This window comes from Crinia signifera, chromosome 4, assembly GCF_055691185.1.
Source record: "Crinia signifera chromosome 4, ASM5569118v1, whole genome shotgun sequence".
Lineage (NCBI taxonomy): Eukaryota > Metazoa > Chordata > Amphibia > Anura > Myobatrachidae > Crinia > Crinia signifera.
The window spans coordinates 92,852,360-92,996,538 of NC_139220.1; the positions used below are offsets into that span (position 1 = coordinate 92,852,360).

At 45.4% G+C, this 144,179-nt stretch overlaps 1 long non-coding RNA gene across 1 annotated transcript; it reads left to right on the forward strand.

Annotated features, from left to right (window-relative positions):
• Nucleotides 1–19,311: 19,311 nt before the first annotated feature.
• Nucleotides 19,312–119,817, forward strand: LOC146072358 (uncharacterized). Its single transcript, XR_014473088.1, has 3 exons — nt 19,312–19,806; nt 42,943–43,012; nt 118,841–119,817. It is a non-coding gene; the product is annotated as an uncharacterized LOC146072358 (long non-coding RNA).
• Nucleotides 119,818–144,179: the final 24,362 nt, after the last annotated feature.

The window sequence follows — 144,179 nt, forward strand, 5'->3', positions numbered from 1 at the left end:
ATTTACCCTGCACAGAAACAAAATAACTCACCAAAATCTAAGGGGTTCATTTACTAAGATGGGGGCTCTGTTGCAGATGGGATGTTTCCCATAGTAACCAATCACATTCTATCTATTATCTTCTAGAAGATGCTAAAGTAAAAAGAAGTAGAATCTGATTGGTTGCTATGGACAACACCCTATCTTCAATAGAACTCCCACTGTAGTAAATTTACCCCTAACTCTCTCATGTTGCACATGTTACATTGGCCCTACCTGCAATACACATAGCTTTGTCCATTACAATTTAGTACATTGCATCCAGTGTAAGGTGACGTCAGAAGGAGGGTATCAACCATGGAGGGGTGAAATCAAAATACTGGCTCTTCAGGAGTGACAGGAGACAGGTGCTGCAGTGTGAAATGAGCACTAAGCACAGCAGCCCACCCTAGGATTGTGGTAAAAGGTATTTTCTGTTAGACCATGTCCCTTATATTAGACCACACCCATTTTCAGGGGGGCATGCCTCCAGCACTTAAAGAACTGTAGAGTGCACACTGGATGTCAAAGACCTGGTGATGCCTCTGCCAGTATTCATTGCAGTGGCCCAAGAATCATGATAACAAAGCACATGAGTTTCCGGTCCAAGTACAGATCCCTGGGGTGCTCCACTTGTAACCTTTCCCTCCTTTGACTGTACTCCGTTTACTACAACTCTCTGTTTTCTGTCCTGCAACCATGCTCTTATCCATTCAACTATCTTAGAATCCAATCCCAAGCTTTCAAGTTTATTTAACAGTCTGCGATGTGGGACAGTGTCAAAAGCTTTACTAAAGTCTAGATAAGCTACATCTACAGCCCCACCTTGATCTATTACTTTCATCCAGATACTTACTTACGGTATCTTGAGCCCGTAGGTCGCCATGCATCTGTCCTGAAGGAATCCAAAGGGGTGCCTGTGGAAGGAAATAATACTTACAAGGGTCCTCTGGCGCAGATTGCGTCCTCTTCGTTCCATGTAGGCATCACCGGGTCTTGGCAAAATAAAAAAAAAATCTAAACCCGAGCCACCGGACTGAGAAAGGAGTTGCAGAATGTCTTTGTTTACATTGTGCTCCTCCTCCTGAATGCCGATATTGGCTGCCTAGCGGCTCCTGATTGGCCACTAGGTGCCTCTAGAGGTTTTTTTATTTTGCCAAGACCCGGGGATGCCTACATGGAACGCAGAGGACGCGATCTACGATGAAGGACCCTTGTAAGTATAATTTCCTTCTACAGGTACCCCTTTAGATTTCTTCAGGACGGATGGATGGCCACCTACAGGTTTAAGATAGGTAAGTATCTGTATGAAAGGGCTATGTATGGAATAAAGTTTTATTTTCCTGGTGTGTCAGTGTGTGTATTGTAGTTGAACTACAAGTCCTAGCGGGCCCTTTCATGCCCCGCATGCTGGGACTTGTGGTTCTCCAAGTCCCTGCATGCGGGGGAGGCTTGCTGGGATTCATAGTTCCACAGCAATAAACAATAGTTTATTCAAATTTTTACACATTTATCAGCCCGATACCAACCACACAGGGGTACCAGGGCAGCCCCAGGCTTCAGCCAGGGTAGGTAAATTATGGAGGGGGGGACCCTACATTGGGGGGGTCCTCACTCCCCAGAGGATCCCTGCCCAGGCTAACCAGTCAGGGGGTTAATGATTTGGCCCTACTTTTTTTGTCCCCCCGTATTTTGGGAATCAGGACCGACCCTTGAGCCCTTGCTGGTTGTCAAAAATACCCTACACCAGAGGTTTCCAAACTTTTTTGAATCACGGCACCCTAGAGTATCAGAATATTTTTCAGGGCACCCCTAGGCCAAAGTTTGTTACCAAGAATAAAAAAAAAATGTAATGAAATAAGTTGTGCTTAAATGTCATCCTTAGGTCCAGTTATGTGGTGAGGAACACACTTCACTTCTGTTTCCCCACATAAATAATTTGAATTGGTTCTGGACCACCAACCTGAGGCAACCCTGCAAGTGTTCTGAGGAACTCCAGGGAGCCTAGGCGCACAGTTTGGGAACCACTTCCCTACACAGTTTTCCCTGTGAGTTTTTAAAACCAGGACCGGCTCCTTGAGCCTGGGGCTGGTTATGGCCATGGGGGGACCCCACGCCATTTTTTACAATTATTTATTTTTCTATTATTTATTACACTGCAGCCTGCACGGATCTGACTGATCCGTGCATTCTGCCAATTCGACTTTGTATTTTAAAATACCAAATTAAAAAATTCGAATTTGAATTTAAAATACGAATTTGTATTGGGAAAAAATATGAATACATATTGGAAAATACGAATCAGTCAAATACAACTGATTAGTAAATTTTCCCCTGGAATACGAATTAGTAAATGCAATACGACGGTGCTGCTAGTCATATGCATTCGTATTAACAATACGAATACGAATTTTCGTATTCTTTGTAAATTTCCCCCTATGTGTTTAAATTCAGTTGGCTGCCTTACCTGCACTTATGTTGTTTATAATGACAACTTCTGTTTAAATAGTATATGGAAAATATCAACTCTTTGAGCTCAGCTATTAAATGTCAAGCATTGGTACAGTATTGGGATCTTAGCACTGGGAAGAAAGGGCAGGTACACATGAGTATTATGTGCATACAGAAGTTGTGGTAGTCCAGGCCAAAATTTCAGATTTCACCCAATGATAGCAGTATGCCTAAAGTAGCATAGTGTGATATTTATTTAAATAGACAGGAAAGTCATATACAGTAACTAGGGTACTGGTACAAATGAGTTATTGTGTATGTCCTACCAGTGAGAAATGGGCCACTACGGATTGTGTCATCCAGTTCACAGAAATGCTTCAGGCCTTATGTTAGAATCCCATGGTCTACGGCAGTGGTAGCCGACTCCAGTCCTCGAGAGCTACCAACAGTTCACGTTTTCCAGCTCACCTCGCAGGTACACAGCTGCACTCCGTTACTGACTGACACATTTTAAAAGATCTACAGGTGGAGCTAATTACTTTACTTGTGATTCTGTGAGGAGACATGGAAAACGTTAACTATTGGTATCTCTTGAGGACTGGAGTTGGCTACCCCAGGTCTACGGTATCAAATTTGGTAGCGGATGACGAGGATTAAGATGGAGAAATAGCCTATGATGCTCTACAGCATGCAGACAGCCATTTTCAGTGTGTTTTTATCAATTCTATATTGTTGACATACAGTATAATGCCTCATATATTATTAATCAACACTATATATTGGTACTGTGTTGTGGAATATAAGGATATAGCGGTATAAAATGGTCATTTGCATTTTTAAAGGTCGCTATGGAAACCAAAATGTTGGAATACCTTTAAAAAAAAAAAAAATAACTACAGAGATCTATTTATATTCTATTGTCCCATTCTTAAGGTATTCAAATAACAGTCCCATAGATAAAAATCCCGTGACTCCAGTACACCATATTTGTAGATAGGGATTCTGTATGGTAAATCACATTTATAATGGCATTTTTCTAAAAATGTATCCCGATTTTTTTACAATAAGAATATTATTATATTCAGTAAAACAGTGGCCTTATTTACAGATACATCATAGAAATCAGATACTTGCATTCATTTTTTAACCAATATTTTTGATTAGTTGCTACGCTTCAGTTCAAATTTTGCACCCAATGTAAGTAAATGATCTTTACTGTTTAGATATATATATATATATATCAGTGTTTTAACTGAATTTAACTAATTCCAGAATTTCGGAAATTAAATCTGTTCCTACTTCGTAACAAAATCCATATTTATTGAACTAACATTACTAGCAATAAACCTATGTGGATACACTACATTTATTTTTTCTGACCTTCTTTGCCAAAATACCACTTAATCCATGTCTTTCTAGGAACACAGAGTCTCAATATAAAGTAGCATATCAAGCGCAAATCCTCTTACATAAACAATTTGTGCCTTTCTCAGTTCCTTACATGGTCAACACGACTGCTTTCAAAATATACAACTAAATTGCCTGTGTACAGAAAGCAGCTAATATCTCCTTGTTGGCAATGCAAATTTGAGAATGTGTCACAGTATCTGTCACATAACATTTTTGGCTTTCAATGAGATCTTGTCACTCATCATGTCAAGACAAAAGAACCAAGATTACACATCGAAATAAATATATTTAAAAACAAGAGTTGTTTGCACTACGCTCAATTAAAAGACTATAAAAAATGTTCTAGACATGAGTCAGAGAAGCATACAATGGCAGTTCCCTTTAATTACAAAGCACATAACATTGGTGCTCTGCAATATTTTCCACATTATAAATCACAGAGAAGGTATTAGGTGAACTGTTCAGAAACAAACAGACAAATGACAGACAATAGATCCAGTGGGACATTTTTGGCAAGATCTTGAGAGCTGGTAATTGTAAATTAGCCAATTAAAAAACAGACACTTAAGGTGCCCATACACTAGTGTGATTTGGGCCTTTTTCATCGCTTCTGATGCAACTGGACAAGAAATCGAATGAATCGTGTCAAATACAGTGGATAATTTATAATGGGGCAATGTGAAAGGTGCACACCGGTCCCTGAGTCCCAGGGGGAACCCACAATGTGCACACATTTTTTTTTATATTCCTTCGGAGTCACACAATGCAGGCAGCAGGGAATTGCTGAAAAATGGCCACATCTAAATGGTTTGCACATGTACAATAGAGTCTTAAGGTGCCCATACACTAGTAAGATTTATCTTCAGATCTGGCTGGTTGGAACAAAAACATGGTTATGGATGAGTGACAGTTTGTCCGTTTTCCAGCATTTCCAAGCAAATAGTCAACTGTCATTTGCTCTCATCCATTACCATGTTTTTGTTCCAACCAGCCAGATCTGAAGATAAATCTGCGTGTGTATGGCCACCTTTAGCTCTCTAGTGCTCAGACTCTATTGCTCAGTGAGGACGTGCCCCGAACGCAAGAGGCTGCACATCGGCATCCTCCTCTCATAAAGGGCCCTGGTCAATTTGTATATGTTTTACCTTTGATATCAATCCGAAGCAAGGTCCCATGCGCATTGGATTGGAGCCTGAGATCGCAAAGGCTGCACTATAGAATTATTAGATCCTGCAGCCATGGTTGGGATCGCATACAATACCTTGTATGCAAAAGGTGATCCTCCTGCCCATGAAGCTACCAGGCAGTTGGAGGGATGTTACATACCATGTACTATATTGGCCCTCTTAATATAAATAGTTAAATAAACAATGTTAAGCTAATAAGGCATTTCCATTTATCATTTGCCTCGTTTAATACTCCACTATAAAATGTGTGTTTTCTAGAGTGGAAATGGCCTTTATGTGTTCCCAGTCCTAGTCCAGCCATAACGCACATCAATGCACCTTGACTGTTGTTGAGTCAAAGTGGCCCATTTATCAATAGTCGCACAAATAGTGTTTTGTGGACACAATAAAGTTTGAGTGTCTCTTATCCAAAATGCTCGGGACCAGGAGCATTTTGCATAAGGGATTATTCAGGAATAGTTTTATACTCACCTAGTTCAGAGGTATCCTCCAGCGTCCACAGTGTCCTACAATGTCCCGCTTCTGAGCAGTTCTGTTCCCAGAGATACATTGCGTGAGTGCACAGGATGAAGGTTGGTGAGGGGGCAAGTGGGAGTGTGAGCATCATGCGGGGTAGAGAGTGGGTGATATACTGGCCGCGGGTATACAAAAAAGGGCCGCAGGCATACAAAAAACGGGCCGCAGGCATACAAGAAAACCATTGAACTTAATCTGTATTGACATCAAAACTGCATTAAAATATTATTTTATACCAATGCAGCATATGGATGAATACATACACGGACAGGGGCTCTAAAAGGAGCCTTTCCCTACAAATATGCACATATGCAGCATGCTGATCACGCATGCATGATGGCTAATGCTGGGGAAGGTTCTGGAAAAACCTTCTTCCTGTGAGTTCTACAGTAGCCCATAGACTACATCACCACAACCCCAAACTATCACCTGTCAGTTTTTAGGCTGTGTTTGAAAATTTGCAATTAAGAGCTGATGGGTTGGCACTTTCACTTTAGTTCCACAAACTTTGATACATCTCCCCCTGCAATTTGAAACATCATGACAATTTTTTTTTTTAAATACAGTATATCGCAAAATTTTTATTTTTTTTGCTCTTACACTATTATTAACCTAATTTTCACTCTATACTGAATACCTCATACCTCACAATGTTGTTTTTAGGCCAAAAGATTGCACTGATGTAGCTGGATGACTATGCTAATCGGCAGCAGACAAGATGGCAGTTTGAAAAAATAGGCCCCAAAGAGCACATAATGCCAGAAAACGAGATGCAAGATGGAATTGTCCTTGGGCCCTCTAACCCACTTTTATGTTGCGTACATAGGACATGCACACTGTCTTTAACAAACCAATCATTTCAGCAACAGGGTCTGCCACATGGCTGTGGCTAAAATGATTGGTTTGTTTGGGCCCACACAAAAAAAGAAGCAATTCATCTCTCCCTGTACAAACCGGCTCTACAAAGGCAAGATGTCAGTCTTACTCCCTTCAGTGTGTACTTCCTCATTATCATTTCGTCCGCGCTGGTCTCCACAATCACAGGTTCCTCTGTAGTCTCTGGGTGCAGTTGCTGGTCTTCATTGAAGAATTGATAATTAATTTTGACGAACCTCATCTTCTCCATCTCTTGTGGAAGCAACCTCCTACACCGCTCGCTGACCAGGTTTCCAGCTGCACTAAAAACTCTTTCGGAGTACACACTGGAGGGGGGACAACTCAGGTAAAATAGAGACAGTTTGTACAGGGGCCTCCAAACTGCCTTTTGTTTCTGCCAGTACAGGTACAGACTGCCTGACATATCTACTTGGATATTGTCACCAAAGTAATCCACCATTTCTTTCAATGGTGACAGCATCGTATGCAGAGACACTAGACCTGTCAGCAATCGTTTTCAGGTGCTTCAGTCTTGATCAGTTGTCCAAACTCGCTCCTGCCTGCCCTGCATAACCACCAGCTGGTCTTTTAGGAGATTTCAGCTGTTTCCGCGCAGCCACAGGTGTGAGAGAAAATGAAGGAGGAGATGTCACGGTCTGCATCATAGAAACTCAGTATTGCATGCCTCTCGTAGGTGTTAAACCTGTTATCTGAACCCACCACATAATCATTTTCGTCCTTCAATAGTGTATATTTGTTTTATATGTTTTGATTGCATTTATTGATTGATAACCTACACATTCAGCTTATCTGTGAAATAAGTGATGATTTTTAAGTGGTGTAATAAAGTTATATCTTATTCTCATTTCGGTCTGCTTCAGATGACAATCTCCTGACCATCAGGTCTTTGCATCGCTTTAGCCTTATATCCACCAGAAACAGAGACACAACATACGCTTTAAACCGAGGATCGAGCATGGTGACCAGAATGTTTTTCTCTGACTTTAATAGACTGACCACCCTCATATCCTGGCAAAGCATATGAAGAGCTTCATCCACAAGAGCTACATGCTTTGTGGAATCGCAACACTTTAGCTCCTCCTTCACTTTTACCAGCTGCTTCTACAATAGCCTGATCAGAGGAATGACCTGACTCAAGCTGGCAGTGTCGCAACTGACTTCATCATATGTGGCAAGTTCAAATGGCTGAAGAACCTTGTACAACACGGAAATCAGTCTCCACTGCGCTTGAGTTAGGTTCATCACGCTCCTTTGCCTATGTCGTAGGTGGCTGTGTACACTTGAATAGTCTTTTGCTGCTTCTCCATCCTCTGCAGCATATAGAGGGTAAAGTTCCAATGCATCACAACCTCTTGTTTGAGGTGATGGCAGTGCAGGTTCAGGAGTTTTTGATGTTGCTCCAGTCTTCGGCAGGCAATAGCAAAATGGCAAAAGCATCTCCTGCATGCTCCTTTCACTTTGGGGAAATGCTGCACCACAAAATTTACTGTGTGGACAAAACATGGCACATGTTGGAAATTGGCCATATGTAATGCCCGCACAATATTACTGGTGTTGTCCGATACCACAAATCCCCAGGAGAGTCTAAATGGGGTAACTCACGGAAAGATGATTTCCCTCATTTTCTCTAAGACAGACCTGGCCAACCTGTGGCTCTCCAGATGTTGTCAAACTACAAATCCCATCATGCCTTGCCACAGTTTTGCTATAAGGGAGTGTTAAAACTGTGGCAAGGCATGCTGGTATTTGTAGTTTCACAACATCTGGAAAGCCAGAGGTTGGCCTGTCCTGCTCTAAGAGATTGTGCCTCTTACAGAAATTGGTGATACACAGCGTAGCCTGCCTTGGAATGAGCTGGTGTTTTGGAGATGCATCTACTCAATGGGCTGTCACAGTCATATAGTCTTTAACCACTTGTCCACATGTCCGTAGTTAAGTGGACAATGGGCACAATCAAATTTTTCAGAGCACTGAGGACACTTTTTCGGATGTCTCTGTACATCCTGGGTATCGGCCGCCTAGTGAAGTGGGAACACAATACCTCCATCAATTGTGTAAATACCACTCCACTGATGGCAGACACTGGATGCACATCTAACACCAACATAGCTGGCAAGTCCGCAGTTGTCCTCTTTGCCATAGGAGGACTGCTGTCGTAAATTGTCCTCATCGCAAATGACTGTTGGACAGTCAATTGCTTAGTGAAAGACGTAGTGGTGTTCTGACTTTCCCACTGGGATGATGAACGACTCCCAGCCGCAACAGCAGTAGTGGCAGCAGTAGACGTAGTGCTGCAGGACCCTCCGGAGGAACTCTGGATAGAAGAGAGTCAGTCATGCTGGTGACATGGCCTGCAGGACTACCTCCGATCCAGATCGAGGAGGAAATTGACAAGGAGTGACTTGCTGGTGTGGGTTTGAGGCGCTTGGATACAACAGGATCAAGGGATTTAGGTGTACCTTGACTGTTTACGGTAATAGCCACAGTTCCTGATCTTAACAGTGACTTATGAATGAACTTCAGGTGACTCATAAGCAAGGATGTCCCTAGGTGGCCAATGGGCTTACCCCTGCTTACTGCAGTGGTACATAAGCTACATATGGTGAGACAATTGTTGTCCGGATAAAAATAATTTCAGACCAAACAGGTGGATTTCTTCTGCCCAGGCATGGTGATGGCATTTTGCATCCCATGGACAACAATTGTCTCTCCTGGTGCCTCATTTAAGCAAACCACATCACCATCAACAGCATCCTCCTCATTAACTTCCTCCTCAGGGCCAGCTACATCAATATCCTCCTCCTGGTGTACAACACTGACACCTTCAATCTCAAAATCAGGAACTGGACTGTGGGTGATCCTTCCAGCATATGCAGAGGGCGTGTTGCAAATGGTGGAAGGAGCCACCTTTTCCCGTACAGTGATGGGAAGGTCTGGCATAACAACCACCAACACCCTTGGACTTTTCTTGGGGATTTGTGATACCATGTCATTGGAAGGCACAGTAGTTTGCTGTGTTTTTGATGACAACTTAATTCTCTTTTTCTAGTGGGGGGGAGGGCTTAGATCGTCATGTGAAGCTGAACCACTAGTCATGAACATAGGCCAGGGTCTTAGCAATTACTTGCCACTCTGTGTCATAAATGGCATAATGGCAAGCTTACGTTTCTCCGCAAACGGTTTCCATTTATCTTTTTTTTTTCATGTTACTGAACTTTGCCATTTTGGATTTTACATGCCCTCTATAATGACATTGGGCATTGGCAGACAACGTTGATGGTATTTCATGTTCTATGTCATGACCAGTGGCAGCAGCTTCAGCACTAGAAGGAAGTGGTTCTTGTTTTTACTATTTTATCCACCAAAATTTTGTAATTTCTGTAGTTAGAATAATATGCGGCACAGGCGAGTGTACCCCTAAACCACACACGACAAAGCCTGAAAAAATTATACAGATTTAAAATGACCCTTTTATTTTTTTAGAGTGTACACTGGACTGTCACTGGACTTATACGGCTGTACCACTGGATTTATACGGATGTACCACTGGACTTAACAGCAGTACCACTGGACTAGCAGTACCAATGGACTTAGCAGTACCACTGGACTTAACAGCAGTACCACTGGACTAGAAGAACCAATGGACTTAACAGCAGTACCATTGGATTTAAGGGCAGCACTAGACAGCACAGCACCCCTGCATGGACTTATACAGCAGCACAGGACACCAGCGCCAGCAGCAGACAGCACAGTACCACAGGACTGGACTGCACTGGACACCACCACTGCCACCAGGTCGCCACTCCAAGCCAGTTTCCCAAAGAGACACACACAGAGACAACCTCCCTCAACACTTTCCAATGGCAGAGTGAAGATGGCAGCAGTGGCGGGGGACTCATATAGAGTTTGGATCTTGTGAGATTCCGACCCCGGGATGATGACTTTTTGCCTCGTTCTGTGCGCCGAGCTTGGCGGGAATTACCGAACGGTGTTCGGATCTCAGTTCGAATCCCTGCCATTTCAGAAATACATACGCACTCATCTCTAGCTTATTACTATTACTATCATGCGACTAGTACGTCTACAGTATCTCTTTTTTAAAATGTATTTATTATCTGTTATTGTATTATTAGTATTAATTGAATAAAGTAATGTTTATCAATCTACGAGTAATCAAGCAAGATATTCTTATTATTGGTGTCATTTAATCATAAGTTGGAGTTGTGTAGCTGGAACTTACCTAGCAGTTCTCACTGTGGATTCTATAATAAAGTCCTGATTCTCATAGCACAGCGTAAGGCATGCTCTGCTCTTAGGACGTTTATTAGCTAATACAAACTTGCAAATGATGTACAAACAAGGACAAACAAAAGAGCACAGTGTTGAGCCTAAATCAGGATTCTAAATCATAAGCAATACTGTGACAAACCCGCATGAAGCTTGCCAGTACTTTCAAAATGGTGCTTTCTTGCCAGGCTGAGAATCCACAGAGCTTGGCCAAAGAAAACACTACGAGGGAGCCAGGGTTCTCCCAAGTCTTGGCATCACATCCACTATAGTAGCACTGGCTCAGGGACCGAAGAGACAAGCACATGACCCATAAGGTCACATAAGAACGCCATAATTGCTTGGTATTTGCTCACATGGGATAAGATGAAATATAAGTTAATCCTTTCAGCAGTGAAGGGGTGAGTCCCAACACGCTTGTTATTTAGAAGCATTAAACGCCACCGACGATTTCTGGCAGGTTGAAAGTAACGTATCTCAAGCAGTGGCCTGTGAACTACTCATATTATTATTTTACTCAACACTGCCACTCACGTCACTTCAAGCAAAGATGTAATTCCTATTTGATTTCAAGACAGAAGATACTGAGCTTATTAAATTCGCTCTTTAAACTTCTTGGCATTGCTTCCACACCATAGACGTATACTACATTATCCATTTCACATGGTTTTTTTTTTGTGCTGTTAAATTTAAAACAAAATCTAGAGAACAAACAGAACAGACTCTAGTAGACAAAAAAAGAAGGGTACTTGTTTCCTAGCACGGCGCCCAAGATTTCCATCTTATGCCATCGCATGCCATATAGCCGCATATGATGCATGCGATGCATGTTAAATGCACCCCAATACGATTTTTAATTGTATAAGCACCCTAATGGGTGCTTACAATGTTAAATGCACCCCCACGCCACCCCCACTATCAACGCGAACCTCCGACCTGTTCATACCACCACTATTCACGTCGGTGTGGAGTTGATTTTAGATAGTGTGGCGAGCGCAGCGAGCCACTGAGCCCGAAGCGCTGCGAGCACAGCGAGTGGACGCGTATTACTTTACATGTAATACGCATTTAACATTGTAAGGACCCATCAGGCTCCAGTATAGTACCAGTATAGTACCCGTGCAGACGCTCAAGCGCCCATGCAAATTTAGACGCCATGAAAGCCTTATTGGTAACCGGAATTTTTTATGTGTGTTAAAACTACAATACTGTACTAACCAAAGGCCAGCACCTGTCAAAAAAAACCAATGAGACGTACAATACAGTACAGTATAATTTAATGTAATGATTCTGTACGCAATGCAATGTAATTTTATTTATTAGTGTGTACACTATCTATAGAACAGTACAGCTTGCTGGACACAGCACAATAGTAGTAAAGTACTTTACTGTAGTACCCTGCCATAATAACAACTCAGACGCAAAAGCATCTCATTACTGGAACGTCTGTGCAACTGGGTCGCAAGAGCGTCCGTCAGAGACGCTCCTTCGTGTTAAACAAATGCAGCGCCTCTCCGCCCGCATCAGCATGATCCTCTCCTTCAAAGAGATGGGATCATGCTCGTGCCGGTGGTGTGAGAGAGGCGCTGACTAGGCTTGCCAGGGACAATAAATTATTTACTGTAGTTCCTGCGCTTCATGCACGCGCTGCAGCATAAATTTTATGCATGCGCAAAGAGGTTTTCAAAAGTGACATCTGGTGGATGATCACTGGTATTGCACTCATCCGGAGACGCCACGGCGAATCGCCAAGCATTTAAAATGTATTGCGATGGCGGGCGCCATGGCCAGCTGGCGAAACTCTCGCCATAGGTAGCCAAGATGGGACCTGCCCCATCTGTACAATAAAAAATCATATACCATCGCATTGTATGGCATATGATGCCATCCAATTTTTTATTGTACAACATTGCGTCGCATCGCATACCATCGTATGCCTTATTTAGTCTTATGGTATACGATGCGATGGGCGCCATGCTAGGAAACAAGTACCAAAAGAAGCAAATAGCAGTGAGTGGCGCATAAAAGACACTGGGCTAGGGGCCTGATTCAGAGCTGGTTTCAGTTTTGCTAAATTTCGTAAAGCTTCAAGCCCCGGCAGTAGTCTTTACAAAGCAAGGCCACCCAGCGATGTGCCTGCAAAAATTTGCGGGCACATCGGTAATGTGTGAGCACTTCACTCCACAGTGTAGCGCTTGCACATGACTGGCAGCGCAGGCCGGCCATATTTAGGATCTGTGATTTTTGGACTTTCCTTTAGATTTCAGTAAGAACACACCCCACCAAAATCTAACTCTCTCTGCACATGTTATATCTGCCCCATAAAGAATGCAACATGTTTTTGCCCATATGCATGCATTTTTGCTTTGCTAACAAAGCTGAATCAGGCTCATTGTTACTACATAGCTGCTAGTGGTTCACAAGCTGGGTTAAATCTAGTAACTAGAAGTAAGGGATACATATTAGGACAATTATTTTTAAAAAGCATTTTGGTGTCACCACTTGGAAAGTGAACCCAATGCTGTCTGCACCTCCCTAGTGACACAACAGCACAAGAGAATTCACTTATAATCCATCGAAGCGGGTTGAAGTGCGGTATGAAAGCCCCAAAGCTAATAACCCAGGTTGACTACTGTAAAAATTTGACCCTGGTCATAAGAAGGGTTAAACTTGGGTCACCCTATGTATAATGGACGACCAGGGTTTAATGTGAAAATAACAGACCTGGGTCTCTTTCCCTCACCACAGCAGCTTCACTGTCCTCCCTCCTCCCTGTGGGCAGCAGACTTCCAATATTATGGTGCAAGAGCTGAGTGGCTTTTTCTGGTGGTGGCTGTGTGCACCTGCTGTAGGGTAGCTGTGTGCCATTTCTGTGGGGGTGGGGGCTGTGTGCCCCTGCTATGGGGGTGTGGGGGCATTGTGCCCCTGCTGTGAGGGTGGTGGGTTGTAAGCCCCTGCTGTGGAGTTGGGAGGCTGTATCTTTGACAAGGCCACTGGCCTTGTGGGACGATTTTGTCAGAAAGTTGCATTCATTTAGGGTTACCACCTACATGCCGGGGTGGTGACACACTCCGTCGGACCATCCTCTTCAGTGTCACTGTGTCTGTGATGTTGTTGATTGACACTCCGCTGCGGCCCTCACTGGGAGGAGGAGGAGGCGGAGGGAATGACACAGTGTGTGTGTCACTCATCACGTGCCCTCCAGCTCCTCCTGCGGCGCTGTGTGACTGACATCAGGAGCGCCGGGCGGGAGTGTCTGTGAGCGAGAGTACGGTGACTTAACTTGTGATGGCTGCGCAGTTGAACTTGTCCTTCCAGTCCGCCAGCAGTACACAGCCCACCTGCAGTCGGCAGTGTCCCCTCCTGTACTCACCAGTCCCCTTCTGTGCCCTTCTTTGATGCTCTGCCCGGCCTAGCGGCTCGCTGCTTTAGTTTCTCGTCAGGTGGTCACCTGCTGGGCACTGTGCTCGGCCCCAGGCCCCCAGCCCGCCTCCAAGGCCAAGCCAGCCCCAACAGCAGGCAGCAGCTACTCTAGATTACTACTGTGGCTGGCCCAATATTATGTGATCACACACTTCCTCTGCCTGGCCTCACTGCTTACCCTGCCAGTGCCTGGCCTCATCTCTCACTCCCCCCTTGGCAACGAGCATGTAACCCCTGGCATAGTGTATGTAACCCCCTGGTACAGAGCATAAAACCCCTGACATCGAGCATGGTATATTAAACCCTTGGCATCAAGAATGAAACATGTAGCAACTAGCATGTAGGTAAGCAGCACTTATATGCAATAGGACTAATGGCGTGTGGTATTATATATAATGGGCATTACAGTGTGTGTCCTAATGTGTAATGGGCATAACGGATTGTCATAGAATGTAATGGGTATCACGGTGCATGCCATACTGTGTAATGAGCATTACAGTGTGTGTCATAATATATGTAACAATACAGTGATCCATAATGTGTAATGGGCATAATGGTGTGCTCCATAATGTGTAATGGGCATAATGGTGTGCTCCATAATGTGTAATGGGCATAATGGTGTGTTCCATAATGTGTAATGCCTCCTTTTTGTGATGCCACGCCTCCTTTCCATGAGGTCACATCCCCTTTCCCCTGCGTGGCTTCGCTGTGCAAGGGTCCCACCTACTGCAGACGGGCCTGTGTGCTAAAAATGCCAGGGCCGATTTCTGGTCCCAGTCTGGTCCTGGTCCTTGATATGGGGTGGGATGTGTGACACTTCTGTGGGGGTTGGGGGCTGTGTGACCCTGCTGTGGGGGTGGGGTGGGGGTTTTTCTTAGCATTTTTGTGGATCCACATTTCAGTGTAGTTTATGTTTATGTGGATCTGACTATACAATAGAGTTTGCGTGGATCTAGCTTTTTGTCTAAGTACTTTTTGTGGATATGGCTTTTCCATCATGGAAAAAACATCCTGAGGGCTGTCTGGCTGCAGAGATGCGTACAACTCAGCCAGCACCAAATATCCTAATGAAAATCCTAATCGCGATCTCTGCCTATATTTATTTGTTTTGATTAGCACAATCTTCTGTTGCAGTGGATAGGCTTCCTGTTCCACTTAGAGAGGAAGGAGGGCTGCGCTCACTGTAATGTTGTCTACTCAATGTTACGGCTGCAAGGTTACTGCTGAAAAGACCTAGATCTCAGCTAAATAATACAATATACAAAGAGTGGTGGTAACCTGCGCTCAGGACTCATAGTGGCTGGTGTATAGTAATTCTGATGTGCACGTTGCTATAAATAGTGGTATTGGTACAAATATAATGCTGAACTGCACGGAAGTAACAGTGGTGACAGTAATGCAGTGTGGTGATGTGCACAAGGGAAATATGAATAACCAGAAAACATGAGATGTACAAACCATGAGATGCACAATATATGCTACACGGGTGGTAATGAAGGAAATAGGCTGTATAGGCAAGCAGTAGATGGATTTATTGTGATAATGCACAACAATACTGCCAAAGGTATGCAAGTGGGGATGGGGTATAGTGGGCTGCTGAGCAGCGGGGTGGTTATGGTGGACTGCTGGGCAGCGGGATGGGGGTGAGTTCACAGTCCAGACGTGAGGGGAGAGAAAAATGTCACAGTCACAATGGGGGTGGGTGAGTGCACAGGGGTGGTGGTGCAGAGGGGCTGGCGTCCCGTCCCCTCCGCAGTGCACCTCTCACCTGTGTTCACTGCTGCAAAGTTCCTCTGGGTCCCGGTTCTTCTGTCCGCTTGTGAAGTCCTTTTTGTCTGAGTTCGTTCAGCGCTGCGGCTGTGTGGCGAGCCCGGCTCCACAGTGCCTGAGCGGGATTGTCACTTCCGGGTTGTGGCGCGGGGTTTCACCGTCACCCGGTGTCACTGTCCTGCCGGCTCCTGTGCGCTCAACTCCCGGCCGGGAGGAGACTTAGTAGAAGGATGGGGTAGTAGCTTCAAAGAATGGATGGGGTAGTAGCTTCAAAGAATGGATGGGGTAGTAGCTTGAAAGAATGGTGTTGGAGGGGTAATTCTCCTACGCGTGTCGGCTTCCTAGCCTTCTTCAGGGAGTGATCACAATAAATCCATCTACTGCTTGCCTATACAGCCTATTTCCTTCATTACCACCCGTGTAGCATATATTGTGCATCTCATGGTTTGTACATCTCATGTTTTCTGGTTATTCATATTTCCCTCGTGCACATCACTACACGGCATTTCGGTCACCACTGTTACTTCCGTGCAGTTCAGCATTATATTTGTACCAATACCACTATTTATAGCAACGTGCACATCAGAATTACTATACACCAGCCACTAATAGTCCTGAGCGCAGGTTACCACCACTCTTTGTATTCCTGTTCCACTTGCCTGCAAAGATAATACCTGTAGGTTGGGGAGTAGATTTCTTAGATCTTATGTGGTTCATTGCCTCCCCCCTTCCTCGCTAGTTACTGATGAAGCATCAAAATGTCTCACTTAGGGCAGGATGTATTAAAATAGAAAGCTGACCCTCGCCGTGCCACCGCAGCACGGTGGGGGTTTTACTGCATTTTTACCTTTGTACAGCCCACTTAGTAGTCTCGTTCCCCTTAAAGATGGGGTAGGCCATCTGAGTTCTATCTTCCCCTCTGTGTACTGGCAATCAAAGACCTGTCATTTTGGAGTAACTGAACTGTAGAAGTATAGTATGCCTCAGCCTTGTATCACAAATCATAAAAACTGGTAGTCCTGCCTAGTGACTGAGGGACACGTGAGGAAGGCTGGGGGACATGGGAGGGAGATTGATGGAGAGGGTTCTGGAATCACAGCAGGCTGGAGTGGAAAGACACAAGGGACAGGAGTCTGGAGTGGGTTCAGGAGGCAAAAAATCACATAGGACAGGAGTCTGGTTAAACCTTTGCTTGATGAGGTCATTGGTTTTATGGCACAGTTCTTAGCTGATTCAAATCATTTCTCATTGGTAGGTCACAGAGAGTTTCATCTGGAGAGTGTATTCATCATCACCAGTGCCACTTCCATGTGATGTCCCGCAGGGTTCCATATAATCTCCCATGCTTTTTGCTGTTTACATGCTACCACTGGGTGAAATAATCAGTCATGGCCTGGTCTACCACTGCTATGCAGATGATACACAACTATACACGTCCTTTGCTTCAGATACTGAGAACCCAATACCAACCCTAAATGGCTGTCTAGCTGAGCTACAGGAGTGGATGAGTGCCAGTTGTCTGCGACTGAACCCTGATAAAACAGAGGTGCTTATGATAAGTCACAGGACAAGACTGCAGAAGAGCCAACCAACAGGACTTACGATTGGGGATGCAGAACTTCAAAATACGGAAAAGTGTGGAATCTTGGTGTTGTCCTGGATAGTGGCTTGACACTTAAACATCAGGTATCAGCCACAATTAAACCCTCATTCTATCATCTAAGGAATATAGCAAGAATCAAGCACTTAATTCCGTCAAAAGATCTGCCTAAAGTCATACATGCATTTGTATCATTGCGCCTTGACTACTGCAATGCCCTCTACCTCGGTCTCCCAGCAAAAGAATTGCACCGCTTGCAGATGGTACAAAATACAGCTGCCAGGCTATTAACCAATCAACCCCGTTCCAGCCACATAACAACCATTCTGTACTCCCTTCACTGGCTGCCTATAAGATGGCGAATAAATTTCAAGATTGGCTTACTGACTTTTAAAGCTCTACATGACCAGGGTCCAAGGTACCTGCAGCAGCATCTGATCCCTTATTGTCCAACTCGATTACTGCGATCGGTTGATGAAGGACTACTAACAGTACCCAGAATTTCCCTGAAATCATCTGGGGGTCGAGCTTACAGCGCTGTGGCTCCAACTCTATGGAACTCACTTCCCTGCTCAGTTCGAGAAGCTTCCACTCTGGAAACATTCAAAAATAGACTCAAGACTTTCCTGTTCACCTAAGCATTTCACTAATGTCCCTTATTAAGTTGTTAAGTTTGTTTTGTATTTTGTGCTGTAAAAGGCTAATGCAAGCACTTTGAGTTCTATTAGGAGAAAAGTGCTATAGAAATGACATTATTATTATTATTATTATTATTATTATTAATATTATTATTATTATTATTATTATATTTGTACCCATCAAGCATCTTCCAGACTAGGTGAACTCCTATGTGAATAGTGAATACCGACTGAAGGCGATGTCTGTCCAGGAAGGATCCATTTCTTCAGGGGTTCTTCTGTTGCAGTTAAGCCACCATATAGGTAAGGTGCATTTGAAATAGAATGGAGAAGAATGCTCACAGAATGCCAAGAAACAGGTGGCATGTCATGCTAACATGCTCCTGTTTCAAGTGGCCACGTCACTCTTTTGCACATGCTCCCTGGGCATTTAAAGACATTTTCTCTACTTGCACCACTACCCACAACATCACCCAACTATCCACTACCAGACCTATTCCCACACACTCACCCTGTCACCTACCAGATTTCATCATCTACAGACCCTTGTTGCAAGGACGCACCCACTTCTTCATGTGTGCACCTACCCATTTAATGGTGTCCCCTCTCATTATTTTCTAGATCCACCTCTGGTTTTGCCTAATTGTTGGGAAAAAAGAAGGTCCCATGTAATCTTTACCTTCTATGTTTTTTTTTCTTTTAATTGAGTTGCCATCTATGGTTAAATATACAGAAAGACAATCCTAAGATTAAGTCCTAGATATAAGTTTTCATGTGTTTATTATCCAGAAATGCACCTTAAAGATATTACAATGACACTGAATATGTCAGAATAGAAATTCGCCAACTTCTCTCACATTTATCACATACTGTAAACAAATCAGCAGCTGTTCATGTGATGTCAGAACAAAACAAATCCAATTGGTTAGCATCCATATTCCAATTACCATGCCTCATAAATATGACACATTTCTCAAATAGACATCCTGTTTGGCCATTCCAGTCACCAGTTATCACTGTTGTGCAGACATGTCCAGGGCCGGACTGGCCATCTGGCACTTCTGGCAAATGCCAGAAGGGCCGATGGCCTTGTGGGCCGGTTCTGAGCATACTGAGAGCAGCGCGGTAATTACATATCGACGTAATGACGCTGCAGCGTCATGACGCGACAGTGTAAGCCGCACCAGCGGGTGTAGCTGAGGTGCCGACCGCGGGTGGGAGAAACTGAAAGGTCCCACGGAGGAGACAGAGAGAGCCGACGCTCCCCGCTCTACATCCTCTATCATTTCTGCTGTGCTTCCGGTCTGCGCTGCACTACCTGTCACACTAGTCACAGTGTGTGTATGACAGGCAGCAGCGCTGGAAGCCTTACACACAAAGCTGATCATCCCTCCCAAGATGTCCGCGCAGGCTGGCTGTAATACCTGCGTCGTCTGCCTGCTGCGTGATGGATTTCTCTTCCTGCTACTAAGCACGGAAGTTTTCACCCTGCACTCCAGTCTCCGATTGCAAGCCCGGCCCTCCCCCTCTACAAACTGCTGCTGCTTCACATCACAGGGAGCCAAGAAAGACAGGAAGATTTAACCCTCTGCCATCCTGTTTTTTTACAGTAAGCTTCAAAAGTGTGTTTCATTTTTGTGTGTATGTGTGTGTGTGTGGGTAATGGGAATAATGTATTGTGTCATATTCTGAAGTGGGCATTACAGTTTGTGCCACAGTGTGTAATGGGCATTATGGTGGGTGCCATGATGTGTAGTGGGCATTATGATGTGTGCCAATGCCAAAATGTGTAATGGGCATTATGGTGGCTGCCATGATGTGTAGTGGGCATTATGTGTGCCAATGCCAAAATGTGTGATGGGCATAATGTATTGTCATAGTCTGTAATGGGCATTACGGTGTGTGCCACCATGTGTAATGGGCATAATGGTGTGTAATGCCTCTATAATGTGTAATGCCTCCTTTTTGTAATGCCACACCTCCTTTCCATGAGACCACGCCCCCTCTTCACCGCGCAAGGTGGGCCTGTGTGCTCAAAAATGCCAGGGCCGATTTCTGTTCCCAGTCCGGCCCTGGACATGTCTACTGCAAAATAATACTCTATCCAGTGCGTAATATCCTTATTTCCTTACTGGCATTATAATTTATTATGACATAATTAATAAAAATAGATTCACCTTATTTACACATACTGTAGTATGCGTTGTAATGAAAAACAAATAGAAATAATATTTACTGTGACATTTTGATATATAGATAAGTGAATTTATTATAACCAGTGGCCAAAGTAGGCCGGTATAGGGCGGTTTGGCATACCGGCACTTCTCCACTGACCCGGAAGTGTTATTTTTAAAAATGAATAAATGTCTGCAGTGCTCCACATCCAACTAGTCCTACTGTGCCTCAGCCCTACTGTGAGATTGTCTACCTGTCAGTGGCTCACAGTGCTGAGAGGCATGAGTGAGAACTGCTGTGGACCCTGTGCTGGGGTGCCGCAAAGCAAGATCCAGCGAAGAATGGGAAGAATGTGCAGCGCCAGGGAGCGGGAGCTGCTGTGGACCCTGCACTGGGGTGCAGCATGAGAAGAACGTGCGCCGGTAAGAACGTGGTGCATGAAACGAGGAGAGAGTGTTACCAGACCCGGGAGCAGGAGCAGAAAACACGGCGCTACCGTGTCAAATGCAGTGCCGCAGTCTCATCTTAGTAAATTTATACCTTAGATTTGGGAGAGTTATTTTGTTTCTGTGTAGGGTAAATACTGGCTGCTTTTTTTTTTACACTGCAATTTAGATTTGAATTTGAATACACCGTACCCAAATTTAATAGAGCCTACAAAAGTAGCAATTTTGCCTATTTTCTAAGTGATCTGACTATATTTGACTTTATCGCTTACAAATTAAGCACAAATAGATGTGTGTGTAGGGCCCATAGCGATGCATGCCCCGTGCGCCACTATCGCCGGGCTAGATATTTCAAACATACTTTCAATATCTAATCATTGCCCGTGTTCTTTCTATTGAGGACATGGGCAGTAACAGATCGTTCAGCAAACATCGCTGGGGGAGCACTGTGTGCTGAGCAATCTGAGTGATCCTAGATCGCTCAGCACAAAACTTCCATCGTCCCATGTATAGGCCACATAACTCTCTCTCCACGTTACATTTGCCCCACCTGCAGTTCATATAGGGCCTTATTCTAGTTCACTCTTTCTGACAAAATCCTTCTTAGATGGACAAAACCATGTGCACTGCAGGGGGGCAGATGTAAAATGTGCAGAGAGAATTCGATTTGGGTGGGGTTTTACTTCAAAGTGAGATCTATATTGCAGTGTAAAAATAAAGCAGTCAGTATTTTCCCTGCACAGAAACAAAATAATACCCCTTTCAGACAGAAAAATCCCAAAAACCCAGGTATTTCCCGGATACAAAAACCCGGGTACAACTAGGCAGCAAGGGGCTGACCCCCTTTCACACAGGAGCAAAAACCCGGGTATTTCCCGTGTCGACCCCTTTCACACAGAAGCTGGATTTTTCCTGCAAAACTCTGTGTGTCATAAGAATAGGACAGTTTTAAAGGCACACAGAGATGAGGTCATCAAAAGTTGGTGGTGACTGCTCACTGCATTGCATTAACCATGGCATGACACAAGGATATGTTGTAAACAAGTTTTATTGTTTTTATATACTGGAAGGTTCATGTTACCTCACATGGCTGTCAGTATATTTGCAATGTTTGAGTACACTGTGGCATCTTTGACTGTCCCAGTCATCTGTTTGCCGATATTCTCCTCCCCTCTCACTGCCAGCAGCTCTCACCTCTTGCTTCTACCAGTGGGCCATGCTATCCTTTTTTCAGCTCCCTAATGACCTCAGAGGCCAGCTCCATTGCCATGCCCTCCCAGCCAATCAGAGAAGCCTATCCTCACAACCAATCAGCCAGCACCCCACCAGGAGAGCCAATCAGTGCCTAACAATGTTTAATAATCCCAAAAACCCGGGTCGTTTCCGTTCAGACAGCCGGCGACCCGGGTTTTTGGAATACAGACCCGGGAAAAACCCAGGTAAATACCTGGGTCGAAGTCCCGGAACTTTAGACCCGTGTTGACCCTTTCAGACAGAAGAAAAACCCGGGTCGACACGGCAAGAGCAGGGAAATTCCCGGGTCTTTTTTTCTGTCTGAAAGGGGTATAACTCACCCAAATCTAATTCTCTCTGCACATTTTACAGCTGCCCCCCTGCAGTGCACATGGTTTTGTCCATCTAAGAAGGATTTTGTCAGAAAGAGTGAACTAGAATAAGGCCCATGGTTTGGTCCATTTGAGAGAGAATGTACTTTGTGATCAAGTCTGAATTAGGCCCTTTTTTTCTAAAATCTAAACTGAAGCTGCCTAACATCTGTGAGCTACATATAGAAGCAGCCAGTATTTACCCTCCAGAGAAACAATATATATACTCCCTTTGCATTACAGCATGGTTTATTATACCAGACACAGAGTTAATTGCTTTTAAGATTTACTGAATCTGACCGTTAGATCTTTTTCTTCTTTATTATTTATTCTGGGCCTTTGTTCTGCAGTATATTTATTTCTACATACACTTAAATAATTACAATGATGAATTCCTCTGGCACAACTGATAATTATCATAATGAATAGGCCCCTCAGTGAGAGTTCATGCTGAATTTATCATCAAACAGAAAAAAATGATGCAGACAGAAACACAACTATAAATTGTATGCAATATACCACATACATTTCTGTTATTTCATATAGCTGCAGGAGTAGAGGAGATGCTGGGATGGTTCCTCATTCAGTTTAGCAGCAGAACAGGCCTTTTTGTAGCTGTTGTAGTAAAACAGCGGTTCCCAACCTGGGGAATTCATACCCCTGAAGGTATACTGTAGACTGGTTGGGGGTACTTGAAAATAATCTTGGTAATGGCGGAAGAAGTCTCCCAATGGTGGAAGGAGTCTCCCATTGCCATGACGATGCATTGCACCCAGTACCGGTGCAAGGTACCGGAGTGCCCCAGGTGGGGGGGGCACCCGGCGCCGTGCTGCTCCTGGGGGGGTGGGGGAAATAGGCCTCCGTGCTGTTTCCGGGGTATATATAATTACTCACCCTTCAGCGGGCAGGAGCTCAGGTCTAGCTCAGCGGGCGGGAGGGAGAGCTGGCTCAGTGGGTGGGAGAGATGGAGGTCTGGCTTAGTGGGCAGGAGGGAGGTCTCGCTGCACTGTGTGCAGTTCAGTCCCGGCACAGTGTGACTGACATCTTCCTCCACCCGCACCGCGTACAGCCGCTCAGCCGGGCAGCACCTGAGGGTGAGCCAAGTGCATAGCACTGCCCAGCATTAACATGTGCAGTCCCAATCCCGAAATCCCGGCTGGCGCGCTGATCCAGAGAGGGGGGGGGGGGGGCTAGTGAGCGCCGCCCACCTCCACCCGGGGGTCCCTGCTCCCAACTACAATCCCCCAGTGGCCGGTGCCCTAGGCAAATGCCTATCAAATGCCTATAATTTCTGTCTGCAGCATCATCAACGTCACCTTGTGCTTTTGCCCGACCAGCTATCCACTGGGAGCTACCAGTGCTGCCCTCGGACATGAACGACCACCTGCCCTGCACTGAGACGGGTGAAGGAAGCAGCGGCATTAATCCTGCAGGTGTTAACAGGAACCCTGGAGACAGTACACAGCCAGCGGCCGGACACAGTGGAATCCGATTCCTGGCCGCACACTACTGCTCTGCTATTACTTAATATAAGGACACGGATTCCACTCACTTCCACTACACTCTACTGTGGATTTTTCAAATTTAAAGGGGGGGACAGATACTCATAAATGAAAAGCCTAATAAGGGGTACGGGAGAGAAAAAATATTGGGAACCGCTGTAGTAGAAGAAAGTAAAAAGGGGTTGAAAAATGTTGAGACTTCAGTTTGTATGCAAAACTGGCCATTTAGCAGAAGTGTGAAATTCTGGTGATACAAATTCAATTTGTGCAGACAAAAGCCATTCCGTACTTTAGTTCTATATTTGAATTTAGTGGAATTCTTAGTATATGAATAGGGCTGTGGTATGTTAAGTGGACATTGATCACATCGACATGCATCATTTCGACATGACAATGTCGGCATGCAAAGACCATGTCAACATTCATCATAATGATAAGGATGATGTGATAGAATGGCCGGTTCATTTTATTGTGTAGTGTGCAAATTCAATGTGGTTTGATGTGCAACATTTTGTGGTAAATAAACACTGAATGATTTATCAAAATTTTGCTACTTTATATATAATTTATTAACAGTTTCTTATGTATCAAAGCAAATGATGTAGTTATTTACAATTTTAAACAACATTGATAAAACCAAACTGGGTAATATAACAGACAGTCATAGGTTGGAAGGCCCTGCTCACAAACTTACAATCTATAGGGAAATAGGCATTGATGCACAAGGATAGGTGCTACCCATTGCATAATGAACCAATATTTTTCAAAGGTTTTTTGTGGGCTGTATGATATACAGATTAAGCGCCTCTCATACAGCTCCAGCCCTCACCAGATCCCTTCCACTGGTAAGAGCTGGCGGCGAGGCGCTCCATCTGAGAGTGACGCGTGAGCTTCTCACAAGCACGCGTGTCCCTGTCGCTTGGCGGTGGCGGAATCCTTGCCCATCTCCGCTTCAGGGAGATGGGCAGGGTTAGGGAAGGTGGGGTGTGGGACGGGGAGGCGGCGGAGAGCTTCGTCAGAACGGGGTGAGCGGGTGTCTCATGCGCGCATGCCGCCATCTGGCAGATGGCGGGGGCTGGTGGCTGGTGAGTCTATCGCCAGCCCCCGGCTGAATGAGCTGCGCTCCATCTGTAGTCACACACAGTGGCATAAAAATATATTTTTATGCCATCTGCATCTGTTCCCCCTGCAGTGCACATGGTGTTTGTCCATTTGAGAAGGACTTTGCGTTTGCGAATGAACCAGAATAAGGGCCTCTATCATTTTCTAGGATGCAATAGAAAAATAATAGACAAAACCTGATTGGTTGTTGTTGGCAACATTACCTTTTTCATTTTTAGTAGCTTTAAATAATTTAAATAATGTAAATAAGGCAAATATTCCTACGAAGACGTAGTTTATAAACATCATAAACAGGAGCTAGAAATATACTGTACGACAGGGGTGGCCGGACTTTTGTATCCCGAGATCTACTTTTTGTAAACTTACTTACTGGTGATCTACCGTCGTCTCCCCCTGTGCCAAATATTCTCCACCCCATGCAATAGGACACGCATTATGAGGCAAAATTCACATTATGACACACGGTACGAAGCAAAATTCCCATTATGACACACAGTACAAAGCAAAATTCACATTATGAGAAAAGGTACAAGGCAAAATTCACATTATGACACATATACGCATAGGCCTGGAGCTGTAGTCCAATCCACCCCAATATTATTATGGCCGTGTAATTACATGATATCTGTGCTCAGTGTACCAATATATTAAATAAATCTAAACACTTCCAAATTGAGACATCTTGATATGAGATAGGGCTTGCTCATTGAGTACATTCAATACATTTAAACGCACAAATGAATTAGAAGAATCAATATTTTTTACCCTAAATCTATTCACATCTACAACAGGAACGGTGTAATTCCCCACCAGGCATTTTTAAAGCAGAAATGGCACCTTCATATCTGCTGGCTTCCCTCTACTACTGCTGCCGCTGAGTACACTGAGTCTGCCCGCCGCTGCCGCTGATCAGCCTTCCCGCCTCCGCTGCCAACAGGATGTTACTGGTTAACAAGCTCATCTGTCCCTACGGTGTGTGGGTGCGCGGTGACATCACCCATGCACCCGCCCAATGCATTGCTGGGAACGGAATACTTCAAAAGGAATTTTGTGTAAATGGGGATTTATACTTCAAAAACGGATCGCGATCCACCGTTGGAAGGTCCGCAATCGACTGTTTGGCCACCCCTGCTGTACAAGGACAAATACCCAATGCAATCATGACAATGAAAGGCTAAATACATTAACAATATCACTATTAACTCCTAGACTAACACACTTGTTTCAGATGGATAGGATAGAAATGAATAGAAACTAAGATAAAAAGATTCAAAAATGCTTTGACATATGGCTACCGCACGTTAAAACGCTGTCCACTCAAACAAGAAATATACTGAAAAAAGCAATTTAATCGACAGCCTGGTACAATGTGGAGTTATTAGCCAGGGGAAACGAGCCATTCTGAGTTAAGAAAATAAACTAAATCAAATAGGGAAAAAGTGGGAGAATGAATAGGGAAACAGATAATAGACAATGTTATTGATAATGTCTGTAAATAGAGTTATGGACTGTTGATAAGGTAATATGAAAAATGTATTGTATAAACGAGATAAGAAAAGTAACAAATTATATGTGAAATGGGAATTTTAAATGAAATTTTGTTCACTTTGTGATAATAATAATAAAAAAGAATTAAAGTGAAAGACTAAGGAAGTGATGGTTTAATTAGATAATATGGATGATAGAATACTGACACCGACATCCCGAAGGAAGGAATTCAGACATGGGGCAGGAAAGTATAATTCCCTTACTTCTGACCCCGCCTAACCTTACAGCAGCGTTGTGTGCTGAGCGATCTTGCTGAGGGATCTGAGAAATCTACATTGCTCAGGTGGCTCAGCGGTGCTGCCCTGTGTGTAGGCCCCTTAACCCTCCCTTCTAGTAAGGCGCCAATCCGGGGGGGGGGGGGGGGTCTTTTTTACTTTAATTTAATTTATCCCCACTATTAAGTTATATAATACCACTGTGAACTTGCCCAGATAAGATCATGTAGTTACCTGGTAAGAACATAGATCCAAGGTGAGGGTCCTATGGTCATTTAAAGACACCCCTAATACCCCTCAAGGGTCCGCCAGAGTAATACTGCATAGGTCTTCCTGTGAATTTTTCCAGGACAGTAGTTATTATTTATTAATAGAACACATTCTTAACCACAGTGCCTTATTATCCAATATCATTTGCAGAACTTTAACTGGATATAAAAGTACTAGACACTCTGTAGCTAATATTTATATAGAAGGTGAGCGCTGAGTACCATACAGAAAAACTATTGCTTTACGAGTTTGGACACTCTCAGCTTAGCAGCCCCCTCGCAACATAATGCATCTCATTTGAGTGCTGTTACTTTATCTCATTAAAATTCCCATTATTCAAATATAAGACAGAGAATATTATGTATTTATATTTTTGTAGAAATTGTAATTTATGTCAAATTGTAGGTGTCAGCACGAGTTCATGTATAGACTTAATAGGTGGCTTTGATTTGTCACATTAACCACTCTTTCCGGGCATGCCACTGATTAATAGGTGTGCGCCAGTGGTGCCTCCAGATGTGCACCACTGGCGCACCACCTCTATGGGACCCCCCCCCCTTGGCGCTCCCCTGTGGTGCTCACTTCCGTCCAGTCCCTAGGCTCCCCTGTCGCTATCCCCCCTCCATTCACAGCAGTGAGCAGGCGGCAGGCCCCACTCAGGAGCTCTTGGAAATTATGGTGCACAAGTCACCCTGAGCTACCCCAAACATCCCTGAGCCTGCCTCCTGGTCATTGAGGTGAATGGCAGTGGAAGTCAGGACTGGCTGGCGGTTAGCAACATGGGGGGCTACCCCTAAGTTCTCTGGTGGATATTTCTGGGGCTGGACAAACCTGTCCTGGAAGGTTTGTCCTGCTTCAGAAAAACCAACCAGTCAAGGGGTTCATATCTTTGTTTACATTCCAAATCTTATGCTTGTATACCTATGCAAATATTATTCTGATTTTATATCTATTTCTTTCATGTGCAGACCCTGGCAACGAATGCCTTCAGTGAGTTACACACTCGCGGAGCCGTTCACTGCATGAAGGGAGACCGGGGCGGATGGCGATGGAAACGGGGCTCTCCCATGCGAATGGCCAGCGCGCCTGGCGGGGGGTGGGCGACTGATATCACATGTCAGCCGCCTGCCCCGTCTTTGTCCTAGCACTTATACATAAAAGTCAGTTGAGACTGACTTTTATTTGCAAAGGCAGGAGAAGTCATTCTGCGACTATCAAATGGTTTCTCCTGCTAGCGGCTGCATGCGAGGGGATGTTTTCTCATGCACATCCCCTTGCACGGTACCGAGGAGATTCAGTAAAGGGGGGTGGGCGTTTGGCCGAGTGATGTTAAGTCAGTTATTAAGCAGCAAACGAAGCTGTTTAGCGAGCGGTGTTGAATCACTCCCAATATGTGTTAACACAGAACTTCTAGACTGGGTAATCTTTGCTATCTTCTGGAAATGCACAGAAAATATGTATTCAATGGACAGGGGCAGATTGGGATTAAAAACCAGCCCAGGTAACATACAAATTTATAAATGCAGCCCTCGTGGGTGGAGTCTATTGAGGGGTGAGATCAGGGCCGGTGCAAGGGAGCGCCCCAGGCGAGTCGGGGTGGGGGGGGGGGGGGGGGTAGGGGGCGGTGGTGGTGGGGTACCTGTGTAAAAAACTTGCGGCGCCGGCGTCCCAGCAGTGCTGGAGCGGGCAGGGGTGTCCGTGCCGCGGGGGTAACTGTGGCGCTGTCATTGTGTATAAAGCTGACGGCGGCCGGCGGGGTCCCTGCAGTGAATAGAAAATAACTAGCGCTTCCCGCGCCGCCGCGCGCATAGCGCTAGTTATTTTCTATTCACTGCAGGGACCCCGCCGGCCGCCGCCAGCTTTGTACACAATGAAAGCGCCGCAGGTACCCCCGCGGCACGGACACCCCTGCCCGCTCCAGCACTGCAGGGACGCCGGCGCCGCAAGTTTTTTACACAGTTCGCTAACCCTCCATGCTGGGGGTGAGGGGCGAACTGCCACCCTCCAGGTGCTGGCGCCCTAGGCAAATGCCTAGAGCTGCCTAGTGGTGGCGCCGGTCCTGGGCAGGAAAATGAATTGGACACAGTTGCAGCCATCCTTGTGAATTTTCTTGCAGTTCTGTCTCCAACTTTATGCTAATTCCCCTACAATGCCCTTCCCTGGTGCCATGGGCAGATTGTGAATTTTAAGTGGCCTTGGAAACATTTCCATAAAGTGTCCCCTTTATATGCCCACTTTACCAGGCTGTCACCTTCTACCCTGAACACACCCACGCCATCAGTCTACCCTCTTCCAACCACAGGTAGACTCACAGGTGCCCCAGACCACAGGGAAACTTCCCTGTGGCTTCAATTGCAAATCCCCCTGCCCCTGGAGCAGGTACGGGAGGCGAAGTAGTCAGGGTTTGTTCTGTATGATGGGGAGCTGCTGCACATAGGCCTATATAGCTTTAGAATTCCTCTACTAGTAGTGTCCACACTATTTAATGTGATATTTGTCAACTTATGGAAATTGCATTACTTACCTATATAACGGCCAGCCAAGATAGAAAAACAGATTTTATTTGTGTGTAGCTAAAATGCATTACAGTAGGTGCTATGTGTGGATGATGCAATACTCTACTATGTTATTGTACTCAGAAATACGTTTTATATAGCATGCCAAAAAGCAAATACCTCTAGACAGTAAAGACATTTTATGTAATGTAAAACATTATGTGGAGCATTTGTTAAACATTACCCAATTGTCAGACCATAACCAGCTCCCAGCAGTAAAACATGTTCTCTCATTTCTCCCTATATGACCTGGAAATTTCAGCATGTGTTTAAATTCTCTGAATTAACAACTCACAAATAATCCCATTCTGCCTCTGTTGTTATCAGGAATTTGTGAATGATTTTGGGATTGTTTGGGATGAATATTTTCATCTCCATTACAGGTTATACACCACAACATAAAATATAAAGCTATTATTTTCTATGCAAAACTGTTTACAGTGTATCTTTTAACAATTATAAAACAAATTATTTAATCGCTATCTGTACATTTGTTCAGTGATGTGTAGTGAGGTGAGGCCATAGCCATATTACAGGGGGGGGGGGCTGCTGGAGTGTAGTGGCTCCAAAGTAAAAGTCGGGACTCGGGACAGGAGCCCTCCTCAGGAAGCCCCCATCATTGAGTGGCGTGACATAATGACGTCACGCCATGTGAGACAGAAGAGGAGCTGGCACCGCACGCTTGTCTGTCATGAGCACCTAGGGACTGGCTGGAGGTGCACAACAGCAGTCCAGCCACCCGGCCAGTGGTGTAGCTAGCTGCTACGGTGCCCAGAGCATGGGCATGTGTCACACCCCCTCCCCCGATTTGTAGTAGGCGGGGCTCATGCGCAGCAAAAAGGGGGTGCTACCTAACATTATACCACACACCGTAATGCCCACTGCACATTTTAGCGAACTTTGTAATACCCATTACACATAAAGCCATATGCCATAATGCCAATTACACTGTTGGGATGCTGAACGCATTCCCCCATACACATATGGGACCCTTTACATTACATTGTCTACAAATAGAAGTTATAGGTTCTGCCTTATACTATTTATAGTTATGAGTTATGCTTTAAAAAAGAAAACTACAGGACAATGTGGAGTATTTTTTAGCCCCCTTCCCCCCAAACCGGGAAAGAGATGACCGGGAACACAAACCGGAAAAGGTACTTACAACGTAGAGGTGAAGCTGTAATGGCATCATTTCTCAGGCCAGAGACAGCGTGCGGCACATAAAATACACAACCTCCCTTGCCCAGCCCACCACTGCCGATGTGCCTGGTAGAGATGGCTACTGACCCCCTTGTACCCCCCACAGAATGTGTTAATAAATATGAAATATCAACATGGCAGAGTCCCACCCTCATACTGAGAGGGTGTAGTCGCATTTCTGCATGTAAGCAGAGACAACATATCTATGAATGCTGCCTGACAGGTCGGGGAGGGAGCTACATGTGAGGTGACCTGTGGGACAGACCAGGCAGAGAGAGAGAGAGCTTCCTCAGCAGCACCTGTGGGACAGACCAGGCAGAGAGCAGCACCTATGCAGACAGTGCACGTAGTAGTTGTCTCACCCCGATGGCTCACCCGATTCCCGTTGTGCCATGCGTGGCTGTCCGCCGCTATTTTTAATTCAATTCAAGTCTCCAGCTGAACCAAAAGGCGCTCGCAGTCCAGCAGCCACCAATGCTTCTGATTGGCTGCTGGACTGCAAGCGCTTATTGGCTAGCACCGCGGTTCAGTGCGGGAGACTTGTCTTGAATAAAAAATAGCGGTGGACAGCCGCAAACGGCACAATGGGGAGCTTGGAGCGGGTGAGCCATGAGTGTGAGGCAGGCAGGCGAGGCAGGCGGGCTGGCGGTGCACAGCTCCGGTGCCCTGTGATCCTACGGTGCCTGGAGCTTGTGCTCCGCCCTCGCTACGCCTCTGGCCCCGGCCTGCCCGTGCACTTCCCCGAGGCAATTAAAAAAGTAATAAAATAAATCATCATTGTACATGAGACAGGGGTTCCAACATTGCTTTATAACCTTTTCCCAATTTAAATCTGAATATTCTTTTCTTACTGCTAAAAAACATGTTTGCTTTATAGGGGATATCATCAGTGTTTCTGATGGTTATATAAAGTAGTTTGACATGATCAGAGTAGCTGTGTCATACCGTGTGTCATGGGGGAGCCTTCCTACTTTGTCAGTCCCGTGTCCAACAATTTCTGATGGCAGCCCCGGCAGGCAGAGACACTTGAGGAGAGATAATAGGGTGGAGAGAGCTGTAAGTGACACAGGGATTCCAGCTTTTTCTCCTCCCCATCTGGGTGTCTGTGCATTATTAATCTTTAAAAAAAAATCTGATAGACAACATTTGTTTAAATTAAATATACACAATCCATACATCCCAACATGACCCCATGATTCCAGGAGGGACAAAAAATGCTCTCTTCCTGGACTTCCTTCTTGAGCTATGACTGCATAATCCATTGGTTCAGTCACAGAACCCTTGAGTATGAGAACTGTTTTCACGTCACCCCAGGCCAAAACATTCTTATTAAGAAATTTAGAAGTAAAATATAAAATTAAGTAAATTGTGTTTATATGCCATCCTTAGATTTAATGATGCGGTTAGGGTTAAGATTCACTTCTGTTTGTCTACATATTTTATAATTGGAATCCACCACCACTGGTTTTTGCAAATAGATCGCCTCTCATTCAGCCCAGGGAATCGCCAGATTCCCTGCACCGGCATACAGTGGCGGAGAGGCGCTCCATCCAATGGGGACGTGCGAGCGCAGTGGGTGGTGGGATCCCTGCCCGAATCAGGGAGATGTGCAGGGTTGGGGGGCAGTACGGGGAGGCAGCAGGGACAAGTGGGGAGTGACGGGGAGGAGAACTCCGTCGTAATGAGGCGGCTCCATCTGTATAGCTCCGTTGTAATGAGGCGACTCCATCTGTATACAATCGAATTGGTACAGTACCACCAATCCAAGGCACCCCTGCAAGTGTCCAGAGGCGCCCCAGGGTGCCACAGCACACAGTTTGGGAGCCACTGGTATAGACACATCTTAACTGTTTTAGTTGTATATGACTGGGAAACAAATTGCATCATTATTGATTTTGTTAGTTTAGAAAGTGTTTGGCTATTGTTTAATAATAAATCTAAAATATCGAATAATAATAATCAAATACGTACTGTTACTATTATGCCTCAATAGTCTATTCAGTGACTTTTCATTTACAATTTCATCCTACTTTTTTCACCAAGAACAGCCCTATATCCCTCGAGTACCGATGACATATTTTTCCTCACATGAAAACTTGATCTTTCCAAGCACATTTCATTAGATAATAATTTTTGTCCATGTAAAGAGGCCATCTCAGGACACTCCAGAGAAAATTCAGCCTTAAAGTCTGTGCGTATTATCTGAGGATGAGCATCGTTCTCACCCACGCGGCACAGAGATTTACACATTGAATGAAATCAATCAGTTCTGGACAGACCTCACATGCCAGAATAGGATGACAAATATGTTTTTCAGAGAATATTTTATGACAGTTTTAACAGGAAGATCAGCATTAGCGCTCAGGGAAATCTTTGTCTTTCCATATGGGTCACAGCGTTGAGATTTCCTGTTTCATTCCTTGACTGCTGAACATCATACTGCTGGAATGGCAATAACACAGTGTTTGCAAAACTGACATTCTTACAATTAGAATTAGTATCCAGTTCCATGAAAGCGTATCTATTTTTACAGCGATTATTTGTTTATTCACATAACTGTAAAACATTACTGTAACAAAGTAAAATACATATTTAAATGTATCATAACAAATAATTAATAGTAGGTGAAACATTTTAAATGCATCATTTTTTAAAGATTTTATGATTAAGTTATATATGTAGTGCCAGCAAAGACTCCCCTGCTCTTTACTATTTATTTGCTTGTTATGGTATTTATTATATTGTATGTGAGTGCATCGGAGTATTTATAATGGGTACAGGGTGTGCAGTGCACACATACCCATTGGCCCAGGGTGCTCTGCATTGCACACCCTTAACAATTGGTCAAGCAGGTTCCTTCTCCTCTGTGGAGCCATTTTCCCATTGACATATTTTGGAATATGATACTGGGCAGTGGAAGTACTATGCCAGAGCCTTTGCTCATTTGTGCGCATGTGCTTTCTTCCTGAATATCACTGACAAAATGGCGCCACAGAGGAAGAGGGATCACTAGCCGATGCAAGGTAACATATGGGGCTAGGGGGAGCACTGCTCAGAAAATGGGGCCCTCTGCCCTCTTGGGCATTAATACTGCCCTAAATAAACAGTATATGTACTTAAAAATTAGGGATTTTCCACAAAAGTAACAGGATTTTGATCAGTGTCTACTTTTAGATATTTATTATACTATTTTCTATATTAAAGTTCCCCACTGACAAAGACACAGACTGGCTAGCAGGGCTGGATTAAAGGGGGGGCCACATGGGGTCAGTACCCCTGGGCCCAACTCTAGCTAGGGGCCCCCTGTTGTTGCCATGGATTTAAAAAAAAACGATATATATTTTTTTTAGCTAAAGATTTTTTCCTTGGGGGAGGGGTAATGCTGCAGCTTCACCTATCTGCCAATGTGACAATGATTAATGGTGCTGAGCATTGGGAGCTAAGGCACACTGACTGCACAAGTGTACAGTGCATTGCTGGGAGTTGACTAAGTCCCGTGAGACTGCACAAGAGGTCAGAGGCTGAGAGGCTTGTGCTGAGCTCTGATTGGTGGAGCTCATTACATGCTTCTCAGGCCCATGGAGGACAGTAGCAGCCTCATCATGGGAGGGTTTTTAATATTTTAACCAGAGGCAGCGCTGAGCCTGTCAGGTGTCCTACAGAGTAAGGTTGAGAGGGACATACACAGGCTTTTCATGTGGTATATACAGTATATATACTAGGTGATTCATCGCGCCCTACGGGCGCTCTTCACACCGTCGTAAGGGGCTGCGCCCCCTTAATTTGTGAACATTTGTATATGAGAAAGATGGTTAGAAAGTAACACCGATGGCTGATTAGGCAGGAGGTGACATAAATCACCGAAGGGCTATCATGCTGCAAGCTAGTAAACAGTTAATGAATGAGGCAGTGTGCTGCGTCTGGCAGCCAATGGGTGCAAGGGGAGGAGTAAGGGGAGAGAAGGGTCTTGTGACCAGGGAGTTCAGCCTCTCTGAAAATTTTTCCAGGACTGGTAAGTCGCATTTACTTGCTGGCTCCTGGCGCATATATCTTAGCTGTTCTAACATCATTTTCTTCCCCTTTTTATCTACCTATTCTGTCCCTCTTTCTCTATAGTCTATCCCTGTCTCTCACCTGTGCGTAGCTGCAGCCCGAGGTCCTTTCATTATGCCGCGTCCTTCACGTGTGACGCGTCCCCCCGCCCGACTTGCTGATGATGTGGGCGCTGTACAGGCCTCACCCGCTGCCGGAGCTTCTCCAGGCTCCGGGCGCGGTGGCCCGAGAGGTCAGTCGGTGCCGGGCGGACGGCCGCGAGTGCGGCACGTGTGCGCGCGTCCCCCGCTGATGACGCGCCCGGGGGTTCCGACGCGAGCAGCGCGGTCGGGCACCCGGCGGCGGCGTCCAGGCGGGGACGTAGTGGCAGGGGGGGTTCGCAGCAGTGCTGCGCGGGGCAGAATTACAGCCGGTAGAGCTGGGGAAAATGCTGCTGCGGGCGCTAGGCCTGCGGCTGGAATGGCGAAGCAAATTACACGGCCGGTGGCTGGTGCTGCGGGTCAGGCGGGCAGCGGTAGGGGGCGGGCCTGCAGGGGTATTGCATATGGCGGGGGCCCTGGGAGAGGAGCAGGGCGCCCCTCTGGCATTACCCTGCTTGCTAGCCGTATAACTGGGGACAGAGCAGGCGCAAGGGGCACTGCTTCACCTGCTGGCACTTCTTCAAATAGTGGGCCTAGGAGTAGACAAAACACAGGGGTTAGTGGGGAGGTGGTGAACCCCCCATCCCCTACTATGCTGGGTATGTCCCCTTGGCAGGCAGCCAGACGGCAACGGCTGAGGAGGGCCAGGCTACTGCCTAGGCGTGGGGGAGGGGCAGGTCCCACGGGTGTTACAGTGTCAGGGGCTTCCGCTACGCCGGCACGGCAATCGGAGGAGGCTATGCAGGCAGAGGATAGGTGGAGACAGTTGGTCTCGGTATTAGTCCCTCTGCTAGGTCAGCCATCGCAGCGCTCCCCTCCAGCGGTTAGCTCCCCGGCGCTGCTCCCTGGTGTGTCATTTCAACAAGGTGTGGTTCCTGCGCCGTCCGTGGCAGTGCCGGTGGTTCCCATGGTCGAGGAGGCATCGACGTCCGGTCTGCAGGTCGGTTCCGGAGGCACGTCCAGTCCGTTGGCCCAGACGATGGCGGTCGCTGTGGCAGGAACATCAGGTGGGTCCGCGCGTAAGGCTAAGCGTCGCAGGCCACACACACACATCCTCTTCCGGGTCCAATTCAGTGACGTCGGGAGAGGAAGGGGGTCATAGGTCGCGACGTAGGCATAGACATTCTAGGCAGCGACGCCGCTACTCGCGATCGACCAGCGGGAGCTCTGGCTCGCCGCTTTACCCCAAAGGTAATGTTGTGCGCTGCGATTATACAGCTGTGTGCAGGGGTTTGCGTCAGAGTGTGCGGGAGCGGATCATTGAGGGTAAATACGTGAGTTTCTTCACGATGACAGCTCAGGCGGAGAAAGACTAGGGGGTATAGGGGAGGCGGCTTATTGCACTTATCAGCGTTGGCAGTCAGGGCTGTTCATGTTTGCCGCCTGCTACCTTGAAACCAGGCCGCAAGAGAACATGAACATGGTGCGCTATATGCACATGATACACGAAATGTTCATGTCAGATGGCGGCACCGCATGGAAGTCCTATGATGAGGATTTCCGTCATAAGCAGTCGGGGTCCGCCATCATAGACTTCGGGTGTAAGGATGTAGAATTGTGGGTGGGGAAAAGGCCCGTGTCCTCCGCCCCACCCCCTCCCCCCCCCTCCTGCCCCTACACCTCCTCCGCCAGCTGCTGATGTGGTAGCTCGACGGGCCACTCCCCCCTTTCGAGGAGGCGCTGGTGGAGCACCCGCGGGTAGATGTTTTGGGTTTAATGGGGTCGGCTGTAACTTGGAAACGCGCTGCAGATTCAAGCACGCCTGCGCCCGCTGTTGGGGTCCTCACCCCGTCAAGGATTGCAACCGCGGTAGGCAGGGGGGGGCTCCCCCCAGGCCAGGTGCCGGGGCCGCTCCTCAGTAAGGCCCCCTCCCCAGTTCGGGTGGATCGCATGACCGGATGGTTGAGCGAGTACTCGGATAGACCCAGCGCAATTTTCCTGGAGAAGGGATTCCGTGTTGGCTTCCGCCTCCCCATTAGAGGCTTGGTTAACACGGCGTCCCCCAGGAATTTAAAGTCAGCTATGGAAATGCCCCTGGTTGTGCTCGAAAAAGTGTCTAAAGAAGTAGGTTTGGGGCGGATGGTGGGACCTTTCGCGGCTCCCCCTGTCGGGGAGCTTGTGCTCTCCCTGGTGGGGGTGGTCCCAAAAAAGGAGGTGGGTAAGTTTCGGCTTATCCAGCACTTCTCCCACCCTCCGGGCTCATCGGTGAACGACGCAATTCCTGAGGAGTTGTGCCGAGTCACTTATCAGTCGTTTGAGCAGGCTTTGGCCATCGTGCGAAGTTTCGGCGCAGGGGCGTTGCTGGCGAAGATTGATATTGAATCGGCATTTAGGCTGATGCCGCTGCACCCGGACTCGTTCCGTTTCATGGGCTTTCGGCTACCTACGGGTTATTACGTGGATAGGTGCTTGCCCATGGGCTGTTCGATATCCTGCGCTTATTTCGAGCAATTTGTCACTTTTTTGCACTGGTGCGCGCAGAGGGAGTCGGGTGAGCGGGGTTTGGCGCATTATCTGGACGACTTCTTATGCGTGGGCCCGGCTGGGGTGCGGGGGGTGCCGTGAATCAAGGGAGGGGGGGGGGCGCAGGTGTCGGCGAATCGCGGGAGAGGGCGGGGGCCAGCAAAGCGTGGGAGGGGGCGTGAATTGCGCGAGGGGGGGTTGCGAATCGCAGGAGGGGGGGTGCGCGGGGGGTCCATGAATTGCGGGAGGGGGGGGGGCACGGGGCGCGATGAATCACCTAGTTGGTTATATATTCTTGTAGAAGGATGGTAGGATGTTGCTGTCATTCAGAATGCATTTACATAAACAGTAATAGTAGCAGTAAAAGATCTGACTTAAAACACCTACAGTAAAACAGAACAGGTGTTATATATTATACAAAGAATTGGTTGATGATGTGTAGGTTGACGTGCACATAGTTGTCACTGGAAAAAAATTGCCACAAGAAAAAATCAACATATAAAGGTCAACACATGTAAATGATGACATAAGTGTGACACCTCATTGGTGTCCATGTCGACACATGAGAATGAATATGAAAACATTAAAAAAAAGAAAAATAAATCTTCAAAAACTCATGTCAACCTTTTTCATTGTCGACCATAGCCGTGCCAGTGTTTTGCATGTGCCATTTAATCCTGGGGTTGCCGTGAATTGCGCTTGGGGGTGGGGAGGGAGGAGGTGAGGGGTGTCCGCGAATCACGGGAGGAGGGGTCGTGTGTGGATGCCGTGAATTGCGGGAGGGGGGGGTGTGGGTGCCGTGAAACGTGGGAGGGGGGGGCGCGCGGGGGGTTGCAGTGAATCGCGGGAGGGTGGGTCGCGGGGGGTTGCTGCAATGACAGGAGGGGGGGTCAGGGGTGGGGAATCGCAGTAGGGGGGGTCGTGGGGGGCACCGTGAACCGCGGGAGGGGGGGCCCGGGGGGTTGGCGCAAATCGTGGGAGGGGGGGTCGCGGGGTGCCGCGAATCGCAGATGGGGGGGTGTCACGTGGTGGGGCCGCGAATTGCGGGAGTCACCGGTGGTGCCGCGAATTGCGGGGGTGTGCTGCAAATCGCGGGAGGGGGGTCGCGGGGGGGTGCCGCGAATCGCCACATGAAAAAATCAACACAGAAAGGTCAACACATGTAAATGTTGACATTAAGTGTGGCACTTCATTGGTGTCCATGTCGACACATGAGAATGAATATGAAAACATTGAAAAAGTGAAAAATAAATCTTGTCAACCTTTTTCATTGTCGACCATAGCCATGTCAGTGTTTTGCATGTGCCATTTAATCGTGGGGATGCCGTGAATGGGGGGGGGGGGGGGAGGTGCATACCTCCCAACATGACACATTGCTCTGTTTCTGGACTTTCTTCTTAATTTATGGATTACCATCAACACCTTTCTTATCAATTACCCTGTTTAAAACAGGTGATGACAATCATAAATTAAGATGGAAGTCCACAAACAGAGCATTCTGTCCCTCCTGGAGAGGGTCATGTTGGGAGGTATGGAGGTGTGGGGCGCTCACCTGGTGTGTCTGGTGAGTAGCTGTGTCTTTGCTGTGTAACATGGAGAGGCAGAGGGTGTCTGGCACTGTCTGTGGGCTCACTGGGCTGGTTCTCTGTCATGTGAGTCAGTCATGTGAGTCAGAGGCTCCACCCAGCGTTACAGCTCCAGACACACTTTGAGTGACAGATGTAGCCAAATATATAAGAGAATATATATATATATATATATATATATATATATATATATATATATATATATATAGTAGTACATTTATTTATAAGGTGCCACAAATTGTGCACAGCGCCGTACATAGCAAACAAAAAACAAGTTACAAGGTAATAATATATATATTAGGGCGGAGTGAAAAAATTGAAATTTAGATTTTCTAAATCGGCTAGTGTGGAAGAGTTGTGACTTGACCTGAATAAGAAACGTGCAAAAGTGCTTTGATCTGAGTCAACATCTTGGGCGAAATGTAATAGGGTGCGATTTTTAGACTAAAAAAAAATCGCACCAAATCGCACCTTTAAAAATCGCGTTTTTTGCCGCGAATTCGCATATGTAATGAGATGCGAATTAGCGGCAAAAAATGCGATTTGCCGCGATTTGCCGCGATTTTTAGTCATGAAAATGTGCGCATTTTCAGTCATGAAAATGTGCGCATTTTCATAAATGCGATTTTGTTCCAAAAAAAAAAAGTTAAAAAAAAAACGGCGTGGGGTCCCCCCTCCTAAGCATAACCAGCCCCGGGCTCATTGAGCCGGACCTGGTTCCAAAAATACGGGGGGACAAAAAGCATAGGGGTCCCCCGTATTTCTGAAACCAGCCCCGGACTCTTGGACCGGTCCTGGTTCCAAAAATACGGGGGAAAAAAAATCTGGGGGTCCCCCGTATTTTGAAACCAGCACCGGGCTCCAACAGCCCGCGGTGTCATGCCACAGCCGGGGGACACTTTTTATACAAGGTCCCCCGGCCAAAACATGAGCACCGTGGCTGGTCAGCCTTGGACGGGGTACCTGGAGGAGTGGGGACCCCCCCAATAAAGGGGTCCCCCCCCCCCAGGCTTCACCCGTCCAGGGCTGAAGCCCGGGGCTGTCACCGGCGTCCGTGGCCAGTGGACGCCGGCCTGATAGGGTTAAATTCATCATACATATCATTACATTGCTTTTTACCGGCGAACTACAAGTGCCAGCAGACCTCCCCCGCATGCTGGGACTTGGAGAACCACAAGTCCCAGCATGCGGGGCATTAATGGGCCCGCTGGGACTTGTAGTCCACCTGTAAAAAGAATGTTTATAAAAAACACACACACAGAGAAGTACAAGTTTATTACACACACACACCTCAATTTTACACCAGCGTTACTTACCATTCCTGGATCCAGCGCTGGTCTGGCTGCTTCACAGCCGGCTCCCCCCGCACTGACAGGCAGCGGGGAGAAGCGGCTGTCTCCGTCGCTTCTAACAGCCTCTGTAGCGCTGTCCGAGTGCTACAGAGGCTGAGAGCGTGATTGGCTGAGCTACAGTATGCGTCTCCATGGAGACGCATAGCTCAGTCCTGATTGGCTGAGCTATGCGTCTCCATGGAGACGCATACTGTAGCTCAGCCAATCACGCTCTCAGCCTCTGTAGCACTCGGACAGCGCTACAGAGGCTGTTAGAAGCGACGGAGACAGCCGCTTCTCCCCGCTGCCTGTCAGTGCGGGGGGAGCCGGCTGTGAAGCAGCCAGACCAGCGCTGGATCCAGGAATGGTAAGTAACGCTGGTGTAAAATTGAGGTGTGTGTGTGTAATAAACTTGTACTTCTCTGTGTGTGTGTTTTTTATAAACATTCTTTTTACAGGTGGACTACAAGTCCCAGCGGGCCCATTAATGCCCCGCATGCTGGGACTTGTGGTTCTCCAAGTCCCAGCATGCGGGGGAGGTCTGCTGGCACTTGTAGTTCGCCGGTAAAAAGCAATGTAATGATATGTATGATGAATTTAACCCTATCAGGCCGGCGTCCACTGGCCACGGACGCCGGTGACAGCCCCGGGCTTCAGCCCTGGACGGGTGAAGCCTGGGGGGGGGGGACCCCTTTATTGGGGGGGTCCCCACTCCTCCAGGTACCCCGTCCAAGGCTGACCAGCCACGGTGCTCATGTTTTGGCCGGGGGACCTTGTATAAAAAGTGTCCCCCGGCTGTGGCATGACACCGCGGGCTGTTGGAGCCCGGTGCTGGTTTCAAAATACGGGGGACCCCCAGATTTTTTGTCCCCCGTATTTTTGGAACCAGGACCGGTCCAAGAGTCCGGGGCTGGTTTCAGAAATACGGGGGACCCCTATGCTTTTTGTCCCCCCGTATTTTTGGAACCAGGTCCGGCTCAATGAGCCCGGGGCTGGTTATGCTTAGGAGGGGGGACCCCACGCCGTTTTTTTTTTATAAAAACACTTTTACACATTTTTATTAACAGAACCATGCACAGATCTCAATGATCTGTGCATGGTTCTGTCAAAATCGCCTGTCAGAACCTGGTCTATTTTTTTTGCGATTTTTGGTAACATTGACCAAAAATCGCACCCTATTACATTTGCGAGTTGTATACTTTATAATGGGAAAACATCTGGATGCGAATTGAAATGTGACTAAAAATCGCACTTAGAAAAGTGCGATTTCGCGGTAAAAAGTGCGATTTTTTACCGCGATTTTCAACCTATTAAATGTGCGATTTTCGGAAAATGTGCGATTTCGGCCGTTTTTGACCAAAAATCGCACATGTCTAAAAAATCACACCCTATTACATTTCGCCCCTTCTGTTCTGGCAAGAGGCCTAAAGTTTCACTTTTTAGGTGAAAATAATGCAACCTTTGAAGAAGCTCCAATCTAGTTTAAAATATGTCAGGACGTCTTAGAGTAGTTCACTAATATACTTTAGCATAGTAAAAGAGAGTAAGAGCTTGTCCTAGTGCAAAGTGACTGACTTTGCGGGAGAAAAAATCCCTGATAATTGACTCATTTTCATGGTCACAATTGTAAATATTAAGTGTTTTTCTCCTGAACGTGTTTATAATGGAAGAAGCAAATACCCTACCCGGAATTTCAGTGACACTGTGTGAAATATAACAATGCATAATGGCCCTTAATCAGACCTGATAGCAGTACAAATTTGTTATCAAAATGGGCAAAAAAATGCTGCACTGCAGGTGGGGCAGGTGTAACATGTGCAGAGATAGTTACATTTGTGTGAGTTATTTTGTTTCTGTGCAGGTAAATGCTGGCTGCATTATTTTTACACTGCAATTTAGATTTCAGTTTCAAAACACCCCACCCAAATTTAACTCTCTCTGCACATGTTTCATCTGCCCCACCTGCAGTGCAGCATTTTTTGTCCCATTTTGAGAACAAATTTGTACTGTGATCAGGTCTGAATAAGGGCCAAAAGGCAGTGATACAACAGTTCACAGAAAAGCCTCATTACCTTTTCACCAGTAATGTCCTACCAACCTTCTATATAACAGCAGGACATTAGCACATATGAAGTAAACCTGGTTATATTTTCTGCAACCTTATATGAATTTAGGAATGTTTTGTGATAGTAATGCCAATCAAGTATAAAAAAAAACACTGTTTTTTAAATCTATAAAAAAAATTTAAAAAATACTATTTAGCATTCTTTGGAGCACTGTGAGTGGGGTATGTCTTGTCTTATCAATAACAGCGTCTGGTTGTTAGATCTTGCTAATTCCATCCCAGTGAGGAAGTAATTGGATTTATGCTGTTCTCTTTGCAGTGCATATACAAAGATAGACAATCCTGTGTACATAAATAAGAAATAACTGTTGCAGTCTGTCATTGAAAAACAGTAACTGTTAGTATTACAAGTAACAGTGTAAACTGTCTAATGTATCATTTTACATATCACTTCTGTTTATTGACAGAAAAACAGTTTTGCATCACCTATGCTGGGAACATGAAAGGGCTGCATTACAGCATATAATTATGCAAAAGGTAAGCCAATATATTAACAGTTAAATACGTTGAAGTGTAGTATGATGTAATAAACAATACATCTAATGTTTAGAAAAATAAACTCAATTGATTTTATGGTCCATTGCTTACACCTGGGGAGAGGACTGGTCAGGGAATCTTTTGACCAACCATTCCTACTACCTGCTGATTTATGAGGGCTTGCTGATGTTTGAAAGCAGTGCAGGTCCACTACAATTGTACTTGCAGGTTGTAATAAAAGTCCAGACTGCACATTAACTCCCCTTTGATGGCACTTTTTAGCTTGGAAAGGAGCCATAACAACACTTATTCTGGTGCTAATTAAATAATTTGAATGTAATATAAATATAATGTATAAAGAAATATAAAATATAAAGTTTCAGGGAAATTTCCATGCCTGTGAAAGCATTAAAATATCACCTCGAATGAAATACCAAACAACAATAAAAAAGATCTCTGCACTAATAAAAAATAAAAAAAATCAGCGCAGAGATCTCTTTTTTTTATTCAAAAGAAGCCGGTCCCTACTTAGGAAAGCACAGCCTACTAATCTGTGTTTGGTTATTAATAGGGATTTTATTGGCTATCACCTGTCACATGTTTTAGCACCAAAACATGTCACAGCCGTATAGCCAATAAGATCCCATTTTGAGATCCGGGTAAATCCAGATCTGCCCTTCCCTAGTTATTAACACGTTTCCTGGATTACTTATGTGATATAAACATTCTTTTGAGTTTGATGCCAGAATTTCTTCACAGCGTTTCCTGAATAATCCTTGCCTGTACTTTGTTTCAGACTCTCTGACCATTGTGTGTACAGATTCAGCTGCAGACCCCATTGCCCACATAATCCTAGCATGTACTTCACCTTGGACTCTCCAAACTTCAGACCATGGGGGTTATTCACATCCCTTTGGTCCTCTGTGCATTCACACGGAGGACCAGTGGTGCGCATCTGCGCATCTGCAAGCGCGTTTCTGTGCATGTGTAGATGTAGGGTGTGTGCACCCACGGCGGCAAAGGGGGGGGGGGTGTAGAAGGGCGGGGGCACTGGGCTGCCCCATTACCATATGGGAACGCCCAGAAAGCTGGGTGTTCTCAGGGTAATGAGGCGGTGACGCGGGTGGCATCTGACATCACCGAATGCCTGCTGTCCGCCCATATCCGTGCCAGTGTGCACGCATATGTAAGTTACTTAAAAGTCACTTTTATATGCTTGCACGCACCACATCTTTTGATGGTCGCCGACCATCGAAAGATGTGGGCAGTTACCTGAGGCATATGAATGGATGTTTATGCAAAACATCCATTAGCAGCCTGTGCGGGCGAACCTGCATTGCGAGGGGGGGGGTGGAGAGTGGGCGTTCATTCGCCGGGATGGGTTTGGCGGACTTGTAAGGCTGCGAATTCGCAGCCTTGCAAATCAACCAGAATATTCCCCCGTGTTTCTTAATCCTAACTATACCTGAACCCATCCTGCAGCCTACTGTAAATTGTGCTGCATTAATAAGTTACTTCACCTCAAGCTCAGGCCGGTTCTGTGAAATTGGATCCTTTCATGAGCTTGGGCACTAATTAACCCTTTCAGTGGTTCTCCCGAGAATTTTCCGGGCTATGCTTCAGTGCCCAGACTGGCAAGCCCGGAAAATTCTCAGGATTACCACTGTCTGCAATGTTTAGTGCTGGGCAGCGCTGCTCAGTTACCTGGCTCCCCGACTCCCCAGCCCCACCTCATTCCCCCTGCTGTGTGTGGCGTGGCTTGCTAACATCACACCGCACACAGCCGGGTTGCCAAGGGCAAGGCCGGGCAGAGGCTGATATAGTGCTCAGTGGTGTTTTTTTTTCAAGGAGCGCTCCCACCAAAAAACTCACCCTGTGGGGAGCGCTACCTAAAAAATCCCACCACTGAAGGGGTTAAGGCACCTTCTTCATGTTAACAGTTAGCTTGATTTTAAGATGTATAAACTGCAGGACTGGCAATGTCATGCAAGGCATATACACACAGGCAAGTCACTTAGAGCCAGAAGTTCTGAGCTTGAAAAGTGACAAAATGGAGTGATAAACCACTAGCCAATCAGCTCCTACCTGCAATGTCATAGGCAGTGTTTAAAAAAATGACAAGTAGGAGCTGATTGTTTGGTGGCTTATCACTCTACATTTAATCTCTTTTCAAGCTTAGTACATCTCGCCCTCTAACCTTGAAAATAAAATGCCAAAAATGTTGATAACCAGTGAAGTGGAGGTATTCTATTCATTATGAGAGAGTGATCAAGGACAGAAAAAGTATATGCTGTCTCTTGAGAGGTAAAAAAAAGAAGAAAACATTTTATTTCACATGAGCATAAGTTAAAATATCAAAGTATCATGGGTACCATTCCCGAGACCCTATAATGCGTGGAAAGCTATCATTGTGTTTGAACTGCTAAAGTTTTGGGTACATGGGTTTCGTATTGAGAGATTCATATATGCAGAGGCCCAGGTACTTTTACAGTACTTAAATGAAAGCAGTGTGGAACATTTTTCCTGCAACGGACAATCTGGTCTTCAAAAAGAAGTAAAGATACATTAGACAAAATGTACTTTCAATTATAGAAATGCTGTATTGTGATAAACACATGACATACAGTAACACATGATAATATTATAACACACAAGTGGCAAACCACCAACCAATCAGCTCCTATCTACAATGTTACAGACTGGGTTTGAAAAATGAGTTAGGAGTTGACTGGCTGGTCCTTTATCTCTCTCCATTGTATCACATTTCAAGGCTTCGAACATCTCACCCAATAAGAGAACATAAGAGACTATGGAATGCTTATCCAGATAACACTACATGTCTTGCAATTATGGCACCCAGTGCTATATTTCGGCAGGAACCAGCAGGAACTCAGTTCCTGGATCTCTAAATAAATATAACATAATCAAGAACTGGGTTCTTGAACCTGTTCTGGGCCAAAATGTACTTTCATTAAGATAAGTTTTATTTTAAAGTCACCTGTGAGTGCCTTTGTTTATATATACAATCTCTCTCTCTCTTTTTTATTTTTTATATTTAATCAATCCACCGCCCAGGCCTGGAGTTTCTCAGCCTATTTTTCCATAAACATAATACTGATGGCACCTATATCTTGAACAGCCACAAGCACTGAGTCATTTGATATACAGATGGAGCGAGAGACATCTTTGGCTGGCGCTCGTGCGTCCCAGTTTCCCGTCGGCGGGGGGATGGGAACCCTGTCCGTCTCCCTGAAGCGGAGACAGACGGACAGGGTTAGGGGGGGGGGGTGCGGCAAGGCGGCGAGGACCCGGGGCGACCGTCGGTGAGGCTGCGGGGACCCGGGGGGAGCCCTGTTGTAAGGGGACGTGCGCGCATCTCGTGCGCGTGCGGCCCCTTACGGAGGCTGGCGGGGGATGGCGGATGGCGACTCTTCCGCCATCCCCTGTAAAGATGTCTCCCGCTCCATCTGTAGATGCGCTTAAGTACATACGTTTTATCAAATGTGCCAATGATAAATGAGAATATGTTGGCATTTGTTATCATCAGATTGATTAGCATGACATTTAGTAAAGACTTCACCTCCCATTCCAACTCTCTGGATGTAAAGGACATTGAAGATGAAATTAATTCTGCCATGGCGCATTACTCTGCAATGCATTCTGGGCATACATAGTGCAATAACACCACAATAAGCCACCCAAATTGAGCCTCCATCATTCCCATTATCTCCAGTCTCACGTCATTATAGTTGTCTTCCTTCTCTACATCACGTGTTATTTGTTATATCTAACTAGCCTATGGATCTTGACTTTAGTTCAATTTTAGCTATATTGTAAATAATGGTGACAGAATGTATTGCTATTTGAGCCATTTTTGAAGATTGTTGCCAAAACCATGTTAAGTGTGGGTGTATAGGAGTTCATGACACACTTCACTAAACGCACACAGCTGTGATAAGGTACAGTTAAGCTGGCCACTCTAGTGTGAGGCCCTCTTTCCCAACTGCAAGACGACTTGCACAACTGGTAATAGCGCTATTATAGAAACGTAGACGTGTCTAAATAAGTTGACATTTGCAAATGTTTACTAATTCACATGGTTACATAAGAGGGTCAGCAGAAATAATTATTTGTACTAGATTTGTTTGACAGGTTCCCGTCAAAAAAGAAAATAACTACCAGTGATATACAAATAGAACTGAACAAATCCTATTGGAAGCAATGATGATTGATTATATAAATAGTAAAAGTTAAATAAAAAGTACACAAAATAATTGAAATAGAAATGTCTCAAATAGCACTAAGCTAATAAAAATGAACATGCAAATAAACAAATGTGTTATCTGTAGACTCAGCCATTTTGGAATGAGTGCAGTAATAGGACATTAAAGCCTGAGAATATTACATTCCTTTTGGAACTCTATAAAAGCATTCTCATACTTGCAAATGAGAAGTTAGAGCTACCCACAAATATTAGAGGGATACTGTATAGTATTTGGGTACAATGGCCCTGATTCTGGTTCATACGCTCCCCTGGGAGAGCTCCACAGGGGACCGATGTTTAGCAACTGCGCATGCACATATTATGCGCATATGCAGCTGCTTTGTGTGAGCGGGTATGGTGAATTCAAACAAGAAAAATAAATAAGTCCCAAGGCGCAAACGCCTTTCTTCTGCCGGATCCTCAAATATAGGGTCACCACTCAACCCTTCGGAATGCTTGTTTGAAGAATTGGACCCAGGGTGATGAAAGGTCTGTATACACACTAATCCAGTGTTCCTCGAGAAGACAGGATATATGGAATAAATAAAAGAAGGGTGTGTAAGAATAACTTCTATTTAACCCATCTGGGTATAGGCTTGAAGCCTTGAAAAAGACAGGTTATCCTGTCGAAACGCGTTGGCAGGAGAGGAGCGCACTTGCTGTTTGTACTGGGATACTGCTTGTTGACGGTGACGGTCTGGGGTATAAGGCCAATACCCCAGCCACAAGGTACCTGACTCTTTTTTACATCTTTGCAGATCCCAGTGTTGTGTTATCTTCTTGCTTCAATAAATGTACAGTCACTGAAAGTGCTTTTTCTTGTCTGCCTGCATTCCGTACCTGGGAGTCATTGCCCTCCAAGATAGGAGTTCCCTTCCATAAAGATACCCAGATGTGCTTTTAGAGGCATACTTACTTGTGAGTACGGTACGCAGCCACATTTCCTTGGAAACACACTTGTGGTGGACCAATATAAAGAAACCTTTATGTGCACCATTCTCTTTGTTTCAGTGTGAGTGAGGGTACGCCTCTAGCAATCCTACCCCAGACTCTCACCTATACCCAGATGGGTTATATAGAAGTTATTCTTACACACCCTTCTTTTATTTATTCCATATATCCTGTCTTCTTGAGGAACACTGGATTAGTGTGTATACAGACCTTTCATCGCCCTGGGTCCAATTCTTCAAACGGGTATGGTGAATTGCTTATTCGCCAGCCCTTCCTACCCAACAGTGCGACCATCGAATGGTTTCTGCCCCGCACGCCAGCTGCAAATGGATGTTTATGCAAAACATCTATTCACATGTGTGAGGGTGCATTCTGCGTGCGGGTGGCGGACGGACCTTTGTGCGGGCAGTGGGCAGCAATCAGAATGAGAACCTATGTGTATTGGTGTGTGTGGAGGGGAGGAGCAATACATTGTACATGGGGTCCACTCAACACCACTACAAATAGGAACATGGCCTTATGTGGTAGATGTGACAGATTCTTGGCATAAGTACCCAGTGGCTATGGGGCTGATTTATGGATCATGCTGCTCCAACTTTGGACAAAGCAGAGATGCAAAAATAAGCTAATGCTGCACCAGATCAGGGGCAAACGCAGGATTTTCAGAAGGGGGTTTCCAGATGGGCGGAGAAAAGCACGGAGGTGACCCAGTATATGCCGGGTCAGTTAAAGTATTATAGATAGACCAAATGTATATAAATAATAATAATAAAAAAAATATATATATACATACATATATATATACATACAGGGGCGTCAACAGCAGTGTAGACCCCTGGGCATAGCAATGTATTGGGGCACCTACCGATCCTCCAGCGGTAGGGGTGGGGGAAGCTTTGATGTCCCGGGGGTGGTAGGGGGTATTATATCAACCGCTCAGCATGTAGGGCCTGGATCAGTAATTTCCACTAATTACCCCTTTACTGCACAGATGGTGGGATATGCGGTGGGAGAAGGGGGCATTGGGCTGAATGAAGGGGCACAACTTCCAGGGTGGTAGAGGATGTTTAATATGCAGAGGAGGGGTGTATAGAAGAGTGGCCTTATTATTCATAATTTTCTGGTGGGAGGACAGCTTGCTTGACTTCTTAGATTTTAATGGAATTAATTAAAAACTGGAGAATCCCACCTACCAAATGGTATTGGTGACTAGGGGATCAGAGTTCAGGAGGCAGAGCAATCTGCCAATGAGTATATAAAACTACATACCAGGTGTGTGGAGCTGGAGCAGTAACCAGCTGCTGGAAGGCTGATAACTCTGGTTCTGGGAACAGTAGAGACAAGCTACTAGTGTTCATCAAAGGGGGAGAGTCCCAGCTTTTGGAATGTACCCTATTAAAAACTCGAAGTCAGACAGAACCTGAAATATCTGACTGGGAAGAGCAATTAACAGGCTTGGATGGGGACCACCGCTTTGAAGTCAGATATCTCCGGTTCCCAAGGGCCGATTTTTAAAATTCGTGTACCTATGGAAAGAGGGGACCCTCAGCTTTGAGCCTAGGGCCCTTAGACTCCTGGGGGGGGGGGTTTCTGGGTACTCATCAAATGATTTTTCCACTGTGTGCAGTCTGTTTGTAAACCTGATCCTTCCACAACTCTGCAACAGACACAGGCTGAACAAGCGACAGAGCTGACGTCAAAAGCCCTCCTGGAAAATGCCTTGGCACACCTGCATTTTTCCTGACAATTCCTGAAAATGGGCAGTTAATGTACCAACCACAAACAGTGACTTTCTTTCAATCAAACTGTGGCTGCCATACGAATTAAACAGTTGCGTGCACAATCTTTCCAGCTGCTGTGCGAATGCAAAAGCGATCAGGTCTGAATAATTGAGTCACCACCTCATCCTGGTGAATAAATCAATCTATATTATGTGCTACCGATGGAGCCCCTGTCATCTTTGTCTGGCGCCCGCCAGAACGTCCTCTCTGGCAAGCGCTAGTGGACAGGGACTCCATTGAACTGGGATGCTCATGCTTCAGGGAAACAGGCAGGGTTGGAAGGGGGGGGGTGTCGGAGCGGCGAGGAGTGCCGGCGGCGGGGGAGGTGGCGGGCAGTGGAGGAGAGCTCAGTGGTGCCCCCTGGTGGGAGCTGGTGGCTAGCGGGGGCTGGCATTAGTTTCGCCCGCCCCTGCCTGAGTGAGTGAGGCTTCATCTCTATGTGCAGAGCTGAACACACCAACCACTTGTTTTGTGTTGAGAAGGTTATTTGAACAATATGTAAAGAGTAATTTTTACTGTATAAGGCATCATGAAAAAGTGCTTTTAAATAATAATAAATTAGCCACATGACTAAATAATGTGTTTTAGTTTTGTCACCACAGTGCTTGTGCATCAGCGTACTGCTCCACCACAGTGTAGGTGGCAAGAGACTCATTGTCCTTCCATGTCCATCTGATCAAGCCCTCCCTCCATATCTATAAGATAGTGCCCTATTTAGCTGTCTCAAGTCCTCCATACATATATAACACTGGCCCCCTTAGCAATCTCACTTTATGCGACACAGAATGAGATTCACCCTAAATGAGCCAAAAATCACGTTAAACCACCCGGATTTAGCCAAAACACACAAACGCATTAACCCTTTAAGTGGTGGGTTTTTTTTAAGTAGCGCTCCCCACTGGGCAAGTTTTATGGGGAGTGCTCCCTAAAAAAAACCCCACCACACTCTCCCTGGGTCCGGGCAGCGCCGCTGATCTGTGAATCAGCCGCTGCCCATCCCTGCTCCTTGCCGCCCCGTCCCTGCTCCCGGCAGCCGGCTTGTCTTAAGCCAGTGCCGGACAGGACAATACCGAACACCTAGGTTATGTGGAGTATGGCGCACTGAACCTGAAAGATGTTACTAAACACAAATCCAATTTTTCAACAGGATTTATTGTGATACAATATACACATAAAAGCATTAAAAGTATGGGGGGGAAAAGAAAAGGAAAAATACAACAATGATGCAATGCTCCTATGGAAACGTGAAGTCACTCTGGTCTCAGATGTTATAAAACAGTCTGGCAATGAATGGGTATCTCACCATATAGATGCACTGCGGTGGGCTATACTTAGGATGGAACAAGTCTGTGGCACCACCGCAGTGAGCTTACGTCCAATTGCCTCCAGAGTCCAAATAAAGTGCTTTGTGCGTCTCCAGTAAAGTGCAGTTGCAGTAAAGTGTCTGGTGCCAAGGTGCTTCGATTAGAAAGTGCAGTGGCTTGTGGTCATCAGCAATGCGTTTCGAAGACTTGAATAATGTCTTCTTTTTCAAGCTGGGTATAATTACTATGAGCCCAGGAGCTGTTTTTATACCTACTTCCTGGGCTTAAACTGGCTCAGTAGCCAATCGTTGTTCCACGATTTTCGCGGGCCGGAAGTGCCGTGCATTCCACACGGCACTTCCGGTTTGCGTTCCAATTAGCGTCGCGTCACTTCCGCTTCCAGTTTCAGTTGTTTGCGCAGCGATCTGAAATTCTCATCTTTTTTCTAAAGAAGGCACCTTAGATACATGGAACATCTTAAATAATTCGCAGAGATACGATGATGGACAGGACAATACAAAAGCTGGAGGGGAGGGGGGATGAGGAAGCTGCCTGAGATCAGTGAGTGAACTCAGCAGCGCTGCCCGGCTCTAAACAGTTTATAGAGAATATGGTATTTCTTAGAAAATAGCGCTACCAAGGGTGTGCTGCCTGATCCACAACCGTAGTGTGAATGCCACCACTACACAGATAACAACATGCAAAAAAGATATTTGTGTGAGCCAGTTGGCGCTTCCCTTTGTCCTCTTAACAATACAATTAACACCAATAGTGCTGTATTTAGAATAAACCTTTGATAAAATAAAGGATTTCCTTTTATCAAAGGTTCTGCACTATTATTGTGTCTTGTGGTCAAACTCCCTGTGGAGGGACCAAGACCACTCTTGTGTCATTTCAGAAAGGATAAAAGTTCTGCCACAAGTTCATCCTGTGAATCAGGTCTATGTATTTATTCTAAATACAGCACTATTGGTGTTAATTGTATTGTTAAGAGGACAAAGGGAAGCGCCAACTGGCTCACACAAATATCTTTTTTGAACGGCTCTAAACAGTGGCAATCCCGAGAATTTTCCGGGCTTGCCAGACTGGGCACTGAGGCACAGCCCGGAAAAATCTTGGGATTGCCACTGAAAGGGTTAAGGCCTGTAACCATAATATTTTTAAAACTAAGCCCCACCACATAAGTGACTTTTTGGCTGCAGCTTACTATAAACTGATATATGAAATAGTTTTTTTAAAATAAAAGGAACCTAGAAAAAAGATTGAATAATTCATGCTGATGTGATTTTGCGTAGTCATTTGTATTGGTAGTCTTCCGATTAATGTAGGTTAGATGCATTTTCCATTACAAGTATTTGTTATTTTATTTGCAGGCCCTTTTGATATACAGATGGAGCACATTTCAGCCAGTGATGGGAATCGCCATATTCCCTTAGCTGTCAATCGCTGATGGAGAGGCGCTCCATCTGACGGAGATGCGCGAGCTTCTCACACACACATACATCCCTGTCAACATGTCGGCAGGGAGCGCTTTCCCTGCCCGTCTCCGCTTTAGGGAGACAGCCAGGGATCGGGGGGAGCTGGGGGCAGCTGGCAGCAGGATGATGGTGGATGACTGCGGCTGGCAGATGGCGAATCTATTGCCAGGAGCAGCTCCGATGGGAGCTGCTCCATCTGTACTGTCAGCACTGCAGCTTCCCTCTCAGTCACCTGCACCTCTGGGTCTTCCACTTGCAGGGTGCAGGCCTAGCCTCTCCACTACTGCTAGAGCAGCGGTCTCTGCTGTAGGTACTATCTATACCTAACTTATCTGCGTATATAGGGGTGAAAATTTAGTCCTGTTCATACAGGTCCGAATTTAGTATCGTCCCCGATGGTGGGGGTCTGCGCATGCGCATAACCAATAATGTGCATATGCAAACCCCCGCAACGGATGCCTTAGAGCAAGATTTTCACTCGCTGCATAATTGACAGGCAGGGGGCATTAATCTCTCTGACCACAATGTTAATCGAGGTCAACTTTGTGGGTTACTACAAGTAACATTGTGATTAGCAATATTAGATGTCTAAAAAAATCACACCCTATTTCATCTAACCCCAAGAGCAGCAATATTACATAAGCCTCGAGCACACACACATATCCCCTTAGAATACCCACATGCAGTGTCGGACTGGAGCACAAAGTGTCCACCTGTGGTAGGGGCCCATGCTTAGAGGTGTAGCCAGTCTCCACTAACTATTAGAGTGGAGTGCATTGGCTGGACCCCTTGCTAAAAACTTAAAACAATTACTGCTAGCGCATGAATGATAACAAATGTAACAGATTTATATCAGAAATCCACTCATGTGTAGTATCCGGTAGTATGGATAACATACCTCCCAACTGTCCCAATTCCAGCAGGCTAGTCCTGCTATTTGGATACCGTGCCGCAGTGTTCCGTGGGTTGTAAGGGGATGGTTGGGGAGGATTTTTCCATGCACTCCTCTGCACTGCAAAGCCGCAAGTGATCACTAAATAAATGAGCACTGAGCATGCACCCAAAAGGCACAAAACAGGTCCATGCTGGGAGGCCATGCACCTCCTATCCAAGGCCTATCCCCTTTTCCTTCTTATGCCATAGCCACACAAAGAAAACACTCTAATGGCACGGAAAGTTGGGAGTTGGGGCATATGGCATAATGTATAATTTACAAGTACAGTCTAGAGGAGGAGGTGGAACCCACCACCACCCTACACACACACACACACACACACACACATACTGGTTTTCATGTTGTACGGGGACCAACTTTCTGATCATCACTTGTGGGGACCACCCTTTCTAAACATTCTAGAAGTATGAAAAAAATCAGTAACTGTATCCATAGCTTTACTAACTTATACACAACTTCAATTATCTAAATTTATGAAGTAATGTTCTGACCATGCTTAGTGGGGACCTGAAAAAACCCAAGTGAACATGGCTAATGGGGACCTCATTTCCATTTTATTTGCATAGTTCACACACATTCACCTTTGACTAGTGGGGACCTTGCAACAAGTACATTACTAATGACATATGACAGCATCTTTATCAAGTAAATGCTTAGATTATTTGTTACAAAAAGGATTTTAAAAGTGAATCTACATTTAAGAATTGAATGATTCATTACCTGGACATCAATAACAAAATCACATGTATAGAACCCTAATGCTTTGTACCCTGTAGTCATTTTCACAATATTTAAGAATTTACTAATACATGTAAGGTAATCCGCGTCCGCTCACCACGCTTCGGGCTCGGTGGCTCGCTGTGCTTGCCACACTATATAACATCAACTCCACACCAACGTGGATAGTGGGGGTATGAAAGCGCACGCTACGCTTCGAGGTGACGTGGAGAGTGGTGGTGTTTTACCATATTAACTATTGAGATCGCATCTCACATTTCACATCTCATGCCACAAAAAAGGGCCATGAGATGCGTTGTGCGATGCCATTCCACTCAGGGTGCAGTGAATAAATTAACTACTGAGATCTCATCGCATCACACGGCACAAAAAGCCAAGCAATGCGATGTGCGATGCGATTTCACTACGCAGAATAGCCCACTAAGCAAATAGCTTAGTGGTCACCCCGCTAGGAAACAAGTACCATTAATACTTATATATATGCATACATTATTTCTGAAATCTGGTTTGCTTGATAAACATGAGGCACATATATGTATATATTAATATACAGAAATCTAGATTTCCAGCATTGTTTGCAAATACTTATCATTGAATGTGGGCATAACCATGGAGATATACAGACAGGCTATCACAAACAAAAGAAGTACTCTAATGTTGCAGTATACAGTATACTTTAAACCGCATTTATACTACTGTAAGCGCAACGGAATCTGCTGCGCTATATAAGTAACTGTAAATAGATCGCACTTGGCCAATGGTGAGGCCAGTGTTTATACGCCGGGTCCACACGTGTGTGTGTGTGTGTGTGTTTTCTGGTAATTATCACATTGTGGGGACCTGCATCTGTTTACACAGTCACATAGTGGGGACCTCGTGTGGTTTGGGGACCAAAGATGTGGTCCCTATAAGGGAAAGCTTCTCAAATAAATACTGAAGTATTCTGAAGGTATCAATGTGATTTTTAGCATTGGCCCATAATGCAGGTCTACTAGTCAGTTTGTGTGTGTGTTGCTTCATTGCACCCCGTTATAGTATGTGCAGTGTCCACAGTTAACATTAGTTAGAAAGATAAAGAAAAAAAATGTAAATATTTTCTTTTTCTTACTGCACACCATGGTGACTGTGGACTGGGAATGTAATTGAGGATAATAATAAATAAAATTAAAATTTATAATACAGAACTAAAACCAGAAACACATTCTCACAAGTGCACTATTGTAGGTGAGAGGTTGTGATTGAATCAACAAATAACATGTCTGGTCAGTGCTGGTGTAATGACAGTCTGCTGCTACTGTTTGTGTGTATATAGAAGCTGACCAGACACCCCCTGCAGTGAAGCTTCAGGAGTGGCTTCATCACAGAAGTGTGTATATAGTAGGCATGAGCGTATTCGGATCTCCGAGATCCGAACTTCACGATCTGAGACGGGATCCGAGCGCAGCTGTTCCCAATAAACTCAGATCTAGTACAGTTCAGTGGTGCAGTGCTGTGCTGTATTAGTCTGGGGGTGACCTGAAGGTCGACAGGGCTTAGATTGACACTTGAAATAGGTGACATGGTGACATGAGTTTTCCATGTTTTTTTACCCGAATGTCGACATCGTTGACATGGACACCATCTAAGTGTACCACTGCACTTGCCATGCTTCGGGCACAGTGCCACACTGCACTCAGCACACTATTATACTCCCACCAACCTGTAGTGGATGGTACGGTATGAAATACCAGCTGTGGGCACATGTCCACTCAAAATAATGTGAAAAAAAACCCATGCTGACCTAATACTTGTGTTGACCATCCAACCCGTCGACCTAAGCCTGGTTGACTTTCAGTGGTCAACCCAATAAATGTCAACCTAATTAGGGTTGACTTAATGACCATATTCCGAATATCTCCTTTCATGTGTCTTTTCATCTCTTATTTAAGCTGTGTACACATGGGGAGATGGGTGCCCCGTTCTGAACAAGGTGCTGAAGCACAGATCACATGTGATGCACCCGCGATGTGTGCTGAGCCATCTGTGCTGAGCAGGGTATTGCTTATGGTAATAGGCATAACCTTGCGTTCTAAGCAGGATAGACAATGCATGCACTGTCTATCCCTGCCGGTTATGGCAGCATGTTGGACCGTGCATCACCATCGCTATAGGGTGTACATAAGCATACGGAGCGTTCCATGCACATTTCTAAGCCATCTAGTGAGATGGCTTAGAAATGGGGCTTAAATTGCCCCTATCAAAGCGGCACAGTCCGGCAGGTGGAAGCAGCACATGTAGGGGAGGCAGAGCAGAAAGATGCAGGGCTGCTGCACACAGGATTTGTGTAACCATCAGCATAATCACTGTGTGCTGGCCACACACCCTTTACCCATGGCAATGCCCCCACCCCCAATTTGTACCAATTTCTGCCCTTTAGATGTTGGAGGGTATGGTAATGTATAAGTGTACTATCTTAGGGGCTGTGTAATAGGGGTGATATGCATACTGTGATACACTATGCGTAATTATAATTGTGTTCTCTGTCCATTGGGGCTATGTATAGGGTCTTATATTACTGTTGCTGTGTGTATGTAGGTGTTCTTATTTATACCCCTTTCAAGGTGGCAAAATACCCTGGGTTATTGCCGGGTTTAGGTGACTCAACCCGGGTTGTGGAGAAGTCTAATGCTGTGTACACACGGGGGCGATAGGGGCTGAAATTGCTGGAAATATGGTCGCTGAGCGACCATATTGCCAGTGATTGGAGTGTGCACCAGCGATAAATCGCCGGGTGCGCGCTCCCGTTTTCAGCCCCTGAATGGTCGCTGGTCGGAGGAACATGCTCCTCTGACCAGCGACATCCCCTGCCTCTTCACCCAGCAGTGTTTAAATTTTCATCTGCGACCATCTCTGGTTGCAGGTGAAAACGGGACACGGGGCAATATGATTGCTGAGCAATATATTGCTAGCAATATATTGCCACTTTTAAATATCCCGGGTTGATCAATCTGGCATATCAACCCATGATCTGGGTGAGAGGGGAGAGAAGACTGTGCCACAGACCAATAATACTGGTAGACAGCGGCTGGGTGTGTGGGTACACTACAAATACCCAAAGTTGTGAGCAATAGGGAAACAAGGGGGATGTACACCCTGCGCTATACTTCCAATATGAAAAATATTACGTACACAGTGGTTTAGTGAAAATAAAAGTGGATATTTATTATAAAAGCAATGCAAATAGTATTTATAATAATACGATAAAAATGATTATATAGGATAGTATGCTAGCAGTATGCTACAGTACTACACTATATAAATGTAACAGCTAATACCGGTATACATATACATAAGTACTGGGGGTCACAAGACAAACATAAAAGAGTCCAATGCAAATGCAAATCAGGTGCAGCTTAATTAGCTGTTGGGAAGTCTTTTAGGATAGTTGGAGTGGTTTGAAGTAAACGAGTACCTGTTTCCAGGGTACAGGGGGTCTGTCGGCAGACTTACCCGTCAGTGCCGTATTGCGCAAACGGCATTGGCGGGATCTCCACAAACATCGACTAGTTTCGCCAGCAAGGCTTCCTCAGGATGGAAGACCCTGGAAACAGGTACTCGTTTATATCAAATCACTCCAATTATCCTAAAATACTTTTTCTAACAGCTAATTAAGCTGCACCTGGTTTGCATTTGCATTGGATTCTTTTATGTTTGTCCTTGTGTATATGTATATACCGGTATTAGCTGTTAAGGCCCCCATACATTTGGCCGACTTGTCCTAAGGACAAGTCGGCCCCGACTTCCCCTGAGCTCTCCCGGAAGCTCCCCGGGAGAGCTTGATAAGATTTGGCACTTGATGTGCCATTTTTCACATGTGATAAATCGGCTCGATTTATCAGATGTAGACCCGGGGAGCAGCAGGAGAGCAGGGTCCGTGGCAGGGGGGGAACCGGAGAGCAAAGTCAGCAGTGGCGAACGGTGGGAGCATAGAAAAAAAATCTTATTCAAAAACTGGGCGGCCGCTGATTGACTGAGCTCTAAGCCAATCAGCTGATTTTTAATTGATACTGATTGTGCCCCCATTTCTTTTCCTTATTTAATTATTATATATTTATTAACAGTTTCTTATATAGCGCATACATATTACGCAGCGCTTTACAGAGAAGATTTGAACATTCACATCAGTCCCTGCCCCAGTGGAGCTTACAATCTATATTCCATACAACATCCACATGTACACGCACAGACATTCTAGGGTTAATTTTGTTAGGAGCCAATTACCAAATATACCAGTATATATTTGGATTGTGGGAGGTGAAGTACGGGGAGAATATACAAACTCTGCACAGTTAGAGCCATGGTGGGAATAGAACCCATGACCTCAGTGCTGTGAGGCACCATGTGTTATATATATATATGGGGCAGTATGGAGGCTAACCATTACACTGTCCGTACTGCCCCGTATATATAACACATGGTGGGGATAGAACCCATGACCTTATGCTATAACTCAGGGGTTCTCAAATTCGGTCCTAAGGACCCCACACAGTTCACGTTTTCCAGGTCACCCGGCAGGTGCACAGGTGTACTTATTACTCGGATACACATTTTAAAAGATCCACAGGTGGAGCTAATTATTTCACTAGTGATTCTGTGAGGAAACCTACAAAACATCCACTGTGTGGGGTCCTAAGGACCGAGTTTGAGAACCTGTGCTATAACTTATTACACATTAATTTATATATGTACAGTATATATGTCTGTAAATTATCGTGATTCTTCACACTTTCTAGTGAGTCATTTCTAGTGCCCATCAGTATATGCAGGTATATTTATGCCTCAGTAGCAGTGGCTGCTCCTACCAGATAGTAGGAGGAGGGCTGCCACTGGCCACATTGCCGGCACTTCTCACTTGCCTCCATGGTCCCGGCACCTGTACAAGGCAGATGACAGGCACCAGCACATGCGTAGTACTGAGCATCCACCCAGATTCTATGGGCTGCTTCGGCTGTAGCCCATAGAAGTTAAATCATGGTTCTTGTGCCTGTACAATAGAGATGACAGGCACCAGGACTGGTGCATGTGCAGTATTGGCCTTGATACTTTGCAGGTGCTAACCCAGGTTCTATGGGCTGCAGCCCAGTCACAGGCATTCAGCTATCATGCTTAGCACAGTGGATGCCGCTGGTGGTGGCAGCCGAGCACAGCGCTGTCAGTATGACAGCTATTAGTGCTGGTTGTCACAGGGCTGCAGATTGTAGATGAATGTCTGATCTGTGGTGGGGGGGTGTTCAGACAGGGTCTCCGCAGGGCCGGATTTGTGCCTAGGCCCGTGAGGCACGGGCCTCAGGGCGGCACCAATCGAGGGCGGCACGGCAGGCATGACAGCTATTTAAAGCATTGGCTGTCATGGCAGAGCGGGTGGACAGCGGCAAGTGACAAGCGGCGCCGCCGCCGACCTGATTCATCATATGTCGGCGGCAGCACTGCTCGTCACCCACCGCTGCCCACCCGCTCTGCAATGCACAGTAAATCATCAGCTCATCGGCTATCTCCTTAGTACTATGGTCCCCCTGCGCGTCCGGCTGATGCTCCGCTCGGTTCACTGGCTCAAAAGCCACTTCCGCCCTGCCCGGCGCCCATAGAAATACAGTATACAGCTGTTTGACTGGGTGTGCAGGGGGGCCAGGCAATGCGCTTCTGCACCCGAACCTCCATCCTCGGGATACAGTCTGACTCTTCCCCCCACTCCTCTCTTGCCTGCGGCTACAGTCGCCCCCCCTCCCCCGCTCAAGGCTGCAGTCTAATGTGGGTGAGAGCCACGTGGGCCCCCCCGTGTGTTTGTAGAAAGCTTCTGCCCGGCTGAATAGATAATGTGGCCTCCTACAGCATACCTCCCAGGTAACTGCTCCTTCTGCTGCTGTATATAATTTTATATATATATATATATATAATGAATATGTTAAAATAGGGGGGGGGGGGTGAGGGCATTTTTGTGCCTAGGGGCGGCCTGACCCCTAAATTCGCCCCTGGGTCTCCGGTGGTACGTATCTCCTGTAACTCCCCATTAATCCGGATCTGGCAACAGGTAGTTAATTTTGGGCAGTACGGATGGTGTAATGGTTAGCAATACTGCCTCACAGTGCTGAGGTCATGGGTTCTATCCCCACCATGTGTTATATATACAGAGCAGTACGGATGGTGTAATGGTTAGCTTCACTGCTTCATAGCTCTGAGGTCATTGGTTCTATCCCCACCATGTGTTATATATACGGGGCAGTACGGATGGTGTAATGGTTAGCATTACTGCCTCACAGCACTGAGGTCATGGGTTCTATCCAGGGCCGGTGCTAGGGTGTCCGGCGCCCTCCTGCAAACCATACATTTTGCGCCCTTTCACATTGCCATTGCAACAAGCTGTAGCCCGATTGTGGGAGTATATGCAACATGCGATCCTATGGAGGATCTCGGGTGCATGTACATGTATGCATACACCATCTCAGTGCTGTGTCCGCAAAATGTTGCAGGCACTAAAGGTGCCCATACACGCTGCGAGAATCGCATACGTTATGGGCTAGATCGCATCGCACGGCATGCATGCAATGTGTGTGGGATGTGATCCGAAAGCAGTACAAAAAGTATGTGCAGCACTGGTGACTGAGGGGGAAAGGAGGCATCATCTCATGCATCTTATGCCGCACAAACACATAAGATGCATGCAATGCTTGAGATATCAGCCCCACACATACAATCTAGATCGTGGGCACCGTGCTAGGAAAGCAGTACCGTTTCATTTCCAAGTTGTCTTTCCTCAATCCTGGTTCATATTAATTTTCAAATATATTGGGGAGTGATCTGAGATTCCTTTTGGTAGATGTTCGACTTTAATTATTGCCGGGGCCAATATAGGGGATACCAGAAATAAATCTATTCTAGAGAAAGTATTGTGTGTAGCGGAATAGCAGGAGAACTGGAGGACTCCTTGATTTCTAATTCTCCAGATGTCTATCCAGCCTATTTCTGTTACCAATTTTGAAAAGGCAGTTGGTTGAGTTCTATCTAGTGTAGATGTGTGATCACTTTTTACTTTCCATCTATCAAATTACACATTATTTTATTAAAATACTACCGGGGTTTCTGGAGATCCTGATACAAATACCATTGCCTGACGCATTATATCATTATTGTATGGAGGAGGGACGTAGATTGCTAATATATACATAGGCTTATAGTTTATAATAGCCTTTAGAAAAATAAATCTACCACATGGATCGATCATGCTGGTTTCTATTTGAAATGTTATTGATTTTTTTTATCAGAACCGTAACGCCTCTAGCGTTATTGGTGAATGTTGAGTCGAACATATGGCCCACCCATGGCTTTTTCAGTGCTTTCGTCCTTTCTCCATAGAAGTGCATTTCTACCAAACAGATAATTTCGGCATCGTATTTCCTGAGCTGGGACATCACTAGAGATATTTTTATTTTATTATTGAGTCCCCGAACATTCCAGCTCAGGAAGCCTACCCCCTTTAGTCGATCACTCATCCATATCTACTGATCTAATCCAACCAAGATATTCCCTTTTAACTCTTTTTTTTTTTTGGTGACCACATATTACTAACTTGTAGACATATACCAAACATATAACACCCATCCCACCCTTCCTCCCTAACCCTCCCTGTATATTCTTAACCCTTAAGGTATACCTATCTCCCAAAATTCTATCCATAGTTGCTATTTTCCCCATGGGCATGGAAACCTATCTACTTCCATGGCTCTAATAGCACATGGAGACTCCCACCTTTCTTAGCGCATTTTCCCACTTTTTTCCCAGTTCCCATGCATATTTAGTAGGGCGGGGAATAGAGAAGGAGGGAAGAGAGAAAAAAAAAAGGGAAGGGCATAACACTTAGCCCATAGCCAGGGCACCAGAGCCTTTTGTGATCTACATTACGTTTTAGGCCCCATCCTATTTCCATTTCCCCTCCAATCTTGAGTTTTACTCTACTACACAAACAGCAGCTTATCATTAGTGAATATTATATTTAAGATTTTTCCTCTTTTTCCCCCTTTTTTTTTATCCCTTTTTCCCTTTAGCACATCAATATATTGTGATCTTATAGAGGGAGAGGGGAAGAGGAGAAGAAGAGAGAGGAAAAAAATTAAAAAAAAGGATTTTCTCTATTTCCCCTTTGCTTCCTCCATCAAATGGATAGAGGTTCAGGTAAATCCCCCCCAGCAGTCATAGAGCCATAATATTGGCCACAATGTTTTATTTTCCTTTACTTTCCAGCCAGGTTTCCGCCTCCTTTGGGCTGGTGAAGAAATGGGTGACATTTTCATAGACTACACGTAATCTTGCAGGAAATATCATAGAATACTTTATGTCCAAAGTTCTTGTGGGGGCCCTGGGCAGTGGTGGTCTTAGCGGTATTCTGTGTGCTCTTTCTACAGTGAATTGTTGCGTGAATACTTCTTTTGTGAATATATGCTTAAGCCACTGTTCCACGAATTGCTCATGATATGTCCCCTCTGCCCGTTCCAGGAGCCCCACTATTCGTATGTTATTTCGCCTGAGCCTCCCTTCCATATCTGATACTTTAAATTGAATATTCACTATCTTAAAAGAAAGAATCTCAACTTTCTTTAGTAGGGGGGTATTGGTATCCTCCAGTTTTGAAATACGGTGCTCTGTTTCTTGTACCCTCTCTCTGATGTTTTGTAGATCATGTCTTAATAAAGAGACATCTACTTGTACTTGACTAATCTTCTCTGTTACCCGCTGCTTAGATGCATTTATTGCCTGCAGAATCTGTTGTGTTGACTGCAGTGGCTCCGTTATTGATGTATCCATTTCTGAGTGAGAGAAGGGAGAACGCTTTGTGGGGCAGGTTTGTGGGTTGCGTGTGAATCTTCCTAATTTATCCGCAGCCACTGCTGCTGAAGTTTTTCCCATTTTTTCACCTTTCCACCTCCCCTCCCTTTCAAGAGGTATAGTGATGGACTTTATAGGATGAACAGCTTGTGCTTTAGGGCCCGATGTCCAAGATACTCCTACTCCACTGCAAAGAGTCAGTTCAACATCCGAAATGCTGTTTATTAATTATATTCCCCTTTCATGGGATGCAATCGTTAATTAATGTCCATTAGCACATTATTCCGTGCTGTAGAGCCAGTCCTCCGCCTTAGCTGCCATTCTCTCCTCCACACGTGTACTCGGCCGGAAGTACTGCGTGGCCGGGGAAGTACCTCCCGGCTTCTTAATTGTACCCACTCGTCGGTTCCGTCCTCGGGGTTCTCCCGCACCAAGCCTGCAAGTAGGCAATCTATTTGTGCTCATTTGTCCGCCGGCTATGATCTGCTAGGGGGGGATAAAAAGTCATGTGAATCTGGACTACATGCACGGATATTTGGTGGGAGGTACAGCATGCAGCGTGCAGCTGTTACTCCATGCTCCTCCAAGCCTCTCCCCGACAGCCGTTGACCTGATCTTAGAGTAGCACTCCTGCTGGCACTACGCTGATAACGAATCTTGGCAGCAGCCATTGGTGTGCTGCCAAGATTCAAGCATAGCGTAGCATACAGCTGCCGCCGTGAAACTAAACAAGTATTAATTGATCTTAAGGGCAGCAGATAGACAATGTTTTTTTTTTTTTTTTTTATTTGGAGTAAAAACATATACATTTTTCGGTGTGCCAACACGGGAGCAAGCCACATACAACTGGCCGTGTAAAAAACATGAATTTTCCAAATTTAAGCAAGCAATAGTCAACGATTGGCCTTGTGCTTTGTTGATGGTAATAGCAAAGGCAAGACGCAAAGGGAACTGGAGCCGCTTGAATTTGAATGGTAAATCATTGGAAATCATCGTTATGCGTGGAATCAGTACGTATTCACCTTTGAATTTGCCACAGATGATTGTTGCCTCGATTAAATTTGGTGACAATTTTTTGATGGTCAATCTGGTTCCGTTGCACAACTTTAGTAAAATTTGCCAAAAAATACCAAACTTCAAAGGAACACTCGCTGGGCTAATCTGAAGATTGCCTGACAATTTAATCAAAATCGGTCACGCCATTTTGGATTCCATGAAAAAACAGCCATCATCGCTAGATGTGCTGGTAAAACCAGCTGACGGCCCGCCTCGCTGGCAATGATGCGGGAGCACGCATCATTGCTAGTTGGCTGTCACTGGGGCATACACACTAGGCGACTTTCAAGTGAAAATTTGTCAAAACGGCTGTTTTGAGTGATTTTCAGCTGAAATCGTCTAGTGTGTATGGGCCTTTAGTTCAGTAAACAATGCATTACGCTCTGTTCTTTAGGTGCAGTATTTTGTGGCAGTTTATTTTAAACATGAATTGGTCTGAAAAATTGTTTTGCTTCCCCTATGCTGGGAACATGATTGGTCTACATTACAGCATATAATTATGCAAAAGATAAGCCAATATATTAACAGTTAAATACGTTAAAGCGCATTATGCTGCAATAAACAATAGTATGTTTTTTTTAATTTATAGATTTCAAAAACATTACTAAATTCATATAAGGTTGCGAAAAATATAATCAGCTTAACTCCATATATGCTATTGTCCTGGTTTAATGAAGGTTGGTAGGACATTACTAGTGAAAAGGTAATGAGGCTTTTCTGTGAACTGTTGCATCAATGCCTTTTGGCCCTTATTCAGACCTGATCGCAGTACAAATTTGTACTCAAAATAGACAAAACCATGCTGTGCTGCAAGTGGGGCAGATGTAACTTGCAGGGAGAGTTAGATTTGGGTGAGTTATTTTGTTTCTGTGCAGGGTACAAACTGGCTGCATTATTTTTACACTGCAATTTAGATTTCAGTTTCAACACACCCCACCTAAATTTTTTTGCTTTTGTTATGCTAGTGGTATTCTTAAGAAAGCTATAGTGCAAAAATACTGTATATATTTTACTGCAAATGTGAGGCAAATTTGTGGATAGTCTAGCAATACCCTTCCCCCTTCCACTGTAACAAACTGTACTTTGCAACACCATACCCCCTCCCCCGCAAGCCAGCCAAAGCCATCAAGGAATGCTGTATCAGTCCAGGGGGTCTTGAAGTCCTGTTCTGTCCTAATGAACATTTTCTAACACATTTCACAGTGTAAACTATATCCTGATTAAATAGAATATGCAGACCCTCTGTAGACCTCCCACCAAAAGCAAAAAGTGTGAACACAGATGTATATATATATATATATATATATGTATTCTACCTTTTGACTGTCTGTAAATAAATACTCAGTTTGTTGTATCACGGTCTCATTTTGTAAAGAGCAATGGAATATGCTGCTCTATATAAGAAACTGTTAATATATAAATAAATAAAATATCCCAGATTTACTACGTAGATATATCTGAAGCTCCAAACCTCTTAAGATTTCTCTTAAACTCTCCCAGAAATCTGACCTAACCCTGGTCTAAAATTTTACTCTATTCACTTCAGATCATATCTATCGGATGCAGTATTCGGTCATTTAGGTTGACAGTATTAAGGTCGACTTGCATTGGGTCGACCACTGAAGGTCAACAGGTCTTAGGTTGGCATGGCTCTGAGGCACTTATGTATTATATAGCTTCCCTTCTGGACTTGTAACTTGGTGGGACTGCTATGCTATTACTGATGCCTGTCCTGCTGCGCTATATAAGACACTGTAACGGATTCTGCTGCGCTATATAACACACTGTAACGGATTCTGCTGCGCTATATAAGACACTGTAACGGAATCTGCTGCGCTATATAAGACACTGTAACGGAATCTGCTGCGCTATATAAGACACTGTAACGGAATCTGCTGTGCTATATAAGACACTGTAACAGAATCTGCTGCGCTATATAAGACACTGTAAGGGAATCTGCTGCGCTATATAAGACACTGTAACAGAATCTGCTGCGCTATATAAGACACTGTAACGGAATCTGCTGCGCTATATAAGACACTGTAACGGAATCTGCTGCGCTATATAAGACACTGTAACGGAATCTGCTGCGCTATATAATACACTGTAACGGAATCTGCTGCGCTATATAAGACACTGTAACGGAATCTGCTGCGCTATATAAGACACTGTAACGGAATCTGCTGCTCGATATAAGACACTGTAACGGAATCTGCTGCACTATATAAGACGCTGTAACGGAATCTGCTGCTCGATATAAGACACTGTAACGGAATCTGCTGCACTATATAAGACGCTGTAACGGAATCTGCTGCTCTATATAAGACGCTGTAACGGAATCTGCTGCGCTATATAAGACACTGTAACGGAATCTGCTGCGCTATATAAGACACTGTAACGGAATCTGCTGCGCTATATAAGACACGGTAACGGAATCTGCTGCGCTATATAACACACTGTAACGGATTCTGCTGCGCTATATAACACACTGTAACGGATTCTGCTGCGCTATATAAGACACTAACGGAATCTGCTGCGCTATATAAGACACTGTAACGGAATCTGCTGCGCTATGTAAGACACTGTAACGGAATCTGCTGCGCTATATAACACACTGTAACGGAATCTGCTGCGCTATGTAAGACACTGTAACGGAATCTGCTGCGCTATATAAGACACTGTAACGGAATCTGCTGCGCTATATAAGAAACCATAAAATAAATAAAATGGCTAAGATCGACAGGGTCACAAAAGTCAACACAAACAGTCAAAAGGTCAACATGTGTTTTTCACATTTTTTTGTGCCGACATGTGGTATTTCATGCCCTACTATCCACTAGGATGTGGAGAGAGAACATTATGTGCCGAACATAGGGCCTTATTTTGGTTCATTCTTTCTGACAAAATCCTTCTTAGATGGGCAAAACCATGTGCACTGCAGGGGGGGGCAGATGTAACATGTGCAGAGAGAATTAGATTTGGGTGAGTAATTTTGTTTCTGTGCAGGGTAAATACTGGCTGCTTTATTTTTACACTGCAATATAGATCTCACTTTGAATTAAAACCCCACCCAAATCTAATTCTCTCTGCACAAGTTACATCTACCCCACCTGCAGTGCACATGGTTTTGCCCATCTAAGAAGGATTTTGTCTGAAAGAATGAACCAAAATAAGGCCCATAGTGAGGCACCGACCTCAAAGCATTTTACACGCATGGGAATAAAAATGGCCATTTATTGTCTAATTTAATAAGGGGCTCACGGCCTTCTGCTATAGTGACGGCCCTGAAAAAACACAGCAAGAGACTAGGTCACATGGGGGCATGGGTATTTTAGATATCTTCAGAGAGTTTTATAAGAAACTATGGCCCTTATTCAGATCTGATCGCAGCACAAATCTGTTCTCAAAATGGGCAAAACCATCTGCACTGCAGGTGGCGCAGATGTAGCACGTGCAGAGAGACTGAAGATTTGGGTGGGGTGTGTTGAAACTGAAATCTAAATTGCAGTGTAAAATGAATGCAGCCAGTATTTACCCTGCGCGGAAACAAAATAACTCACCCAAATCTAACTCTCTCTATACATGTTATATCTGCCCCACCTGCAGAGCACATGGTTTTGCCCATTTTGAGAACAAATGTGTACTGCGATCAGATCTGAATAAGGGCCTATATTCACAAGGGCCAATTGACACGGAAATTTAAAAAAAAAAACATTTGGGCCTCTATTGAAGTCCCACAGATTTCAGAATCAGCCCAGACTGGTTTGATCAGACCAATAGATGTTGAGGAGGTATCTCGGACGATTAAACAACTCAAACCTCTGAAGGCCCCGGGCCCGGATGTTTTTTTTGGGAAGTTTTATAAAATTCTGGTTGGTCGACAAAATGAGTAATCCCCTGGTTGAGGTGTTTAATGCTATATTGCAGGGTAAACCTCTGCCGTTCTATTTTAATTCTGAAGTGGTAAAGGTGCTACCTGCTGTGAGGATCAACCCCATTAGTATCTCTGATACTTACCCTACACTGCTACCGAAACCAGGCAGGGATAGGGAAGACCCAGGGTCCTATCTTCCTATCTCCCTCCTCAACAGTGACTATAAGTTGTTGACAAAATTTTGTCCGAGAGGCTAAAATATATTTTACCCACAGTCATATCTAAGGACCAAACTGGGTTTATCCATGGGAGACATTCAGTTATTAATGTCCGTAAAGTTTTGGCAGTGGCTGGAGCGGATGGGTGGTTCAGGTGTTCATGTTATATTGTCGATGGATACTGAAAAAGCATTCGACTTTGTCACCTGGGACCACTTGTTTGAATCTTTGGATTGATTGGGATTCTCCAGGGAGTTTGGGTCGCTGCTTCGGTTGCTGTACCATGAACCTCAAACCCAGGTGGCTTGTAATGGATATATTTCCTCCTATTTCCCGATACAAAAGGGGACTAGAAAGGAGTGCCCCCTGTCACCATTGTTATTTGCCCTGGCCCTAGAGCCCCCTGCAATAGCCATACGTTCTCACCCTTTGTTTAAAGGAATCAGAGTGGGGTCTAACACTGTGGAACTTTGTCTGTTTGCGGATGATATGTTCACATCAGATTTACCTACTTCCATTCCCGCGCTCCTTACCCTGATTGAAGAGTTTGGATCCTTTGCAGGATTCAGTGTCAACCTTAACAAATCGAGGCTCTTATAGTACCCCCGGATGCCTCTCGTAATTCAGAGATCCCGTCCCTCTCACACTTCAAAATTAACAAACACGTCATTAAATATCTTGGGATCAACATTCCCAGCAAATTAGTCCAGTTGTATAAATGTAACTTTGACCATATTATAACTAGCGTTATACGGCAGTTGGAGACATGGAAATCTCTCCCCCTCTCGCTGCTAGGAAGGGCGGCAGTTTTGCAGTCTACAGTATTCCCTAAGCTATCGTATTGCATACAAATGCTTCGTATTAAATTATCCAAATCTGACACCAAAAAGGTAATGTCTGCCTTTTTCAGGTTCCTTTGGCTTGATAAAAACCTCATATATCTAGATTTAAATTGTATGCTAGAAAGGCGGAGGGAGGATTAGGAATACCACATTTACGCAATCTGTCTTTATGCAATATATATTAGACTGGTTGCAAGAATGGTGTTCGTGATGATTTACGTTGGGAGCGAAGGGTAGAGGCTGATGCTTCTGTCCCGATACATTGAGGATTAAATCCTTGCCGTGAAACAGGCTTTGGACCTATCTGAAGAAGACCGGGTTCAGGCGCATTGTGTTTTTAATAGGATGCGTAAAGAGTCTGTTACATTCCCTTCTAAAAAAGGTATGGTCTCCCTGTTGGGAGAAGCCTGGAAGTTTCCAGATAAGAAAGTGACTGTCTAAAAGGTTTGCAAATATGTACCCCATGCCTGAGGAGCATGTAATGTTGTGGGAGAAAGTTCCCTTAGTGGACACTCCTGTGGCTAGATTGTCAAAAGCCACAGCCTTACCGGTCCAGGGTGGCGCGGCCTTCAGGGACCCGGTAGATAAAAAAGTGGAAGGATGCCTTAAGGCAGTCTTTGATGGAGTGGGCTATACACTCCTTCCCATTATTGCTTCAGCCTGGGTAACCAAAGCAATGATTAAGTGGGCTGAGGCTTTTGGAGATCAGTTGCAACCTGATTCTGAGGCTTTTCTCTTAATTGAGAAGCTCAGATGTGCTGCAGAGTACATCACTGAGGCTGGTGAAAAAGGCGCTAAGATGGCGTCTAAGGTTTCCACCACGTCGGTATCTGCAAGGCAAGCCCTCTGGCTTAAGGCCTGGGATGCAGATAGCGAATCCCTTGAGTCCTTGGCCTTTAAAGGGGAACTGCTTTTTGGTTCTGAACTAGAGTCCATCATAAAGCAGGCCACAGGGGGGAAGAGTACCTTTCTTCCTACCACTACTAAAGCTTCAGGTTCAAAATTTGGAGTTTTCAAACCTGCTTTTCGCTCATCCTTTCGAGGGGGAGCGCCCAGCAAAGGACAGGCGGAAAAAGGTAGATTCCCGGCTGGTAAAGGAAAAGCTTCCAAATCCAGATTTGGAGCCTTTGGAAAGAAGCAGGTGTCTAAAGGAGAGGAAAGGGTGGAGGCTCCCTGTTCTACCTTCAGAGTAGGGGGTCGCCTCCTGCAGTTTCGGGACAAATGGAATATTCCAACCTCAGACCCTTGGGTTCTTTCAATTGTCTCAAGAGGTTATCGGATAAATCTCAGGGGGAATCCTCCACAGAGATTTCTCCCAACCCCTTTGCCAAGAGAAGCCAGTTTGCGCACGGCCTTTTTGGGGGCGGCGTTGGCTCTCAGGGAAAAGGGGTTTTTGGTCCCGGCGGTTCCTCAGGAGAAACGCAAGAAAGGTTTTTACTCAATCATTTTCTTGGTACCCAAACCAGACGGGTCAGTTAGACCTATACTAAATTTGAAGTCCTTAAACCAATACCTTTGGGTGGATCACTTCTGCATGGAGTCTCTGCGCTCAGTGCTTGGCAGTATAGAGCTTGGGGAATTTTTGGCATCAGTAAATATTCAGGATGCATATCTTCACATACCCATATGAACAGAGCATCAATCCTTACTTTGCTTTGCGATAGGGGAGACTCACTTGCAGTTCCAGGCTCTTCCCTTTGAGCTGGCTACAACACTGGTGGTATTCACAAAGCTGATGGCTGTCATGGCAGCGACACTCAGGGGAATAGTGATTATTCCCTACCTGGACAATCTGCTATTCAAAGTAGAGTCAGAGAGCAAGTTGCAGGAACACCTGTCGGTGGCAACACAGTTCTTGAGAGACATGGGTTGGGTACTCAATCTACCTAAATCCCATTTAATCCCTTCACAGAAACTGCTGTATCTGGGAGTAATATTGGACACCCACTTGCACAGGGTTTTTCTACCAGAGTCCAAACCGAGGGACATTTGTCAGCTGGTATTACTGTTACGACATTTGTCAGCTGGTATTACTGTTAATGCAGGCGTCAAGGCCTACAGTTTGGTAAGAGGTGAAGCTCCTTGGCAAAATGGTGGCGACCTTCGAGACACTACAGTTTGCCAGGTTTCATTCCACAACCCTTCAGTGGAACATCCTCTCCTGTTAGTCAGGGAATGCGAAAACCATGAACAAGAAAGGTTACTTCTTTCTCAGGAGACAAAGGAGTCCTTACTATGGTGGACGGACATAGAAACCTCGCAGCTGGGATGGTCACTCCGTTCTTGGGACTGGGTGGTCATAACGACCAACGCTAGTCTCAGGGGTTGGGGGGGCGGTTGCTCTTCACCTTCGGTTGCAGGGCCTGTGGTCCAAACAGTAATCCAGATTTCCAATAAATATTTGGAAATATTTTAGAACTTCGTGCAGTGTGGAAAACCCTCCAACAAGCAGAGGATTGTCTGATAGGCCTTCCGATCAGGGTTCAGTCAGACAACGCCATGGCAGTGGCTTACCGGAATCATCAGGGCGGGACTCGCAGCAGCATGGCAATGCAGGAAGTCTCGAAAATTTTCATATGGGCAGAGATAAAAATTCCAGTTCTGTCTGCGGTCTTCATTCCGGGGATCCGGAATTTTGAGGCGGATTTTCTCAGCAGAGAGGACTTGATCAGGGACCCAACCACTTGGGCGGTGGATGCCATGATGGTTCCGTGGAAGTTTCACCTGGTATACATTTTTCCTCTGTTCCCAATGATACCGTGGGTATTGAGAAGGGTAAAGTCTCAACAAGTGCAGGCAATTCTGATTGCACCAGACTGGCCCAAGAGGTTGTGGTATTCGGACATTCTGAAGTTATCAGCGGAATCTTGGCCCCTTCCTCTTCGTCAGGACCTTCTAAGACAAGGGCCATTTCTGCACCTGGACCTAGCTCGGCTCAGTTTGGAGGCCTGGCTTATGTTACCAGGTAAAAAAAACCATATAGGCAGCCGGTGGCGCTTTGGGATTTATCGTTGGTTCTGTCAGTTCTGCAGAACCCTCCTTTTGAACCCTTAAGGTCGGCTGACCAAAAATATGTTTCTTGGAAATTGACTTTTCTGTTAGCCATTGCTTCGACTAAGTGTGTTTCAGAGTTAGGAGCTTTGTTCTGTAAATCTCCACATTTAATTTTTCATGAAGATAGGGCTGTGCTTCGAACAGTATCTACGTTTTTACCAAAAGTGGTTTCTTCTTTTCATTTAAACCAGGAAATTGTGCTCCTGGTGTTTTCCCCACCAGAAGGGGCAAAAAATAGGGACAAATTAAGGAATTTGGACGTAGTTCGCGCCTTGCAAATTTACGTCAAAAGGGTAAAGGACATCCGCAAAACAGATCTGTTGTTGCTTTTGTATGATGTGCATAAGAGAGGATGGCCTGCGTCTAAGCAGATGATTGCCAGGTGTTTAAGGTCAGTCATTGCCTTTGCTTACACCAAGGTCAGTAGACCTGTTCCCTCTCAGATTAATGCACACACCACTAGGTCAGTTGCTTCCTCATGGGCTGTGCATCATGGAGCTACAGCAGAGCAGTTGTGCAGGGCTGCCACTTGGTCCTCTGTTCACACCTTTACAAAATGTTACAGGTTCCATGAGTTTGCGAAGGAGGACGCTTCATTTGGACGGGCAGTGATGAGAACTGGCAGTCTGAGCGTACCCTCCCATAATACCGGCTCGTGAACGTCCCAAGGTTAAGCTGTGTCACCGGACTGGACGAAAGAGAAAAGGGGATTTGTATGAATGTAATAACTTACCTTTCGAACCCCTTTCTCTGAGTCCAGTCCGGTGACACAGCGATCCCTCCCCTACGCTCAGTAAGTCATACCATTCATGTGTATCATGTTATGGTTATATGATTGTGCATATAAGATGTCGGGCATTGCACTGAGTTGTGTATCCTAGTGTGCTTTAGAAAGTGAACTGAGGCATAATGGGATGTGAAAGGGGAGGAGCCTGCAACCAGAGGAAAGATTTCAGCATAGGTGCCTGGCTCCTGCGGACCCTCCTACATCCCAAGGTGAAGCTGTGTCACCGGACTGGACTCAGAGAAAGGAGTTTGAACGGTAAGTTCTTACAAAAATCCCCTTTTCTATTTTTGCACTAAAGTGCCCATTATAGCCAAAAATGGCAGTTATTGGAAAGGAGGCATATATGAAAGATTTTGTTGATGTAATCTTACTTCATTTGGTGATATTGTTGATGAAGTGAAACTCATTCAACGTTGATTTCTAGTAATTGCCACACCTTTGGGCCTCTAGTAATTGCCACACCACCTTTGGGCCTCTAGTAATTGCCACACCACCTTTTCAGCATATTTTCCTTTTACATTTGAGATACAATACAGGTATATTTGTATATAATTTACGAGTGCCCCCACACATGAGTCTTCATTTTCTCTAGTTTAAACACACCTTTGGGTATTCAACGTACTGGTAGCGCTATCCTACTCTCTCCAATGCCCATCACCAGATATAGAGAAGCTATAAGCTCATATATATATATATATATATATATATATATATATATATATATATATATATATATATATATATATATATATATATATATATATATATATATATACACACACATACATACACACACACATATATATATACATACATACATACATACATACATATATATATATATATATATATATATATTCCCATCATGGGCAAATGCGATCGGAATATCGGAGACACCATCATGATCCAAATGTTCTATATTTCCCAGCTACACTATTTCTCTGCCTCTGGGTATGCTCATTGATCAAAAGGTTTTGGACACAGGTGAGGGAGTATGAGCTATTGCTTCATAGTTTTCCCCTTTCACTCTCTTGGGTGCTTTTGGGGATCATTTATTCCTCCGCTCGCATTACTTCAGACACCTCTTGCATCAGTAAATATTCTCCCATCATAAATATTGTCAAAGAAAAGCTATTCTTCATTTTCAGAAAGGCTTGGATAGATACCTCTCTACACAAGTAAGGGGCAGTACGGATGGTGTAATGGTTAGCATTACTACGTAACAGTTCCATTCCCACCATGGCTCTTACTGTGTGGAGTTTGTATATTGTCCCCGTACTTGCATGGGTTTCCTCCCACAATCCAAAAATATACTGGTAGGTTATTTGGCTCCAAATAAAGTTAACCTAACCCTAGAATTAATGTGTGTGCGTGTACATGTGGTAGGGAATATATTATATTTGTGCTCTATATAAATAACTGTTAATAATAAATAACATTTTTATACAGCATTTCCTACATACTTGGGGTGGATATATTCAATCTCAGATGTTGGACATTATACGTTAGATAAATACCTCAACTTAAATTTTGTAAGTCTCAGCATCCACCTGCTTACTTGCATAGATTCATACTTCTCAAACCTGGTGCAGAACACAAGGACATGCACTGAAACTAGGGGAAGGAAGATTCAGGGGAAATTTGAGGAAGTACAGGTATTACTTCACAGAAAGAGTAGTAGATAAGTGGAATAGCCTCCCACCAGAGGTGGTAGAGGCAAATACAGTAGTACAATTTAAACATGCTTGGGATAGGCATATTGATATCCTTACAAAAAAATAAGGATCAAATATGGTTTGAGGTAACATGTTTAAACGTGTTTAAACTTCGTTCTGGAAGTCGCTGATGCAGAGCTCTGTCTCGTGAAATGATGATGTCATCACATCATAAGTCTCTCTATGCAACCAGCTCTAGGAGGCCTCTGGGTGGGAACTCGGGAGGCAGGCTAAGTGGGTCATGAGATATGCTGAGTATGCCTGTAAGTCTTGTGGTGAAGCATAGTGGGAAACACCACTGAGGTTCCCCACTCATACTGTATATTCCAAAATGTTTTCCTTTGATAGGGCCTGGGCCAATTATCATTACTGTGGGTTAAGGAGTCAGAGGAGAGTGCAAAATACCTATATGCCCTATATCTCCTGTCTCTGCAGATGGGGGCCCCTTCAAAACATTGCTATGGGGCCCGAAAAGTTTTAGTTACGGCCTTGGGATGCTCCTTACAAAAATGTCTGCTGGTCATAGAGGAAGGCTGCAGCGTATGCCCAGCCGCAGCAACTTCTACTCCCGTGTGCCTCTGCGGAGTCAGTCAGCCACCACCCTCCTATATCCAGTCTCCACCACAGAACACCAAGCCCAGACCACAGAGCTGGGCAACAAGCACGTAACACCCCCCCCCCCCCCCATGGCAAGGAGTATAAATCCCCTGACAACAATCATGTAATCCCCTGGGAATGAGGATGTATATCCTGGCAACAAGCATGCAACCCCTAACATTGCATATGTAGCCCCTAGTAACGAGCATGTAGGTAAGTGGCACTTATGTGGCATAATATGTGATGAGCATTACAGTGTATGGTATAATGTGTAATGGGCATTATAGCATGTTGTATCATATGTAAGGGGCATTTTTGTGTGTGGTATAATGTGTAATAGCATTACATTGTGCGGTATAATGGGCATCATTGTGTGTGAATGTGTAATGGGCATTACAGTGTGTGAATGTGTAATGGGCTTTAAATTTGAAGTAAACAAAACAAGCCACAATGTGGTTTTTTTTGTGTGTTTGGGGGCCAAACCATATTTTGAACCTGGGCCCACAACTCGCTTGTTCCGCCTCTGGAGGGGCCAGTGCAGTGGATAGCGCTGCTGCGTGCGGCGTGGACGACCGCTGGTCGGCAATAGCCAGGGACTCATTTTTATTTTATGTAACATACATGGCCTGGAGAGGAGGCAGGACAGTAGCTGCTTGGAGAGAGGCCGCATCCAGTAGCAGGCAGGGCACTGTTCGCCGGGGAGTGCACTGGAAGGAGGCGGGGCAGCGGACTCTGGAGTGACAGTCTCAGTCTGAGTCTGTGATTGTATGTGCGTTGGGACGGCATTAGACGTCACCGCGCACATTACAAGAGGTGCAAACTGTGCTGGGGCAGGGTGGGAGGAGAACAGGAGAAGCCTGTGTTGCGCAGAAGTTGGAGTCCTCATTCGTGGCTCCTGCTGTCCTGCTCCGAGTTCTCTCACAGCAGCAGAAGACTGCTCTCAGCAGTCCAGTGGCTGTGGCATCAACTAACTGCAAGCAACACTGCCAGCAGCCCAGCATCACTGAATATGCAAAATGATTGCCTCTCTCCCAGGGCTGCTTGTATGTTTTAATACAGGATTACGGTGCGTGCACTAGTGTAAGGGAGGGATGGGATGAATGGAACAGTGTATGCATGTAGTATGTATGAGAGTGGCGGTGTTATATGTAAGACAGTGGTGTATGTATGTATGTATGTATGTATGAGAGTGGCGGTGTATGTACAGATGGGTCTGTTCCCATCCTTGCAGGGGATGGCGCTGGCGTCGCCAGCCGCCATCCCCCGCCAGCGCCATGGCGATCGTGAGAAGGGGGCGCTTCCAAACGTTTCCCCGGGTCCCCGCCGGCTTGCCAGCGGTAACCCGGGGTCCCCGCCGGCTTGCCAGCGGTAACCCGGGGTCCCCGCCGCCTGCCCGCATCCCCCTAACCCCCCCCTAACCCCGTCCGTCTCCCTGAGGCGGAGACGGACAGGGTTTCCGCCACGCTAGTGACGGAGACTGAGACGCGCGTGCGCGTGAGACGCACGCGCGTCTCAGTCTCCTCGCTGGCGAGGCTGCTGGCGGGTCGCCAGCGCGTACGTTCTGGCGACCCGCCAGCAAGGATGTGCATAGGCACATACTGTATGTATGAGAGCGGTGGAGTATGTATGAGAGCGATGTATGTTTTAATACATGATTAAGGTTTGTGTATGTATGAGAGTGGCGGTGTTGTATGTAAGACAGCGGTGTATGTATGAGATTGGTGTATGTATGAGAGTGGCGGTGTATGTATGAGAGTGGCGGAGTATGTATGAGAGCGATGTATATTTTAATACAGGATTACGGTTCAAAAAAAGTCTTCAGTAAGTTGCTTTGTGGGCTAGCATTAAAATCATAGGTAACACTAACAACGGTTCTTGTACGGCACTAGCCATAGTGCTGTAGTGTAGTTGTTAGTTGGGGGGCCGGCACCAGCAAGCCTGGCAGGCCATCGTTGCATGTGGTATACTATGTAATGGGTGTGTGACATGTGATAGGCATTATGGTGTGAATTTTTGGCGCGCGCCTGCGGCACGAACTATCCCTGTTGTCCCTGTTTTACAAAAATTTGTAAAGCCGTGACATGATGTGTAATGTGCATTACAGTGTGTGGCATTAGTTTTGCCTGTCAATTATGTATCTAAGTATAGTGATGTAATAATCCAACCTAGTGTTATGTTGGCTCCACCCTTTATTGATTTGTTGCCGCCCACATGAGGCCACTTTCAGAAATTTTCCAGGGCCACTTTTAGTCCCCAATCCGCCCCTGCGCTCATCTATACTATATACATACTTCTGTGATGAAGCCACTCTGGAAGCTTCACTGCAGGGGGTGTCTGATCAGCTTGTATATACACACAAACAGTAGCAGCAGACTGTCATTACACCAGCACTGACCAGACATGTTATTTGTTGATTCAATCACAACCTCTCACCTACAATAGTGCACTTGAGAGAGTGTTTCTGGTTTTAGTTCTGCATTATAAAAAAAATTCTTAAAAATAGATACAAATCACTGAATTTATTATTATTAATATTATTATTATTATTATTATCTTCAATTACATCCACAATCCACAGTTACCATGGTGTGCAGTAAGAAAAAGAAAATAAAAATGTAATTTTTTCTTTTTTTAATTTTTAACTTGCATTAACAGTGGACCCTGCGCATGCACACTATGCAGGCAGAAGCTACTGTATAAGGGGGCACAATGAAGCAACACACTTACACAAACAAACGGACTAGTAGACCTGCTAAAAATCACAATGGCACATTAAGAATACCCCCTGTATTAATTTGAAAAGGTTTCCTTTAGGGGGCTCAGATTCTTGGTCCCCACAATGTGACTGTGTAAACAGATGCCGGTCCCCACAATGTGACTGTGTAAACAGATGCCGGTCCCCACAATGTGACTGTGTAAACAGATGCCGGTCCCCACAATGTGACTGTGTAAACAGATGACGGTCCCCACAACGTGACTGTGTAAACAGATGCCGGTCCCCACAATGTGACTGTGTAAACAGATGACGGTCCCCACAACGTGACTGTGTAAACAGATGCCGGTCCCCACAATGTGATAATTACCAGAAAACACACACACACTGGCCTCACCATTGGCCAAGTGCGATCGCACCTCTGGTACTATATTTATTTATTTACAGTTACTTATACCGTATAGTGTAGCAGATTCCGTTGCACTTACAGTAGTAGCCTCTAAATGTGGCTTAAAATATACTGCATACTGCAACATTAGAGTACTTTTTTTGTTTGTGCTTGCTTTTCTGTATATCTCCATGGTTATGCCCACTTTCAATGATAACTATTTGCAAACAATGCTGAAATCTAGATTTCTGTATATTAAGGTATATACTGTATATATTGACTGATATCATGTAACTTTGCCTTGTATTCTACATAAAAAACTGCTGAACAAAGTCCCCTGGAGTGACAAGACTATTTTTCCATATATATATATATATATATATATATATATATGTGCCCCATGTTGTGAAGCACTTCAAATCTCAGAAATAATGTAGCCATATAGTATGGCATCAGTACTTTTCAATGATGTACATTTATGCATAATCCTTAAGTGAACACATACAGTACCTACTCACATTTCTCAATTGCTCTAATTATTACTAGGGAGAGCACAAATAAACTCCTATCTGTCTCACTTTGGTTACCTGGTTACATTATTTAAAGGTAGGTTGTTTCGGGGGGGGGGGGGGGGGGGCGACGGGACTCAACTATGTCATATTTTGCCCATTACTATATCTATCTATATATACATACAAGCAAGTTTTTGCTTGTGGGAGGCGATACTGTGGTGGTGTCTTCAAAAAAGCCGCCTTGTGCGCGGTCGAAACGTCGACACATGACCAAAGGATGTCGCTGTGACTAACATGAGAGAATAAAAGTGCATTCTTCCCTACCTGCTGTTTATGTATTTGGCCTGACAAACCATTGGATGGACACCCCAGGCACTTATGGATTGCTGTAAGGAGTGTGCCAACTCCTCTAACTGGAATATATATTTAGTTCTGGTAAAATTAAAATCATACATTAAAGCAAAATATTAACACTCAATTTCACCACATATCTTCCAAAAGGTGTATGGGTTATAGGGTCGACAAGAAGATGGTCGACATGCATTGGGTTGACCACTGAAGGTTGCCATGCATTAAGGTTGACATGTCTGAATGTCGACATGGGGTTAGGTCCACGGGGTCATTAGGTCGACACGAGGATTTTCACCTTTTTTTATCCCGAATGTCAACACAGTTGACATGGACACTAAAAAAGTGCACCGCATCCCTTTGCATGACTCTCTGCGCTCACCATGCTTCGGGCACGGTGCCTCGCTACGCTCGGCACACTATTCTATTCTCCCACCACTCCCTAGTGGATGGTAGGGCATGAAATACCATCTGTCGGCACATGTCGGCTAAAAAAACCAACCATGTCGGCCTTTTGACTGTTGATTTAGCCCATGTCGACCTAATATCCCTGTTAATCTAACCTCATGTCGATCTTCAGACATGTCGACCCTATGCATATCAACCTTCCCCTTGTCGACCTAGTGATCATATCCCCTCCAAAAGTATACTCCTTTATCAATGAATTGCATGCACCTAGCTAGCTAATTAGCTATCCTGCTAAATAATTAAAGCTAATTAACTTAATTTAAAGGCTGAACGCTGATTATATTGGTTTGTTATACAAATGTACCTATCATGTCTTCCACTTTTGTTAAATTGTATACATTTTAGTTCTTTAGCAGGCAACTTCTGTAAAAAAAAACAAAAAACCAAAAAAAACCTTTTGCAACCACCTTTAACACAGAAAACATATATTGCAGTTGAAGCGGGGACCAGGAAGTGGGTGGTACATGACCATATTTGGAATATGTGTGTGTGGGAGGCAGTGAGTGCATTACCAACCAGAAACTATAAGGGGGCGCAATGAAGCAACACACACACACACACACTCACTAATAAACATGCATTATGGGCCAATGCTAAAAATCACGTTAGCACCTTCCGAGTACCCCCCGTAATCATTTGTAAAGCTTTCCCTTCTGGGGACCGGGTTTTTGGTCCTCAAACCGCACAAGGTCCCCACAACGTGACTGTGTAAACAGATTCCGGTCCCCAAAATGTGATAAATACCAGAACACACACACACACACACACACACACACACACACATACATACACACATGCACACATGCACACCAGAAGGTTTACCTGTAGCCTATTCCAACCCTGCAAAATCAGGCCTGTCAGATTGGACAACAATGCAGGAATTAGGCCCAAGTATGCCAGCATCTGATCTAGACCAGGGCCTGAGGGTGCCCACTATTGCTCCCAAGTCTCTTTGCCCAGTAATCCAAAAAGTGGTGTCACCAGGGTTGACTGCTGGCCTATAACAGAAGTTGTTGCATGACTTCCCCAATGCACGCCATTGAGCATAGCACTACCTCTGCAAAGAAGGCTAATAAAACCAAACTGCCAGCTAGTGATGTTTATTTCTCTATATAAGAAACAAAATCTTGCATTTATAAGAAACCTATTTTTCTCGTTCCATTTCAACCTTTTGCTCCTTTTATTGTACCTATTGTTTGTAGACCAACTTTCTTTCATGTAAATAAATGACAGACAAATAGCATTTTAGTCCACTGTCTAGCATTCAAAAAGATAGTATTCCCTGGATTGTACTGAATATTTCAATATGTAAGACATCTATAACATACTGAAGATGTATATGCTATTTATACAATCGTCCATTCAGCCACTTAACGCGAAGAACATTCTCTGCTAGACAGGCCAAGAACTCTTGCTATTTTGCTGTTGCTGTTTTGGCACAGTCATTAACTGTCATAGACCTGGCCAAATATTCAGCAAAAATGAATATTTGAATACATAAAGAAAAAGAAAAGACACTGGATAGTTATTGTACTGTGCATGCTCTATTTATAAATCAGTAAATTAAATGTGACTTGGGGCCTGAATCCGAGCCACACACAGTGTCGAATACACATAGGGGGTTATTTATATTACCTGGTATTATACCGGGTATAAGCAGGTTTGCGGTGTGAAAGCACGGGGCCACTGATCGGCAATGATGCCGTTTACCTGATGTAGGTTGACCTGGGAACATGGCAAAGACCGGCGCTGAGGGGAGTACAGAGGCGGAGGCAGGCACCGGGTGGATCTGGCTAGCGGCAGTGACACTCTGGGAGTCCGGGGATCTGGCAGGCAGAAAGGAGTGTGGAGCGGCCAGCTGGCTCTGGCCCTTATAGCCACTAAGCTTCCGCTTTGTGCATATCTAATGAGCGGGAGCCAGTGCAGTGAATATTTGATGAGCGGGTCCCCACCCCCTGCATATGTAATGAGCAAACCTGGGTGGGGTTTAATGAGCTCATTAGATATGCACAGAGCAGAACCAGATAAGTGATCACTACTGCCAGGGTCCTAAATACCATTTCAGACCCATTCACACTGCCAAAAAATGGGTCTGAAATGGGTAGGACACAGCTTTTTACCTTTTTAAGAAATACCAGTATTTCTTAAATTGGTAAAGTACCCTGGAGCTTTCACACTGCAGCTCTAAACATTTAAAAAGGGAAAAAAAACGGCAATATACTGTTAAAGAGCTGCAGTGTGAAAGGGGTATTAGATTTGGGTGGAGGGGTATACTTCAAACTGATATCTATATTTCAGTGTAAAAATAAAGTAGCCAGTATTTACCCTGCACAGAAACAATAAAAAACCCAAATCTAACTCTCTCTGCACATGTTACCAGTGGTGTAACAATAGCGCCGCAGCAACCGTGATGACGGGGAGGCGCCGGGGGTCTGCGTGCACTATTATTACTCCCCCAGCTCCCCCATCCTTGTTTGTGCAGCGGGGAGCGCGCAGGGAGGTCTGTGCCGCACAGGGGGTACCTGCGGTCAGGGTGAGCCTGGAGGTCCCTGCGGCGCTGAGTATGACGTTTCCGGGGTCCCTGCAGTGACCTGGAAAAAACTCGCTATCTGCCGTGCAGCGGCGCAGGAAGCGCTTCTGACACTGGGCGCATGCTGATCAGCATGCGCCCAGTGTTTTCAAAGTCAGAGTCGCTTCTCGCACCGCCGTGCGGCGGATAGCGCGTTGTTCCCAGGCCACTGCAGGGACCCCGGCAACGTCATACTCAGCGCCGGAGGGACCTCTCCCTGAACGCATTTACCCCCGCACCGCACGGACCCCCCTGCGAACTGCCAATTATAGTCCTCACTTAATGTGCACATTAAAAGTGGTTTCTATACTTAAGTGGATTCCAGTATTATCGAAGTGGTGGGGCTTGGCTTGCAGGAACCTCCTGAGAAACATTTAAGGTGAAGAAATGCGTAGAGGACAAAGGAACGCATCTGGCTATCATTGGACACTACCCACAATATACTCTCGGATATGACCGCATGATAGGACTGCACCAGCGGTCGGAGGAAATCGGAGGTACCTGCAAGCCAAGCCCCACCACTGCGATAATACTGGAATCCACTTAAGTATAGAAACCATTTTTAATGTGCACATTAAGGGCCTTATTCTGGTTGGAGCGGCCGGGCCGTACGCGTACGTCCCGGGATTTTTTATGATCTGCGCATGCGTACATTCGCTAATGCGCAGGCGCGAACACTCCACAACGCTTACGGACGGGTCTCTACGTGCGAAAAAACCTATACGCGAGTGTACGGGCATTGGGGGCGGCATAGGGGCGTGAAGAGGGGAGCGGCCGAAATAATGAGGGAAAATGGGCGTAAATATGGGCGTACACGGGGGTGTGCACCAAAAATGAGCGGTGCTACTACCGCACGATCGACTAAGGCACCGTTCATTTCGGACACAAAACAGGCGGCCGCCAACCGCCATCTCAAACCACCCCTACAGATACCGCATGCCAGCGTGCGCCTGGGTTTGCTAATTTACGCTGATTACTACTCAAACACATACACCTGAATGTAATAAGCAATGCTGCAGTCTATTAAGTCCAAACCATGATTTCACTACCTGCAAGCCACACACAGCACTCAAACACATTGGAAGCTTATCTTTCTATACTTCTCAACATTTAAAGGTTTGTTTAATTTAAGGTAAGAATCTTTTTAAGACCTGCTTATATATGCTAAGGTAGCTATTTGCTAAACAGTTAGACACATTCACTACGTGCTTTCATAGACTTTACACAGTAGCACACTCAATCTACACATGTCGACATGTGTCAACGTGTTTACTCTAATACAAACATAGGTTTTGTATTTATGATACAATAACATAAACCACATCTAACACCTACAAAGGATGTTTCAGCAATGTTTTAAGCCCATGCCCACTATTTTGCACACAATCTTTGTATAGTACCCAAAATACAGAACTGTCTTTATTAAGGTAGACAATTGAGTTAATAGAAAACAATAATTGAATAACAAATAGAATAATTAATTAATTGTCAGAATTGTAGTTGAAAGGCAAGATTTGCAGGTCCATATATGTGAAGGGTATGCCAGCGTACACGGACGTACGCTCACTCTCACGAGCGGTGACATAAGCTGAGTTTTCCATTGAAAACAATAGCGACCCGTCCGTGCAAGCTGGCGTACGCTCAGATTTCCGCAAGAAGTCGGCGGGAAGACGAACGAGAGACGGCCGTAAACGGTGGCGTACGCTCAGTTGTACGCCAGTTGTCGGAGTGTAAGGGCCGGTCTGTCCGTGTACGTTGGCGTACGCTCAATTGTACGCCACTCCCCTTCGACGTTGTTTCTGGCCGTACGTATGCGGCTGAGTTGTGGGTGGACTTAACCCCAACGGCCGCGTACGGATAGCGTACGTTGTTTTGGAACGTACGCAAGTTTGGCCGCACCGATCAGAATAAGCTCCTAAGTGAGGACTATAATTGGGTATACTAACTTTACTAACCGACTACCTGAAAAAGAAATATTTCAGTTTAAGCATGCTTGAATACTAACCGGTTTCACTGATGGGGATTGAATAATTTTACTATATATGTTTGTTACATAGTTACATAGTAGGTGAGGCTGAATAAAGACTTGCGTCCATCTAGTTCAACCTATGTTTATAGTAGCTTATCCCTTGTTGTATAGTATGTTATGATATTTTAAAGACAGATTTTGTTACTTCATTCGTACCCGTGGATGTTTTTAACCAATAAATGTTTATCCAACCTTATTTTAAACATATTTATAGTGTCTGCAGACACCACTTCTCCAGGAAGAGAGTTCCAAAGTTTATGTCTAGTATGTCTATTGTTGGCCTCAATAATGTTTAATTTTTAAAAAATTTGAATATATTATTCAGCACAGCGCTGTTCCATATTCTTTCTTTTTACCTTGGTTCACATTCAAGGGGTTTTGGTAATCCACCTTTCACGGAACAGCTGGAGTGCAGGATAATTCAATCAGTGCTCAATATCAATTTTTTTTTGTGTGTTTGCTTTGCCTAGCGGTATCTCTGGTTTCCGGGGGGCTAGCGACGCAGGGCTGGACTCATTGGAAAGCCCCAGTCGTCATCTATAAAATAGGCCTATTTGTAGTGTGGGCCTGGAGCTGTAGCTCCATCAGGCCCATTGTTAATCCAGCCCTGGATAGAACTAATATGGTAATGCAGCATAAAGTGTGGGACTGGGGCATGAAGGGCCCACCGGAAGATGAAGTTATAGGGGCCCACTTTAGGGGGTGTGGCCAGTCTCCAGAGTGGGTGTGGCCAGCTGTCACAAATATTTGACTAACCATTAGAGTATAAATATTATACTAAAATAGTGCAATAGTGCATGAATGATAATGGACCAGATTTATAAAAGCAATGCACTGTAGAGAACACATCATAGTTCTGTGCAGTATAATATAACATATGTATAATTCATGTTCACAGTCTGGAACCTTAACCATATGATTGAAGATGGGCCCCCAGGCAGTGGGGCCCACCGGGATTTACCCTGTACCCCTGTGTCCAACACTGGTATCATGTCTAGGACACAGTATCGGATACACTACAAAACCATCAGCCAGCTGTATGACCTATGGGTTCGTGAAAGCAGGCCGCCGCAGGACCTGGCAATGAAATCTACATCCTCTGTTGGACATCCTGGACACATCCCTCCCCCACACTGGCTGCGACACATCTCCATTTTGGGAAATAGAGGCTGTCGGTGCCCCCTACCCACCCTAAACCACATCAGACTGTCAATCAGTACTGCATCCGCCATTGCAAACCCATTCTGACCATGCTCACTATAAGTATGGCACATGGCCAAAGTACCAAACATCACTGAGTACTTTCTGTAAAACATACTGTATAAACACTGTGAATCACCCTGAGTGTGTATATCACATTAACACATTAGTACAATGGAGGTTGGAGCGCAGTATTGCGCTTCTCCAGCAGCAGGTTGGCCATGTTCCCTCTGACCATGCCTACCATCTCGCCATGCTCGGCTTAGGGCACTAGCATATATTATGTCATGGCTCTCCTATTCTCACTGACAGCACGTCAGACAGAAAGAGGTTAATGACTTGTTCTCCTGTGTTTTCAGGATTGCTTTTTTTTGTTTTTGCTGCTGAAGTAGATCATTTATTCTGCGATGAAATGTCCAAATATTCCTGTGAATGTTGACACTGTACAGTGCTGCTGGACAGCCAAGAGCCTACCATACATATGAAAAAATATTGCCTTTGGACTACTTCTGAAAGCCTTATTGCATTGCTGAATGTCCTTGTGTGGGAATTGGTGCTTAAGCTCCTTGTACACACTGTTTTCTGTCATCAACCACGTGGCACACGTCGTCTTAGACTGTGCTGTCTATGATACAGATAAATAATATATTAGCTCACTGCTGCTCCCATAGAAAAAGATACTTAAAAGGAAAAGGTACAAGAAACAGAGCACAATTGCTACTTACTGTAATAGGATGTATTATAAATGAAGTATAAGATAGCCACTGTACCCACTTCCATGTGTTATGCCAGGGTTTACAGCAGAAAAGAAGAGTGCTTATGCCATTTTCTACTTCCATTTGGAACCGCATTACTATTATCACCATATTAGTCTCTCACTCAGCACAAGGCTGTGCTTGTCATAGAATGCTATGATGTCACTCTGGCTGAGTTGGCTTACTGCATAGGGGGGTCTTATCTGTCTCTTCTATTTTTGAAAGCTAACGGACATTCAGGGGGAATTTTACAGGATGAGAGATCCAGAAAGTGAGAGATTTGGTAAGAAATCTCCAGTTTTTTTAAAGCGGCAATCATTTACACTGCAAAATCATACTGGTTTTGCAGTGTAAATGATTGCCGCTTTAAAAAAACTGGAGATTTCTTACCAAATATCTCACTTTCTGAATCTCTCATCCTGTTAAATTTTACCCTCAGTTTCTCTCCTTTTCTGTAAATCTAACACACTTCTTATATTGTAAACATAGACATTCAATGAACATTTCCCAATATTGGTGCATGTGCCCTGTTATCGCCATTTCAAAACAAATAAATAATGTTTTTGTTTGGAAAGCCTGTTTTTCTACCAAACATTAACTACGAATCATGTGTAAAAATACTATAAGAGTTGGAATGAACCTTGTCCCACAGGACCTATGCTACGTACTGTATGAGCTTTTCACATGGTCCATATGGATGCCACCCAGTGGAGAACCATAAGAAACAGTTTGTAGAGCTGGGACACTTTCACAAGGACATACGTTCTGACCACAATTCCACCTGGACTGCTTAACAGATGTTCCATTAGCATGACACTGGGTCACTGTCACTTACAATGGGTCACTGCTGACGTTGGAAACATATTTAGCCACAACCAAGCATACGAGTCTCCCTTGCTTTGCCAACTTACAAACTCTTTATAGATTTGGAGCCTGAGAAACTGCATGTTTTTCACAACATCATATTAATGAATAAGAAGGAAGAATAGTTCTAAGTAAAATGTAAGGAGAAAGCATTTCAAATTGAAGAATAGGCCATAGATGGTCTAGTCATTGTGCTATTACTGTCTAGATCCTAATAGAATAGCATAGAACACTTGTCATCTGTAATTTTATATATTTCAATAATGCTCTTTATAACATGCTTGATTATTGATTAAATCATAACTCCCAACTGTCCCGATTTTTGTGGGACTGTCCCATTTTTGTGGGACTGTCCCATTGAGGCGAGCTCAGGGAGGACAGAAACCTCCTGTGGAGCAGAAGGGCAAATACCCAGGGCCGGCAATGGGATAGTGGGATACCCAGGGCCGGCAATGTCCCTTGTGTAGGGGGAAGGGGGAGTTGGGAGTCCCCGCTGCCACACATTGCTCTGTCTATCAGTGACAGGACGTGTGATCAGCAGCCCCAAGAACGGTGAAAATGGGCATGGCATCGTGATTACATACATCCAGGGAAGCTACGCCAATTCTATCCAAAGCAAAGCCCCCTTTTCGGTCCTGCGTACTGTGAGCCGCACGGGAGTCCTGACGGGGACTTGAGAAAGTTGGGAGGTACAGTACAGAGATTCCTCACTTAGGGCCTTATTCTAGTTCACTCTTTCTGACAAAATCCTTCTTAGATGGACAAAACCATGTGCACTGCAGGGGGGGGGGGGGGCAGATGTAAAATGTAGAGAGAGAATTAGATTTGGGTGAGTTATTTAGTTTCTGTGCAGGGTAAATACTGGCTGCTTTATTTTTGCACTGCAATATAGATCTCACTTTGAAGTAAACCCCACGCAAATCTAATTCTCTATGCACAAGTTACATCTGCCCCACCTGCAGTGCACATGGTTTTGTCCATCTAAGAACGATTTTGTCAGAAAGAGTGAACTAAAATAAGGCCCTTAATGACGGGTCCGTTCCTACGACTCGGTCATTAAACGGATTGGTCGTTAAACAAACGTGTATAAAAATATATAATACAAGTACAGTACACTTCTAAATAAAGAAGTGTACTGTAGTATTTTCTGACAGGTCGTGGAGAACGCTGCAAAACGTGCGCAGTACGGGTCACTAAACAGTCTTGGCGGCTCGTAAGTACAAGTGGGTAGGCGGGACACAAGGGTGGGGTTGTAAGTCTGAGCGGTGAATAAACAGGTAGGTTGTTAAATGAGGAATATCTGTATGATTAAATGGCTGATGCTTACTTTAATGCCTATCTTGCATGTTTTCATACTACATATAGGCATCACAACTGCATCTAAACTTATGGCTAAAAAGTGTAAAAAAACTAATGCCATAATCTGTCTGTCGCAGAACATTCTTACATAGGCAAAGCTCTGCGAGGGTATACTGATGTAATTACACACTACAGTATGTACAGCTGTAAGTAAAAATGCCCATTTATGACAGGTATAAGCAATACACCTAGCACTAACGGATTTATAATAGGTACATACTTTGCACCCATTTTTTACATGTTTACCCCTCTGGAGTCCGTCACCAATGCTGCAGAAATCCTGGGAAAATAGCGTTGTTGTCATTTTCCTGGAGATCTGTACATGCACATTAGATTGTGGGCGCTCTAGAGCTCAGACTCTACATTTCTTCTGCCAGAGAGGAGAGGACCTGGATAGAGGAGGCTGAGAATGGCGCCTTTTATAGTACAAATGTGCACTGACTATTATGATGACTAGAAGCAACCAAAGGCCTGTTTCTGAGTGTGACAGAAGTGTAAATGCCTTCAATTGGAAATCGTGAGTGTGTTAGGATTGATCTGTCCATCAATATTCCGCAATTTATACGAAATGAGCACTTCTGGAATGTAACTTGGCGATGACCATGTGATCGCATTGGAGTGCTGTGTGCGTGTAAGCTACTCGATCTTTGTATGTGGGCAGAGATTGGACGTCTATTTCAGAAAGATCTATAGCACCTGGCATGGGGTTGGGAGCAAGTCCTAGAATCTAATGATTATGGCTATGGATGGTAAAACTGTGTGCAATTGCACAGACTTTCAGTATACACTGATGGATTTTGGCATTAGCATAAGGAAGTAAGTAGGCAAAACAGAAAAGCAGTTGCGGATGAGCGAAACAGAGAATTTAACCATAAGTGTGCAGGGGACACACGTATGCGTTAATTATTCAAAAAATACTGCAGTGATCAATAGCAAAGAGCAGCAGCAAAGGCTTATAATGTGTAAGCCTGCATAGATTAAAAAAAGGGAAGATAGTGTAACTTTGGGACTGTTACTGTATAAATCATCGGTACATCCTTGTCTGGAATACGCTGTACAGTTCTGGGCACCACGCCATATAAAAGATATCTTGGAAATGGAAAAGGTTCAGAGAGGAGCAAGTAAGTTAATAAAGGGTCTGGAGTCATTGGGCTATGAGGAAAGGTTAGCCAAGCTAGCAGTGGCATACCTAGAATTTACGCTCCCCCATGCCCCCCAAAAATCTGCCCCCCTCCTCCCTTCCTCAGACTGCGGAGGATACTTTGCAGGCTCCGCAATATTCTGTGATTTTTTTTTTTTAAATACCAGCAACTAGCTGGCGGAGTAAGCAGCGCCGCACGGGATCAGAGGACGGTGGCTGGCTTGGCACTCCCTACTCCTTACCGTGTCCTGCCCCTGTTTTTCACCTGCCGTGCTGCTCTTGGCCACAGTGATCAGACAGCCTATCTGATCACTGTGGCTAGGAGCGGCGCGGCAGGCAGAAAGACAGTAAGTTCTGCACTCCCACTAACTGCCCTCCCCGTCCGCCCTCCCGTACTGCACCTTATGCTGATGCCAGCGTATAGCAGGCAGCCCCACTCACCCAGCCAGTGACAGCCCGACTGGCTACAGGGAGCCTGGAATAAATAGACAGCAGCGCGGCGTGCAAGCTGTAAGGGCAGCAGGCAGGGTGGAAGGGGGAGCGCTCTGACACTGCATCCTCACACAGACAGCCTGAGAGCGCTCCTCCTTCTACCATGCCCGCAGCCCTTACAGCTTGCATGCCACGCTGCTGTCTATCTATTCCAGGCTGTAGCCAGATGTAAGGTGCAGTGTAGTGGTCAGAGGCGGAGAGAGTATCCTCACCTTTGGCGTTGTGAACCTGCGCCCCAGTTGCACCTGCTCCCCCCCCCCCCCCGCACCGATGAGGCTGCGGAGCCTTCTTTACGCCACTGCAAGCTAGATATATTTATGTTAGAAAAGAGGAGGTCAAGAAGGGTTATGATTACTATATACTGTTTATAAGTATATTAAGGGTCAATACAGAGAACTATCAGGTGATCTGTTTACCATGCGGTCTGTACATAGAACACAAGGTCATCCATTAAGGTTAAAGGAGATGAAGTTTTGTACCCAGCATAGGAAGGGTTTCTTTACAGTAAGGGCAGTTCTGTTGTAGAATACTCTGCCAGATAAGTTTGTGATGGCAGACTCAATGGATAGGTTTAATAAAGGGTTAGATGAATTTCTAGCAGATAAAATTATACCGGGTTATAACCATAATTCATAAGGAACTGTTGTGTACTCAGTAGTTAATAAGATAATCATTTTGGGTCATCAATCACATGCGATTTGCGTACGATGCGATCAGGACCAAAATGCATGCAATTATGCAATAGTGTTGTGTATCAACCAGAATAACCCCCATGGTGCGATGAAGCAGTTGGCCAATTCGATTTTGACTATGACGATTTTGACTAAGGCCATGGCCGATTTGGCCTATGGCCAAATACACTGTGTGATCAGTATAGTCAAAATAGATTTGCCTGCACAGTCTATTTTGCTTGCCGATAGAGATGCCGTGGTGCCGCGCATCGCTATCCGCCTCAAGGGAAACACGGCTGCAATTTCGGCTAACTAGTTACACAATTTTGACTATATAGACAAAATTGTATGACAAATAACACCGTGTGTACAGTAAATGAACCACCAAAGTGCATACAATGCATCTGAAAAAATAAACTTTTAATTTACAAATAAAGATTTATCACTGTGTGAGAATTGCTTGATCTTGTTGCAGAACACATATGTGATACGCCAACGGCAGGGGTGTATAGTTTACCTTGAGTTGCTGGATACTCGTGGTTCCGCACTGATTCTTCTTCTTGTCGGCTGCAGGGACCGCGCTGCCTAAGAACTCAAGCAAGGCGTTCAGCAAGTACAACTGTTTGCATTTATTTAATGTAAATATAACATCCAAGTTTAGCGTATACTAAGTTGGCACAATACTGTAACAGCTCATTCAGTTAATAACACTTCATAGCCGCCTAGCGGATTAATACTCCAATACTGTCAATAGGTTCTAGAAACCAATACATACAATTACTTGGTGTTTAACGTTACCGGTGACAGACAAATTATAACATATCACATGTCCTCCAACCCGACACATTTGATGTGACACGGGGTGAATATCAGCCAATGTTCCCTGAATGAGTACGGGTGATCCAGTACTTATCGGTTTTCACCACCAGATGGCAGTGTCTCCAAAGCTAACAGTAATGTGCAGGAACAGTGAGAACTTACACCTGTGGGGCTTTCCTGACTTCCCTGGGTGTCACTGAATTAAAGTTAAACGGGTCTCGTATCCGTTCTCATGGAGCGGTAGGTGGAAGAAAGTGAATCGGACAAAAGGATCTAGTGGGTCCTCCTGGGAGTCCCTGAGGCTCCAGCATTAAATCACGTTGGCGACAGGGAGTGGAGAATGGACTCCTAATATTTGACACACAGTCACGTTGGTGGCAGGGAGTGAGTAGTGGGCTCCTATGGGTTAGCCCAAAGTCACGGTGGTGGCAGGGAGTGTAGCCTGGGGATCCAGCCTGGGGGCCCTTGCAGAGAAAGGTACCTGTTGCTGGATCAAGGTGCAGGCTCCTGCCCGTCTCGACTGGTCCTCCGGCCGTCTGTCAGGCTGGGGCTGGCTTCCTCTCTGGTGCAGGGGCACTCTAGTGTGGGCGCTGCTATTGCGGCGTTGCCACACTCAGATGCGCCGCTCCTGCTCTGGGGTCGTCCTCAGCGCGGCAGCGTCTCTCTCTGGCCTCCGCTTCTCCACGCCGTTCTCTCTTCTCCCCGGCGTTCTCGCGGGGTCAGCGGGGGTCACGCGCCTCGTGCGCTGCCTCTCCTGCGGCGGGTGTCTCCGGGTCGGCGGGGGTCACGCGGTCCTCACCGCGCCGCTGCTCCGTCCCTCTCCCTGCAGATCACCCCACGCTGCTCTGTCCTAGCCCCTCCTCCAGGACTTCCTCCTGCTCACATCCTCCCTCTCCCTATTCGTCCCCGCGGTGCCTGTCAATCAGCCTGGGGACAGGTTTTCGCGCCCAGAGGCGCCTTCATGGGTTAACCCCTTTAGTTCTGGACGGGGCTCTCACTGCGCTGTGGTTGCCTAGCAACCCAGCGTACATTGTCCCTGCTGGGGTGCCACATATCCACCCACTTTAAGGATGCTCGTCCTCGGGCATCGAACTGGTTAAAATAAATGTTCCCTAAAAAGCAATATATACATATACAGTACACAACCGTTAAGCAAGACATTATGAGCGGCAGACCTACACTCTGTACCGCAGAGGCAACACGCCTCTCGTGCTCCTAACTGAACGCCTCACTCCAGTCCCCGGGGGCGCGATCCCAACGAGCTCCGGAGCAGGTTCATTGGTCCTCAGATTGGAATGTGGAGGTACATCCGGAGTGAACGGCATGGACCATCCCACACTCAGCATCAGCTCCATCGGATCTTGGGGCCATCTTGCGACCGGATAGTCATTGTTCAGGCTTCCTTTGCTGCTCGACTTGAAAGGGACGGGGGTTTGAGTCGGATACGGTTCGGTCCGGTTGCGATGGGTCCGCTGTGAGTGGGCACCCTCCCACCTCGCATCCAATTTACTCTTGGAACGATTGTTTCTTTTGAACAGTGGGGTCCCAGCTGGTATGCGGTCAGCGTGGGTCTTCTGGTAGTCTCTACTTTGCGCCAACTTTTGGTTACCCAAAGCTCTGGTGGAAGCCAATCTGAGTTGACGTTCTTGTACCCGGGGCGGTACTGGACTGGTGAAAGTTGGTGACTCTATCTGTTCGCTGCTATCCTTCACCTTTCCCTCCGGGTGTAGCGGTAAGCGGGAGGGGGCGTCGGGGTTGGTGTGGTTGCGCCTGCTTCGGCACCGGTGAAAACGCCTGCGGCCACGGCGCTTGTCGGGATCAAACCGGCTTCCTTTCACGGGTACCCCTCCTGGGCCCGTCACATCTATCGCTCTGGCACCCTTTTCTCCTTCTACCACATTGAATTCCAGCATCTCGCCATCGTTGACACTGTGCAGGAACCTCTGCGGGTGGTTTCTCTTTATGGCCGTCCGATGGACGAAAACATCCTCTTTCGTGTCATTCCGTTCAATGAAGCCATATCCTCTTCGGACATTAAACCATTTGACAGTTCCTTGTGCCCGTGTGGCTGGCAACTTCTTCACCACCTGGCACCTCTGGACGCAGATGATGTGCTGCAGTGTTACCTCCTCAGCCTGATCTGGGTTAACCTGTTCCTGCTTTAGCGTCACCATAAGCTCTTCCGGGCAATGTCTTAGGATGTTCATGCCCAGGATGATGGGGGCAACCTTTCCTTCCCCGCAGGTGATCACCAGAAACCCCTGTTTGGGTAAATGCGTTCGTCCGATCTTCAGGTCGGCTTCCCAGTCCCCGTTGCAGATGACCTCTCGGCCGTTGGCAGCAACCACTTTCACCTGCGTGGGGGGTGGTCTAAATGGTACTTCTTTCCCCCAATATTTTTGAAGAGTGGGTAATTGTATCATCGATACTTGTGACCCGGTGTCGATCATGGCTATTGTTTCTATCCCGTTGATCCACACCTTGGTCCTCGGGCATTCTCCTACATATTGGGCCCACCAATCCTCCGGGTCTGGATCTACTCCCGGTGTTCTCCCCGAGGTTCGGGCCCTGGCCTCGGGGTGTTGAAGTTTAAAGGCTCCGGACGGTAGCAATTTCGTTCCACGTGCCCCGGTTCCTGGCACCGTCTGCAGATGGGGCGCCCTTGCCCATCGAATCGGTCAGTGCTCCGGCGGCCGTTTTCGCTGGGGGTGTCCCACCGGTTGCCCGCTTCCCTGCGGCTTTCGGCCCGCCGCCCGGGTTCTCTCTCATTGTACGTTGGTGTTCTGGGTCGCTGGCGCATTTCTCTCTGTATGTCGGCCATGCCGACTGTGAGGTTCTCGATTTGTTTTTGTAACATCTTGAACTGGTCATCTGGCAGGTTCTGTGCAGCCTGTACGACCGTGTCCCTGTCCTTCTTTGCCCTTTCTGGGCTTGTAGGGGGGGTTCTCCGGGGGTACTGCTGTTCACGGAATCCCAACAGTTCGGGGTATTCCTCTTCCTCTTCCTCTTCTTGCGTCCCGGCTACCCCAAGAGCAGCGTCCTTGAAATCGGCGAAGGTTACGCCCACCATCTGTCTTCGCAACAACCTCAGTTGCGCCCGTATGTTCTCTTGTCTGGTCCCTTCGATCAGCTGGACTATTAGTGTCTCGTCCACGTTCCTCATTTCCTCCGGGTCGACGGCTTGTATTGCCTTACTCAACTCTATTAGGCTGAGAGCATAATCCCGTAGCGTCTCGCCTGCTCGTTGCTTCCTTCCGTACAACTTCAATTTTAATTCTGGGAGACTTCGCGTCTCAAAGGTGGTGGATAGCTTCTTCAGTATCTGTGCTACTGTCATTCTGTGTTCGGGTGCCCATGATCTGACCTCCCGAAGAGCTGATCCCGTTAGTTGTCCTATCAGAATCTGAACCTTCTGTTGTTCTTGTAGGGTGTACAATAAGCTTGTTGACTCCATCCCCCTCTTGAATTCCTCGAATGTGGTTCCCGGCGCCTTCCTTTTGTCTCCACTGTAGCTGGGTAACCATGACGCCCCGAAATAGTACGGAAGTGTGATTGGGGTGGTTGGTGCAGCAACGGCTTGTCCTTGTTGTTCACCTCCGTGTGCTGGTATCCCTCCGCCTTGTGCTGGCGCCGCTGGTTGCGCCGGTGCTTGTACCGCCGGTTGTGCGGCTTGCTGCTCCATCTTCCTTGCTTGACTGTTCTCTCAGCCGACTCGTATCCTGTTCGGTCTGACGCCAAGTGTGATACGCCAACGGCAGGGGTGTATAGTTTACCTTGAGTTGCTGGATACTCGTGGTTCCGCACTGATTCTTCTTCTTGTCGGCTGCAGGGACCGCGCTGCCTAAGAACTCAAGCAAGGCGTTCAGCAAGTACAACTGTTTGCATTTATTTAATGTAAATATAACATCCAAGTTTAGCGTATACTAAGTTGGCACAATACTGTAACAGCTCATTCAGTTAATAACACTTCATAGCCGCCTAGCGGATTAATACTCCAATACTGTCAATAGGTTCTAGAAACCAATACATACAATTACTTGGTGTTTAACGTTACCGGTGACAGACAAATTATAACATATCACATGTCCTCCAACCCGACACATTTGATGTGACATGGGGTGAATATCAGCCAATGTTCCCTGAATGAGTACGGGTGATCCAGTACTTATCGGTTTTCACCACCAGATGGCAGTGTCTCCAAAGCTAACAGTAATGTGCAGGAACAGTGAGAACTTACACCTGTGGGGCTTTCCTGACTTCCCTGGGTGTCACTGAATTAAAGTTAAACGGGTCTCGTATCCGTTCTCATGGAGCGGTAGGTGGAAGAAAGTGAATCGGACAAAAGGATCTAGTGGGTCCTCCTGGGAGTCCCTGAGGCTCCAGCATTAAATCACGTTGGCGACAGGGAGTGGAGAATGGACTCCTAATATTTGACACACAGTCACGTTGGTGGCAGGGAGTGAGTAGTGGGCTCCTATGGGTTAGCCCAAAGTCACGGTGGTGGCAGGGAGTGTAGCCTGGGGATCCAGCCTGGGGGCCCTTGCAGAGAAAGGTACCTGTTGCTGGATCAAGGTGCAGGCTCCTGCCCGTCTCGACTGGTCCTCCGGCCGTCTGTCAGGCTGGGGCTGGCTTCCTCTCTGGTGCAGGGGCACTCTAGTGTGGGCGCTGCTATTGCGGCGTTGCCACACTCAGATGCGCCGCTCCTGCTCTGGGGTCGTCCTCAGCGCGGCAGCGTCTCTCTCTGGCCTCCGCTTCTCCACGCCGTTCTCTCTTCTCCCCGGCGTTCTCGCGGGGTCAGCGGGGGTCACGCGCCTCGTGCGCTGCCTCTCCTGCGGCGGGTGTCTCCGGGTCGGCGGGGGTCACGCGGTCCTCACCGCGCCGCTGCTCCGTCCCTCTCCCTGCAGATCACCCCACGCTGCTCTGTCCTAGCCCCTCCTCCAGGACTTCCTCCTGCTCACATCCTCCCTCTCCCTATTCGTCCCCGCGGTGCCTGTCAATCAGCCTGGGGACAGGTTTTCGCGCCCAGAGGCGCCTTCATGGGTTAACCCCTTTAGTTCTGGACGGGGCTCTCACTGCGCTGTGGTTGCCTAGCAACCCAGCGTACATTGTCCCTGCTGGGGTGCCACACATATCTAGACCCAAATTTTACACATTAGATGGAAACAGAGCTGATCTATCTTTCTCACTATTACCGTAAAAACCTTTAGTCGCCACACCATGTACAACATGTCAGAATGCTTTGAAAACTTAATATTGTAAATTAGAATTAGATTGATTCTAATTAAGGAGTTTTACTAAAGTGTCAGTTTTTAGAAGTGAGAGATGTTGTTGCAATTAGCAACCAATCTGATTCTAGCTATTATCCTCTAGACCAGTGGTTCCCAAACTGTGTGCCGTGGCTCCCTGGGGTGCCTCAGGACACTTGCAGGGGTGCCCTGGGTTGGTGATCCAGGACCAATTCAAATTATTAATGGCTAATTATTTATGAGCAAAACAAGTGCTGGTGGCTGCCAATTATAAAATGTGTATAAACAGAAGCAAATCCTGGCCTTTACCAAATAACTGACCCTAAGAATCACATATAAACCCAATCTAATAAATAAAAAATTGGCCTAGGGGTGCCGTGAAAATGTTTTTGATACTCTAGGGTGCCGTGAATCAAAAAAGATTGGGAACCCCTGCTCTAGACCAGTGGTTCCCAACCTTTTTTCTCTCCCGTACCCCTTGATTAGGCTTTTCATTGATAAGTACCCCCTCCTTTCATTTTGAAATATGGACAGTACTTAGCGGTATGCGGATCATTATGCATGTCCTTATATTAAGGAGGAGCGGAGGAGTAGTACACAGCCAGGAATCACGCCCTTCTGTGTCTAAACACTGGTTGTGTACTATCTCCAGGATTCCCACTAACACCGGTAGGATTAATGTCGCTGCTTCCTCCACTTTTGTCAGTGCTAGGCAGATGACTGCTGATGTCTGAGGGCAGCATGGGAAGCTCCCAGTGGATTGCTGGTCAGGCATATGACACAACATGGTTTGTCTCCATAGCAACGGGTCTTCTTCAGCTATCAAAAGACCTTTTCATTGTCTGCCATTACCAATATTATTTTCAAGTACCCCCAACTGGTCTGCAGAGTACCCCCAGGGGTACTAGTACCCCAGGTTGAGAACCACTGCTCTAGACAGGGCCGGCGCCACCACTAGGCAGCTCTAGGCATTTGCCTAGGGCGCCAGCACTTGGAGGGCGGCAGTTCGCCCCTCACCCCCAGCGAACTGTGTAAAAAATAACTGCCCCGGCGTCCCTGCAGTGCTGGGGCGGTCAGGGGTGTCCGTGCCGTAGGGGTACCTGCGGCGCCGTCATGTATATAAAGCTGGCTGCGGCCGGCGGGGACCCTGTAGTGAATAGCAAATAACTAGCGCTATGCGCTCGCCTGGGGCGCTCCGGTGCCTTGCACCGGCCCTGCCTCTAGAACAGGGGTGGACAATAAGCAGCCCTCCAGCTGTTGATGAACTACACATCCCAGCATGCCTTGTATCAGTTTCAGCATGGCTAAAGTGCAAAAGTAAAGCAAGACATAATGGGATTTGTAGTTCCTATACAGCTGGAGGGCCGCATATTGGCTCCGGAAGGTTCTAGATGAATCTGCTATGGGTAACATCTGTCACTTCTAAAAACTCACACCAGGGTATGAGTCATTAGACCCGTATTAGGTCGACATGCATTGGGTCCACCACTGAAGGGTGACATGGCTTAGGTCAAATAGGTTGACGTGGCTAAGGTTGACAGGGCTGGAATGATGACACAAGCATTAAGGAAGGGCGACAGTCAAAAGGTCAACATGAGGTTTTCAAAAAATTTGTCTCAAATGTCGACATAGTGGACATGGACACCATCAAAGTGTACCACGTCCCCTTGAATGGATTGCTACGCTCGCAATTCTTCGGGCACGGTGCCTCGCTGCGCTTGGCACACTATTTTATTCTCCCACCATGCCGTAGTGGAAGAAGTTGATTGAAAAGTAGGCACATTATGCAATAGCACTTCCTGTATGTTACAACATGCCTTCTACATAATGTATTTCAAATGTCCAGTGGCTTAAACAAATATTTAAACACTTGTGGAATTTTGGCAGATAAAAGACTAAAAAAGGATTTAATATTTCATTTTTAAACAGTGTACAGTATAACTTGTTTGTCTCATTTTAGTTATGATCATAAAATGTAAACAGTGGACATAGCAATGAATTTGATAACACTTACAGATGTAGCACCGCTCATTCAGCTGGAGGCTGGCGATAGAATCGCCAGCCGGCAGCCTCCGCCAGATGCCGGAAGGGGGCGTGTGCACGAGACGCTTGCGCGCCCCGTTCTGACTGAGCTCTCCGCTGTCTCTTGTCGTCACTGAAGCAGAGACGGGCTGGGTTTCCGTTCCCCGCCGCCGAGAGACTGGACCGCGTTTGTGGGAGTCTCTCACGCATCCCAGTCAGATGGAGCACCTCTCCACCGGCGATCGCCAGTGGGGGCATTCTGGGGGTGACACGCTAATGTTTTCTGGGAGTGCCAAAGAAAATGCAGATGTTCCCTGGCCATAGGGAGGGAAGGCCACTGATATCTGCAGTGGCTTCCTTCTCCCCATGGCCATAGCAGCATCAAGTAGTAAGTCAAACATATTTTCAACCACTGCTCATTTTTCACGGCACTCAAGAAATTGAAGAAAACATGACTGCCTGAGGAGCCAACAAAATCATTTCAATTGAAGAATTAGTGTTTAAACTTTGACTTTAGATTGGCTGTAAGTGATTTAGCAACATCTGGAAATTGTAATCCTAGACATTCAATATTTATAAATATAACTATAATGGAAGTGGAAAATATTAAGGGGAAATTTACTAAGGCAAATACGGCAAAAAATATCATATTTTGATAGTAAAATACAAATTTTTAGGTGTATTCATATTTTTGGCATTTACTATGCAAAAAATACGCATAATTGTATTTATGGCACATTCGTATTTGTATTTACAAATACGATTGTATACGCCATCGGGAAATACGAATAGGAATCACCATTCAAAAGAATGGTGATTCCTAATTTACTAAGTAGCCGTATTTAAACTGCCGATAATCACGGCCAAATACACCAGGAAAATAGACCTCAATTTCCTGGCGTATTTGGCTTCAGTCTGCATGGATCAGTCAGATCAGTGCAGGCTTCAGTGTGCAAAAAAAATAGAAAAATAAATAAATAAATTGAAAAAATGGCGTGGGGTCCCCCCCACCGCCCTAACCAGCACCAGGCTGAAAGAGCCAGGGCTGGTTCTAAAAAATCAGAAAACAGGCCAAATAGGGGTTCCCTGTATTTTTTAAAACCAGCCTCAGGGCCGGGCTGGTTCCCAAAATACGGGGGACAAAATGACTAGAGGTCCCCCGTATTTTAAGAACCAGCCCCAGGCCCAACCAGCAGGGTTTGCCACAGCCGTCATTTTTATACAAGCCCCCCCAGCAAAAGCATTCATCCCTCTGATGGGTCAGCCTGACCAGGGGTCCTGGAGGAGTGGGGACCCCCAATAAAGGGCTCCTGATTGGCCGCAATCCACCAATAGTGCTATTCTGGGGGTGGAGCCACACAATGTAAACAAAGACATTGTGCGGCTCCAGCTCAGACCAGTGGTTCGAGTAGTTGGTTTATTTTTTTGCCAAGGCCACGTCCTCTTCATGGAACGAAGAGGACGTGATCTTCGCCGGAGGAGACTTGTAAGTATAATTTGCTTCGTCAGACACCGGACCCCGGACCCCAGGACACCGGACCCGGGGACCTACCTATGGGCTCAAGATAGGTAAGTATCAGTGTGTGTAGTCTTTGGATGTAATAAAGTTTTATTTTTAATGTGTGTCAGTGTGTGTTTTTTTACTATTTCTATTACTGTGGAACTACAGGCCCTTTAATGCCCCGCATGCTGGGACTTGTGGTTCTCCAAGTCCCAGCATGCGGGGGAGGCTTGCTGGGACTCATAGCTCCACAGTTTTAGACAATGGTTAATTCTATTTTATTTACACTTTATCAGCCCGGTGGCCACCACTCTAGGGCCACCGTGGACAGCAGCAGGCTTCAGCCTGGCCAGGTAAGTCCTGGAGGGGGGCCCAGGCTGACCGGTCAGAGGGGTGAATGGTTTGGCAAGGGGGGACTTGTATAAAAAGTCTCCCCCGGCTGTGGCATTACCCTACTGGCTGGTTGGGCCTGGGGCTGGTTCTTAAAATATGGGGGACCCCTAGTCATTTTGTCCCCCGTATTTTGGGAACCAGCCCGGCCCTGAGGCTGGTTTTAAGAAATACAGGGAACCCCTATTTGGCCTGTTTTCTGATTTTTTAGAACCAGCCCCGGCTCTTTCAGCCTGGTGCTGGTTACGGTCGTGGGGGGGACCCCACACCATTTTTTTTAATGTATCTATTTTTCTATTTTTTTTTACACACTGAAGCCTGACTGATCCGTGCAGGCTGCCTATACTAATTCATATTAGCATACGGCCGCTAACACAAATTAATACGACATTGGGGTTTACAAAGCAGTCCTATTGGACTGCTTTGTAAATTCCCCTCCGGAATACGAATTTGCATATGGCTAAAACAGCCATATGCAGTTGTATTGATTCGTATTAAGAATACGAATACCAAAAATCATATTCGTATTCTTAGTAAATATCCCCCCTAAACTTTTTCCTGTAAAAATACAGTTTTTTTTTTTAAATTTTTCAAATTGTAAGTCTAATAGTGTCCCACTAAATATAATGATAACTTGGTGTCCCTTCTGTTGCATATTGTGGTCTGAAAGGAAAGGTAGACGGGGATGTATGGTCAGGGCCGGTGCTAGGGGTTTCGGCGCCCTCCTGCAAACTATAAATTTGCGCCCACCCAAGCTTTGCAAAGGGACAGTGCACACGAAAAGAAAAACGTGTGATCTCACAAGGAAGGGGAATGGCCATACGATAGTACTCCTACTCCAAATTACACCGCACAGTAGCACAATATTATTCACCTTACACAGCTGTAACTGCCATGAGTTAAAAAACAGGGAGATTTTGCGCCGTTAGGCGTGTGCAAAAATGTAGGGGTGTGGCTTCATGGGGAAGGGGCGTGGTCACATAAAAGTACCAATTACACTGTAATCCCCATAACACATTATGCTTCACATCTCAATGCCCATTACACATTGTACCACACACAGTAATCCAAATGATACATTATGCCACACATCATGATGCCCCTTACACAATATGCAGCACACCATAATGCCCATTACACATTATGCCACACACCATAATTCCCCTTACAAAATATGCCATGCACCATAATCATCCATATGCCCATTATGCTACACATAATGCCCGAGTACTCCTGCATATGCCCACAGTTGTATTATTGCTTATTCATAATGCCCACACCAGTTGCCAAAAATAGTTGCTCTGCTTATACGTAGTGTATAGTGCAGGGTTGCCGACCCTCCCGGAATTTCTTGGAGTCTCCCGAAAATCGGGGCTCCCTCCCGGCCCCCCGGAAGGGTGTGCAACCCTCCCGGATTCAGGGGGGACCCCCGCTGTCCCCCGGATCGCGGCATTAAAATGCTGCAACCCTCGGGTTTTAGAGGAGGGGGCGGAGCTAAAACGACACAATCGCGTCATTTTAGCCCCGCCCCCTCCACGTAGATCACTGAATTAGCTGGTTTAACAGCATGGGGGTGGGGCTTAGTGATGTCATGCTTAAGCCCCGCCCCCTGCGCGGCTACTGAATCTCTCCTCTCCGGGCTTCTCCCGGAGAGGAGAAGAAGAAAGTCGGCAACCCTGGTATAGTGTATACACTGTGTAACCATATGCCCACACCAGTTGCCGACATTAGTAGCACTGTGTAACCATATGCCCACACCAGTCAGCAGTAGCGCTGCCTATACACATGCCCACACCAGTTGCCGACAGCAGTAGTGCTACCTATACACATGACCACACCAGTAGTCGACAGCAGTAGCGCTGCCTATACACGTGCCCACACCAGTTGCCAACATTAGTAGCACTGCCTATACACGTACTCACACCAGTTGCCGACAATAGTAGCGCTGCCTATACACATGCCCACACCAGTTTCCGACAGTAGTATACAAGTGCCAGCACTAGTTGCCGACATTAGTAGCACTGCCTATACAAATATGCCCACACCAGTTGCCAACAGAAGAAGCACCGCCTATACACGTGCCCACACCAGTTGCCAACATTAGTAGCCCTGCCTATACATAACGCCCAGGGCAGCCGAGAGGTATGAATTTCAGGGTGTGACCTAATTGTTGGAGGCGTGGCCACCGCTCGCCAATTAGACCATGCCCCCAAAATGTTTAGAGGGGGGTGAAAAAACACTCTAAAGTCGAGGGGGGGTGTTATTGTCCCCCCTCAGCAGCAGCAGCACACCAACAGCCATCAGTGAGACGCTCATGCTGAGCCATCTGTCAGCCCACCACATGCTGTAGAAGTGTGTGCTGCTGCTGCCCAGGAGGGACAGAGGGGGAAGTGTGTGGGGGGGGGGGTGGACCAGGGCCCGCGGCTCCTGATTGGCCGCTAGGCCGCAAGGCGGCCAATAGCGGCATTCGGGAGGCGGAGCTGCACGATGTACACAGAGTACCGTGCGGCTCAGCTGTTCGGCTGGTTTCGGGGTGTCGGTTTGTTTTTTTGCCAAGACACTTACCTGGACTACGTCGCGCTGGGACAGGTGAGTATGGTTTCCTTCCACAGCTTCCACATGGATTTCGTCGGATCCGGACGGGGACGCCATCGCAGACAGCGACGTTGACATGAAGAAGGACGTCGACATGGATCCCGAAGACGACACAGGACATCAGGACCAGGGCTACCTACGGAAAGAAGATAGGTAAGTATTAGTATGTGTGGGCTTTGTATGTATTAAAGTTTTATTTTAAATGTGTGTCAGTGTGTTTTGTGTACTATTTTTTTTAACTGTGGAACTACAAGTGCCAGCGGGCCCTTTAATGCCCAGCAGGCTGGGACTTGTGGTTCTCCAAGTCCCAGCTTGCTGGGGAGGCTTGCTGGCACTTGTAGTGCCACAGTAAAAAACAATAGATTATTCTATTTTTTACACTTGAATCAGCCCGATGCCCACCGCCCAGGGGCATCGGGGACAGTACCAGGCTTCAGCCTGGTCAGGTAAGTCCTGGAGGGGGGGGACCCCTTCATTGGGGGGGTCCCCACTCCCCCAGGGCCCCTGGCCAGGCTGACCGGTCAGGGGGTTAATGTTTTGGCCGTGGGACCTTATATCATAAGTGTCCCCCGGCTGTGACATTACCCTGCTGGCTGGTTGTGCCTGGGGCTGGTTCTTGAAATACGGGGGACCCCTAGTCATTTTGTCCCCCGTATTTTGTGAACCAGCCCCGGACCTGGAGCCTGGGGCTGGTTGTTAAAAATCGGGGAACCCCTATTTGTCGGGTTCCCTGATTTTTAATTACCGGCCCCGGCTCCTTCAGCCTGGTGCTGTGGGGGGGACCCCACGCCGATTTTTTTATTTATTTATTTAATTTTTCTATTTTTTTACACTGAAGCCTGCACGGATCTGACTGATCCGTGCAGGCTTAAAGCAAATACGACAGGGAAAGCAAGGTGTATTTTCCTGTCGTATTTGCGTGGGTGTTTCACACCACTTAGCAGCCGTATTATCAGTACGGCTGCTTAGTACATCAGGAACCACCATTCTTTTGAATGGTGATTTCTGTCGTATTCTATCGATGGTGTAGGACATTCGTATTTGTAAATACAAATACGAATGTTCCATCTTTAGGAATACGAATTGTTGTATTTTTGGGATTGTAAATCCCGAAAATACAAATTCGTAAAAAAAAGTGTATTTCTCCCTACGAATACACCTTTTTTCTACGAATCCATTTTGGTAAATGTCCCCCAATACTCCTTTCACAACAGAAAATGCAGGGATTTACCCAGGAATATGGTCCCAGGATCATGCAGGGACATTCCCAGGCTGACCCCTTATACACCAGCCTAGTCCCTGCATTTTCTGGTGTGAGGGGGAGAGACAACCACTCCCCTCTCCCTACCCCCCTTTAACCAGCCAGCTATATCTTCGGAACCAACTGACCCATTTACATGAGACCAGTATCATATTGAAGAACTTTTGAGTTGGCTTCGAATGATTTTGGTCCCGTGAAACTGGGCTGTTTGGTTCCAGAGAAATCTGCCCTCAAAGAACATAAACAGTCATGAAATTACATTTAAGTAATAAAAAAAAAAAAAACGGTTTAACCTCAATATCCCTGGAACCAATTAACCCATATGGTTCCAGCCTGGTATCAGATTGAAGGACCAGCGATTTGGGTTCGACTGAGATCAGCCTCGAGCTTCAGTGATGCCGAAGGGGGAACTAGCAGCCATTGAACTGGGTGGGGGTCGGAATCAGCGGGTCCCATGTTATCCTGGCAGTATCTCTGGTTCCCAGGGGGCTAGAGACATGGGGCTGGGTGGTCCTGTGCACCCCCGGACCACCCCCTAGATTTGCCTATGAGCGATGCCTATACATAATGCCCACACCAGGAGCCGACAGTAGTACACTGCTTATACACATGCTCACACCAGTTGCCGACATTAGTAGCACTGCCTACACACATGCCTACACCAGTTGCCGACATTAGTAGTGCTGCCTATACATGTGCCCATGCAAGTTGCCGACATTAGTAGTGCTGCCTATACACGTGCCCACACAAGTTGCCGACATTAGTAGCACTGCCTATACATGAGCCCACACCAGTTGCCGACAGTAGTAGCACTGCCTATACATAATGCACACACCAGTTGCTGGCAGTAGTAGCACTGCCTATACATTATGCCCACACCAGTTGCTGACAGTAGTAGCACTGCCTATACATAATGCACACACCAGTTACTGACAGTAGTAGCGCTGACTATACATAACGCCCACACCAGTTGCCGGCATTAGTATTACTGCGTATACACGTGCCCACACCAGTTGCCGACAGCAGTAGCACTGTCTAACCATATGCCCATACCAGTTGCCAACAGTAGTAGCACTGCTTATACATATGCCCACACCAGTTACTGACAGTAGTAACGCTACCTATACATATGGTCACACCAGTTACTGACAGTAGTAGCGCTGCCTATACATGTGCCCACACCAGTTACTGACAGTAGTAGCGCTGCCTATACATATGCCTACACCAGTTACTGACAGTAGTATCGCTGCCTATAAACGTGCTCAAACCAGTTGCATACATTAGTAATGCTGCCTATACACATGCCCACACCAGTTACTGACAGTAGTATCGCTGCCTATACACATGCCCACACCAGTTACTGACAGTAGTATCGCTGCCTATAAACGTGCTCACACCAGTTGCCGACATTAGTAGTGCTGCCTATACACGTGCCCACACCAGTTGCCGAGATTAGTAGCACTGCCTATACACATGCCCACATCAGTTGCCGACATAGTACACTCACACTTTAGTCTCCTGGCAGCTCATTCTCTCCTGTGTCTTCAGTCTTCCTCACTCATAGCTCTGCCCTTTCTGTTCCGTGTAGCCTCCCCCCCTCTGTCCGTATAGCCCCGCTCCTTTTCATCCGTAGTGCTGACCTGATGTTTAGGAGCCTGGAGGGAGCTCTGTGCCTCTGGCGCTGCTGCAGTGACAGGCGCAGCAGCAGCCACAGAGGACAGCAGGGGATGCAGAGCAGGGACAGCGTCTCTCCTGCTTGGCGCCTACCTGTAACGACTACCTGTTTTTTTTTTTTGGGGGGGGGGGGGGCATTGTCTTTTGTAGAATAACCTGTAACTTTTTCTAACCTCAGCTTAGTGTAGTTTCACAAACTCCACCATTACAGTCCACATTTTAAGATAGCTATGCCTGAATCCAGATGATTAAATCAAATTGTTTGAGAAACTTATTGTCACCTCAAACATGGATATGCTTAAAACCTTGACTGCTGTGGCAGAGTTTACAAAAATCTGGGTTAATGTATTTGTTAAATTAAAAAAATCTAAATTGTAGTGAACCCCATTCTGATATGGGGGGAAACTTAATAGGATGAGACATTCAGATTAACACTGCAAAACCAGGAGGAGAAGCCACAGAATGTGTGTTTACATCCTGTGGCTCCTCCCCCAAAATAGCGCTATTGTCCACCTAGCGGCCAATCAGGAGTCGCTAGGTGGCCAATAGCGCTATTTATAGCCACTAAATACGAATATGCATCAGCCAGAATACGACTGGCTAACCCATCGGCAAAATACAAATCTGCCCTATTTATGAATTGTATTTCCAAAAATTTGCGGCTGTTGCCAGTCTTATTGACTCATAGTAAGAATACGAATACGACTGAATTTTCTTAAATTTCCCCCTAAATAATCTCAGAATCACTCCAAGCCCAGACTAGATTGTCTGTGGACTGTTCTTTGGATCACTGGGAAGTGAAAGAAAGGAGCAGGAGGTCTCCACCCCCCGATGGAGATGAGTGGCAACTCTGCCTCCCCCTCACCCGATCCCCCCCCCCGAGTGATGCAGCGGTGGTTGCATCACAACCCTCCCTCCCTGGTGGAGCGGGTGTGCACTGTGCTGCCTGGATGGAGGTGAGCGCCGATCCCCCCTCTGCGGAGCAATGCCCGCACGCTGCATCATCTCACCTGGAACCGTTCCCCCCCGTGCACGGAGTGATGGCCGAATCCCCCCCCACGGAGCGGTTGAGTGCCAGGGCACCCTCCCGCCTGGGGCGCTCCTGTGCCCTGAATGTGTGAGTATGTGTGTTAAGAAGTTCAGTACTGTTTTTTAACAGGTATCCCCTATAAATTCTAGAGATAGTTGTGAAATAGACAGAGATTTCATTTGCATAAAGTGTACATAGGGTGTCCTACTGTAGTTCAATCCTAGTTTTCCAGTTCATGGTCTTAAAGTACTTGTTAAAACTCAATACTTTAATTATGTCATATTGATAATAGTTGTACCAGGAGAATGAAGTTTGGTACATATTTAAATTACCAAAGTCTACTCACTAGTGCTGCTTTCAACTATGTGTATATTTATGAGTTTGCTGGGTCTAGCAAGCTAGACAATTCCCAGGTCTCCACTCCATGACCTACAGATGGAGCCCCTCTCTTCCATTGCCGGCGCTTGCCAGAACATCCCCTCTGGCAAGCGCTGGTGGAGAGGGACTCCATTAGACTGGGCCATGTGAGAGTCTCACACACACTCGCATCCCAGTCAGTCGGCGGAACCCTGTCCATCTCCGCTTTAGGGAGACAGGCAGGGTTAGGGGGGCATTCAGGCCGGCGGTGGGTACAGGCGATGGGGACCAGGGTGGCGGCGGACGATGGCGGGGAGGGATGGGATGCCTGAATGTCTCATGCCTGCACGTCCCCCTTCTGATGGCTGGCGGGGCCTGACGGCTGACTATTTTATCCCCAGCCCCCACAAGCATGAGGGGCGCTACATCTGTAGGATGGGAGAAGGGTTGTGGACATGGGACTTATGCGGTCATTCTAATCTGTTTTGATGGTCTTTTTCACCAGGGTGGGCATTCTGGGACTCGGTAAGCTGCAATCTTTGCAGCTTTCCGTGTCAACCAGAATCAGGCCCTTACTTCTGGGTTGTATATTTTCATTCTTACAAAAATCTCAAGTTGATGCGCATACAGAATTTGTGATTTTCTGGCCTTTTGTCAGAGAATATGAATAATAACTTACAAACTTTTATTTCACTCATGGTTACTGGTTGGGTGAAGCCATTTCTTGTCAAACAACTGTGTTTACTCTTTTTAAATCATAATGACAACAGAAACCACCCAAATGACCCTGAGCAAAAGTTTACATAGCCCAGTTCTCAATACCATGTATTGCCCCCTTTAACATCAATGACAGCTTGAAGTCTTTTGTGGTAGTTGATAATGAGGCTCTTCATTTTCTCAGATGGTAGAGCTGCCCATTCTTCTTGGCAAAAAGCCTCCAGTTCCTGTAAATTCTTGAGCTCTCTTGCATGAACTGCACGTTTGAGATCTCCCCAAAGTGGCTCAATGATATTGAGGTCAGGAGACTGAGATGGCCACTCCAGAACCTTCACTTTATTCTGATGTAGCCAATGACAGGTCGACTTGGCCTTGTGTTTTGGATCATTGTCATGTTGGAATGTCCAATTACATCCCATGCGCAGCTTCCAGGCTGATGAGTGCAAATTGTCCAGTATTTTCTGATAAAATGCTGCATTCATCTTGCCATCAATTTTTACTAAGTTTCCAGTGCCTTTGTAGCTCACACATCCCCAAAACATCAGCGATCCACCTCTGTGTTTCTTGTACCTTCCATCAAAAGCCTTGTTGACTCTTCTCCAAATGTAACGTTTATGGTTGTGGCCAAAAAGTTAAATTTTGGTCTCATCACTCCAAATGACTTTGTTCCTCAAGTTTTGAGGCTTGTCTCTGTGCTGTTTGGAATATTGTAAGCGGGATGCCTTGTGGCATTCGCGTAGTAATGGCTTTCTTCTGGCGACTCAAGTATGCAGCCCATTTTTTTTCAAAAATTCCTCCTTATTGTGCATCTTGAAACAACCACACCACATTTTTTTCAGAGAGTCCTGTATTTCAGTATTTGTGGATTTTTCTTTGCATCCCGAACTGGCAGTTGTGGCTGAAATGTTTGTTGGTCTACCTGACCGTGATTTGGTTTAAATTGTACACAAAGAAAATAAGACATGTGTTGGGGGCACTGAAAATATATTGATCAAAATACAGGTTGAGTATCCCCTATCCGTGCACCCCGTATCCAAATTATTCCAAAAACCGTGTTTTTTTGGAACAATTAATTTTTTTTTTGTCCCCCCCAACTTATTTTTTTTTAGACTTACGAAGTCCGCTGGCGTCCATGGCAGGCCTTCAGCATCCTCTCCGGCGTCTCCAGCGGTCCCAGGTGTGCTTTGCGCGAGTGCACGCGGGCGCTGGTGACGTCACAGGCGCGCCTGGGAACTCGCACAAAGCACTCCTGAGACCGCTGGAGATGCCGGAGACGGTGCTGAAGGCCTGCTGTAGACTCTGGGGGACAATCTGGATGCTGAGGGACCACCGGGCACCACCAGGGGACAGGTAAGTATGCCTAAAAAAAATTATCCCAAAAAACTGAAATTTCCCTCAATATTACAATGATGCTCCTGCAGTGATGTACATTATCAATAAAGTATACTGGAATATAGTACAGCCTGTCCGCACGGTGTAAATCAAAACTGAGTTAAGGATCTTGTCCACCAACTGCTTTTTCTCTATCTTGCACACAAGGCCGGCAACAGAAATCTTGGGGCCCTGTACAATGATATTTCTGGGCCCCCCCACCCAATCCTAAATCCATCAGGTGTGGACTTCTCTCTTTCAAAGTCCAGCTGGCCTGGCTCCTAGCTGCTACTTCCTGCTGGCTCCCTCCTGCTGCTGGCCTGTCACTTTCACAAAAAAGAGCCGAGCACTACGAGCAGGCAGGGCAGGTTATTTGCAGAGTGCAGAACAGACGACCCACGTATGCGCAGTAAAAGTACAAGAGACAGAGACTGCGGCCCCAGGCCCTGCGCACACACAGAGTAGACTGCTCTGAGTGCAGAGCGGCAGGGCGCACACAAAGTAGATGGCAGTAGCATACAGCGAGTCAGTCAGACTCAGCCACACACAGATGGTGCACAGTAGACGGCCGGGCCGTGAGGGTCATTGACCGGCCTGCAGTACAGGCAGCGGCCGTGCCGGAGCATGAAAGCCCTGGGGCCCTTCAGATCACTGGGGCCCGTCACACTTGTCCCCCTTGACCCCCCCTGTCACCTGCTCTGCATGCACCAGAGGATAGAGAGATGAGTGTAGCAGGGAGATTCTCAAGTTCTGGAAGAAAGTGAAATGATTCCTTCTGCTGTTCTCACTAAACAGATGTTTTACCACACACTGATGTCATTAAACATTGCAGTGTAAAGGTCCATACACACTGGGCGACTATGCCCAGCATGTATGGACAGCGATCTTGTCAATCACCGCTGCGGGAAAAGCCGCAGTGCATACACACTGAGCGGCTTTCCCCCTGCCTGGCGCCGATAAAGGGGGGAGGACGGCGTTGCATAGCGCAGAGCTATGCAAAGCTGTTCTCAATGCCGCTCATCTGCTGGTATTACCAGCAGATGAGCACCTTTCCGGCGATGATGCGGGAGCGCTCAGCTGCGCTCACCGCTCATCGCTGGGGCATACACACTGGGCGGCTTTGAGCTGAAAGCCGCTCAAACAGGCTGTTTTGAGCGACTTTCAGCTCAAAGTTGCCCAGTGTGTATGGGCCTTTAGTGTTGTCTGATAGTGGAATGAGAGAGGAGTCAGAGATGGAAGAGAACATAATGTATCAATTTCTGCCACGTATCACATTCAGTTAACTCTATTGAGGAAAGTCTACAGTTGGAAGTAGAGAGAGAGAGAGATCTCTAGGTTGGTGAGAGATAAAGTGAGAGATAAAGTACTGGATTATTTTATAATAGTTAAGTATATATAGCCATAGTTATTTATATTACATGCTGTTATTAGAGTATTGAGAGGGTTTACTATCCTCGTGGGTAATAGTTGCCCATTTTTATTATTTACAAACAATTTGTGTAACCGATTGTATTTGTTACTATTTGTTGCTTCCGGAGAGATATAAGATGGTGAGAATAATAATACTAATAATAATATAAAATGCCCACATACAATGAACATTAAACGAAAATCAAGTGTAAGCAGTACAGGACAAAGACAATAGAAAAAAAGTAACGTTAGAGTACAAGATTGTGCGTGATTCAGAATTGGCACTAAGTATTTAAAGTACGGATTGCCACCGGAAAGAAACTCTCTCTATATCGTTTAGTTTTACACAAAACTGAACGGTATCGCTTATTTTAAGGAAGTAAAGAAAACAAGTCGCCACTCGGGTGAGAAGGGTCCCTCAAGATACTTTTTGTCTTTGAGAAAAGCAGCTTTTCAAATATATGTTGTATGCTTGGTAAGGCAACCCTGATTATTTTGCTTGCAACTGATACTAGCCTCTGAAGGGATTTACGGTCAGCAGCAGAACAGGAACCGAACCACGCCACGACACCGTAGGTAAGAACACTCTCGATGACACTTGTGTAGAAGTTCACCAAGGTTCTCCTACACATACCAGCCAAGCGTAGTTTCCTAAGAAAAAACATACGCTGGTGGGCCTTTTTGATGACAATGGTAAAGTGGGTACTCCATAGAAGGTCATTAGACATGATTACACCCAAGAATTTAAAAGAATCAACCATCTCCATTTGTTGACCATTTAAAACCAGTAAACAATATGAATTTCTGTGCGATCCTAAAATCCACAATCATTTCTTTGGTCTTATTCACATTTAAGACCAAACAATTGTCCCTACTCCAGGACTCTAGTCTGGATACTTCCAGCCTATAGTTTAACTCATTGTCGTTGATTATAAGATCCAGTATAGCAATTTCATCTGCAAATGTAACAATTTGAACAGATTTACAGCTTGAAGAGCAATCATGGGTGAACAGGGAATACAACAGGCGGCTCAAAACACACCCCTGAGGGACCCCTGTGTTGACTATCAATTCACCAAATACCTGGTCTTTCATCCTGACGACCTGTGGCCTATTGGTTAAGAAGTCCAAGATCCATCTACACATAGACCCACTTAAACCAATGTTAAAAAGTTTGCTCACTAACGATGATGGAACTACCGTATTCAAAACTGAGCTAATCTATGAATAAAATCCGAACGGATGATCCTTTTAATTCAAGATGGGCAAGGATTTGGTGTAGTAATCACATTATCTCTTTATATTTCAATACAATGTTGTTAGGTTGTAACTCTAGATTGAGGAGAGTCTACAGTTGGAAGTGGAGAGATAGAAATCTCTAGGTTGGTGAGAGATAAAGTACTGGATTATTCTATAAAGTATAAGAAACTGTAAATAAATAAATAAATAAAGTGTATGAATCACCAAATGCAGTTGAATTGGATCGTCTCGGAGATTGGGTGAGAATTTGCTGGAAAGATAGCTGTATTGTTGGATCATTTTTTTGAGAGATAATGTGGTGAGAGATAACGTTACTAGTTCCATATTGATCTTTGAGGGTAATATTATTTATTTAAATGTTTTATTATGTTGCTATTAAGAAAAGATTATATTATGTTTTTTTTATGGAAGTGGAGAATCCATGATTTTGTGGACTGTGAAATAGCTTGTTGTGAGAATCCCGAACAATTTTCCTGGCAGTTGTGGCTGAAATTTTTGTTGGTCTACCTGACCGTAATTTGGTTTCCACAGAATCCCTAATTTTTTACTTCTGAATTAGAGTATGAACATTGCTTGGATATCTTTTTATATCCCTTTCCTGTTTTATACAGTTCAATTACCTTTTCCCGCAGATCATTTGACAATTCTTTTGCTTTCCCCATGACTCAGAATCAGAACACGTCAGTGCAGCTCTGGATGAAAGATGCAAGGGTCTTTCAGGAGACCAGAAACTCACTGACCTTTTATACACACACTGATTACAAGCAAACAGATCCCAGGTGAGGATGGTTACCTTTAGTAGCCATTCAAACCCGTTTGTGTCAACTTGTGTGCATGTTATCAGGCCATATTCTCCAGGGTATGTAAACTTTTGATCAGGGTCATTTGGGTAGTTTCTGTTGTCATTATGATTTCAAAAGAGTAAACACAGTTGTTTGACATTAAATGGCTTTCACCCAACCACGAACCATGAGTGAAAGAAAAGTTTGAGAGGTATCATTCATATTCTCTGACAAATGGCCAGAAAATCACAAATCCTGCTAGTAAACTTATGAGTACAACTGTATATGTGTAAGGGCTATAGTGAAAAGCATTCTAGGTACAGGACCAGTGGAATGCAGCCCCTGCAGCTCAGACCACATCATGCAAAATGAATCCGTTTAGCAAATATGAACATAAAAGTAGGTAAGTATATAATGTATGAGCTGGCTGCAGGTCCCTGGGAATCAGCAGCATTGTGTCTATCACAGTGTCAGCTGCAGCACCTGGCATAACTTTCCTAAGCCCGCCCATATGCTCTCATTGACTAGGTTACAAAGGAGTCTGGCGGTGGGCTTTGAAGGAGAGTGAAGTTAAATATTGGACCTAATTCTGGTCCTCACGCAACGCTGCTAAATTTGCAGCATTGTGTGTGGATGAAACGCAGCCCGCCACCAGCAAAGCCACCTGTCCCCCCCACGCTCACTAAGTTCCCCTGCACGGCTGTGAATGGATGTTTAGCAGGGCCGGCACTACCCACTCAGCAGAGCCTGCAAAGCAGAGAAGCGCTGTGTTCCCTAGGCGCTTCCCTGCTCTGCCACTCTACCGAGTCTGCCACTGCACTGTGTGCACAGAATGATATGTGTGCTGCGCCTGTCACAGTGTGTGACAGCCAGGCAGCAGCTCTGGAAGCAGAGGGGAGAGAGGGGTGAGAACAGCATCAGCAGTGGGGTCTGGACACTCAGGAGGACAGCAGCACCAGCAGGGGAAGTCCTGGTCTGCACCTTCCTCACTGCGGTGCTGAGCCCCTCCCCCTGATCTCTGCATCAGGGTCAGGACAGCATGTGCCGAGCAGTGATTGGAGGAGCTCGGCACATATTGATTAGAAGAGAGCCCCTGATTGATGGAGCCTATCATTCTCCACTGACCCCTGGAACATCGAGGATCCCACAGCACATGGCTTCCTCTGTAAGTTACTGCACCCAGTACCTTGCCTCCTCTGTCTCTGTAGCTCCTGCCTCTCTGTAGCCTCTCTCTCTCTCTCTCCTCATCTGTCCATACCCTCCTTACCCAGCATATGTCCCCTCTTCCTAGCCAGTACCCCCCTCTCCCTGCCCAGCATTTGTCCCACCTCTCAATGCCCAGCATCTGTCTCCCCATCCCTGCCCAGAATCTGTTCCCCATCTCCCTGCTCAGCACCTGCCCCCCTCCTTCCCAGTATCTGCCCCCTATCCCTGCCCAGTATCTGCCTTTCTCTCCCGCTCCCCCCCTCTTGGCTGCCCTGTGTGTGGGAGCCAAATCATTTGATGTTCGGCAACCATCGATGTTTTAAAGGTGCACGCAGATGTAAGACACCTTTCTGGTGTCTTACGTTTGCATGTCCCTGTAGGGGAAGCTGGTGGGCAGCTGACATCTGCTGACATCAGCGGAATGTGCTAATATCGGAATTGTGTTTAGATTCGAAATGTCGAGGGAGACTATGTGTTTGTACCTTCCTTTTGATGTTACATACTGTACTGTAGTTTCTCCTGGATACGTATCTTTAACTTTCTTTTGGTTTTACCCACATACCACATATCACAACTGCATTTGATTATGTACACCACATAGCAGGGACGTGCAGTCAGGGGAGGCAGGGGAGGCAGTGCCTCCCCTGTCATTAATGATAAACATAATAAAATAATATAAAGAAAATACTTATGACACATATTATGTGTCATAAGTATATGCTTTATTTCATCCTATTCATTTTTACACCATCGTTTTTTTTTTTATTGATTTCGGAGGCACTGGGAGGAGTGCCGCCCGCTATTCATGTTCAGTTTCCAGTAGGAGGAGGCGGGCAGGGGGCGAGGCCAAGCAGCAGCAGGCTGAAAAATCCCATTAAAAAAACCTTCATAGGCGGCACCTATAGCGGTGCCTCAGTGACAGGGGGTGCTTTCTGCCTATATTATAGCACACCCCTGTCACTGTTGGCAGCTATCATTGGTTTCACTCTGCTGCCTGTCAGCGCAGCAGAAGCACCGCACCCAAAGCCAGTCCCCCCCCCATCCCCACACTGCGTGCGGGCGCAAGAACCTCTGCAGTCTGCACCGTCCGTCCCCCCTCCCCTCCTCTCTTTCAGTACCCGGCGGCTACACGAACCGACACACCGGCTCCCCCCGTCCATGGCTGGTGAGTGATGCAAGCAACTACAGAACCCCCTCATCTGCTCCCCAGCCCCCGTATGCCCGGCGTAGACGGCTCCCAACCCCGTAGTCGCCATGCCTGGAGCCTGAGCCTCAGGGACGTGCAGTCAGGGGAGGCAGGGGAGGCAGAGCCTCCCCTGTCATAATGATGAAAATAATAAAAAGAAGATATATTTATATATCTTCTTTTATTATTTTCATCATTTCTCCCTCTCCGGCTGCCTCCCACCCTCTTACACTGCTGCATGTGAGGGTGGGAGGCAGCGGGAGAGGTGCCTCCCGCTGTTAACATTAAAACTACGGGCAGCGGGGGGCGGGTAGGGGAGGGCAGGGGGCAGGGTGCAGCAATGGGCTGTAAAAGCCCATTGAAAATGAATGGGGAAGCGGCATTCATACTGGTGCCGCAATGACAGGGGCACCAGTATGAATGCACGCCCCCAGATGTGATTGGGCCAGCGGATCCAGTGCTGGATCCGCTGTCCTATCACACATGCAGGGCAGAGGATGCAGCAGCGCGGGCAGCGGGGACTGAGTCCGGCGCTGCTGTGATTAAGCCAGAACAGAGAGGACAGGTGAGTCTGCCCGGGAGGGGAGGGGAGAGAATACCGGTGCCAGCACTGAGAACGTCCGGGACCAGCAGCAGCTAGTCAGGAGGCTGTCAGATACTGCTGCTGCTGGTAAAGACCTCCTGACAGCCGAGCTCTGCTATCCATCTCCTGCATGACCTGGCCGCCAGGCACACAGCGCCTCCTTACAGCCGACGGGCTCTCCTGCCCGTCTCCCGCACGATCAGCTGGGAACGAGAACGGGGGGGGGGGGGGTTAAAGGTGGACAGTATGCCGCTCACCTCCCCCGCTCAGCCCTGCTCTCAGGTCCCCAGCCACACTGCTTATAGCTGGCTGCGGGAGGGAGACAGGCACAGAGGACGCTTGCTGCCCGGCCACTCTGCGCTGTACATGACGCTGATAAGCTGGGAAGGCTGAGCATGTTGTCCTCAGGGAGAAGCACGTCACACTACACTGGGTAAAAGGTAAATTTGTGTGCGCTGGGGGGCGGTTTGAATATTGGGGGGTGGGGGAGGAGAAATGTTTTATTGAATGGGGTGGGAAAACACTGTGCAGTGTTGACAGTGAGTGGATGGAGTAGCGATTTACATCATTTTAGACCCTTCTCCTCCCCACGGAGGGTGGGGGAGGGTCGCGGGGCCGTTTACTAGTGTTGGCCCCCTGGGCTGAAAGTTGCCAGCCAGCCCCTGAAGAGGCCTGTGCTGTGCCATGCCCGACCGCGGCAGTATGGGGGGGAGAAGGCTCCCGCAAGTACCCCCTGCTGCCTGTGCCCGACCGCGGCAGTGCAGGGGGGGGGAATGTACCCCCTGCTGCCTGTGCCTGACCGCGGCAGTGCGGGGACGGGGAGGGGGGGAAGGCTGACACAAGTACCCCCTGCTGCCGGTGCCCGCGGTGAGGTGAGTGCCTCCCCAGGCAATGTCCTCACCGCACGTCACTGCTGAGCCTAATTGGTAGCCCCAGGGCAGGGAGGACGACGTATACGGGAGAAAGCCAGAGGCCTGGAGAATGCAGGTGCCGGGTGCCACATGTGTGGAAGTTTGATCCCGGCTGCTGAGTGTGGATATATGTAAGGTACATAATATGCATATGGGCATTTAATCATGTGGGGAAAATGTGTACAAGGCCTTATGTGTATGGGGCATAAGTGTGGGGCATAAGTGTGGAGCATAAGTGTATGGTGCATTATGTGTATGTGGCCATTAATCATTTGGGGCTTAAGTGTATATGGGCATTAATCATGTGGGGCATATGTGTACAAGGCCTTATGTGTATATGGGCATTAATCATGTGGGGCATATGTGTACGATGCCTTATGTGTATATTGGCATTAATCATGTAGGGCAAATGTGTACAGTGCCTTTTGTGTATATGGTCATTAATCATGTGCGGCATAAGTGTACGGTGCATTATGTGTATGGGCATTAATCATGTGGGCCATAAGTGTATGGTGCCTTATGTGTATATGGGCATTAATCATGTGGGGCATATGTGTACGGTGCCTTATGTGTATATGGGCATTAATCATGTGGGGCATAAGTGTATGGTGCACTATGTGTATATGGAGGTTGAACACTGTGGCAGGTGCAGGATATGCAGCTGCTATGGCACCCTTGATGTTTGTAGGACCTGCCGCTCCCCTGCACCAAGTCATTCTGCTTTCTGCTGCCTGAGAAGGATTGGTATCTAGAAGAGTGGTGACCCCCACTCTAGAGAACCCTGGCGCTTAAATAAGAGACTATATAAAAATGTCTCCTTTGGCTGCTGCAAGTGCTAAGAGCCTACTAGGCTCTAAAAAGGGTTACAAAGGAAACAAAAATTGTGCACTGCGCTGGAAAATGGGCATCAGAAGTATATATAACGTTAATATTTTAATTATTATGCTCACGCTGAAAACAATGAATAAAGTGTTTTATTTAAAAAATACGTGTCCTATATTCATTGTTTTCAGCGTGAGCATAATAATTAAAATATTAACGTTATATATACTTCTGATGCCCATTTTCCAGCGCAGTGCACAATTTTTGTTTCTGCTGCCAGTGCCTCACCAACCACTGTCCTCACCGCACGTCACTGCCACATAGTTTAAGATACCATTAAATCTGCGCTCCATGGTATATTTTTCAGGAATAAGGGTGCCTTGCTTCTCTATATGCTTACAACATATGCACTTACTGCATTGATAGAGGCCCTCTCTTTTGGGTAGAAAAGTAATTTTCGCTATAGGATCCTTAATAGTGGATTTAACAGGTTTTAATTTGCTAGGAGCGAGTATACTTTTTAGATTCTTGGCTCGTCTAAAAACTATGTCAGGTTTACTAGGCCGAAGTGTCCTAAAATTGGGTCCATCTGTAACAGGTACCAATGTTTTTCCTAAACTTTTTAATTTTTTTTTATTTTCCTGACTGTATTGAGTGATGAAAGGTCTTATCTTTTTAGTAATGGTTTTTCTTTTTCTTTTAAAAGGTTGTCCCTATTCAGATGTGAGGCCTTCTCTTGATCCTGACGGATGTTATATTCCTTGTACCCTCATTCCAGAAAGCGATTTACCAGAACGTTTGATTGTTCCCAATAGGTTGTAACATTGCTGCAGGTTTTGCAAATTCTCATAAACATATGGAACATTATTCTTCCACATCGCTAAGAATATAGCTGTTAGCATCCATCTTTTTAAAAAAGGTTCTTGTATGGACCCTATTATTTGTATCTACTGATAGTACCAGGTCTAAAAAAAATTTGGTTTATATGGACAAACAAAAAATCCCTCATATTCCAAAAGTTCACAACAATAAAGATCATTCTCCTGGAAGGCCCATAATGGCCGGGGTAGAGTCGCTAACAGCGAATTTCTTCCACTTCTTAGACCTAAAATATCTGTATTAGAGCATGTGGTCACAAGCCACTGCACCCCAACCTGGGAATGCCGAGTGCAATTTTTACCCCATTCGTAGGAATGGCGAGTACGGTGTCAACCTGTATGTATATGTTTAGGTTAATTTTTAATTTAACATTCTGTGATCATAGCTTTCTCATGCACCCCAGGTAAGCTCATTTATCTTAAACCTGTGACAGCTGCCCACAAATTCAGGAGTTATGTTGGTGATTGTCTCACCTTTAAAAGCCATAAGGTACTTGGCAGGTGAGCTTTAAACCAGGAAACAAGCACATGTTAATTTTAGCTATGATGTGTTAATTGTTGGCAGGTTCTTAAGGGACCAGTTGTTCATTTAGGACTTGCAGTGAAATGGGGTCCCTTGGCAATGGGCTGCAGGGGCAAACACAGGATTTTCAGAAGGGGGTTTCCAGAGAAGGGCAGAGCAAAGCATGGAGATGAACACTTAGGTGACCCAGTATATGCCTGGTCAGTTAAAGTATTATAGATAGACCAAATGTATATAAATAATAATAATAATATACACATATATATAATGTATCAGCAGTGTAGCATAGCAATGTATTGGGGCCACTACCTATCCTCCAGCGGTAGGGGTGGGGGGTGCAATGAGCGGAAGCTTTGATGTCCCGGGGGTGGTAGGGGGTATTATATCAACCGCTCAGCATGTAGGGCCTGGATCAGTAATTTACACTAATTACCCCTTTACTGCACAGATGGTGGGAGATGAGAAGGGAGAAGGGGGCATTGGGATGAATGAAAGGGTCCTGATACATAACTTCCAGGCTGGTAGAGGATGTTTACTACGCAGAGGAGGGGTGTATAGTGGAGTGGGCTTAATATTCATAATTTTCTGGTGGGAGGACAGCTTGCTTGACTGCAGATATCTCCAGTTCCCGGAACAAGATTTCTTAGCTTTTAATGAAATTAAAAACTAGAGAATCCCACCTACCAAATGGTATTGGGGACTAGCGGTTAAGAATTCAGGATGCAGAGCAATCTGCCAACGAGTATATAAAACTACATACCAGGTGTGTGGAGATGGAGCAGTAACCAGTTGCTGGAAGGCTGATATCTCTGGTTCTGGGCACAGTAGAGACAAGCTACTAGTGTCCATCAAAGGGGAGAGTCCCAGCTTTTGGAATATACCCTCAGAAAACTCTAAGTTAGACAGAACCTGAAATATCTGACTGGGAAGAGCAATTAACAGGCTTGAATGGGGACCACTGCTTTGAAGTCAGATATCTCCGGTTCCCCAGGGCTGATTTAAAAAATTCTTGTACCCATGGAAAGAGGGTCCCTCAGCTTTCAGTTTAGGGCCCTTAGATTCCTGCGTGCGCCACTGGACTGCAAGCTTAAATGTATTTATCAATTCATGAACTAAAACCCCATTTACTATTTGATTATATGTATATTAAGGTGAGTTAGTTTATTATGGTGAGTTTTGAGCCCCCTGTATCTGTGTGTGTGTATATATATATATATATATATATATATATATATATATATATATATATATAGCAGCCGGCACTCGACAATATAGATAAAATATAGATACAATATTTATACACCTTGCTCCTGGTGCCAGAGAGAAAATAATGCATAAATCCAACTCCAACAGGAATAAACGGCACTCAGAAGACAAACATGGATAAGTAAGATGTATTAGGTATACATAGGCAGCCCCCGGGGGGCTAAGGATGGGGTTGATCCCCCAAAACATTCCCTACTGTATGTATAGGTAATACATCTTCTGAGTGCTGTTTATTCCTGTTGGAGTTGGATTCATGCATTATTTTGTCTCTGGCACCAGGAGCAAGGTGTATCTATATTGTCGAGTGCCAGCTGCTTTGGAGCTATAAGAACTCCAATGTTTTTTTTAAGTTTTAAGGAGGATTGTCGAGCTACCAGCCGCAGCTCGACGATCCATGGCCGTATCTCGTGGCCACACCCCCTTTTTGTCATTCCCACTTAAGGATTTCAAGACAAGCCGGTTGAGAATGGCACAGGGTCGTAACTCTGGATTGAATATCCCCCTATGTGTAATTAGGTGGATACCTTATTTTTGCATCATTTGAAGTGCACTCTATTAGGGTTGTTTCCCCTTTCTCTCTGTGTGTTGCTGCTTCCCAAAACTCAATTTCTAGAAGATTTCTCTGCCATTTCTTATCCTCTGACATCTCCACTATCATCCTGGGGGACTTCAATTTTGCTATTGACAGTCCAGCATCTTTGCATGCTTCCAATCTCCTCTCTCTAACCTCCTCTCTCTGCGTCTCCCAGTGGTCCGATGCCTCTACTCATGAGGAAGGCCACTACCATGACCTTGTTTTCAACATGCTGTGCTCAGTCTCTGATTTTACTAAGACTCCCTTCCCTCTCCTCTCACTCTCCTCCATTACCTGAAGCTCACTGACACTGAAATCATGCAAGCCTACTCTAACCCACAGAAATACTAATGCTATTCATTTTCCACAACTTTCCACCTCCCTGCAACAACAGCTCTCACTAATTTCTACATTTACCTCTCCTGACTCTACTGTTTCCCACCTCTACCAGACTCTTGAAACAGCCCTTAATGAAGTGGCTCCAGCTACCCATTATACCCCACGTAGGCTTAGATGCCAACCGTGGCACTCCAACACAACAAGACAACTATGAAATCAGTCACATAGAATGCCAATGGCGTAAATCTCGTAATATGCCTGATTTCCTCACATATAAGACAAGCTACCACTCCTACTGCAATGCTTTGGACAGTGCCAAACAAACATACTACCAATCTCTCATCTCTTCTCATGCCACCAACCCTAAGCGACTTTTTAACACATTTAAGTCTCTTCTGTACCCTCCCCCACTGGCTACCATCAGTGCACAAGAACTTTCCTCCTACTTTAAGGACAAGATTGATAACATCTGAGATGAAATGGTATGCTCTTCCACACTGTCACGCTCTTAGAAGCACCAGCTGGAGAGTAACGGAGGTGGGGTGCTTTAAAGTATGGTGGTTGCATCCACGACAGAAGGGAGTGAAACAAGGAGGATAAAATATAATGAATTTAATGAAGATATTGCAGACAGTGATAATGATGATAAAAACGGTATATGGCAAGTATGCAAATATAAAGTCAATTGTCCAGTAAGTTATTATAATAGATGATGAAGCTTGGTCCTTGAAGAATATTGCAATATAATTGAAGAGTGGAATAGAATATAAACCGGAGTAGTAATTAAGGGTTGCAGAAGGAATTGAGGATTGGATGACTTGAAGAACGAATGAAGATTGGATGATTGGATGAAAGTTGGAAGATTGGATGATGTGGATGATTGGATGAAGGTTGGATGATTGGATGACGGTTGGAAGATTGGATGATTGGATGAAGGTTAGAAGATTGGATGATTGGGTGATGTGGATGATGATTTGAAGATTGGATGATTGGTTGCGGATTGGAGGAGTGGATGATTGGATGAGGATTTGAAGATTCAATGATTTGTTGCGGATTGGAGGATTGGATGAGGATTTGAAGATTCGATGATTGGTTGCGGATTGGAGGATTGGATGATTGGATGAGGATTTGAAGATAATAAATGAAGATAACTGGAGAAGAGGAATCCTTGCAGTTTATAGTCGTGGCTGCTGCCAGAGGTAACCTTTGGAAGTGACCGTCGGGAGTATAGCAAGGTGAGACCCCTTTGAGGATCTGACCTCGCTGTCCACATAGGGGGTAAGCAGAGTCCGGTGGTACTTGATGCAGTAAACGGCCAGCAGGATCTTCTCCAGGGGAAGCTCAGGATTGTAGTGGGAACGACAGAGCCAGGTGAGAGCGGAAGCTCAGGATTGTAGTGAGTACTACAGAGCCAGATAGGAGCAATGATGCTACGGGATCGACATCATTGTACTGACTGCTGGACTAGCCTGAGCAGCCAGTACTTACCAGGTGAGCTGTGCCGGGATTGGTCAGGCAATCAGAGAGGGAGGCGGAGCCATGCAGGAGAGGCTGGGAAGCCCTGATTGTATGCAGCTGCACAAGCACTGGCCTTTACACAGACACAGACCAGGCACAAACACACATGGCGATTTGCTACTCATGTCCTGCATGGAGCTGGAGCACAATACACCAGTGTCACCACGCGATGACAACACGGCCACATGTACCCCAGTGGAGCCAGAGACATAGCAGAGGTGAGCGCCGTGGTTTCTAGTGCACCTAGAGGGTCCAGGACTGGGCAGGACTGGGCACAGTACAGGGATCTTGGGCAAACGCCATGGTAGATGTGACACACAACCTCTAACTCTCTTTCTTCCCCACCTGAACCCTCTGGCACTTTCTCTTCATTTGAGCCCACAAATGAAAAAGAAGTATCCACACTCTTCTTATCCTCTTACTCTACTACCGCTCCTCTTGATCCTATACCTGCACAAGTCATTAAAAATCTATCTCCTGTGCTTATTTCAACCTTAAATAAAATCTGCAATCTCTCTCTTGCTACTGGTACTTTTCCTTCTCTGCTCAAACATGCAGTGATTACTCCCATTCTGAAAAAACGCATTTCTGACCCTAACTCTCTCTCTAACTATCGTCCTATCTCTCAGCTCCCATGCCTCTCCAAGCTACTGGAGAGACGTGTCTAAACTTTCTTAACTCTCACACCCTATTAGAACGGCTTCAGTCAGGCTTTCGCTCTCAACACTCCACTGAGACAGCACTGAATAAGGTGGTGAATGATCTGGTAACTGCTAAGTCTAAAGGCCATTACTCACTACTCCTTCTTCTAGATCTTTCTGCTGCGTTTGACACTGTCAATCACACTCTTCTTTTACAAACACTATAATCCCTAGATCTTAATGATACAGCCCTTTCCTGGTTCACATCTTACCTATCTGATCGCTCTTTCAATGTTTGCTTCTCTGACTCTACTTCCTCTTCATTACCTCTGTCAGTTGGAGTTACGCAAGGCTCAATCTTAGGTCCTCTGCTTTTCTCAATCTATATTTCCTCTCTTGGCAAACTAATCAGCTCTTTCGGATTTCAGTATCACTTATATGCGGCTGATACTCAAATCTATCTATCAACCCCAGAGTTGTCACCAGTGGTTTTGGGTCAAGTCTCTGAATGTCTCTCTCAGCTTGTATGTCTTCTCGCCAACTCAAACTCTATATTTCCAAAACGGAATTACTTATATTCCCACCAACTAAGAACAGTTACCATCTTGATATCTCCATCACTGTTGACAACTCGACAATCTACCCTACCCCACAAGCTCGTTGATTAAGGGTCATCTTTGACTGAACTGTCCTTTCTTCGCCACATTCTGTCACCAAATCATGCTACATGCATCTAAAAAACGTATTCAAAATACGACCATATCTCACACAAGACACTACTAAATCTCTTGTTTATGCACTCATTAAATCCCGCATTGATTATTGCAATAGTCTCCTAACTGGTCTTCCCAAGAACACACTCTCACCACTGCAATCCATTTTAAATGCTGCTGCTAGGCTGATCTTCCTTGCAAGACGTTCATCGTCTGCTGATCCGCTCTTCCAGTCCCTTCATTGGTTGCCTGTATCTCACTGTATTCAATATAAAACAATTCTACTCACATATAAAGCTATTAACCATATTGCACCAGCATATGCTCTTTACTTATCACAAAATATCTCCCATCTCGACCACTCCGCTCTGCACAAGATCTGCATCTCTCTTCTGCACGGATCACTAGCTCCCATTCACTATTACAGGACTTTCATCGGGCTGCTTCCACCCTATGAAATGCCCTTCCACGCACAATAAGACTCTCCACTAGCCTCCAAACTTTCAAGTGTTCCCTGAAAACTCACCTCTTCAGGCAAGCCTATCATATTTAAGTTCTACATGCATAACCCTCTGAGGCACTTATGTATTATATAGCTTCCCTTCTGGACTTGTAACTTGGTGGGACTGCTATGCTATTACTGATGCCTGTCCTTGTGTTTCCCTCCTATATCCCTATAGATTGTAAGCTTGCAGCAGGGCCCTCCTACCTCCAAGTCTGTCTGTTGTTACCCAGTTTGTTTTATCACTGTCTACTATTGTAAAGTGCAATGGAATCTGCTGCGCTATATAAGAAACTGTAAAAAAATAATAAATAATACACTAAACCTTTAAAAAAAACATGTTGGAGTGCCTTTTTTTGGACAGATTTGTAATATTTATTAAGTGCACCCACCCAAGTTGAATATTAACCCTTGGAGTGCCGCGCTAATGCGGGACTATACATATATATATATATATATATATAACATGCAGTCCGGCACTCCCCATAACATAATAATGGGGGGGCCCTGCTCATGGGCTTATTCAGGGGGGAACCCGGGCACGTGCCCCCTCTGTCATTTCTGACATACTGTAGCTCATGAACAGCAATGAAATTACATTTTGGAAATAAAAAAGTTGGTTTATCCACAATATCTCCAGAACCAATTGACCCATATGGGCCAGCCTGGTATCAGATTGGAAATATTCCAGCTTTGCTCAGCCATATCACCGGTTCCCGGGGGACTAGCGATAATGGGCTTTTGCAATGAGATATTGTGGGTAAACCAACTTTCACAAATGTAATTTCATGGCTGTTCATGTTCTTTGAGGGCAGATTACTCTGGAACCAAATGGCCCAGTTTCATGGGATCAAAATCATTCCAAGCCCACTCAAAAAATCTTCAATATGATACTGGTCTCATGTAAATGGGTCAGTTGGTTTCAAAGATATAGCCGGTTAAACAATACAGCTGGTTAAAGGGGTGGTGGGAGAGGTGGGGTGGTTTTCTCTCCCCCTCGCACCAGAAAATGCCTGGGACCATATTCCCGGGTAAGTCCCTGCATTTCCTGGAGTGAAAGGGGTATTATTTCAAATAGCCGGATCCTGCAGTGCTATGAATACAGCCGGGCAGACTCCCGCTCTCTGCCTGGCTGTCAATGGCTGTCCCCCAGTTACTGCGAGCATGTATTCCCCCTTGTCAATGAGCATGTAATCCGACATGGCATTGAGCATGGAACCCTTGGCAATGAGCATGGAACCCTTGGCAATGAGCAATGTAGGTAAGCAGCACTTATGTAGCATAATTTTTAATAGGTATTATGGTGTTTGGCATAATACGCAATGGACATTATGGTGTGTGCCTTAACATGTAATAGGCATTATGGTGTACATTTTTAATGTCTTTGTTTATGAAGCATATTGTGAATTTTGGCTCAATCCGTGTGGTATTATGTGAATTTTGGCACAATCCATGTGGCATTATGCAAATTTTGGCTCAATCCGTGTGGTATTATGTGAATTTTGGCTCAATCCGTGTGGCATTATGTGAATTTTGGCTCAATCCGTGTGGCATTACATGAATTTTGGCTCAATCTGTGTCGCATGATATGAATTTTGTCTCAATCCGTGTGGCATTATCTGAATTTTGGCACAATCCATGTGGCATTATGTGAATTTTGGCTCATTCCGTTTGGCATAATGTGTAAGGGGCAAGTATAATGGGGTCTAGTATTTTGTTGCATAATGTGTAGAAGTGGTATATGGTACACTCAAGGACACGCCCCTTTTTGAGTGGCCACAACGCCTTTTCCAAACCACGCCTTTGGCACGCGCACAACTACATCCTTCACTTTTGTTGCCAAGGTGGGCCTCTGTACTTTAAAGGCCAGGGCCTATTTTCTGCCCTTTCTCTGCTCTCCGCTCTCTTACCGCTCTCTTAGCATGTACACTAGCACAGCTAACACACCTCTCCCCCTCCCAAACCTTCTCCTATCATGGTGCCTCCCTGTCATTTTCTCCTGGATCAGCTCCTGGTGGCAGCCCTAATTACATCTCATCAAAATTTTGATTAAGCTCCATGTTACCTTAATGTTATTTATGATAATGTTTGCTTATGGAGGTTAAGAATTTAAGTTTATTTTCTCTCATGTTTGGACATTGAGCTTGCCTACGTGTTTATAATACACGTTCTCTGGGCATTTGTCTTTTTGCACGTATTTGTAGAAATGTACACTACAGGCTTTAAGTACAGAAGCTGCTTGCTGTCTGGCAATTCTCCCGATCTTATTAAAGCTACCCTTAACTTTTCCTTCTCAATTATGAGCTCAAACATTCAAAAGTATATTTAGCACATTGAACAGCTTTTTTTGACTACTTTGTGTTGGATGAATTTGATACAGCTGTGTTTGCCTTACAGTATTTCAAAATGTTTATCATTGTCTATGGCAATTTGCAGACACCATACAATACTTTTTTACACCCTGTCCCTGACCTTCCTACACTCACATAGAAAAATTATGGCATGCATCCAACCAAAAAGCCTGCACAGGTATACCATATTTTCCATTCAACCAATAATAATGAATAATTATAATTTTAATTATATAGCACTCTTTCAATGGAAGCTAAGATGCCACATATGGTATCATGTAATCAAAGCATATCGGAAAAGATGTGTATGGCCATGGGCGCAACAAGAAATTTGTGGGCTGCATAGGAAAATCTTAAAAGTGACCCCCCCCCCCATCAATATTGACTATTAAAAAAAACAGGTTGTGTTCAAATTTCACTTCCCCACTGGGAGCACAATATACACACCCCATTTTGAGCCCAATTCACAATACACACCCACTGTGCCCCCAAGTCACACTATACTCTCTAATGTAACCCCAAATCATATTATATTCCCCACTGTTCCCCAAATCACATTACATTCCCCACTGTGCCCCCAAATTATATTATACTATATTATATATATAGTAAATTATACTATTATATGATAAATTATATTATACACCCCACTTTGCCCACAAATCACATTATACTCCCCACCATGCCCCCAAATTACATCATATGCCCCCCAGTTTTATTATGCTACTACTGTACTTCCAGGGTGACTGTACCGTAGCCAGCCACATGGGTGTGACTGTAACTCAGAGAGCCTAAGAAGGGTGTATGAAGTTGTAGAGGGGGTAGAGCAGCAGGCCTGCAACTTAAAGCCGACTGTGCCAGGTGGCAGCTTCAATCCACTTTCACCTTAGTGGGGTGTCCTGATCAGCTGCAGCGGTAGAGGCATCTTGTAAAGCCTAGAACAGTTTATTAATATTATTGCATTGTGACATCATTCATATTATGTGCAAGTGCTGCACTGTGCTGCTCAGCCTCAAGCTCCATCAATACCAGGTGACTGGGCATCAAGTAGTGGGGCACAACCGAGTTGACCACCGGCCCACTGTGTGTTCCTTGGTCCTGGCGGCTGCTCATTTTGTGCATAAATGGATGCAGGTGGAGCGGAGGGCCCCTGTAGTCAGCCCTGGACCCCATACCATCAGAGTCCCTAGCACCCATGGTAATTATGGCACTGCGTTGAGCTGAAAAATTGTATAATATGCCACCAGCATATGTCATTTGTAAAAGTATGTACACTGATGCGTGACAGCATGAAGATGTGGCTAGACAATGTTATAATGTGTACACACAGTCAGATGTGCCTTCAGATACTATCCACGATCCTATCAGATCGGATCGTGGATAGTATCTGAAGGCACATCCGAATTGCATACAAGTCTGACTATATAGTGCAGATCTGCACTATATAGTCAAGGCAGACAAGACTTTCTGCCTTGCGATAAGTGAACGCACATCGGAATCGGATCGGGATCTGAAGGGTTAAAACCGTTGCGATCTGCATCCGATTCCGATCCGATGTTGACTATATCATCAACATCGGAAGGCAAAAAGTACCGTGTGTACACACCATTAGAGTTACATGAATCTTTTTGTAAGACATTTTTTTTTTAAATGTGTCATTCACAATAGAGAAACATTGGTCTAAAATTTTGGCCTGAACCAGATTAGCAGGATTGGATACTCTTGAATGTATGAGGACTGACCCAGACTGGATACACTTGAATACAGAGCCAGCCCTAGCCTAAATGATGGCCTAGGCAAGATTTTGGCTGGTGCCCTCTAGCACCGGCACTAGTTCCACCTCTGACCCTGCTCCTCTTTCCCAGCACCATCAACCCTCATCATAGCAGTCATCATTTTGGTGCTCCTACCTGCAATATTTTAAATAGAAACAGTGCACACATTCGGTGGCAGCCCAAACAGGGGTGTGTTCTTGCTGGGAAGGGGCATGGCCACACAATTTTACCCCCAATTCAAATTATGCCACACAGTAGTGCAACTTTATTCACATTATATCATGTGATGATGTCCCTTATTCATGTTACATCACACATTAGTACCACTTTACCTTATATGCATTACTCCTCACATTATTCACATTATACCCTTAGGAAAAAAATCCTGAGAAAATATTGTATTTTAACCTCAATGGCCACACTGCAACCCAGCACAAAGCAGTGTGAGCTGGGCAGAGGAGAAGAGCTGCAGCTGCTGCTGTCACTTAAGGGGAGGGGTCCCGGGGCCCCCACTGGGCCCTTCCATCAGACTTTGGCCTGGGTAATTTGTACCCCCTACCCCTTTCTCTCGGCACCCCTAATAATACCACACAGTAATGCCCCTTACACATGACACACATTGTTAATGTCCTTATAACCATAATGCCCCTTACACATTATGCCAACCTTTATTAATGCCCTTCATACACATAATGACACACATAATGCCCCTTACACATATGTTGCACATTATTAATGCCCTTATACACATGAAACACATAATGCCTGTAACACATATCGCACATTATTAATGCATTTATACATGACACACATAATGCCCCTTACACATGTGCCGAACACTATTGCACAACCAACCCATCCACAGACAGCACTCGCACAGCCGCTAACACTGTGACCTCTGCCTCTGCTTGGATACAGATGTTTCCTCATACATCTTGCCTCAATAGGCCATGCAGCTCCTGGCCAGTTCTGCTAACGTTGGGTGCCTTTTTTGCTGAAAATTTGTCTTATTTGCATTGTTATGTGACCAGGACACACAAGGAGCTTCTGATGATTAAAATGATATGTGGCATGCCTATATTCTGTGTGCGACTGTGGCTGTACCTGCATACGGAATGCTATGTTACAGTGATTTCCATGAATACACTATTTCATATGCAGATACAGCCTCACTCACACACAGAATATAGGCATGCTGCATATCCTTTTAATCAGCAGAAGCTGCTGGTGCCCCTAGGTATTCCAGATGCCCTAGGCAATTGCCTAATTTGCCTATGCCTAAGGCTGGCTCTGCTTGAATATATGAGGAATAAACAAGACAATGTCTTAACCAGGCTGAAATGGCAGGACTTGAACTGTGGCTTAATCAGTCTGGAATAACCAGACTTGGACTGAGCAGACTTGGACTGTGACTTGACCAGACTGGAATAGAACTTGAATTGCGACTTAACCGTTACTGGAATGAACCTGGACTACCGAACTGGATTGAACTGTGACTTAACCAGAATTGGAATGGAACGGGTTTGTACTGCGACTTATCCAGACTGGACTGACTGGACTTGAACTGGGAATAGAACTGGACCACTTGTGAAAGAATCTCCAAAGATGAATTCCAGGAGCACAGGCACGACACACAGGGAGGTCTGAGAGCAACATTGCACCGGCGACTGAGTCCATACCTCCCAAATATACCAATTACAGCAGGACAGTTTGCTCATTGTTGACTGTCCCTCCCACAGATCACTGTATCCTATATTTACAATGCAGGGAAGGATCCGGGGGCTGCTTAGCTGTTTGGGGAGAGCTGGGCATGCCCCTAAATTACCAAAAATTGGGGTTGTGGCTCTAGGTCAAGCCCCTCTACATGCACACCGGGCTTGAGGCCCCACCCCTATTTGGACCAGCCATGCTGTAGGTGTGGCAGATCCGAATATAGACAGTACTAAAGATGGGAGGAATGTGATTCCCAGAAGTCCCCCTATATATCCTGTAGTGGAATGTGATTACATCCTGAGGGCATATGAGCAATTGGGAAAAGCCAATCATATGATCTTAGGTAAGATGACGGTGCCCATTATTCAAATTGCGGGAACTCTGTGGTGTACACTCTGTGCATCAGAGAACTGCTATTATGAAAACTATGAAGTCAAGCACTATATGAAGACAAGCACTAGTCTGTGATTACTGCAGCTGTCTGGAGTACCAATCAGCCAGGGTAAGAGTTGCAGCAGCAAACAGACTCACACGGAGCTTGGAATCTTAAGTCTGCATGTATTTCAGAACAAAGGGCCTCTTTCTGACAAATTCCTTCTTAGATGGACAAAACCATGTGCACTGCAGGAGGGCAGATGTAAAATGTGCAGATATACTTAGATTTGGGTGAATTATTTTGTTTCTGTGCAGGGTAAATACTGGCTGCTTTATTTTTCAACTGCAATATAGATCTCACTTTGAAGTAAAACCCCACCCAAATCTAATTCTCTCTGCACAAGTAAAATCTACCCCACCTGCAGTGCACATGGTTTTGTCCATCTAAGAAGGAATTTTTCAGTGAATGAACTAGAATAAGGCCCAAAGTTGGGAGGAACTCAGAAAACAGTGAATTAAAAGGTAAGAAACACGTCAGATTCGTGTAAAATCAAAACTTCAAGATATTAGCAGAACTAAATTACCTTATTTCTTAAGACATAATAATTCATATTAATAAACATATTTCATCTTAAGAACTAATAAATCATTAAGTTGAAAACTATTTGAAAAGCATTCAGTTTTGAATCCCTTAGAAGCACTTGATGTACTCATATTGGAATTTGACAATGTACTAAATAAGAACACAGTACACAGTGCTATGGGGGAGAGGGACAATTAATGTTGTGCCTAGGGGTGGTCTGTCCCCTAAATTCTTCTCTAACTCAGAGGATTGTACAAATATAGCAAAGAATAAGAAACAGTCTACAGTATGTTCCTGATGTTAATAATTAGTTCTACAATAGTGTATAGCAGACATGGCCAAACTATGGCCCTCCAGCTCTTGTGAAACTACAAGTCCCATCATGCCTTGCCACAGTTTTGTTATTAGGGAATGCTAAAACTATGGCAAGGCATGCTGGGATGTGTGGTTTCAAAACAGCTGGATGGCCATAGTTTGGACCAGATGGAGATAAAATCCCGGCAGTCGGAATCCCGGCGGTTGAAATACCGATGCCAGAATCCCGACCGCCGAAATCCCGACCGCTGAAATCCCAACTGCCGAAATCTTGACAGCCGGAATCCCGACAAGTTCTCCCTCTATGGGTGTCCACAACTCCCATAGAGGGAGAATAAAATAGTGTGCCAAGCGTAGCGAGGCACCGGTCTGCTGCATGGCGTGCGCATCGAGCCCGCAGGGGGGGGGGGAACCACGGCCCCCCCTTGTCGGGATTTTGGCGGTCGGGATTCCGGTGTCGGTATTTCGGGATTTAGTACTGAATCCGTTTGGACATGTCTGGTGTATAAGGTCTTACAACACTCAGTGTTTTATATGTACAAAAGAATGTAATAGTAGTAAATAATAATAATAATAATAATAATAATCTTTCTCTGCTTAACTTGTTGATTTCAAAGTGTCCAGAGAACTTTTTTATGCAACAATAACAATTTTTTGCAACCAATGGTATTTCACATTTGAAAAAGTGCAGCCTCTCTTGACTGAGGATGTGTGAAGGGCAATGATTAATTTGAGCATTCATCAGTGGCGTAACAATAGCCCCCCAAACCCCTTAGCGGCGGGGAGGCGCTGAGTAAAGTGTGGGCCCCGGGGGTCTCAGTGGCTATCGTTCCGCTGCTGCTTGCCTGTTCCGCTGCCTCCCCCCAAGAAAAGTTAACCCCCTGCCTTACACGCTGCCGCTTGCCGACGCTGTCTCTGTAACCGGGACACGCATATCTACTCTGCAGTCCCGGCGCTCCTCCTCGCTCGGCTCCTGAGTCCTGCTATTATAAAAAATCTCCCACACAAAATGCCTTATAGCAGACCATTTTTTTGGATGCTACAGGAGGATTTTCATCTGACCCATTGAGTTTTCCAGGGGGGTGAACCACCTTCCATAGTAGGAGACTTTGGAAAGTGGTTCATTCTGTCTGTAAAACAGATAGTGTTATTACCCAGTAAAGTAAACAGATGTGTGTGGGAGGGGAGGTTGTTTCTGTTTATTTTTAAGCTGCTGTTAGCTCTAGGGGTACCACCACCCATCCAGGATTACTCTGGACAGTCCAGTAATTAAGACCAGAGTCCGGAGGGGTGGTGTTCCGGACTATATATAATAGGCAGCCTATTCCCAGACATTGTATAGTCCAGGAACGCCACCCCTCCGGACTCCAGATGCCGGTCTTAATTTCCCGACTGTCCAGAGTAACCCTGGACCGGTGGTAACCATAGTCGTCTCACAGTTCACTAAAAAAAATTCTGGAAGTTTCCCAGTACAGAGAAGTGCAGCCTTTTGCATTTTAGAGTTGCCTGTTAAATATTTAGCTTTATTGTTTCTTTCATACAGTATGTGTTTTTTTTATTTTTACATTGTTGTTTTCTCTCTTTTTAATGTTGTCTTTTTCTGCTTCGTTTCACTCCTCCTTCTGTTGTATTTATCGATAATGCCCCCATGCATGCTCACCCCCTCCCACCTGTCCCGTTTTCTCATTTTAGGGAGTCGCATGGCTCTTTACATTGTTGACCTTCAATTTGGTGCATGAATTGGGGGATATATTGGCCACTGTAACTGGTTGCACTTGTCCTTGTTAGGAGTCTAGGTCCTGAGTGTATTGTGGTCAGTTTGAGCAACCTAGGCCACAGTACTCAAATATAATAAAGGGCTGCTACAGACAAAGGAGGAGGTTGGCTCCTGCCTCCTCCATGATGGTTGAAGCAGATGGTGAGGGCAGGATGCTGCTTCTAATGGCGTTTGCTCAAAGGGATCAGGTGATGGCAGTACATGAGAGTTTCATTTGGCTAGATGGTCCAGAAAAAAAATCACCTCTATCTGTCTGCTGATGTCCTGAGCCATACATAATATTGTATAATATAATGTTAAAGCTCCTTTCTGCCTCCTACATTCTGCTAGAAATATCTGGAGTACACATCCGATTCTACTTCTTATTTATTTAGCACCTTCTAGAAGATAATAGATGGGATGTTGCCCATAGCAACCAATCCAATTCTATTGATTATCTTCTAGAAGGTGCTAAATAAATAATTTGACTCTGATTGGTTGCTATGGTGAACATCCCATCATAAATAGAACTCTCATTTCATGGTAAATATCCCCCTATGTGTTCTGAATGCCTGGAAGACCTACAGTGAGCAAGATGTGTTTTGACTTGTGTTTCTTAACCCTTTGAGAGCCAACATCAGATGTGCCAAATATCCGCTAAAATTGCCAGCGTCACTCACATTTGTTGTATAAATTCAATAAAAAATGTGTGAAAAAGATCATATTTCCTATATAAAGTAAACATTACAGGTCAGTATGATGAATAAAAGTTTCAATTTTCATACCTATTTTGACAAATTTACTTGGCACTCAAAGGATTAATATCTCATGACATAGGGGACTCCATCATCCTTAACTATCCTCCACTTAATTATTGATGGCTACCACACAGTTTTACATGGAAAAAATGCTGGTGCACTTTCTAAGTAATAAACACTGATAATTTGAACAATAATATTGAACTCTGCGATTTAATATAGAGTAAAAATGAGGTGCTCACCTACCGCAACCAGATGACCTATTCAGGTGGGTACCTAATATTGCTACAGCTCAAATCCAGAGCACAGGACCCCCGGGCCAGCACACTGCAACCACCACATCACACTAGTGAGAAGTAGCATTTAAAGGGTTGTATTTAATTAGTTGCTGAATATTTCGCCTTTCAAAAAATTGTCCATCTTTAATGACATAAATGTAATTTCCCTATTGTTATGTTTCTATTGTTTTACCAATTTTCAGTGGGTTACTGCTTCTACCTGCTTGGCTATTTTATGTTGCACTGGCCTTCTGGGGTTGGAGGGGGAGGAGCTAATGTTTTAAATATATATTTTAGTTTAAGCACCATCCTTTACAAACTCATCAGCAATACAATGGTCTATTGTCCTCTAGCCAGAGTAAATAATTCAATGGTACTTACACAAAAGGGTTTTTCCGGATTAACAGTGCGCTGGGTCGCTGCCTTAAGTAGTGTTGGAAAGTATGAATCACCTTACATACAAAGCACAAATCCAAACAAGAGAAATACCAACACAGAGGACACTGTTGGTATTTCTCTTGTTTGAATTCAATGGTACTGTATGTACCGAAAATAGTCATGTCCCCATTTCCAAGACCTACAGTCAATTATGCACTACAATCCCATATGCAAGCTTTTCACTATAATGGGACTATACACTGACAAAGACTTCTGTTACATGAATGTAGATGAATGTACTGGCAATATGATTCAAAAGAGTCTGCCCATATGGAGGTATACAGTCAAATGTGTCACCTGTGTCACCAGCAAGGTGTGAAGCTACAGTTATTAACTTATAATTTGAGGCCAGGTGGTTCAGGTGCAGCTGTGACCTATGGACATGATAGCTCACGTTGGTTTGCATTACTATGTAAGCCTGTGTGTTTGCATTACTGAAGAGGGCAATTTATTTCTTTTTCTGTGGGATTTTTTTTCTGTGTGTTTATATTACTGTGGGAGTCAAGATATTTGTCTCATTACTGTGGGGGACAATTTGTATTACTTTGGGTGCCAGTGTGTTTTGTATTTCTGTGTGTATGTGTGTGTGTGTGTTTGTGTGTGTGGGGTGGGGGGCTGTGGGCGTTCTTTTCCTATCGGGCCAATGTTTGTGTTTTTTCTGTTTGTGGTGGGAATTTTAATGTTTTGTTTGGTGTTCTGCAATTTGTAAAAGGTTAAAAATCTGATGGTGCCTTATTGAAGCAGAAGCCCTATTAAAACAATCTGGTAAATCTGTCCTTACAATTTAAATTGCATTTTTCAGGTACATACTGGCGTTATAAATGCAGGTTTGCGCTGGATAAGTAGTTGGATGTACTACATCCATGATGCGATGGGTAGTACATCCTGCCCATATATTATGTTTGCAGATAACGATGAAGCTGTGATAAATAATTTATGTACAACATTGGATTAGTTGATAAACAATCTTTAGCACTTTCAGTTCACTTAGGTACATTATAGTATTACACATGAGTTAATTTATAATATTTCATGTCAAAATATTTTGAAGTAAAAAAACTTAAAAGGCTAAATTCTGATTTATGTGTTGCTGTAACTACTGGTACAAAAATGTTGTACGCATTTTTTATTGAGTTCATAAACTGGAACAGACAACTTTAATTTGAAAAAGTGTAACATTCTGTAATAATCCAGAGAACAAAAGTTCAGGCTCCTGAGGGCTCTGGAAAATTGAACTTTTTTTTTTTTTTTACAAATATAAGTATTGTATTTGTAATATCTGGAGGCATTTATTTTTTCTAGTACCTTCAAAGTATGCAACAAATATATTTATTTTTATTTGTTTTTATTTTATGTTTCTTGTAATGTAGATTATCCATTAAGTCCCCTATAGACTACTGTGATTTGGTCCATTCTGACGGATCGGGCCGATAAATTGGACCAAATCGCATGTGATTGATATCCCATGCGACCCGATACACGATCCCATGCCCATTGGGTCGGACCCTACAGATTGAACTTCCTGCACTTAGGATCCATTAAATCGGACCCGTCAGTGCCACATCACGGGTGCTTTTTAGCACCCACATTGTTTTGGGTCTGATTATGTAAGTGTGTGCCAGCGGTGAAGCAGCACTGGCACACACCTATCTGTAGGGGAGGGCAGCATCTGCTGAGGTCTAGGTGAGGCAGGTGGCAGCTGCTGAAGTTTGAGCAGTGGGGCGGGCAGCAGCTTCTGAGCTCCGGGTGGCGGGGCAGACAGCAGGAGACAGCCAGTATGTGTTGGGGTGGGCAGTAGAGTAACAAAAAGGTCAAAAGACTGGCCAGCCACTGATGTAAAAATGGCACATCAATGTCAACTTGTAAGTGAGCCCTCCCAGGGAGGTGCCGGGGCATCTCAAGGGAAATTTGGTCTGTCTTGTCCTCATGAATGGGACCTTTAGATAGGTATATATTTCAAATATGTAAAAATATGAATTGTCGCTTCTAACCACAGTACTATTTCATGTTTGTGTTTATAGCATTCAATCACAGTTTATCTGGTCATTTAAATCCTTTTCAGTGGTTTACTTTCTGGATTATCAATTTCCTAACGTTGTTCTTAACATGGTGAGAAAGATTAGCACATGGGGTGACCAGAAATTGGGCCTGTGACTTCTGAGGTTTTGCTTCTGTGAGGACAGCCTAATGACTCACAGCCAGGAAAAACAACAACGAGCAACAGATTGTATCCGTAACTCATTAGAATTCTCAGAAAGGTCAATAAACAAATTGCGTCACAGAACCCTCTGTAGTCCGTAACTAGAGAATCTCTCTGGGAGATTCAATGCATGACTCGCAAGTGGACTGTACAGTACATCAAATATTTTGGATCAGGAATGTATTCTCACCAAATGTTTCTTCGTTGTGTTTTTGTGTACAATTCTTGACCTTTGGCTGCACTAACATTTTCATGATGGTTTACAGTGAAATATCCTAGGTTTGTTATAAATGGTAGCTAAGCTGGGCTCAAGATGTTTAAACTAATATTAGATCCTAATGATTCAGCACTTTGGAGTTAATGTGAAATGGAATATTTTTTTATTTTCATGAAACTTATTTAAAAATCCAGAAATTGTCTCTTTATAATGAGATAGATATATATGTAGATTGGTCTGGAACTCTCTGTAACTGGAGCAGTTTCCACTGGTGCCCTTTGGTATGATATGTAATTTTCAGCAAGTAGACAAACAATGGCACTTCAACAGACTTTGAAAAAAACTTGATATAAATTCAATGTTTCGGAGCGCTGAGCTCCTTTTTCAAGGTGTACAAATAAGCAGTGGACAAATATTAAGTCTTACCTTAAATACCTAGGTAAGAGAATGTGCATTACGAGCCGTTTGTGGAGAATGGCGTGTGACGCCGTATCTAGGAGAGGAGGACTGGGGGGGCGCTTCTGCAAAAAGCATCTCCGTTGCCCAGCAACCACCCTGTCTCTTGTCTGCCTGACTGCAGCTCACCACACCTTGAAGGGGATAAATGTGACAATCAGAAGTGAAGAAAATATTACAGTGCACAATACAATATATCATGTTATATACAGTGAATAGTTGCTAGCTAAAAATACAATTAATAAATTGGACGGAGTGGCATAATTGAATCATTAACGCCCAGTTCTAATTGCCGGATTATGATATGTATCTTGCTTGCATGCTTTTGGACTAGGGGAGGAACAACTAACTGATGCCCATATATATACATTCTAAACTATATTGTAAAGTCCTTAAATCACTCGGACCCAACGCATCGTGGGTGCTAAAAAGCACCTGGGATGTGCCGCTGATGGGTCTAATCCGACAATTGAACCTACAGCAGGTTCAACCTGTAGGGCCCAACCCGATGAGCACAAGACCGCACATCGGGTTGGAGGGGATGTCATATACATCCGATGTGGGCCAATTTCTCAGCCCGATCAGTCTGGATCAGGTGAAATCGGCCCAAATTGGATAAGTGTATGGGTACCTTAAGACTCCAGGTATGCTGGTATCTGCCTCACCTTTAAAAGCAAATTTGCTGTGAGCTTTAGACAAGATAGCATACCTGGAGTCTTAAGCTGGGTACACACCTACATATTTATTTGGCCGATCTATCTGGTGGGAACAAAATCCTAAAATGTGTGGGAGGAAATGACAATCAAAAATGTACTCCCAAATGATGAAAAATAGACAATGGTAAGTTAGACAAATTGATTAAATCAATATGATAACAAATATATCCAATCAACTGTTTTGTGTCTGTATTCAAGCATTTGGGACAAAATGTTGGATTGTGATTTGCTCATATACAGATTTGTGTTCCCACCAGACAGATTCGACAGAATCTTTAGGCCAGCCTTTCAATAATGTGAAAGCTATGTGTATGAGGCAATAAGGACAGTGTAATGGTTAGCATTACTGCCTCACAGCGCTGAGGTCATGGGCTCAATTCCCACAATGGCCCTGACTGTGCAGAGTTTGTATTTTCTGACCGTACTTGTGTCGGTTTACTCCGGATACTCCGGTTTCCTCCCAAAATCCAAATATATGCTGTAGGTTAATTGGCTCCCAAGACGTTAACTCTAGAATGTATGTGTGTGTACATGTGTTAGGGAATATAGATTGTAAGCTCCACTGGGGCGGGGACTGATGTGAATGTTCAAATATTCTATGTAAAGGGCTGCGGAATTTGTGGCCCGAAAACTATCTTTTGTATGCATTTTCCCTTTATTCCTTTAATACTGTACTTCCCTCCCTTAGAAGCTTCAGTAAATATATTTATTTGTATTGACAAGTATTTAAAGTGTATTTATATAACATTTTTTGTAGCTGAAAAGAAATCATAGGCAAATAATCAGAGACATTCACTAGAAGACTGCCATGTAAAAGTGTGAATGTGAGTACTCAATGTTACATATATTCTTCTAGCTGGCCATGGAGCTTAGCAGGAATGACTACAAGCAGCTGATTCCAGGAGAGTGTAGTGGCAGTGGCTGGAATTTGTATTTAACGGACCAGATGGCATCTCGTATAGGTCTTATCCATGTAGCCAAACGTGCCGCCTGACCAGTAAAAACTCCTATGGCTCTGTTTTTCTGATTTTTTTTGCTTTCTAGATCTAGCTCTACCATTTCCTCAATAAAACAGTAGCTTTAATTACTATAATTAAGCAAAATACATATCTATATAGGAAATACAGTATAAAATGCTGAAGAAATTGATGAATTCAAAGCCTGTATGGCTGGAAAATTATACCTCTGCATAAAAGCCTGGTCACTGAGCAAAATTCAGTTTGATAAAAAAAAAAATCTAATATTCAGGGTTATTTTTGGTGGAATACTACAGAACTCCATTCCCGCAGGTCAATTAAAAAATAACGTAGTTAGGAACGGCATTCTGGAACCAGTTATTGGCAGAGGGGGAGGCCAATGTCTTCACCTTGGGAAGCTGCTGCCTCCAAGCGCTTTGGCATGATTGTCACCTCACCCAGGACATCTGCATCTTTTTTGACCTTTACCTGGTTAAGCGGCAGGCTTTAAGCTCTTTTGGGGCTCGGGACCGATCTCCAGTCCGGACCCCCCCCCCCCATCTCCTGCTGCAGATCCCAAAGCACAGGCTTCTTCAATGTAGGATGCCAGCGGCCAATTAAAATGCACCGGCTGGTGAGCCAATCAGAGCTTGTGTACCGGCAGCTGATTGGCTAACAGTACACATGCTCTGATTGGCTCAAAAACCGGTGCAGCATTTTAAGTGCCCGCCGGCGTTCTGCATTGAAGAAGCAGGCAGCACAGTGGAGGCAGCCAGGGGGAGGTAGCAGTGGGCAAAATTAGCTGCCTGGACCCTTCCAGAGGCCGGTGACTGGGACAACTGTGCCCACAGCACCCCTCTGTTGGTGGCCCTGCCTCCAGGACTTCCACAGCATCTTCTATTATTATTATTTATTTATTATTATTATTTATTAACAGTTTCTTATATAGCGCACACAAATTCCGCAGCGCTTTACAGAGCATAGTTATTAGCAAAAACACATAACAAATTACAGCACAAGACCATTTAGGACAAGTACATGGTTAATATGGATAGTTGCATCAGGGGACAGGACACTGAAGCAATCATCAGGGTGGCAGTGGTTTATATATTCTAAGAAAGGCACATGAGGAGAGAGGGCCCTGCTCGTGAGAGCTTACATTCTAAAGGGGAGGGTTAGACAGACAGGGGTGACACAGAAGGGAAAGAAGTGGGCATAAACAGGTTAGTATGAGAGACGGTCAGGTTTTATGCAGGAGGGTGGGAAGGGGTCAGCTTAGTCCTTGATATTTTAAGTCTAAAAAAGAGCTGGGTCATCCAAGAGTAGACAGCAGAGAGACAGTTGGAGATATGAGTGAGGATAGAGGGAGAGCGATTAGGAAAGGAGTGGTAGATTTCAGTGTTATCAGCATAGATGTGATAGTGGAAGTCTAGTGAGCACATAAGCTCACCCAGAGAGGACGTATAGAGAAAGAGAAGAAGAGGGCCAAGAATAAAATTTTGGGGGACACCTAAAATCAATGGAAGAGCAGGAGAGGTGAGGTCATTAGAGGTACAGCTTGGCATTTTCAAAACTGACAGTGCAAATACAAGCATTAACAGTGATAGTAAAAGTTGTTTGCAGATGTAAAAATGATGATATTATGGTTGAATTGCCAGATTAAGCAGCCACAGGTAGTATGTTGTGAGAATAAATTAAACTCACTCAAAGCAGTCTTTGGTTTTCTCAGTTGTTGCTTCTGTCCTTCTGTTTCACTTCAGTGTAACGCCAGTATAACGCCACAGTTATATTTAAATTATGCCGCACTTTAAAAATGATGCACTTCAAAACTATTATGCACACAGCTAAACCATGCACACAGCCTATGTAATGACCATTAAATGCATCTGCACTCATTAATTGGACTTTCCCCACCCAATCCCAACCCCCCTACTACAATGAATGGTAATAAAAGGGGCTTACATAAACATCCATGCATTCCAAGATAGCATGTGTCATTAAGAGTTATAAGATATTCCTCCCTTCACATAGGCAACAGAGATTTGCTTTTTAACTTGCAAAATTAAGTTTGTCAAAAACACATTTCTGATATCTAAAGAAGTGTGCAGAATGATCAATTACCAAAGCATTTAAATACATCCAGCACCTGAGGTGTAATAATCTGCAGCCCAGCCAGACCAAGTATGTAGAAAGCTGGTTACCTATGACAATATCAATCAATCTAGGACAGAGGGTAGAATCATCTGCAGCCAAGCTGGTTACCTATGACAATATCAATCAATCTAGGACAGAGGGTAGAATCATCTGCAGCCAAGCTGGTTACCTATGACAATATCAATCAATCTAGGACAGAGGGTAGAATCATCTGCAGCCAAGCTGGTTACCTATGACAATATCAATCAATCTAGGACAGAGGGTAGAATCATCTGCAGCCAAGCTGGTTACCTATGACAATATCAATCAATCTAGGACAGAGGGTAGAATCATCTGCAGCCAAGCTGGTTACCTATGACAATATCAATCAATCTAGGACAGAGGGTAGAATCATCTGCAGCCAAGCTGGTTACCTATGACAATATCAATCAATCTAGGACAGAGGGTAGAATCATCTGCAGCCAAGCTGGATGCTCTTTACCTGGTAGACCATGACCCGCAGCTCTTTTGCATGGCTCCTGCCCCTCCAAGACTTCCACGGCATCTTGTATCTTCAGGAGCTCTTCATCTTGCTTTATAATATACTGTAGTGTGTATGCAATGTATATGCCATATACTGTATATTTCTTATAGACTATATCTATATGCACTACAGATGGACAATATAATAAACACAAAACTCCTTTTTTCATCGGTAATCCAGCAAAATGAAATGTTAAAATCCTTATTTGGGGTTAACCATCCTGATGGCAGTTATTAAGTACAACATGCCAGTCTTTAAAAATCAATTTATAGAAAAAGCACACATTATTCTGATGAGAACACTGACCTTTGGCAAGAGAGCAACCATTAGAAACACAAAGAATATAAAGGCATATATTGTACAAAAAAATGTTTCCTGTAATTTAATTTAAATTAACGGCATTTGTCACTGATCCATCTAGTAAAATAAATTGATATTTAATGAGCCTATAGTGTCTTTATAGGCACACACAAGAATACACTGCCTACCAGTTTCAGCTGGGAGGAGCAGGCAATATCTCTAATGTTTTGGCCATGATATTTTCACATCTGTGAAAGCTTAAACCTAATTTTATGGTAAGAAAGTTGTATAAAATTAGTTTTTATACAAGCATATAATGGGATTTGAAGACAATGGGTGTGAAGGAGGGTGCAGAAGGAATTATGGTGTTTTATGATTGACTAGTTGCTTCTGTAGATGCAATATCATATCATGGGGCAGTAGGGATGGTGTAATGGTTAGCATTACTGAGGCACAGCACTGAGGTCATGGGTTCGATACCCACCATGGCCCTAACTGTGCAGGGTTTGTATATTCTCCCCAGAGACTTGCGGTGGTGGCTGTGAATGGAGAGGCACTGTCACAGCCTTCATCCAACCCCCCTCCCGGCTCTCATGCCTGGCTGCAGCCGACACCCCCTCCAGCAGCAGCCAACCAGCAACCATTCCCCGCTGCCATCTCCATCCTCACCCGCCAACCCCCCATCCCGCAGATGGCCGCTGCCGACACCAGCACTGCAGCAGCCATCCCCCGACACCACCTCTGTCCCCTGTAGCAGCAGCCCCCAGATATTGTCATTATATACACTTGTCTTCTCCTCTAGATGTTGTACTGTATTATCACCCGTTATGGTCTCCTTAAATATTGTATTGGTTCCCTTAATGTAGGAGGTATTCACTCACTGGCCAAGAGAAGACATATATTGCAATACCTTCAGACGCAGTGGATGGATATAGTTTTCCTCCAGTAAAATGCACCTCACCCAAAAGGAAACTCTTAAACTCAATTTATTTGGCTGGGAGGTGTTTGCTGCTTTGCCTTACAACTCCAAATCCAGAGGTGTTGTTATCATAGCAAGGTAATACCTGCAACTCACAACTTCTGATTGTCAGCGCAGGCGGGTTCTGTGTTCCCGGCTGTGACCGTGGTGGACCAGTGGAGGGCGCTGGAGAGCCAAAGGCAGAAGGTTTGATGTAGGACATACACGGGGAGATCAGGGCACAGCGAACCAGAGAGTTGACGGAGACC